The 143,404-nt window shown below is 42.9% G+C and overlaps 4 protein-coding genes, 3 long non-coding RNA genes and 1 pseudogene across 23 annotated transcripts in view; 3 read left to right on the top strand and 5 right to left on the bottom strand.

Annotated features, from left to right (window-relative positions):
• Window positions 1-5,260, top strand: part of KCTD20 (potassium channel tetramerization domain containing 20) — a 29,261-nt gene extending 24,001 nt beyond the window's left edge. For all 8 annotated transcript variants that reach the window (XM_019949748.3, XM_019949745.3, XM_019949752.3 and 5 more), the window contains 2 exons: window positions 242-352; window positions 1,691-5,260. In XM_019949748.3, the coding sequence (XP_019805307.1) occupies window positions 242-352; window positions 1,691-1,983 (404 nt within the window). In that variant the 3' untranslated portion in view covers window positions 1,984-5,260. The remainder of the gene's footprint in view (window positions 1-241; window positions 353-1,690) is intronic.
• A 3,390-nt stretch (window positions 5,261-8,650) lies between these two features.
• Window positions 8,651-50,804, bottom strand: STK38 (serine/threonine kinase 38). Of its 4 annotated transcripts, none has more exons than XM_019949741.2 (14): window positions 50,520-50,802; window positions 45,968-46,103; window positions 32,962-33,013; window positions 31,912-32,034; window positions 30,105-30,188; window positions 26,105-26,228; window positions 23,726-23,880; window positions 19,523-19,625; window positions 18,610-18,671; window positions 13,662-13,779; window positions 12,507-12,630; window positions 12,242-12,337; window positions 11,174-11,268; window positions 8,651-10,684 (listed from the first exon to the last, which is right to left on the bottom strand). In XM_019949741.2, the coding sequence occupies exons 2-14, from the start codon at window positions 46,096-46,098 to the stop codon at window positions 10,554-10,556; spliced, it is 1,398 nt and encodes a 465-aa protein (XP_019805300.1). In that variant the 5' UTR covers window positions 46,099-46,103; window positions 50,520-50,802; the 3' UTR covers window positions 8,651-10,553. The 4 variants fall into 4 exon arrangements, with proteins under 4 accessions (XP_019805300.1, XP_019805301.1, XP_019805302.1 ...); XM_019949742.2 differs by having other exon boundaries at window positions 45,968-46,100; XM_019949743.3 differs by lacking the exon at window positions 12,507-12,630 and having other exon boundaries at window positions 50,520-50,804.
• Window positions 35,523-45,313, top strand: LOC141279738 (uncharacterized). Its single transcript, XR_012334489.1, has 3 exons — window positions 35,523-35,598; window positions 39,161-39,412; window positions 45,176-45,313. It is a non-coding gene; the product is annotated as an uncharacterized lncRNA (long non-coding RNA).
• Window positions 50,805-63,559: 12,755 nt separating the features above from the next.
• LOC109552491 (large ribosomal subunit protein eL39-like) lies at window positions 63,560-87,427 on the bottom strand. Of its 2 annotated transcripts, XM_073810806.1 has the most exons (6): window positions 86,656-87,427; window positions 85,915-85,986; window positions 77,041-78,928; window positions 74,903-74,953; window positions 71,364-74,038; window positions 63,560-68,411 (listed from the first exon to the last, which is right to left on the bottom strand). In XM_073810806.1, the coding sequence occupies exon 6, from the start codon at window positions 64,572-64,574 to the stop codon at window positions 64,419-64,421; it is 156 nt and encodes a 51-aa protein (XP_073666907.1). In that variant the 5' UTR covers window positions 64,575-68,411; window positions 71,364-74,038; window positions 74,903-74,953; window positions 77,041-78,928; window positions 85,915-85,986; window positions 86,656-87,427; the 3' UTR covers window positions 63,560-64,418. The 2 variants fall into 2 exon arrangements, 1 of the variants encoding a protein (XP_073666907.1); XR_002179301.3 differs by lacking the exon at window positions 77,041-78,928 and having other exon boundaries at window positions 64,576-68,411.
• Window positions 87,428-87,518: 91 nt separating this feature from the next.
• On the top strand, window positions 87,519-94,505 carry SRSF3 (serine and arginine rich splicing factor 3). The gene is made up of 6 exons (XM_004311462.4): window positions 87,519-87,667; window positions 89,388-89,595; window positions 90,896-91,030; window positions 93,192-93,230; window positions 93,443-93,529; window positions 93,713-94,505. The coding sequence occupies exons 2-6, from the start codon at window positions 89,390-89,392 to the stop codon at window positions 93,738-93,740; spliced, it is 495 nt and encodes a 164-aa protein (XP_004311510.1). The 5' UTR covers window positions 87,519-87,667; window positions 89,388-89,389; the 3' UTR covers window positions 93,741-94,505.
• A 5,254-nt stretch (window positions 94,506-99,759) lies between these two features.
• Window positions 99,760-107,868, bottom strand: LOC109552534 (uncharacterized). Of its 4 annotated transcripts, none has more exons than XR_012334485.1 (3): window positions 104,448-107,478; window positions 102,123-104,322; window positions 99,760-100,353 (listed from the first exon to the last, which is right to left on the bottom strand). It is a non-coding gene; the product is annotated as an uncharacterized lncRNA (long non-coding RNA). The 4 variants fall into 4 exon arrangements; XR_012334486.1 differs by lacking the exon at window positions 99,760-100,353 and having other exon boundaries at window positions 100,563-102,765; window positions 102,977-104,322; window positions 104,448-107,471; XR_012334487.1 differs by lacking the exon at window positions 99,760-100,353 and having other exon boundaries at window positions 100,563-104,322; window positions 104,448-104,576; window positions 106,365-107,462.
• Window positions 107,869-107,913: 45 nt separating this feature from the next.
• Window positions 107,914-140,613, bottom strand: LOC109552540 (uncharacterized). 3 transcript variants are annotated; one of them, XR_002179364.3, is made up of 3 exons: window positions 140,485-140,613; window positions 135,075-135,253; window positions 107,914-109,286 (listed from the first exon to the last, which is right to left on the bottom strand). It is a non-coding gene; the product is annotated as an uncharacterized lncRNA (long non-coding RNA). The 3 variants fall into 3 exon arrangements; XR_002179363.3 differs by lacking the exon at window positions 140,485-140,613 and adding an exon at window positions 138,483-138,647; XR_012334483.1 differs by lacking the exon at window positions 140,485-140,613 and adding an exon at window positions 136,147-138,142.
• Window positions 124,614-128,020, bottom strand: LOC101338118 (small ribosomal subunit protein eS4, X isoform-like; annotated as a pseudogene).
• Window positions 140,614-143,404: the final 2,791 nt, after the last annotated feature.

The following is a 143,404-nucleotide window of genomic DNA, read 5'->3' as shown; positions in this document are numbered from 1 at the left end:
TTCTTTTATGACTTCTAGGTTTTATGTCATATCCAGAAAGGTCTTTCCTACCCTGAGACTATAAAAATTTCTTGTATGGTTTCTTTCTTAAGGTTGATTTATTATTTAACATTTAATCTGTGATCCATATGGATTTTTTGGCATCAGGGCTCAGGTCATTAGTCTGAATATGTTAGCTCATCTCCTTCCTCTTACAGAGATGTTCACTCCGTGACTAACCCCAGATTTTTTTTCCCCCCAGTTCTTTATAGCTCTAAGCTCTATAGATTTTTCAAATATATTGAGAATCGGGATGTCGCTAAAACAGTGTTAAAGGAACGGGGCCTGAAAAACATTCGCATTGGAATTGAAGGTAAGAACATCCCAATCAATATTCAGCTTGCATGGCTCATGGAGTAGGTTGGATCTGTGGCCACAGCTTTTGTCCTTAAAACCTGGCTTCCAAGGGCCTAGAGAATAGACACACATGGAAACTACATTCCTACCCAAGTTTGAAGATTCCTATTTTTGTTTTAGTTTGCCCTTACATTTCCTTGTCATTTTATTTCCAGTTGAAAATGCTTTAAAGCAGCTGTAGGAATAAGTTCCAGTTTACTGCCTCAGGATAAAGAGCAGTGAGGACTAGGCACTGGGCGGGTAAATGTAGCAGAGCTCGTGGGCTCACCAAGTGGGAGGGCCAGCCGTTTAGCCAACAATCTTGATGAGGATCTTTCTGCGATCTGGAAGGGTCCTTCTGAAAACTATAACTTGGAGACTCATTTTATTCCACTACCACCTTTGGGGAGTGTCTGGATATATTGACAAAACTGCTTTAAATGATTTGAGCAATGGCTCCCAACCTGTGGTCTCCGTGGAAGGGTATTGGAGACTGATTCCCGGAGAGTGCTGAAGCCATTCTGGTCTCCCCTCCATGGGTCTTTGACTCTTGTGTTTTGCTACTCTAGCTGTCTTAATATTGCTCACAGAACCTGTCGTTGTATCCAGCTTAAGTTGGAACTTAACGTTGGAAGAGATTTTTGATATCATGTATTAAACCTCTTTCTACTGTGTCCTCCTTTGTCTCTTTGGAAACCTCAGGGACAGAGTGACAGGGATCACTCCATTTCCCACAGCAGCCCATCAAACTGTCCTACCACGAGAATATTCTTCCACATATATAATAGATAACCTCCTCCCTCTTCTGTCGTCCTTCTAGTTCTAGCCTGTGAAGATAATATACTCTGCATAAGATTTCTCCCATATCCCTGTAACTGACTTTCAGATATTTTAGGCAGCATCCCAGTTTTTTCTTTAGGCTTAAACATTTTGCATTTCCTTAACTACTTCTCATACAGGTTGCCCTCTAAGCAATAGAATTAGAGGACTAGAGTAACCATGCCCCAGTAGGATTTTTGTTCTATAGTATTGAAGCCAGTAAAATAAAGACTTCTGAAATTAGTAGGAGGCTTCTCCCCCTTCCATTAGAAGGGATAAAATTTTTGTTACTTCCCTTCTAAGGACAAGACCTACTAACCTGAGCAGGAGAGAAGCAAGCATGTAGGTGGCTGGGCCTCAGAGAACGTGGTCACTTCCCTGTAGTTTTCACATAGTCTTGGGATTTGGGAGGAAATTCATGTGGTTAGGAAGAAGGAAGTATGGAAACCAGAGTGAGCAATTTGCTGGGGTCATGATGGCTTTTTTCCCATTTCAGGTTATCCTACCTGTAAAGAAAAAATTAAGAGGAGACCTGGTGGCCGGTCTGAAGTGATCTATAATTACGTGCAGCGCCCCTTTATCCAGATGTCATGGGAAAAAGAAGAAGGAAAGAGTCGCCATGTGGATTTCCAGTGTGTTCGAAGCAAATCCCTCACTAACCTGGTAGCTGCTGGAGAAGATGTCTTGGAGGACCAAGAGATATTAATGCACCACCCACCTCAAGTGGATGAACTTGACCGGCTAAACGCCCCACTTTCTCAGATGGCTTCTAACGACTTTCAGGATTAGGGGCAGCTGTGGGCCCCTCTGCCGGCCTTTTCTCTGACTGGGATGCCCATAGCCAATCCTCCCCATGGTTTGTCTCACACTAAGTAGGAGACATGCTTCTCCCCCCTCCTTTCCTTTTCTACCATAATTAATGTGTGTCCTTTTCAGTAAGTCTGTGCCTCCGGCAGGAGATTAAAAAGGACTCACTGGTAATTAAGCTACCAGCTTTGCAGCAGCCCTGGTAACTTGAAAATTTTGGGTCTGGTGCTGTTCACCGAGTCTGCATAACTGCAAAAGCAGGAAAGGAGGTCAAGACTCCTGTTGCCTCATATTCAGCAAAGCAGTTCTCATCCTTTACACTCTGTTCTTGGCTTTTGTTTGTTTTATTTGGTTTTATACTAGGCAAATTACTTAGCAGCAAAGGGACCAAACTTAGAAGGAGACAATCTCTATCTTCTACAAGCAGGCACTAATTGGATGCCCATTAGAGGTTAGTGGAGATGCCATCCTGGTGGCCTCTGTGCCCAGGTTGCATCTGGGAAGAAATAGGCTCTCATTCAAAATGTCCAAAGGAAATTCTTAGGAGCTTCAGTTCAGTTTTTTTTTTATTATTATTGCAATGAACAATCCAAAACCTCACAGATTCTTTGACAGGAAGGATAATGTATGACAATGTTTATGAAACCTTTTTAGCTTCAAGGTTTTTGACCCTAAACAAATTGATTATTCATTTGGAGTGAAATTCACACTTTGATTATCCTGGCTTGGAATCTGGTGTGAAGCCATAGGTCTTCACCCTAGGCCAGCATGCTGTAGGTGTGGCTAGGAGACCTTAGATATGGCTTAAAAGGCTTTCAAGATGAAGGCAATGATTTCTCAGAAGTGCACAGTTTCTCAGTAGAAAGACTAGTAAGAGCTCGGTGGGTAGGGCTGGGGGTGAATCTGGGTGGGAAAACGTCACCTGCCTAGACTTTGTCTCAGTGCAGGGATTTTCGTTGTATATTCTTTTCATACTATGGAATATTTTTAGGTATCAGGATATTTTAATTTTTGAAATAGCCTATCAGCTGCTCACACTGGGTAAAAAAACCATACTAATGTCATCTCCAAAGGAAGAATGAGTTGAAGGGAAATTAGGCCTAGTCATTTTGATTGATCTGCCAGCTCTGGGTTAACAGTACATGGTGTGTGACAACCCAGATCACTCCTCTGGGTACTGTAACCACCTCCCCTGATGTCTCCATGGCTGTTAACAGTAGAGCTAAATTTAGATTCTAGAGTCAGATGTGTCTTGAGATCTTTCCCATTTTATGGTAGAGGTTGGCCTTCCAATCACCTACCCTGAGCATGTACAAAGAGACACATAGTTTCCTTCAAGTTCTCTAAGAACAGGACTGGTTTTCTTAAATTCCATTTCCACAAGATACTATAGGGCAAACTACTTGATGCCATTTTATGACCTCCCTAGTCAGAATTCTCCAAAGGTGAAGTCAGATTGGGTGTTGACAGCTACTCTTTCCAGGCTTGAAGAACAAGAGTGTGTGACCAGGGCCAGTGTCACAGGGGACATCAATGCTGTGTTCCTTATTCAGAAAAATCAGTAGTAAGGGGTTAAACCGAGCCATCCCCCAGCTACAGTTATTCTGATTATCATTGGCATCCATTTGTAAGGCTGATGGCCAGGGTTAATGTTTAGGGTTAACGTTATTTTGTAGCCAGGGGTAGTTTTATTCCTGTGAAAAGAATTGGCTGTTTGAGGTCAGGTTTGGCTTTGACCTTACTGGTACTACATTCATACCCACGACCAGCCAGGATAATTGTTTAATGGTGCTTCCTTTACGCTTTGTGGTTGACTTCCATGCTATCACAAAGGAAATTTAACTTTTGTGTAGACTATAATAAGTATGTATAATTTCTGTTTTATAGCTTAATATAACATTTAAGGGTAGACATGTCTCAGCTAACACTCTAAAACTTATTAGTCATTGCTTAGGTAAAAAGCTAGGTATGAAAGTGTGGCATGTACTTAACACTTTGTTCTACGTAAATGATTAATTTCCTCCGGCTTTCAAAAACCAGGTCTTTTTTTCCCCCAAAATTGGGTTAACGTGCTTTCAGCCCCAACCCTTAGGGTTCGAGTGAGCTGGAGATCTGTGGAGGTAAATCTGCCAGTGTTGCCAGGTGGTGGTGACGGAGGGAAAAGCTGGGCCCACAGGTTCCCTCTGGCGGAGAGGACATTTCTTCTGTACCCCACGCCCTTCCAGCCTGGAGCGCAGCATCACTGTAATTAGGTGGCTCCTTTCAGCCACAGCAGCTCTGTTCCCAGGGCCAGGACATCCCGTGGCGACAGGACCTCGCAGTTCTCGCAGGAACAAGAGCTGGGTTGCAGTCATTCCCTTCAGAGTCAGTTAGTTACTGGCCAGCTGGGCAACAGGTATTTCTAATTAAAAAGGTGAAACTCAGGTTTGGTGGTTTTTTCCTAAGTGCCTAAATAAGTAAGCCAGGCTGTTTATACAGAAACATTTTCGTAAGAAAATGTTTTTACCCAGACTGTCTTATTCAGAGGTATCTATCTCAGCAGGCCAAGATAAACCTGAATTTGAGGTTTAGGATCTGAGTTTGTGTCTGCATCAAATCATGTATTGTTGATTAGGAAACATTTGCCATTAAGGAATTGGGAGCAGGCAAGGAGACAGTGTTAAAATGTGTCTGATGAGATTACTTAATGGTTTCTCCAAAGTGGAGAAAAGGTATTAAAAGAATGACAGTAAAAAAAAGGTAAGGAAGCTAGAAAGTAGCTGGATTTATTGCATGATATGCAGTAGCCAGTATTAATAACTAAATTCTGTGTGATACCTAAGGTATACAGGTCTATGAAAATACTGTGGCATAAGCCCAGAAAGGATGGATAGTGTTCCAGCAGGTCCTTCTGTTAAGTAAAAACAATCAGAGCAGAGGCTTTAATGTCAAAGAGTGATGGGAGCCTTTATCGAGTAATAGTCAATAGAAAGTTAAGAATCAGTGATTTATTCAATGCCACTTCTTGCCATCATTTTGAAATGGTTAAACTGGGCATAGTTCAGAAAGCAAACCTGATACCTTTATGGGAGATGGAGCCACATCCGTGCTCTGGGTGGGATCACCTCTGCAAGAGAACATTACATTTTCTCTCAAAGGCAAAATGCTTGTAGGTTTTGCCTCTTTACTTTGTATTTAAAGTTGCACTTGTTCACCTACCAGTGTTTACGAAATCCTATATTTGGGATGCTTTTTCTATAATAAAATGTTATCATTTGTGTCCATGTTGTTGTTTTTTAGCAGAAAATAATATTGGAACTCAAGATGTTAAAGGGGACGGAGAGTAGCAGCACGTGGACTGCCCAGGAGAGGCTCTTTCCTACAGCAGCCGGCGGGGGCGCGGCTGGCCTGGAGCCTGTATGTGCTTTTCCCACCCTGCTATTTCTTATAATTCACAGGTTCCAGAGCCATAATGGTCTGCTCTCTTTTGAGTTTCTGGTTAACTTGCATTCAAGACCCCTTGAACCCTCAAATCCAACCAAGTAGTACCCCACAAAACCAAATGTAAATTTGAAAGGTAAGATGACTCGCAAACTTCTGTGTTCTACTTTTGGTTTCAAGCAAGTGAAGAAGCATGGCAGGCATGAAAGGCAGCTTAAGAAGGTAGGGCAGGGTCCAGGCAGGTCCCTGGGAAACACTGCTTTGGGGCATCTTGCTCATCCTCTGCTAATTCGGCCCTCTTCTAGTCAGGTGCCTCCTGAGCTCCCCTCAGCACACTTGGCCTGAGCAGCTTACTGGTGACACTGACAACTTGAAGGGGTGCTGAAGCCAGCCAGGGCCTCCCTGGCAGGCCTGCCTTTGTCAGCACAGAGGTTAAGAACATGCTCTGAAGGCATGGCCCATTGAATATGTTCAGTGCCAAGTGCTGCTTGGTCACAGGGACATGCTGACTAGGACACAGTTCCTCCCTTCAGAGGGCTCTTATAATTGCACAAAGAAAGACAGATTCATAAATAGTCCAGGTCACTCAGGAAGCGCATAAGGATGGAGTAGCCAGTTTTTACTATGAAAATTAGAGGAGAGTTCACAGGAGGGTTCTATACATGACACATGAACCAAACTGTGAAAGACAAATACTAGTCGTTTTGGATTCATGAATCCAAAAGGAAGTATTCCAGACCAACGCAACCGTATAAGCAAAAATGCGAAAGTGCACTAGTTGCTTATTGTCATCAGGGAAGAGGATGGTGGGGGCAGGGGGAGGATAGTAATGCAGAGATAGGCCAGAGTAAGGAAGGGCCCTTGTACCTCAGACAAAGGTGTTTGGTCTCATTATATAAGCTCTCAGGAGCCTGAAGGATTTTATGCAGGAGAATAACATGATCAGACTTGAAATTTAAGAGTTTCTTTGGCAGCAGAGAGGACGACAGACTTGAAAGGGGAAGGACCAGGGACCAAGGTCAGCTAAGAGACCACAACAATGGACTCAACAAGGAATGATGAAGACACTGGTAGGATGGACAATCATGCCCCAGAATTATATACGTTTACTGATGGGACTCATGTAAGAAATTTCTGGCTTGGACAGCAGGTAGAATGAGCTAGAAAAAAGGCTGTGGAGGCAAGAGGAGCTCCATAAGGACAGTTGGCACCTGTAAGAGGCCTTCCAGGTGGCAATTTCTAATAGGCACTCGGCTACATGGGATCTAGAGTTCTGGGGAGAGATCCAGGCAGGATGGTCATTTTGCAGATCTCACCACAAAAACGGCAGCTGAAGCCACAGTATGGGGGAGATCACACGAGTGAAAAAAAGGCAAAGGCATTGCTCTGAGGAGCACCAGCATTTGGGCAGTGGCAGAGGAACTACCAAGAAGGAAGTCAGAGAGGTGGGAGGAGAGTTTTTTGTTTTAACTCAACAGTGTGAGTGCAGCAGGGTGGTCAGGTAGATGAGGGCTGAAGAGAAGCCAGTGGATGTGGCAGTTAGGACGCCAGTGAACAGAGGAGTGATTATTAAAATTAGTACTAGCACGTTTTGCACATGGGATAATTAATACTAATGTGTTTCACACAAGGGGAAGAAACCAGACTGAAGTGAGAGGGAAATGAAGTAACGAAAGTGACTGGAGAGTGTTTTTCAGGAAGCAAGACTTACTCATAGCTCCACACCTCTGTCACAGCACGGGACAATACCTACCAGCCTCCCAAATCCTGCACTGCTCACCTTACCCTCTGCCAAATCACTGCTACTTACTAACACCTCTGGGAAGCTTCCTCAACCTTCCCAACAACTCAGGGTTGGCTTAATAGTACTGTTACAGCAACACTAACATACTAATAACTTTATAGTTGATGCTGCAATTCTGTTAAGCCAACTTTGTGGCTGGGAAGTCTCTCCTCAAACTGATCTGTGGTTCAGAACCACAGTGGGCTTCCCTATTGCATCCCCAGTGTACCTGGGATTGAGCTCTGTATTTTATGAATGCTTAAGTATTATGTGGGCAAGATGTTTTTCTCTGAAAATATGCCTAAAGAGCAGCGTGGAGGCTTGTTTCTAAGTCAGTGTTGGTTTTGACAGATCATTCCAGGGAAATGGTTGCTAACTAGGAAAGGAAAATACCATTCACTGAATCCTTTTGCATTCAATTCAAAACACCGTTTGGGTTACACACAGAGGCCCAGGAGAGAGTAACAGGAGAAGGTGATCCAGGAAATATGCTTTCCAAGGAAATGATTCAGAGAAACAGTAGTAGCAATCAGTGGCAGAGGTTTCCTACACTATACAGATAAGCGTTAAAATTAGCAATCTGCTATTTCACAGCCTGACCATTAATCCCAAAGGATTCCCCTCACTTTTGAAATTCTTAAATAGGTACTGAAGAAAATTCTGATGTACTCCTGAATCAAGGAGTCTGAATGACATCAGCATTGTTTCATTTTAGTATGCAGTACAGTTCAAGTTCTATTATTTTCTAACTTCTCCTAAGAGACAGGACACAGAATTATCTGTGAATAGGACCAACACTGAGCCAGTGGTTCCCGACATGTTTCTTGAAACTCATGAGCCTTGGAATGACAATACATTGTTAGGCTGCATTTAACTAACCTCTGCCTGCAGTTCCCACCCTGGTTGGTCTTTGCCCCTTCCTCTTTGCCTGAGGGTCCTTTTCCTGACCCAGAGAAGGAGGTAAGAAGTGGGACCCATAAGACTCCTTAAATCTACATCCAGAGACAGAGCCCTGCTCTGGTGGACACAGGGAGCTGAGAAGTCCATCCTGGGAGCTTGTGAGATTCCTGGTCAACCCCAGGCTGAAAAAAAATGGGGCTGAGCTACAAACAAACAGTTGTATAAAGGGTCCACCAGTTTACAGAACTTTCGTCGGCAGGTTTCCCCTTGGCCTAACTGCACTTACTGCAAGAGTGCCCACTGCCCAGTAACACTGAGCCAGGTGAAAAGAGCATAGACGTGAGGCCAACAGAAGACAGTCTCTTTACATGAACTCCAGTTCAGAAGACTTGTTCTCAGGGAACAAAAAAGCAGGTCCCATCTTCCCTGAGATGGTAAAGCATTTTGCCTAAAGGTGGTCTTCAGCGTTTAACGGTTTGCAGACAAAAGGGTCAGAGGAAGCCATCAGCACTCTGGCTCTTTGAATTACGAGCCACAGACTTATACTATTGTTTTCACACAGTTTATTCAGACATTTAAAAGTTAAAATGTGGGCATTCCCCCCCAAAAACAAATTATCCCCTGCCACTCCCCAACACACAGACTACCTACCACCCTCCCATTACCTCTCATTGTCCATGCTTACCACATACTCTTGCAAAACACATAGGGGTCAAGACCCCAACTATTTGGTAATCCAAAGAAGCTACAAAGTTACACAAAAGAATCTCACTTCCTTTTCACTAGCAAACCATGAATGAAAGAATAAGGGGAAACACATTACCTTCATCCAGAGTTAATATTTCCCTAATATTCTTTTTTCTTCCTCTAAGACATTAAAACCCAAAGCAGTTTCACTTACTACTGTAACTCTGATAGTCCATTTTTCTTTTTCTTTTCTGAATGGCTAAGCTAGGACGTACTTTCCTTTCATAGCTGATGTTAACAACCTCAAGACTGGCAGAAAGCAGTCTCCCAGCTGTGGCTTGGCTATGACACTCTGCAACAGGCAAAGTTACCACATAGGTGCAAATGATGCTTTAAGAGTTATCAAAATTTTTAAAAGTAATAATGCATTAATATGGAGCCTCCACATTCTTCTGATGCAGCAAAAGTCCTCTAAAGGCGGTGGCAGCTGTGAAAGAAAAGGCACTTTGTGCTAAAATTCAGAGGGTCTCTCTAGAGAACACCACAGCAGAGAGGCCTGGTCAGCCCAGGCCTGCACGTGACCCTTTAGGGTGAAGAGGACCATCCCCCAGGAAGGCATCTGCAAAGGAAAAATTTGTAATCATGATTCCAAGGCAAAATGGTTACTTAAAGTTGGGAGAGGAGAAATACTAAGAGGATACAAATACAGTTGCACCAAAGATTGAGGCGTGAACTTCGCACGGATTTGCAGGCTGGCTCTGCGCTTTGTATTGGGCTCGTTCCTTCACCACTTGCAGGGAGGTCTGGACACGGAGCAGGAGCAGCACCTTAGCCAAGAGGGTTCGAGGCCTCCTGCTTCTGCCTGGGCTCTCCTTGCTGTGTTCCCAGGAATAAACCGAGGTCCTTTTGGCAGCACTTGTGGGTATTGCTAGTCCACGGCAACATCCAAAGGGATTTTCTAATACAGCCGTGAAGAGAAAGTGAGGGTTTTCCACGTGATCCAGGACTCCTTGGCAATCAATGCCCAGTGGCTTTTTGGGCCTTCTAAGAGCAACAAAGGATCAAGCTGGTATCTTCCCATCAACACTCAGAAAAGCAGCGTGAGTATTTCAGATGGGTAGAAGGAAATCAAAATGGACTGAGGGTCTTTATCCTAGTACCATAAATAAAGTGCACCATGAATGGAGGCTATAAAAAGCTACTTGCCCGAGGCTGAGGTTTGGGGAGAAACTACCACCGTCACCCACTCAGAATGGTGGATCATTTCCTTCAGCCAGAATGCTGGCTACTGAAGCTTTCTTTATTGCTTTGTTTCCTTAGTACTATGGAACTTTTAGCTGTAAAGAAAAAAAATACTTGGTGGGCTTGGTAGCAAGCATATGTCACAAAATCACAGGAATTGGCTGATACTCAGTAAGTATATGTTACAATCTCAATGCTGGATGATGGCTGTTTTTCCCCCTTCATTCTGATGAACTTAGGAAAACTCAAGTTTTTTTAAAACATCAAATTGGCTCATGATGCTTCTAAAGAAGCAGGACAGCCGTTAATGGCTGATGTAGTAAAAATGGTTGTCTTTGTTCTACAGGTCATCAGATGCATCATGGAAGAGAATCCACTTACTATCACATTTCAGGAGTTTACCATGACACGTTGGTAGGTTCCATAAACTTCTTCGAAGCTCTTTCAAAACAGTTATGTGAGAAGAAAACCATGATGTTGTACAAAGAACTGCTCGATTTAGGATCCCATTTCAAGGAAACTACTTTGCTGCTTTCATGTAGGAAGGTATTGCCCCCCGCGCAGTCAGACCCTCAAAGCGCTTGTATGTGTAATTGATGAAGACCCAGTCTTTGTTCTTGTAGTCAGTGTCAGGGTGATTACTTGTTGCCACTGGGAAAGAAACAGATGTGAGAGTTGATTCACTGCCTTACCTTGATGGACTACTCAGTACTGACACTCAGTACATGACATTCTGAAGAACATATCACAGCTTCTATCTGGGAAAAGTTATTTTTCACTCTGCGAAATTTCTACATTTGCCTGCCTATGTTCTCTGAACCTCATGTTTTTCACAATATTTTAAAAGTTTTATTTTCTCATTTCTGTCATTTCAGATTACCTAACCTTTAATTTAATAAATAACAAGAGAACAAATCTTTGTGGTTCACCCATCCAGCTGAGCAGGCTAAATATGGGTGTTTGTATTCACTACTTTCCATTCAACAAGGTCTCACTGCTGCCCTGCATTAACACTGGAAAAATACTTACAAAGAGCCTGCAGTTCCTCTCCATGTTCTCTACCCTGATTTGTAAACATCACCCCAAAATTTGGGGGAAATAATGCACTTATAAGGCAGCCTGAGGCAGTGGTAGAATTACCTGTTGGCTTAAGAATATCAGATTCTGGAAACTCATCGAAGTTTGAGGTATCATCAATGCTTTTGATTTCAATAGATATTGCAGCAGGCCTCTCTCTGCCAAGGACAGACATGCCAAAAATTACTACGGTTAGTAAACATATGGATCACAAGTAATCAAGTCTTTCTCCAAAAAAGACCCCTGGTCTGACAAGGGAAGACTGTCCACTGGCAGGCAGCATTAATTTCCTTTGAAAAGCTTATGACCACTGACCAACCACACCAGCTGACTACAACCAAACGAAACTATGATGAAAAAAATGTAACAATTATTCATAGCTAGGAAGAAAGACAAGAAAAATAAGGAGAGATTGAAATCCAAAGTTAGCACACTCTCCCTGACAGCCTGCCCTGTCTGCTGAAAAGGGAAACTGAACCTCTAAATGCCCCCTCGTGCAGGGCTCTGCCCCTCTTCTACCAGAAGTGCCAACGAAGTAGAGTGGCTAAAAGGCAAAGGTAGAAATCACAAGCATGCGAATTCGAACACTACTATGAAATGGATGACAACTTCATCTTCTGCTCAACCAATGAATGCTGAGGAGGGAGGTCTGTGCAGCGCAGGCAGCTCTCTGCGAGCCCTGTCCGCAAGTTTCACGTTTCCCCTCCACTCCCCCTCTGCGCCCTTCCCCACTCTATGCTTCTTCCACTCCTCTCTTCCTTCGCTGTCTCCCAGTGATAGCCTCCACCCTAGGGGCAGGGACAGTCCTGCTGGTGGCTCCTAACACTAGAGAAGTTGGTGTGTTCTTGGTAAAAGCAAGTGCAACACAATGCTTAGGTGGTCCTTTCACCATGGAATCCAAAGTTCACTTCACTTTGGAAATGACTGCTGGCTTCAACGTGTCCCATGGCACATGGGTGACAGGAAACTCCAACTCCCAATCCTCGCCATGAATGAAAATCAGGAAAAGACCCTGAATTTCTAAGAAGCTCTCTTCCCATACTTGGCTTGCCAGTAGTGGTGCTTCTAAATTAGTATTAAGCAAACTACAGACTTTCTGAAATTATCCTGAAACTTTGTATACGGATATACCTGATATGTTCCCAGTCAACACCTTCAAAAAAAGAGTTACTTTTGATTTCCTCAACTCCAGGGGCTCCAATTCTATGTTCCCATTCACAGCAGAATCTGGAAAAGACAGAGGCCTTTCAGCATACCTCAAGTAGTCTCTTCAGAAAAAGAAAAGGAGAAATGGGAGGAAGGAGGGACCAACCCAGGAAATGATGAAAATTTTTAAAAATAGATTCACTCATGTTGAAAAGCCTGGCTGGGGGACAGGGGAAATGTTCTCTGATACCTCAAAATTAGATCCTTGGCTTTCTCAGAAATAGGAACTTCTGGAGGAAAAGTCAAAGTTTCTTTCCAGTTCATCACCTTCTTATATGTCTCTTGAGGGGTCTCAGAACAGAAAGGTGGGTAGCCTGTAATAAAAAGGGAACTTCGGAGCTCTCACATCCCAGAACTTTGAATCTGAGATTATTCCCCTTAATCTGATTCTAATATATCTTTAATGATCCTATATGTCCTTCCCTACATGACATGGACAGGATTTCCACTCACCCCAGGAAACATCTAAACCAATTGTTCATTTTCCCCCAAACTCCTAAACCCAAAGTGAAGTTGTGCTTCTGGTACCACTAGGGAGCCAGCTACTAGCTGGAGCTGGAAAAAGGAAGGAGGACAGAAGCAGAGTTGCAGAGGCGGGGCTCACTGTGCCCAAAGAGGAAAACGAAAGGATGAAACAACATCATTAAGAAATGACTCCATTCTAGGAATATCCTTATTTGGGAAAAGTGACCACCATGCCTCTCTTTGAGAACTACAGGTGAGAAGGATAGTCACCGTAATACTCCACCTGCCCTCTACACAGACCACATCCGCCTCCACAGGCATGCGTCCAGTGTTCCCAAAGACAACACAGCCAGACGATGCCACACCAGTCATTCACACAGATTCACTCAGGGCCACCACGGACAGATGGGCTCTCCTAGTGCTCAGGCATATGGCCAGCCCCACAGATGTGTCCCCTAAATACACAGACATACCAATCAACAGGGAGAGAGGTACGAGGGGTCCATGCTCTGAAGGCTTTGAGAGAGAAGGGGGGACAGCAACTAAGAAGTAGAGTGCTCGAGACACAGCCCAGTGAAGGCTCTCTGTATACAATGGGTGTTTAATAAATGCCAGTGAATGAAAGAGTTGCTAGATGGAGAGGATGGAAAAGTCGAAGAAAACCATGATAAATGATCAACAAAGCCACGAGAGGGTGCCAGGGAGCCATAATATAGTGGGATACATTTGATGGCCCAGCGTTTTCTACCTAGGAAACTTCACTTTAAAAGATGAGGGGGGAAAAGTGCTCTTAGATGACCCCCACCTGAAACAGTCTATTATCAACATAGGACTCTTTCCTGACTGCACAGAAAAAGTCCTCTGAAAGCACGCAACTTACCAATAAGCATTTCATACATGATCACCCCCAGCGACCACCAATCACAGAGCTTGTTGTACCCGGTCTGCATGAACACCTCAGGAGCAATGTAGTCAGGAGTGCCTACTGTGGAGAAGGCCTGAAACATGTACACACATCAGGAAGCCCAGCAGGAAGATGGGTGCCCAGAGTTCTGTTCTAGAGACCAAAGGCTACAAGTATCACCTAGAGCTACCCACAAACTAAATAAGCAGGATGGCCCAGCAGCTTAATGGCAAGTCTGGCTTGCCAGAGAACTTCCAAAATGAAAATAAAGCTTTGTCAGTGAGGTGAGAGACCATTCACTAGGTCAAAGGTATCTGTCGTAGCAACTAGTACCATAACTGAGCACCCAGTAAGTGCCAGGCCCTGTATTCCTTTTATGCTTATGAGCCTATGACAAAACTCAGCAAAGAGAACCTTATTCGCCCAACTTTGCAGATAAAACTCTGACACCCAAAACGGCTTTGCCCAAGGCCTCAGAACTAGTTAACTGGCAGAGCCTGGTTTGGAAATTAAATATCTTGCTCAAAACCATCCCTCTTTCCACCTCTTTAATTTGGAAAATCATAAAGGGAAATTTTATTATCAAAAGCTAAAGTTATAATCTATTGGTCAAAGGTTTATAAGTATCTGCTTATCAAACTGAAACATTTATGTAACTAGTTCTTAAAGAGTATTTTCTAAATTCAAGTAATCTACTCTCATATACCAGGACTACAATACTAGGGGAATTACAGTCAAAAAGCCTTCCTGTGCTCAGCATTTGAGGGCTTACCACATGGAAGGCTCTAATCTAAGTGCTTTCCATATTATACAACTTCTAAAGTTAAAAGCTACAGCTGTGTGGACTTTTAAAAATACTTATTATGAAATACTGCAAATATACAGAAAAAAAAGCAGACAATACAACATCCATGTATACATTACCCATGTTAAAGAGAGGTTAATAATCTGTGATATTTGTCTCAGATCATTCCTTTTTAAAAGAAACAAAACTACAGAAATGATTAAAGCCAGAATCCTCCTCTCCCCACTGAAGTCATAACTATCCTGAAATCATAACTACCCCTGTGCTATGCTTGTATTGATATTTGTATAAATGACATATAATTTCTTGTATATTTCAACTTTTAATAAAGGGTTGCATACCGTACTGCATTATTCTATAGTGCTAAAACTTGTTTTTACTCCATATTATGATTTTGAGATTTATTCATATAGCTCTAGTTCACCAATTTCACTGCTGTACACTATTCCATTATACAAATGTCACAATGTTTTTTATACATTCTTCTCTAAATAAACACTTACATTGCTTCCAATGTTTCACTAATAACAAGTAACACCTGAATAAACATTCTTGTAACACGTCCTGGGCACTGGGTAGTATTGCTGGGTCTTGCATCATGAGCATCTTCAACTTAATCAGACATCATCCAGTTGTCCTCCAAGGTGGTTACATCTATTTAACATGCCCAGTGGGATGAGCTCCTAGTGCTCCACTTTCACCAACACTTGTCTTTGTCAGACTCTTAAATTTTTACCAATCTGATGAACATGAAATAGGATCTTGCTGTTTTAATTTGCATTTCCCTTATTTCTAGTAAGGTTGAGTGCATATTCATATGTTAATTAGCCATTCAGTTCTTTTTTCTGTGAATTACTACTGTTCGGATCCTTTGATCATTAGTTGTTTTTTTCAGTTGCATCATCTTTTTTCTTACTGATTCCTTGGAATTCTTTCTTTTTTAGCTTTTCTTTTTGGCCTCACAGCTTGTGGGATCTTAGTTCCCCGACCAGAGATCGAACCCTGGCCCTGGCAGTGAAAATGTGGAGTCCTAACCACTGGACCACCAGGGAATTCCCTCGTAGTAATTCTTTATGAATCCAAGGCATTAATCCTGATTCATCAGAACATTAATCCTTTATAGTTTTATATATTGCAAATATCTTCTCCCAGACTGAGGCTTATCATTTTTTTTGAGGCTTATCATTTTTATTATGATTTTTTAAATTTGTTACATACCAAAAAATTACCAAATTATGAAGCATAATAAAATGAATACCCATGAGTCCAAATGAAGAACCAAAATATGTATCACTGATATTATTCAAGCTAACAGTGTACCCACCAGCCTATCCTCCTGCCTCTCCTCCTAACCCCCATGCTCAATTTTATGTTTATCATTCCTCTGCCTTTATCTTTTTTATTTTTATTTTTTGGCCACACCACGCGGCATGCAGGATCTTAGTTCCCCGACCAGGGAATTGAACCCATGCCCCCTGCAGTGGAAGTATGGAATCCTAACCACTGGACAGACACGGAATTCCACTCCTCTGCTTTTAAAAAGTAATTTTGGGGCTTCCCTGGTGCCGCAGTGGTTGAGAGTCCACCTGCCGACACAGAGGACACGGGTTCGTGCCCCGATCCGGGAAGATCCCACATGCCGCAGAGCGGCTGGGCCTGTGAGCCATGGCCGCTGAGCCTGCGCGTCCGGAGCCTGTGCTCTGCAACGGGAGAGGCCACAACAGTGAGAGGCCCGCGTACCGCAAAAAAAAAAAAAAAAAAAAAAAGTAGCAGGCAGGGTGAACAATTATATACGTTAGGCTTAACCTAGAGCAATAAATTTATATTAAGTATTAACTAATATTAACCTTCAACTTGGTACTAGCTGAATGGGATCACTTACGACAGGTCAAAAGCACAGGGCTAACTGACCTTTTTGTGTGTGTGTGTGTGTGTGTGTGTGTGTGGTTCGCGGGCCTCTCACTGTTGTGGCCTCTCCCATTGCAGAGCACAGGCTCCAGACGCGCAGGCTCCGCGGCATGTGGGATCTTCCCGGACTGGGGCATGAACCCGTGTCCCCTGCATCAGCAGGCAGACTCTCAACCACTGCGCCACCAGGGAAGCCCTAACTGACCTTTTGAAGACTGAAAGTTAGCTTTATTTTCTTCAAGTTATCAGAGGAGGTCATATGAGGATGACCACTTCTACTATAGATAGAGTAAAAAGGCAAGAACCTTAACCACAGCATGAGAACCTAAGTTTATTCAGATTAAAAAACATTAACTATTAAATAACACTTAACTCCAAATATGGAACTTGGGACATTTCCTTCCTTATAGACCTATAAGGGGTTCCTAGTAAGTCTGACATGACCCTTTGGCATATGTCAAAGGGCATAAAGCTTCTCAGAGTACAAGAATAATTTAAGGTATTTAAGCTTAATTACCCCCAAAATTACAGTCGCCAAAGGTTAAATCTTAGTTTGCTTTAAAAAAAAATTTTTTTAATCACAGAAGATTCCTTACCTTTTGTTACCCTCCAAAACATAATTATCAGTCTCCCAATAATGCAGGAGCTACTGTTTAAGAAATAGTCTCTTAGAGGGTCTCAACTTTCACTGCACAGTAGAATCACCCAGAGCCCTTTTAAAAATCAGATAAGATACCGAGACTGTATACCCCAAACCAACTGCACCAGAATCTCTTGGGGTGGGACCCAGCATCAGTAAGTTCTGAAGTTCCCTTGGTGATTCTGGTATGTAGCCAAGGCTAAGATCTACTGCTCTATGAGAGACATAATAGAAGCGCCTGACCAAATCTGCTCCTGACATTCCCTAATCCTTAACAAACTATGAAAAGAAGGCTATGATGTGACTAGCTATACCAAACTTAAGTATCCCCAAGTTAATGTTAGAAAAGATATCACAGATTAATTTCATTTTCTACATTTCCAAAACCCAGGTTTAACATAAAAATCATAATATTCAAAGCATGGTCTTGAGACCCACTGATGGGCCTTAAATGAATCCAAAAAATGCAAGCCTTTCTTTTGATTCTTTCTTAATCCTAAGGCTTCCACTTTCACATATGACTAACAGGTACTTAGTAGCAACCTACTAAATGAGTTATTAAAGATACTATAGAGAACTCTAATTCACTATTTTACTAAGAAGTCTGGCCAAAACACTGTATTTGGCAAACCTGCCAAGTTACAACTGTATACACCAACAAGCAGAAGTGCCACTATTTCTAGCGAATACACATGCATGATCATCATTCCAAGTTAGTCATAGTTTTCCATCCCTGCTATTCTTGCTTTCTAATGACCAACTGCTATAGTTTAGCTTTACTATTTTCAATTTGCTATTGGGTTTCTAGGAAAGCCTAAGTATGTAGTGATACACATTTCTATTATATCTGGTCAATAATTCTCCAATAACTAGACACTGGGATATGTGTATTGCATTTTATGAACCAATGAGTCAGAATAAAAGTTTGCCTAGACAGCAGTATTTCACTGAATTTGTACTATTTAAATAAATTCCAACATGCTATTGATATCAAGGTAAATGCAATAATGTTACTTATTTTTAAGCTTGTGGGGCATAATTTTATGTGTATATACTCAAATACTAGTAAAGTAAGCATTTCCCTTAAATTTCTCTCCAGTTTTTATCACCAAGTTCCTTTTTCCACCATAAAGTAGGAAAGGGTGGGGCAGGTGAACTGATTTGACTCAGTGAATCAAACTTTTTAAAGTTTGAGAACCACAGCCTTAAAGCTCTGGGTAGGTATTTGTACTTAGTTTCATTTTGCGAGAACTCCATCTTAAATATAACCCCTTTACCACCATAAACATAGGGAAAAGGTAAAACAGGAAGGAAAGGGGTTGTCACCAATGTAAAAGGTCAGAATGAGGTCATCCACTGAAAATGTCACAACCAGAACAACCTCATATTATCTGCCCTCCTTCAAAAGATTACTTTTGGCGCTACCAACATAATGACAGTGCTCTATTAAGGTAATTTAAAACAAGGAATAGGTAAGCTGCAAACATTTATCAAATGCAAATTTATGTGCATACTTTTAAACTGATTCATACTTGGTTTGTAGCATTTAAGAAGCCACAAATATTACTTACTAGCTGACGTCTGTTTCTTTTCCAGGTTTCTGCTTTCCTTTTGGAATTCATGTTCTGAAAAGCTAAAAACAGAGAACACAAGTTCTAATCAAAGTTCAGGAATAAAGTTTACTACTTTTTTAGGCTCTGGTTCAAGCCACATGAGACCCTCAAGTCTTGCTTTTCTGCCCATACATCAATAACTCTGGATGACACATTTCCCAGCAAATTCATAAGCCCAAATCAGAGGCTCTAAAGCATTAACTCAAAGAATCACACAATAAGAGTTGTAAGCCACACTTCTATGTGGATCAGGTGGCCAGAGAGGACACGGACAGACCTTAAACAAAATTACAGGGAATTTAATCAGAATCACAGGGAATTCAGTCTCATCAGAAGCAAAGGTCCCAAAGTGGACCTAAAACATTCACAACTTCTCAAAATTACTATCAAATTTCCAACAGTAGTAACTTACATAATCAGAGACTTCTGAATATATAATACACTATGGACATAAGCTTCTCAAGGATGAACTGTAATTTTACTACAGAGTTTCAATGGTTTGATAGAGTGAAAGTAACTCATAAACTTCTTTCTGCCATGACAGAAAGAAGCACCAAGGATAAATATAATCTGGAGTTGTTCCCAGGACTCTTTCCTCTACTACTTTTGCTTGCCTGCTCCTTATTCATCCCTTGTAACCTTCTCAAGAGCTCCAAAGAATGCTCTTTTGGACATCTGCCTTTAACACATTTGGTAGCCTTCATCTTGCCTCACCATATAGTACAAATCACAGGCAAACCTGGGAAGGTATTTTTACTCTCTAAAGACTCAAACTGTGAGAATCTCCTAATCCATCCCACATATTTTGGTTACCAGGGGAACAGCTCCCAGTTAAGGGATAAAAAGGCTAACATCACTGTTGAACACTTACTGAAATCACTGGGGAGGCTGTGGTTCAGATTCCTATAAAATTCTGTCCTATGTGCTTTTTTCAGTCCTGTGCAAAGGCCAAAGTCAGAAAGTTTCACGTGGCCCTATGGGGAGGAAACAAGGTAATGAATGGATGAACATTCATGGATGTGGAACAGAACATTATCTTCTCCAGCTCTGTGCAGTATCCATTGCAGCTCCACAGCCAAAGGATGCTGCTTTTTCTTTTACTACAGGGAGAAATATATAATAGCAAACAAATTCTTTAAAGATCACCCCAAATCCTATTATACAAATAAAAGTATTTTCATTTTTGCACATTACCTTTGTTTTTGTCCAAATATAAACTTTAAAACTAGTTGAAGCCTCCATGGCATCTAACTTTTTTTTCACTTTTTTAAAATATTGAAATATAGTTGGCATACAATATTATATTAGTGTCAGGTGTATCCACAGCATCTAATTTTACTTCTTAAACTAACTCAATCAAATATTCTTCTGTTTCTTCAAAATCATCTTTAATGTCTACATAATATTCAAATGACTTAGTACATCACTGTCTACCTATCCCCCAATACTGGATGTTTAATCCACTCTCAAAGCACCCCTGTGCCAGAGAGGGCCTGTGTTCCCAACCCTAATCACGCACGGTACAGAAGATGGTCTTAATAAATGGCTGTTAAGTGATGAGTAAATAAACAAATCTTTGTTCATATAGCTTTTTCCCCACATGAGTTATTTCATCAGAATAAATGCCAAGGAGTAAACTATTCCAAAGACAAAGGGAATAAACTTTATTGCACAGTTATTGACAAATACTGCCACACTGTATTCCAATCATAAGTCTCTGACTTTATCATTCTCTTCAAAGAAAACTCACACCTCCTGTGAGCCAGGCACCATGCCTTTAAGTGTGCTGTCTCATTCTTAAGCCACACTTCAGACTCAAGAGTCATTAAATGACTTTGGGGTGAAATGGCAGAACCAAAGCCAGAAATCAATGCTCTCTCTCTCCAGACCAGGATTACTTAACCTCTCCAACCCCCTGATCTCATCTGGAAAATGGGAATAATGATATCTTCCTGGCAAGAATGATGGGAATTAATGCATGTAAGTAAGGCTCCTAACCTGGTACCTGGCACATGCCTAGCCCTAAGGAAGAGGAAGGTGTTCTTGGGGTGGTGAGATTTTCCTTGCAGGACATTTGGTCCATGCCAAAAGGTCGTTGATACTTGGCTCTGTCCAAAACCATTTGGCATGGACACTTTGGATTGGACCAAATTGCAAGGAACTTTTTGCATGGACCAAACGTCTTATGAACATTTTAGACAGGACCAAGTGTCCACTAACCAAAATTTTAAGTAGATAAGGAGGTAAAACCAAAAACAGTGGAGGGACTCCTGATGCTCAGGGATCTATACTGCTTGCTCAAGGTCACACAATTAAAAGTGATGTGGCCAAGGTCTGAGCTCCAACGACTCATCTGTGGTCTTTCCATGATACCACCTTCCTTCAGTCCGTAGGGTCAGGTTTTTGGAGGTTTTTTTTATCCCATTAGGGGTGTGTGTGTGTGTATGTCTATCTGTCTGTCTTTGGTAAACCACCAAAGACAAAAGACAGCTTTGGGCCTGCTAACCTAGTATCTTCCTTTAAGACTTGCAAATAACCTGTTCTGCAAGCCAAGGAAGTGTTTTATAGTTCTCATAATTACATGATTTACCTGGACACGTCCAAGAAAAAGTGTCTTAAAAAGCAGTGCCGGGGCTTCCCTGGTGGCGCAGAGGTTATGAATCTGCCTGCCAATGCCGGGGACATGGGTTCGAGCCCTGGTCCAGGAAGATCCCACATGCTGCGGAGCAACTAAGCCCGTGCGCCACAGCTACTGAGCCCGTGCTCTAGAGCCTGCAAGCCACAACTACTGAGCCCATGCACCACATCTACTGAAGCCCATGCTCCACAATGAGAAGCCACCACAATGAGAAACCCACGCACCGCAACGAAGAGTAGCCCCTGCTCGCCACAACTAGAGAAAGCCTGCGCACAGCAACGAAGACCCAACGCAGTCAAAAATAAATAAATAAATTTATTTTTAAAAAAAAGCAGTGTCTGGAGCAAGTGCTATTCAAACCTAAATTTTCAGGGAACTCTGTAGCTCTTCTGAGTACACAGGAGGAACTCAAAATGTCTCCATTTTCCCTTCTATAATCTATATGGCTAAACACATATATGAGCTCTCCTCTACAAGTCTGGGCTAGCATATGGTAGAGAGCATGTCTGCACCAAACAGGGTTCCCAAATCCACCTCAGCTAGACTGAGTCCCCAAGCTCTTGGCCTTCAGTATGTTTGCTGACCTTGAACACAGACTACGGCCTACAACTAAGCGAGAACTAAGGCACCTGGGGTACAGGACCAAGGCATCTGAACCCAAGACCACACAAAGTAGGGCTACCGCTTTGTTAAAAATATATCTGGGACTTCCCTGATGGCGCAGTGGTTAAGAATCCGCCTACCAATGCAGGGGAAACGGGTTTGATCCGTTCGGTCCGGGAAGATCCCACATGCGGTGGAGCAACTAAGTCCGACAGCCACAACTACTGAGCCCACACGCTGCAACTACTGAAGCCTGCGCGCCTAGAGCCCGTGCTCCACAACAAGAGAAGCCACCGCAATGAGAAGCCCACGCACCGCAACGAAGAGTAGCCCCCACTCACTGCAACTAGAGAAAGCTCACGTGCAGCAATGAAGACTCCAGGGAGCCAAAAATAAATTAATTAAAAAAAAATAAAACCCTTCTATCAGGCACAGTTTAAAATATATATATATATATGTATCTGAACTTAAGGACAGAAAAATAATTTCATATACATTAACATTTTAAAAGCAGAATACCAAGCTATTTACTTTTACGATGCTAACTAACTGTACATAAACTGACACAAACAGAAAAGGTACTGAAGCTATTTTACTAGAACAGTGGTGATCTTCGAACGATAACATTACAGGTATTTTTCTTCTTTATAGCTCTCTGTATTGTTCAAACTTTCCACTACGTATAGACATTATTCTTAAAATAAAGAAAAAAACTATTAACTAGAAGAAATTATCTGACAAACCTCCTACGCTCTTTAAAGAGAAAGATTAAGGTTTTCAAAGAAAGTAGACCAAAACTTCAGATTTTTCAAAGACTGTTATCAAAAGACAGTAAGAGAGGGCTTCCCTGGTGGCGCAGTGGTTGAGAGTCCGCCTGCCGATGCAGGGGACACGGGTTTGTGCCCCGGTCCGGGAAGATCCCACATGCCGCGGAGCGGCTGGGCCCATGAGCCATGGCCGCTGAGCCTGCGCGTCCGGAGCCTGTGCTCCGCAACGGGCGAGGCCACAACAGTGAGAGGCCCGCGTAACGCAAAAAAAAAGAAAAAAAAGACAGTAAGAAAGAAAAATACCCTAGGAGTTAAATTTACTTTCCTACTTTAAAGAAAAATTCAGTCTAGACAACAATTCTATGTACCAGAACACAACAACCTAGAATTTTAGAGCTGGAAGAGACTTTGGAGCTTCTCTGGATCAATATATTCACTTTATAGATAAGTGAGATCCAGACAGTGGAAGAACTTGCCAAGGAGCATCCAACAATTTAGCAGCACAGGGATTCTCTTCTGATTTGCTGTGAGTTTAAGAATCAGGCAACTAACCTCATTTGCATGTCTAAAGATGACTAAAAAGACGCCATCACAGAGACTGAGTAGGACTCTGCCTTAAGCAGAGGGCACAGGATTTGGAACCTGAACTTTGTAGCAGATTATTGTTGCTGTCGCCTCACTTCCTGGTTCTTGGCTGGGATCCTCAACAGATGAGGTTGCCCAACAAAAGGGTTCTCAATAGGTGATGCATTAGTATAGTTAATTATATGCTAAGAGAAGATGACTATCTTTGGCTTTATTACAAAATAACTTAAATCAATTTTATTCTTCATCATTTTCCAAAATGTTCTTTATCTTTACGAGGAACTGTTCAGTCAAATTATGGAATTCATAAGCCTTTCAGAGAAAGTAAGTAAAAGCAAACTTACCTGTAAGAAAAAGAAAAAAATGTACCGGGTAGCTCACAGCTCCCCTACTGTGATTACTGCAAGCCACGCAGGTGTTAAAGCAGAGGCTGCTCAGACAGGTAAAGACACGCTGATCAGGCTGCTACTCCCCACAGTACCTTGCTGTCCAGGAGAAGGTTGTCTGGTTTGATGTCTCTGTGGATGAATCCGAGTTGGTGGATGGAGTCTATGGCTAATACTGTCTCTGCTGCATAAAACTGAGTCTCCTCTTCTGTCAGTGTGTCTTTCTTCATCAGCAGGGTCATCATGTCCCCTGGAAACAAGATACAAAGTACACACACACACACAAAACAACACACGAATAAATGCCAGTTTTCAATGTGTCTCCCCTATCTGCCAATGTAAGGCGGTGCTAAACAGGCCTCTGCTCTGTCCCAGAGATTACCCACTACGGGCGGAAATGCCCAATATGAGCAGAAATAGTAAGCAGTTTCTAACACTTACAAGGTAAAATTCACAGCCAGGGATTGCACAACACTTTCACCTAAGCTAACTGATGCTGACCCCTGAGCTGTGATTTCCCTTTTACTTTGGAGAAAGAAAGGAAATTCCTCTCACACTAAAATAAATAAATAAGTAGACAGATAAATAAATTTGCTTAAGATAATTTTTTGGACTGGGGAAAAAGCTACTTTACTTTCTACTTTGCACAAATATCTGCAAACTTCTCTCTACCTAGAACCAAATGGCATTTCCACATAGGCTGCACTGCCATTATCAGAGAGAGGCTGAAATGCCAAACAACAAAAACATAAAAATTCTGGGAGGCTGAGAACAAGCTCTCCAATGTTTATTCACAGAACACTAGAACATAAATTAAAAGGTGGGATTTAGGTAGCAAAGTGTTACTCAACAAAAGCTAAATATGAACTGAAAATGCTACAGACTAGGATGTGTAATAGCTGCCTCCCAAAAGTACACGGTGAACACGTCCCTAGATCAGTTGGGTTTTTTCTCCAGTGTTTTATTGTAGGTACTTAAATATATACCAAAATGCTTTATGCAACTTTTACAACATAACATCAGTATTTTAGCAGTTAAAAGGTAACCTTAGTTTTCTGCAAAGTCAAAATTTAATTATTTCTGCTTAATACCATCAACATAAAATGGTGAAAAAAAGATTCTGATCCTAACTCAACAGTCAGACAAAAGGAAAGCAAAGGAAATATGAATAAGCAGTTCAAAGCTAAAAGAAACAGGAAATATTCAGTTTAGATCGCATAGGAAGACATTTATATTAGAAAACAGGGAAAAGAGATAGAAACCTCTGATTTTAATAGAGCGCCGTGCTGCTTTTTAAATTTAATTTATAACTTTGGGGGAAGTTTTGTATTCTTGGAGAAAAGTGGATATTTTACCCTTGGGCAAAAATTAAGCCATTTATTAAAATGCTCCTTTTTGCCCCAAAACTTGAAAAACATGATTGCCTTATTACTCCTGGCAGCCAGGCATTCAATCTGGAGGCACATCAGAGACTCAGGCTAGCTCTAAGTTATCTGTGAGGCCTTAGCGCTGTGGCCCGACCTGTGTGGGCCTTGCCCAGATGATCAGAGCGCTCAGGCCAGGCAGTCTATGGCTCTGCAGGCCAGCTCCACCAGGTGCAAAGGGCAGGGTCCAGGAGACAAGAGAGTCTATGGAAGATGGTGCAGGTAAGGTTTGAGGAGACACATGTCAAGGGGCTGGCTGGTTGCTGAACTGGTTCTTACTCCCGTTTAACGACTGGCATCTAAATGTTAAAAAGTTTCTCCTCATTCTATCAGATAGATTCTTTTCTAGCCTTCATCAGTTGTTAATAAAAAGTTATTGATGACCCTAAATCTAAACTAAAGGTTGTCACAAGATCAAATATTACACCACAATTATATTAGTTTTGCTATAGAAGCAAAAAAGAAAAAGTTTTCTTTCTTTCCTACCAGTGTGCTCACAGTTTGTCTGCTCACTGGGAAACAGACTGTGTTCCCCAGAACAGATGCATGCTCTGTTCTGGGTGTACTTTGGAGCTGTCTCAGACGATGCACATGCCGAGTTACATAAAACTTGAAATCTCAGAAATGAGAAAGTGATTGTGGCTACTAATATAGGTAATGAGAAATTCACTTCTTATAAGTTATAGAAAAAAAGTTGAAGCAAAGAATGTAATAGCTTCAATTCTGTCACTGGGGTAACTAATTATACATGATTCCACTGACAGGAGGGCAGGCAAAGCCCCTAGTTTATTCCTATATATTTAGAAAGAAAAAGAAAAGAAAGAAATATCCATCTGAAATTATGAGAATGAAGGAGAAGGTTACTTTTACGGCCCTAAAGCTGCAGAAAGGCACCCCAGCACAGACAGGTTACTGACCTCCTTACAGACCTAAAAAGATACAGAAAGCAACTTTGTGAGCACGATTAAAAGTAGAAAGGAGGGTTAATTGATGTGATAGAGAAACCACAAAACAAAAAGGAAAAATGACCTTTCATCGTCAAGTAATTACCTCCAGGCAGGAACTCCATGATTAGGTAGAGGTTTAGCTTATCCTGAAAACTATAGAACATTTTCACAACCCACAAACTGTCTGCCTCCACTAGAATGTCACGCTCCGCACGAATGTGGCCAACCTGGAGGTACACGCATTTGATTAATGACAAGCCTTGCTCTGCTTTATTAGACTGCATATTTGTTTAAACAATTTAAATACTGTTTTGAGTATTAAACTGTGAAGATACAAAAGATCTAATTTATGCTTAGGCAAACCTACTAACTCAAAATTGACAACATTTGACTTGAAGGTATTCAGTGATGAAAACTTGAGTGATGAAAGGCTTAAAAAATGGCAAAATCAATGGCTTGAATGCAAAGGGAAACTTTAACAGTGCTATAAATGGAACCTTTGATTAGTTAAAATTACCATCCTTTTGCATATCTTTTTGTCCTAATAATCCTTTTTGATAGAAACAAGTCCCCAAGATGAGACTCTCTAAACACATCCTCCCTCAGGTCTTCAATGACATCTGCAAAGACAATGCCCTGGTTGACAATTCCAGAATACTCTGATGCCACAGCATTCAGTTCACTGCTGTGCACACAGGATGTGCTCGATCAGTTCTTACTGAACTTAAATAAAAGAACACCTAAGAAAAGTTGTAGATTCAAATTTATGACCTTGCCGTTTTCTATTTTTACTGAAATATCTAGCGAGGAAGACCAAGTTGCCAAACGTTCGGGAGAATTAATTTATTATTATCAAGTTTACCTTATCTACTTTAAGCATATAATAGTAATCAAAACACTGCTGCATATTATCAAGTCCCACCCCCTCTCCTCTTATATAAAGTGTCACAAGATGCAAAACTGGGTTGAATCAGGTCTAAATTTATTAAGACCCAGTCCAATCCTTGAATAGAGGTTTTGACCTTAACATATGTTCTAGGGCTGGACCTCCTAGAATATGTTCAGAGGTAAAGATATACCAAGTTCACAAGCCGGCACTTCTATTGGCAAACTCAGCCCATGGTTTTTGTTTTGAGACAATGTGCTGTATGCTTGTTTGTTTTACTGGGATGTCTTTACCAAAGACACAGATCCCAGCCCTCTCTCCTGTCTTACACCTAACCTGCCTCATTCTTCCATGCTAACTCCCACAGGCCTAAAAGTATTTGAGTTTTCAGTTTCTACCAAAATTGTTCTTTAGGAAATTTTTAAATAAATTCAATGTCTTAAAACAGGGGTCCCCAGTACCCATCTGCAGCCTGTTAGGAACCGGGCCGCACAGCAGTAGGCGAGCAAGCGAAGCTTCATCTGCTGCTCCCCATCACTCCCCATCGCTTGCATTACCACCTGAAACATCCCACATCCCCCCGCCAGTCCGTGGAAAGATTGTCTGCCATGAAACTGGTCCCTGGTGCCAAAAAGGGTGGGGACCGCTGTCTTAGAAAATTTACATTTTTACATCTCTACTTATGGTATGAGGGTGGGAAAAATGGAAGAGGATAAGGGTGATAAGGAACAGTGCTATAAAATCATGAAGAAGCCAAGTAATGCTCTGAGGAAATGCTCATGCCAAAAATGCATTGCTAAAATGCAGACCTGGCTATGACCCAGTCAATTACTACACGAAGACCATACATGGCAGCATTCACCCACCTCTGCTTCCCTTGTCTCCTGTTAAGGCCTCTACCTACTGTAGGGATGTACGGAAAAGAACAGACACTACCACTGCCACTTGTCACTCGCCTTAGAGGGCAGGATGGTGACTGCAACATTCTCAGTTTGTCACAGGGAAAGCTACAGGTACTGTGACCACACCTTGCCCTTCTCTTCTGGGGCTGAGACAGCAGCTAAGAACCTCAAGATCTAGGGGTGGAGTCAGGTGATTTTAGGGTAGGGGTGGGAAGAGCCAGAGGTGCAACTCACACCAGAGGTTCCCTTTCCCCTGTTCCATAAATATTGAATGGGGTGGGGGAATCACATGCTAGCTGCTACCCTGGGCACTAGGGAAGCAGAGATGAAAGTCAGTCTTTGGTTCCATCCTGACACTATACTGGCATCACAACTGGAGGTTTTCCTTTGCACTGGAAGAGAAACATGAAGAGACTAGCTACATGCTGGTCTCTTATCCTTTAAAATTTATTTTCCAGGTAGCAGAAATTTCCATCTTGTGGGACAGAATAACAACCTGAACTCTCAGTGGGTAGCTGTAATTCCTGCTCAGTTTTGTAAGAGCAAGCAAAAACTTTTCCTCTGGATAAGCCACCTATACCTACAAAAAGTTAGGCTCTGAATCTATACTTTGTCAGCCCCACCCAGAAGTGATGGATTTGCCCCACAAAGCTGCTGCATGCTTCCTCAAGAAGGCTGACCCAGGTAGAGTCTGTGGCCAGAAACTTTAATTGGACCACACTGAGATCAAACTTAAAGAGCTGAGTCCATCAGCAAGGTGAGCTACTAATTTAAGTTAATGCATCATTTAAAATCTTAATTTTAAACATTAAAATTTTTAACAGAACAGACATGTCCTTTATTTTCATGTAGAAAACTTTTAGAAACTGATTTTGAGGCAGGTACAGTACTTGAGCAAATGTTTTTACACAATATGTTTGGATCATCCTGTTACCACTTCTGTTACCTCTGGCACATGCTATGAAGGATTAATAAGTCAAACTCATGATGTGTACTTCTCTTTACAATTTTATTCTGAACGGTAATCATTGGATAAAGGAAGATTTTGAGTCTTGCTTAAAACTATAGGAAATATATCTTGTAAAAATAGAATTTACTTGTGAAATACAAAATATACTGACTAATCAATACAGCCTTACATTTTCCTTTTCAAGATTAACTGAAACTCTTTCAGTGCCTACACCCATATCACACACTAATTTTTAGATATAAATTAATAGGGCTAGTGTGCATTTTGAATAAGGTTGGTGTTAGCATAAACTATACTGTCTGAAGATATACTGCCAGGGTATTTGATACTCTCGACCAAAATTCCTGGGAGTCTAAAGCTTCTGGGTAATATCGGAAAATTAAAGAGAAAATTAAAATCCCAAATTTTGAGCTGGCGCTTAAATGAAGGGCAGAGAAGCCTTGGTGATTACACCTCCTCTCGAGCAGCAGGAAGGACTGGGTGTGGGGCTGGTCTCCATCCCGGCTCTTAGGCTCTGTTTCCAGAGGTCTCATTTCCATGGGGTCTCTCTGCCCTCCTGTAGCAACTGGTATTCTACAGGATATTTGCAGGTGTCACCCATTACAATCTGTTCTTAAGCAACCTGCTAAATTAAATTAGATTTATAGAAAGTCTGCATTTTCATTTTTAATGTATTGTCCAATATTTAAAAATCTTAGTTTATTCTACATGAAGTACTTAATGCATCTTATAAATCTATTTGCAAAGTAGGTTTGAGGTTTTAGAAAGTATCCTTAATCATTAAAGGAGAATCTGCATTGCTCTGCCTTTTGCATTATATTTTTTCAAATGCATTCCAAAAGAAGACTGGTCTTAGGTAGTGATGAGCCACTGAGAAGACCCAACTTTGGTTTGCATGTACAGAATGAAGCAATGTAAGACACGTTTTAGATCGCAAATTCTAAATTCTAATTGCTAAGCCTCAGTTCCAAGGTGTATATACAACTTCTATCTCTCAGCATTCAGTAAGGAACATGCTACCACAGTAAGAAACACCTCAAAAAAAGCCTCCTGATGACAAGGACAGCTCGTGATCAACTGGGAGACACAAATATCAGATATTTCTCTAGTAGGTTTTCAACTTTAAAAAGTCTGCACATGGTGTAGAGGCATTATTTGTACTTTTAAAATACATGTAACTCCTTCTTTTGGGGAGAAAGAAAAGTAATATTACATGTATATTCATACATGACAGGGCTAAAGAAAACTAAAATAGGAATATACACTTCAATTAAGCAAAAAGAACAGTTCTAGGAGACAGAAATTCACAAGCTGACTAAAATCGCTGCTTCAATTGTGCTCTTACCTGTTCTTTTTCAAGCATATCTGCTTTACGGAGTATTTTCATTGCATACACATGCCCTGTATCTTTCTTCTGAACAAGCCGCACCTAAAAGTTATAAAGAAATGCCAAAAGTTCACAATGCCAAGCTAATGCTTTCATGTGTTATAGGAAGTAATGTTTAAACTGGAAAAGTACTGTAATTTTTATGTAAGCAACTAGCAATAACAAAGCAGAAGAAAATGCTTTTCAATGTTCCAAAATGGATATATTACACACAGTGAAGTCAGTGCTGGAAACATACTCAAATATCTCCACATCTGAACAGCTCTGGCTCCCTAGCTGAACAAACCAATCTAATTTTAAACCCTCACTGTGGGAATTCCCTGGCAATCCAGTGGTTAAGACTCGGGGCTTTCACTTGCAAAGGGCCCGGGTTCAAACCCTGGTCGGGGAAATAAGATCCCGAAAGCCACGTGGCATGGCCATAAAGAAAAAAACAAACCCTCACTCTGGAACTTAAGGACTCATTAAACCCATGGCACATGTCAAGCAGTCAGCTCAGAAAACCTAAGGAAATGATTACAACAATGTTTAAAACAATAGCAAAAGCTCAGGTATAGAAAAAAAAAATGCCTGGAAGCATTATTAATAGGATAATAGCATAATTAGGGAAATAATAGCATTAATAGCATAATCAGGGAAGTAGAGTTTTCTGCAGTTCTTTCTCTTTTCTATTTTCAATTTTTTTTTTAGAGAGAACAGATAATTCATGATGAAAAGAAAATAAATGGTCTGCAAACCCAAACAAAACTTCTTGGAAATTTCCTGCACATCCTCCCCCTCTTCCCCCAAGATATGTATGTTTTCTTCTCCCTGCACCATTCTTTATGTTCTCCTCGAGTCCCACGTCCCCTCCTCACTGAACAGAAAGCTCTTTTAGAGGTGGTCCTGTACCTTTCCCTCTCTCAAGGGGCCAACACGGATTCTGAACCATGAGGGATCAATTTATCTTTCACCTGTGCCTTTGAATATGTACTCACATTTCCCCTAGGTACTGGTTTTTAATACTATGCTGCTCCTTTTATACAATGATAATGAAACTAACACATCAGTAGGTCATCCACTTTGGGCATTTTCCATGAATGGAGATGATCTTGCATGGGCTCATTCAAACCCTCCCCAACAGACTGCTCTTGTGACCAAGCAGGATGCACATGCAAGACCAGCTGGGACGAAGTTGCAAATGCTTTCACTCTATACCACCACTTACATAACTTATTTCTATAAATTCTGTCACCTAGGGCCATCTTTTTAGAGCTGTACCAATCTGGCGGGAAGAAATAAAGGGTGGAGATATGCTGTGAGTTTGCTCCTGGAGAGGCAGTGTAATGCAAAAAGCAAGACCTTCAAGATCAGGAAGACCTAGGCCCTGCTTCTGGTACCCCTGCTCAATGGTTATGTGATGCTGGAACATTACATATCCCCTCGGAGTCTTAATCTCATCGTGTATAAAATGAGTTACTGTCATGATTCTAGGAGAAAAGCACTCAGTAAATAATAAATATTGATTTCTTTCTACCTTTCAACTCTCCCTTTAGATCAATACTTAAAGCATCAACATCATCTCTGGAAAAGCAGAGAACAACCAGATCCCTGGGACAGTGGAGAGGGGAAGAAAAAGAAGACAGAACACTTAAGATGTGGGGCTGGCATGCTTGACCCACGCACTCCATACTTCCGTTATATCAAGAATCATGAGCTCATGGTGTTAGAAGCTTTGAAGTTCTGTGGTATTTCTGTATTTGACAAGTCACTGTGGTTTTTTTACCTCACCAAATGCTCCTCTGCCTATTACTTTTAAGGACTCAAAATCTTCCAATCCAAGTCTTGTTCTCTTCAAACGAAGAAACTCTGTTTCCTTCCGAGCATGTGCTGATCTCCTGAGTCGTTTCTAATGTTTAAATAAAGAGGGAGAGAGGTGGGAAGGGGAGGAGTTGGAACTCTGAAACTCTGCAACAAAGTTGTATTTGTGGTTTAACCCACCTGCAAAGCAGGGCCACACCAGACTAAGCATCATCTGTTCATACATGAAAGCACCACAGAATGACCCTTACGAGATCACTCCTCCCTTCCCAGGCCTTCAGATACAATAACCAAGCCATACTGAACAGACGGTGCCTCCTCTGAGGGCTGACTAACCTACATCAACAATCGACTTTTCTAAAGCTTCTAATGAAGGAAGGAGAAACAACCAACATTTTCCTTTAACCCTCCTTATATAAAAGTGTGGTTTTTAAATTTCCCTCTGGACTTTCTTTACAGATTGTGGTTCATTTTATGCATTAACTTTCTACTGTTCCTACAAGTCTTGGGTATTTTTCACCATTTTCCTGGGTTCTATGATTCATTCCTCGTTTTGAAAGCATTTCCACTGTCATTTCAGTTCCTTACATGGTTTCGAGTTAACTATATTTTCTGCTACATCTGTGGGCATTGGAGGGAAGGGCTGATTTGAGAGAGATTTTGCCTTGACAAAGATTTTAGAAATTTGCCCCACTTCTATGGAGCCTTTTCAGTGAATTAAAAATGCTATAATTTGCTTTTTTTTAATTTTAATTTTATTTCATCTCTTCCTTTTCTTGGAGTTCTAAAGCTAATTAATTTATTACAACAGAGCCTAGAGAAGTCATCCTCTCCTGGTACTTAATAATTAACTTCTCCCTCTGCATGAGTACCTAAATCCAGAAGCACACCAGCCCTCATAATTTCCTGTTATTGAGTCAAAGCCACTCCCTTGTGCACCAAGGCTAACAACTTGCTGGATAAGATATGATCTGCCATGCTGGGTTTCAAGGAAAATTTTTTCAATATTAATTACCTCTTCATCTTTTAGGCCTTCTTCTTCCATCACTTTTTCTAACTTCTTTTGTCTAAAAATAAATAAAGACATATGAAATAACATTTGAATGATAACTTTCCGTTATCTATATGCAAACAATTTTTTTTTACTGATAAAAACAGGTAAATCTCAAAATGCTTCATTAAAACAACAAATTACAATTATTAAGACAAATAAAAAGATTCTCACCCTTTGTCAGTTCTACATTTTGACAAAAATTATATGTTAATGCAACAAAGAATCTTATTTCAAAATGAAAAGTTCTCTTTTTTTGGTAACATTTCCTCCTTAACAAACCACAGACAGCTGGTGTTTGATAACCTCTTCTATCAGGGCGTTTCTCTCCTTGTCCCTGACTGAAATCTACTTCCTTTACTTTCACATCTTCCTCCTCCTCCCTGCCACAAGCAAAGAGTAATAACAACAAAGGTAAACACAGAATTTGGAGATTCAAGGGGGGGGGGGAATGTTCAAAAAAGATGACTGGCACTGCTGTTAAATCTTAAGACTCTAAATCCTTGGAGTACTAAACTTTAGAAACTGCATCCAAGAATGTTTTTGATCTGTATTCTCATACTGATTTGATAAAACTAAAAGAAACAAGTAAAACTTCCTTACAACAAATTCCACACAACTTTTATTTATTCAGCATAATAAATGAAAGCACATGGGCTGGAATCTCCTCTATCACTTATCAGCAATCCAGACAACAGGCATGCTGAGCAGAGCAGGGAAGAAGTACAAGGTACACGAAGCAACAGCCTGTGGTCTAGCGCAGCTGAGGCACACACAACTTGCAATGCCACACTAAGGTTGGCTCTTAGTCTGTAGACCTCAGAGCTATCAGAGACTTGTGCACAAAGGAGTGGTGTGATGAGGTTTCTATTTCAGAATGGCAGCCCAAAGTAATGAGCTGATGGACTGGCAGGGAAAGCAACTGACAAAGACGGAGGCAAACTGGAAGCTATCGTTAGTCCGACGGACAATAAATACCTGGAACTAGGGCTGGAAACCTAGAATGAAGTGAACAGAGCTACTGCAAAGATAACCAACTGGCTGAAGGAGTCAAGGGAACAGTCTTAGAATTTCTTGTGTGGGAGGATAATGATGCCACTAACCAAGACAGGAAGCACAGAGAGAGGAACATGGGAAGATAATGAGTTTTATTTTAGTCAATGAGTATTTATTGCTATAATAGTATTTAGTTAAAATGAATATTTTTATTTAATTATATTTAATTACTGTTAGAAATCATATTATAGTACAAATCCACAGGCTGAGATGATAAACAAGAATTTGTGTCCAAACTCCCAGGAAGTGAGAAGATCTACTCTGACCGTGACGGGAAGAAGAAAGCATCTGCATGGCTCCCAGTCTGCTCACTTTTCTTCTAGTTCCCAGAATATTTTGGGATATGCATCTTTGTGTGCATATGTATTGGAGGGAGAAGGCTGTACTATTGGCAATTTCAGGAGTGAAAATTATTCCATTTCCATGGTTAAATAGTTGAAGTAGGGAAGAATAAGAAGAGTCAATGCATGGCAGGAACTATAAGAACTCAACCATGGTCAGCTCCTTTTGCGCCTTGAGTATCAAACACCATCATACTTTCTGACTATATATTCTTTGAATGACCACACCAGACTGTGACAGCAGTCCAATGTGCTATCACACAATGTGTGTCACAGAGACAGCCCAAATTTTAAAACTAAACTGGACAGTATTCTACAGCTCTGTTGCAAGTGTAATTAAACTGGTCTCAGTAGATAACCTGCCTGAGAGTAAAGTTAACAGAATCAACACCTTGAACACAATCAGATTCTTTTCTTCTTTTTGGCCGCGCCACGCGACTTACGAGATGTGAGATCTTAGTCCCCTGACCAGGGATTGAACCCAGGGCCTCAGGCGTGAGAGCTCGGAGTCCTAACCACTGGACTGCCAGGGAATTCCCCTCAGATTCTTTCATTAGAGAAAGTATCCAGAAAAAGCCTCTATCATGCAAAATTATCCATGGTAATGATTTATTGGGACCAAGCAACAAAGATCTCGAAGACGCAAAAATGGCAAACACGGTGACGTCTTACAAAAGGCTTACAAGTGACATCCTCCGTAAGACAATACCAAGGAATTACTAACTTGGTTAGACTCACGTTGGCATTGTGATGACAAGAAAATGGCCATATTTTTGGAGATGCATACTGAAGTACGTAAGATTGAAATGACAGATGTTTGAAATTTGCTTTAAAACACAATAGCAAGAAAGAATAAAATGGAATAAATGAAACAAATTTAGCAAAGTCTTGATAATTACTGAATCTGAGGGATGACTATATGGGGGCTCATTGTATTAGTCTTTCTACGCATGTGTTTAAAAATGCCCACAATGATTAAGAAAGGCAGGCCCCTCCACCACATGTCTCTCTGGTCGCAGGGCCCCCGCAAGCTAACACTCCAGCCTTTGATGAGGCCTCTTCAGCTCAACTCCAGTGTTCCAAAGCAGAACCCTGGGAGGGAGAGGCACTTTCACACACAGAGGCCACACCCAACCCCACCCAGCAAGGCTTCCGGGAGTGAGCTCCATTTATTATCATGTGAGACCATTTCCCACGTGAGATGGTAAGTTCTTTTGAAGGCAGGGACCACATCTGAATCCTCCTTCTCCACTAAGAATAATGCTTTGTACACAGCAACTTTTTAAGATGTATGTTGCTAAATTAAAAAAAAAAAGAAAGAAAGAAAGAAAAAAGGTCGGAACATGTCACAATGTACACACACATTCATGACTACTTCTTTTAATTAGCCCCCTTCACTACACCTAATTTAGACTCGCCTCCAAGCACAGCTTGATTCAGAGGCAGCAGGGATGGGAGGAAAAGGCTAGTCCACTCTACAAGCAAGTTGAGTAGACAATATTTCTAATTTCTGCTGATGACACACTTAAAATAATCAGGAAAAATGGTATAGAAATAAACAGTGGGCATCTCCATGATCAAAACTGAATTCTCAAGAAATACCCTAAAAATGATTACACAAAATTTTAAAAATCTCAACAAATTACTTTTGTTTGACTGATATCTAGTCAGTGAATATCATTAGATAAGTCTAGACTTAACCATTTCTGGGGCCCAAATAAAACTGACACTTGCTCACTAGTAATAATCACACATTGCAACTCAGTATCAGATCAGACTAAAAGCAAACAGTTAGGAAAACCTGGGTAAGAATATGGAAGAGAAGCAGCAGAAAATGCTGGTTCTCAGAGGGTAAAATGCAGGATAGTTCTTATTTGATTTAGAGGGAGAGCATACAATTATTGCCTATTGAATTAGGCTTTTATGGCTTTAATTAATCCACCAAAATAGTATTCATAAAGAACAGAAACAACACAGAATATTGTAAAAAGAAATGCCAGCTGCCTCAGTTTTGATTTCAAACTGCTCAAATTATCCAAACCATTAATTTTCTATGAACAACTAGGCAATTATCAACACCTATTTCTCTTATGTGTACCTAGGATCACATAAGAGAACAGGAGAATTGCTGTTCCTGGAGAAGCTTACCACAGAGGCCACTATTGAAGGCAAACACAGATTAAAAAAAAGAATATGAACTTGCACTACTGAAGGGATTCAGTTTACCATCTATAAGTAGCTTTACTAAGCATTCTGCCACACTGTACAATGGGCACTAGACTCAAGGAATTTAACTGTGTTGAAACCAATATGTAGAACTTACTGTAGTGTTTCTATGAAACAGCCCAATGTTCTCATATTCTACCTTTATACAGAAAACAATTTGCAAATGATTTTTTTCTTCTGTCTTTAGGCTTTGGTCTCATTTCCCCTGCAGTAAATCCTTTGTTCAAATATAACCCAGTGTTCTACTATAAATGGAACAGCACAAAAGTTGCATATAAGTGGGAGAAATACTAGAGATTTTAAAGGCAACAAGACAAGGCATATACAAACAAAATAAAATTTTGTATTACAACATGATCTCTTTTATTAGCCCTCAAATTTACTAGCCTAATACCTATTATTTCAAACTGCTCATCATATATTAGCCATATACCCATAATAAAATGTTTCTTTACCATCAATTGTCTCATATCATTAAAACTCTGCTTATTTATCAAGGTTCTGTGACTTTTCCCCCATAACATCAAAACACTTGAAACTCCATTTCTGACAGTTCTAATTTTAGTTTACTTACTACTGTGGAAGCACCTGACAATCACTGTTTTTCTTTCTTTTTTTGTTAATTTTTAATTTTTGATACAATTTTGAAAGCTTAAAATCCATTTACAGTTATTACAAAGTATTGTCTGTATTCCCCATGTTGTACGATATATCCTTGTAGCCTATCTTACACCCAATAGTTCATACCTCCCACTCCCCTCCCCAAACTGCCCCCCCTTACTGGTAACCACTGGTTTGTTCTCTATATCTGTGAGTCTGTTTTTTTTTTTTTTGTAATTTTATTTATTTTGGGCTGCATTGGGTCTTCATTGCGGCGCGCGGGCTTTCTCTAGTTGTGGCGAGTGGGGGCTACTCTTTGTTGTGGTGCGCGGGCTTCTCATTGCGGTGGCTTCTCCTTGCTGTGGAGCATGGGCTCTAGGCACATGGGCTTCAGTAGTTGTGGCACGTGGGCTCAGTAGTTGTGGTGCACAGGCTTAGTTTCTCTGTGGCATGTGGGATCTTCTCGGACCAGGGATCGAACCTGGGTCCCCTGCATTGGCAGGTGGATTCTTAACCACTACGCCAGGGAAGTCCTCTTTTTTTGTTATATTCACTGGTTTGTGGTAGTTTTTAGATTCCAAATATAAATGATATCATACAGTATTTTTCTTTCTCTGACTTATTTCATTTAGCATAATGCCTTCCAAGTCCATTCATGTTGCTGCAAATGGCAAAATTTCATACCTGTTTATGCCTGAGTAGTATTCCATTCTGTGTGTATGTATATATGTACATAAACAGCATCTTCTTCATCCATTCATCTGTTGATGGACAATTAGGTTGCTTCCCTATCTTGACAATTGTAAATAATGCTGCCATGAACACTGGGGTGCATTTATCTTCTCTAATTAGTGACTTTGGGTTTTTTTTCAGATATATACCCAGGAGTAGAACTGCTGGGTCATATGGTAGCTCTATTTTTAGCTTTTTGAGAAACCTGCATACTGTTTTCCACAGTGGCTGCATCAATTTACATTCCCACAGACAGCGTATGAGGGTTCCCTTTGCTCCACATCTTCACCAACATTTGTTACTTGTATTCTTTTTTTTTTTTTACTTGTATTCTTTTTGATGATAGCCATTCTGACAGGTGTGAGGTGATATCTCATTGTGTGTTTTTTTTTAACATCTTTATTGGAGTATAATTGCTTTACAATTTGTTTGTTTTGTTTGTTAGTTTCTGCTTTATAACAAAGTGAATCAGTTATACATATACATATGTTCCCACATCTCTTCTGTCTTGCATCTCCCTCCCTCCCACCCTCCCTATCCCACCCCTCTAGGTGGTCACAAAGCACCGAGCTGATCTCCCTGTGCTACGCGGCTGCTTCCCACGAGCTATCTATTTTACGTTGGTAGTGTATATATGTCCATGCCACTCTCTCACTTTGTCACAGCTTACCCTTCCCCCTCCCCATATCCTCAAGTCCATTCTCTAGTAGGTCTGTGTCTTTATTCCCATCTTACCCCTAGGTTCTTCATGACTTTTTTTTTCTTTTTTTTTCTCTTAGATTCCATATATATGTGTTAGCATAAGGTATTTCAGAAAGAAAAAAACAAATACCGTATGCCAACACATATATAGAGAACCTCACTGTGGTTTTGATTTCCATTTCTCTGATGATTAGCTATGCTGAGCATCTTTTCATGTGCCTGTTGGCCATCTGCATTTCCTCTTTCAGGTGTCTGTTCAGTTCTTCTGCCCATTTTCTTTTTTTTTTTTTTTTTTTGGCCATGGCTCACGGGCCCAGCTGCTCCGCGGCATGTGGGATCTTCCCAGACCGGGGCACGAACCCGTGTCCCCTGCATCGGCAGGCGGACTCTCAACCACTGCGCCACCAAGGAAGCCCTTCTGCCCATTTTTTAATTGTGTTGTTTGATTTTTTGATGTTGAATTATATGAGTTGTTTATATACTGTTTTTCTTTTTTAATTTTCTAGGGGTGATAAAACCTGAAATAAAATAGTCTTATCAAATTGTATCAACAAACTCAAGAACAAGTATCAACTCATGTCCAAAAAAGAGGGCACTAGAGAAATGCAAAAAATACAATGAGATACCACCTCACAACGGTCAGAATGGCCATCATCAAAAAATCTACAAACAATAAATGCTGGAGATGTTGTGGAGAAAAGAGAACCCTCCTACACCGCTGGTGGGAATGTAAATTGGTACAAGCATTATGGAGAACGGTATGCAGGTTCCTTAAAAAACTAAATATAGAACTACCATATGATCCAGCAATCCCACTCCTAGGCATATATCCAGAGAAAACCATAATTCGAAAAGATACATGCACCCCAATGTTCACTGCAGCACTATTTACAATAGCCAAGACATGGAAGCAACCTAAATGTCCATCGATAGAGGAATGGATAAAGAAGATGTGGTATATAAATATACAATGGAATATTACTCAGCCATAAAAAAAAATAATGCCATTTGCAGCAACAAGGATGGACCTAGAGATCATCATGCTAAGTAAAGTCAGTCAGAGAAAGACAAACATCATATGGTTATCACCTACATGTGGTATCTAATTTAAAAAATGATACAAATGAACTTATTTACAAAAATAGAAATGGACTCACAGATCTTGAAATCAAACTTATGGTTACCAAAGGGGATACGTGGGGGGAAGTGAAAAATCAGGAGATTGGGATTAACATATACACACTATTATACATAAAACAGATAACTAACAAGCACCTACTGTATAGCATAGGGAACTCTACTCAATATTCTATAATAACTTATATGGGAAAAGAATCAGAAAAAGAATGGATATATATATATATATGTATAACTAATTCACTCTGCTGTACACCTGAAACTAACATAGCATTGTAAATCAACTATACTCCAATAAAAATTTTTAAAAATAAAAAACAGGGGCCTCCCTGGTGGCGCAGTGGTTGAGAGTCCGCCTGCCGATGCAGGGGACACGGGTTCGTGTCCCGGTCCGGGAGGATCATCCACATGCCGCGGAGCAGCTGGGCCCGTGAGCCATGGCCGCTGAGCCTGCGCATCCGGAGCCTGTGCTCCACAACGGGAGAGGCCACAACAGTGAGAGGCCCGCGTACCGCAAAAAAAATAAATAAATAAATTTAAAAAATAAATAAAAAACAGAACACCAACAAAAAAAGAGGGCGCTAGGGCTTCCCTGGTGGCGCAGTTGTTGAGAGTCCGCCTGCTGATGCAGGGTACACGGGTTCGTGCCCCGGTCCGGGAAGATTCCACATGCTGCGGAGCGGCTAGGCCCGTGAGCCTATGGCCGCTGAGCCTGCGCGTCCTGCGCGTCCAGAGCCTGTGCTCCGCAACGGGAGAGGAGGCCACAACAGTGAGAGGCCCGCCTACCGCAAAAATAAATAAATAAATAAAAATTTTAAAAAAAGAGGGCGCTAAAAAGATTAACAAGGAAATACTAATTCTGAAAAGTTCAAAGTATCTACTGTTTTTTTAAATGAAAAATAATGGTGATTTGATAACAAAAATTACAAAAACATTCTAATCCTCTTAAATGTCTAACATTCTCTTTTTACTGTGCTTTGATTAATTTGGTCTTCAAGAAAAGAAAAACCATGAAAGCTTTTGAAAGGTCTTTCCATCTTGAGAATAAAACAAAAAAAGCACTGATTTCAACCAATTTTTGGGGTGCAATCTTAGTGTAAATCAAAATATAACACTTATTAACAAAGTAAATAAAACCATGTATCATCTTGTTCCTGGAGAATGTGATACATATCAATGATGCACCACAGGGCAGAGCCAGTAGGATTAAAAACCAACTGACTGGGCTTCCCTGGTGGCACAGTGGTTAGAATCCGCCTGCCAATGCAGGGGACGCGGGTTCAAGCCCTGGTACAGGAAGATCCCACACGCCGCAGAGCAATGAAGCCCATGAGCCACAACTACTGAGCCTACGCTCTAGAGCCCGTGTGCCACAACTACTGAGCCTGCGAGCCACAACTACTGAAGCCCGCGCGCCTAGAGCCTGTGCTCTGCAACAAGAGAACCCACTGCAATAAGAAGCCCGCGCACCACAAATAAGAGTAGCCCCTGCTCGCCACGACTAGAGAAAGCCCGCACGCAGCAACGAAGACCCAACGCAGCCAAAAATAAATAAATTAATTAATTTTAAAAAAACACCCGGGCTTCCCTGGTGGTGCAGTGGTTGGGAATCCGCCTGCCGATGCAGGGGACACGGGTTCGTGCCCTGGTCCGGGAGGATCCCACATGCCGCGGAGCCGCTGGGCCCGTGAGCCATGGCCGCTGGGCCTGCGCGTCCGGAGCCTGTGCTCCGCGGCGGGAGAGGCCACAGCAGTGAGAGGCCCGCGTACCGCAAAAAAAAAAAAAAAAAACCAACTGACTATTATCAAATAAGACAAGTAACTTAATGAGAACTCATAAGCATTTGCTTTGTAACTACAATTCCAGAAGCTCTGATTTCAAAAGAGTGGCTGTATTTGAAAATAACCATCTCCAACAGGTTTCACATGCCTAGAGATAGAGTGTGCAAATTTATTTTTGAATTCCCCATGATCCTAACAAAGAGCACTGTACAGGCTCTTGTTTGTCCCAGTGAACAACAGCTAGCCACCACCAGGTATAAAGTATCTTGCTATTCCGCATACAGAGCTGCATATTTAAGGTCAAGTCATATATCCCATTTAAATTATGATCTACACCCTCCTGCAGAAAGCTGTTGCAAATAAATCCTTATCCAAACGTTAGCACACTGAATCCAGCAACACAGAAAGAGAATAATGCATTATGACCAAGAGAGTTTACCCCGGGAACGGAAGGTTAGTTTAACATTCAAAAATCAGTCCAGGGCTTCCCCGCTGGCGCAGTGGTTGGGAGTCCGTCTGCTGATGCAGGGGACACTGGTTCGTGCCCCGGTCCGGGAGGATCCCGCATGCCGCGGAGCGGCTGGGCCGGTGGGCCATGGCCGCTGAGCCTGCGCGTCCGGAGCCTGTGCGCCGCAACGGGAGAGGCCGCGGCAGTGAGAGGCCCACGTACCGCAAAAAAAAAAAAAAAAAAAAAAAAAAACCCACAAAAATCAGTCCATGTAATTCACCACAGTGAGAGAATAAAGGAGAAAAAACAGTATGATCATTTCAAAGATGCAGAAAAAGCATTTGACAAAATTCAACATCCACTCATGATAAAAACTCTCAGTCTCATAGGAACAGAAGGAAACTTCCCCAACCTATGAAGAGCATCTTTGAAAAAGCTACATTAACATCACAACAGTGAAACAGTGCTTTCCCACTTAAATCAGGAACAAAAGATGTCTACTCCCACCACTTACATTCAACATTGTACCTGAAATCCTAGCCAATGTAAAAAGGCAAGAAAAAGAAAGAAAAGTTGTACAGATTGGAAAGGAAGACACAAAACTCCCTATTTGGCTATGACATGATTGTTCACATAGAAAATCCTAAGGAATCTACAAAAAAGCTACGAGAATAAGTAAATTAGCAAGTCACAGGGTATAAGGTCAAAACACAAAATTCAGTTATAGTTCTATATGCTAGCAGCAAACAAGTGGAACATTTTAAATATCCACTTACAATAGCATCAAAAAACTCCAAAAATACTAGGAATAGACAAACAAAAGACATGAAAGACCTCCACCCTAAAACTACAAAATACTGCTGAGAAAAATTAAAGACCTAACAAAATGGAGAGATAAGCCTCAGAAGATTCAATATTAAGATGTCAACTCTCCCTCAAACTGATCTACAGATTCAATACAATTATAACCATAATTCCATCAGGCTTTTCTGTAGAAACTGACAAGCTGATTCTAAAATTTATATGGAAATTCAAAGAACCTAGAATATCCAAAGCAATCTCGAAAAAAAACAGGAACAACAAAGTTGAGGACTTACAGTTTCTGACTTCAAAACTTACCACAAAGCTACCGTAATAAAAAAATCTGATACTGGCATAGGGACAGACAAATAAATCAATGAAACAGAATAAAGAGCCCAGACACAGGTACACAATTACACAGTACTTGATTTTCAAAAGTGCCAAAGCAACCTAATGGGGAAAAGAAAATCTTTGCAACAAATAGTGCTTAAATAACTGGATATCCATAAGGAAAATAAATAAATAAATCTCAAACCCCACCTCATACCATACACTTATTAACTCAAGATGGATCATATAAATGTAAAAACTAAATCTATAAAACTTCCAGAAGAAAACATAAGAGAATATCTTCATAACTTAGGGGTAGGCAAAGGTTTCTTAGAGGTCACAGAATGCAATAACTACAAAAGAAAAAAATGCCAAATTAGATGAACAGGAAAGCACAGACTGGGAAACCTTTGCAAAACACAGCTACGACAAAGAACCAGTATCTAAGATATAAAAAGAACTCCTAAAACTCAATGGTCAAAAAATTTGAACACTTCACAAAGGAAAATACACAAATGGCCAAAAAAAGCACATAAAGAAAAATGTTCAATATCATTAATTATCAGAGAAATGCAAATTAAAACAATGAGGGACTCTCCTGGTGGCGCAGTGGTTAAGAATCTGCCTGCCAATGCAGGGGACTCAGGTCCCACATGCTGCGGAGCAACTAAGCCCCTGCAACACAGCTGCTGAGCCTGTGCTCTGGAGTCCGCACGCCTCAACAAGAGAAGCCACCGCACTAAGAGGCCCATGCACTGCAACAAAGGGTAGCCCCCGCTCGCCGCAACTGGAGAAAGCCAGTGCCCAGCAATTAAGACCCAACACAGCCAAAAGTAAATAAATTTATTTTAAAAAAAAAGAGCAAGCGTTTAAAAATAAAATAAAACAACAATGAAATGCCACTAAGCATCCACAAGAATAGCTAAAGTTAAAAGACTGACAACACAAATGTTAAAAAATATATATAAAGCAACTAGAACTCTCATACACTGTTGGTAATATTTTAGAAAAAGGTCTAGCAGTTTCTTATAAAACTAAACATATACCTATGTATGTTTACAAACCAGCCATTCCACTCCTAAATATTAACCTAAGAAATGAAAACAAACGTTCACAAAAAGATCTGTACACAAACGTTCAGAGAAACTTATTCAAAACAGCCCCAAACTTTAAAATGCCCAGATTTTTATCAACAAAAGAATATATAAACAAACTATGGTAGTCATAAAAGAGAATGGTACTCAGCAATATAAAGGAACAAACTATGCACACAAAAGCAACATGGATGAACCTTGAAAACATGAGGCTGAGTGCAAGATGCCTTATTCAAAAGAATCCATTATACATGTCCCATTTGTATGGAATAGACAATATTAATCTATGGTAGAAACAAAATCACAACAGTGGCGTGGGGTTGAAGGAGAATCTCCAGGGATGAACTTTCTGGGATGATGGTAATATTCTATGTCTCGATAGGGGTTTAAGTTATACAGGTGTATGTATTTGTCAAAACTCCGAAACGTACCCTTAAGGTGGTGCATTTCATTCTATACAGATTTTCCACTCTCTTAAAATATATATAGAAAACTCCATTTGTTATACAAGCAGAAATATTCAAAAGTAAAACATATAGACATCTGCAGCATACTTTGAAGTACAAGCAAAAAGTTAAGATGAATTAATGAATGGATAAAGGAATGGATAGATCGGTATGTGATAAAACAACAGACAATAGTAGAATCTATATGATGTCTAGGTATTCACTGTATAATTCTTTCAATTTTTCTGTACTTTTGAATATTTTCATAATAAAATATTGGGAAAAAAATTTTAATTATGAGTTACTACATGGATAGTGCACACTAGATCAGTAACAATAGTTGCTACTGTAATAGGGAAGAACTTTTTGTATTCTATTACAAGTTAATCACTAAAGGGATGTTGCCTATAAGCTTAAATTATACATAAATGCCCATCTCTGGGAACCCAGGTAATGAGCATTAAGCTAAAATACCTTTGTTTAGTTCACAGGAAACATCCTGACCAGGCCCACCTGTGAATGAATGACTGCAGGGAGGAAGAAATGAACACAACGCCTCCGGAGAATGATTGGAACCAGGAAATGTTTGACTTTACTCCCTTCCCTTTTAATACAAAAGGAGCCTCAGGCAAGATGGTTCTTTAGGGGCAAACCACCTTCTCGGTTTGCTGGCTTTCTGAATAAAGCCGCTATTTCTTGCCCTCAACAACTCATCTCTCAATTTATTGGCCTGTTGTGCAGCGAGCAGTATGAGATTGGACTCGGTAATGCTACAACCCCATTAACTATGTGATTACTGTGTGAAGCACTTTGGTGGGTACTCATATATGTTTTATCTAATCCCCACAGCAATCCTGCAAGGCAAGTAGTAGTATCCCCATTTTCCAGATGGGACAGCTGATACGCAGGAAGACTAAGCACTTGTTCCGACCTCATACAGCTACTAAATGTAACGGCAGGATTCTAAACCCAGATCTGGCTCCATAAGGTTTGCTCTTTCCATTACATCACACTGCCTTCACAATGAACTCTAAGGTTTTGGCCCAATTAATTTTTTTATACTACCATGAAATTTTATGTTATTGACTAGTATCAGAAATAAGTGGGTTAATAGCAAGGGCTTTGGAAATCAGTGACACTGTCATTCCACTGTACTCGAATAGGCTGTAACACGGCTGCTGCTATTCTTGTCTCCTTTCAACCATATTATGAATGTGATTTATGATACTAGATATGGATGCCAAAACCATGACACAATTTTCTCAAAATTCTTTACCTCATTTCTCGTTCTTCATGTTGAGCGATAAGGTTGCTATAAAAATTCTCCAGTGTCACTTTGGTCATTGTCACCCTTTCCTTTGTGTGATTACTCATGGCCGAGCAAGGTGTTGAGCCTGTCATTGCCATGGCTGCTAGAAACAAAAAAAAAAAGAGGTATTAGTTTTGGAGTTAGAATCCACCAATTATGCACTCTCTTACCCTATTGGTAGGAATGTAAATTGACCCAAGTTTTCTGGAGGACAAACAACATATAACAAAAAACAGACAAACATAATACTTGGTGAAAATAAGTATACATTAATGTTTTTTGACCCGGAAATATCATCCCTAGGTATAAGGCCTACAGAAACTGTCACACAGGCTCTTAAGGGAACATGCACAAGGATGTGCATTACAGAGGATGTTCACTATGCCATCACCTGTGTTATGAGAAGTTGGAGGCAATTCACTAAGCAAATCATAAATAAAATGTTGTGGATGCATACAAAGAAATACCATACAACAGTCAGAAGCCAATCTACCTGTATCTAAAAGCAACATGAATATATCTTTAAAGCATAGTGTTGCATTTTTTAAAAAGAAGAGAACAAGGTTACCATACCAGATACATATATTAAGAATATATAACATAGACAGTACAATTCTTTGCCATCCAGGAATCTACCTTGAAGAAATCAAAGACCCATAAGGATTCATACACAAGGGGATTCAATGCAGCATTGTAATGACAAAGAAAAACTAGAAGTAACTTGAATAACCAACAACAGAACTGATTAAATTATGGGAAAGTCCTACAATGAAATTAATATGCAGACAATTAAAATATGCTCAGGGATTCCCTGGTGGCGCAGTGGTTGAGAGTCCGCCTGCTGACGCAGGGGACAGGGGTTTGTGCCCCAGTCCAGGAGGATCCCACATGCCGCAGAGCAGCTTGGCCCGTGAGCCATGGCCGCTGAGCCTGCGCTCTGCAACAGGAGAGGCCACAACAGTGAGAGGCCCACGTACAGCAAAAAAAAAAAAAAAAAAAAAAAATGCTCAAACGTTTAATGTCAGGGAAAATATTTCCAGTCTAAGTGAAAAAGAATAGGTTAAAAAAAAGAATGTATACCATTTTATGTGTTTACTGTATATGCACAGAATTATTAGAAATATATATCAAAATGTTATTAGTGGCCTAACTCTAGGCAGTGAGAATACAATAGATCATTTTATTCTCGTTTTCCACATTTTCTACATTTTCTTCAATGAGTGTGTACTATTACCATTAAGTTACCAAGAACTTTTAAATTTACAATTTCTATAGTTTAAAAAAATCTATGACTAAAATCTTCATCTATAGGTATATATGTACTGTGACATGGCTTATGGTTATTTGATAGACGTTTACCGTCTAGTTGAATTGACAAGTTAAAACAAAGACCTATGATGGAAACAATATTACAAAAGAAAAAACCTGAATCATAATTTCAGTGATGGAAGATATCTCAAAAACAAGAGACCCTAACCTCCTAGTTTTACATATTTGAAAACTGATACCAACAAGGTTTAAATAGCTTACAGAACTTTTTTCCCCACCTAAATTTAAATCTCATTTGCCCTAAATATTTTTTGCCAACCTACATTGTCACACCTCGCCAAACTGTTCACCAACCTTGACTTGCTCCAGCATTGGCAATAATGCTCAATATTTTATCCTTATCATGCCTTCCTCCTACAGGACCTGCCTCTAAGTCTATCTTTTCATCCCAATATGAAGCTGAGTAAAAATCAGGAGGGGTCAAGGGTCATTTTCAAGGACTTTTAAATTGTTTTGTAGATTAAACTTAGGCTTTTAAGGAATGTGCAAACACTTATTATTACTAAGAAAACAGACTTAACACTAAGCAATTTTATAAAAAGATACTCAGGGAAAATCACAAAGAATACTGTCATCAGAGAAAAGATTCAAAATCAAGGCTCTACTTCAAAGTCAAACATTTTGATTCATGATGAGCCAATATGATCAGTAATCACAAATTCAAGATATTGAACTCATCCTTACCTTACTATAAAATGTTACTTTTTATGGGAAAGTTTCTGCTAACACCAAAGCAAACTCAAATGTTTTTAGGCTATCAGTGGAATTTTTTTTAAAACCTCTGTTTGGTTTATGACGCTCGGGTGTGGTTCCTTATTTGTCAGCCTGTACCCCCTCCACCCACAATGAAAACCACATGTACTTTAAGTTTGGTGAAGAAATTTTAAAAGCAGATTTAAAAACAAGTCTGAAGTGAGAGAGCCCTTAGTACTCCTCCTTCGTCAGAAAATTTCTGGAGAATGTCTCTGTTTCTTTCTTTCCCTCTCTCTCTCTCTCTCTCTATATATATATATATATTTACATTTTAACAAATGAAATTATTTCCACATAAAAATACAACTAGAGAGTGTTTAAGACAAACAGCGCCTTCCATATAATAGGCAATTAGTAAACGTAAGTTGAGCAAGTTAATGATTTTCAGGTGTCAACAAAGGTAAAGAACAAAATTACATGTACATTGACGGGTATATAAAATCTGGGGCACAAACATTTTGACCCATTTAAGTCACTACCATGACTTCCTAACCTTTGTAAAAGATCAACAGATTAAGTGCACTCAAAGAAACTCATATAGCAGGCCAACAATGTTCTAGCTGAATGGTTTCCAACCTTCATATAGTCTCTGATGTAATGGCAAAGGTTGCACTGTCCTTCCCTTTGATGATTCTTCAAACCTCCTCCCCCTCCTCTTCATCCGCTCATAAAAGGGTTAGCCTAATTCTAATAACCTTTCATCAAAAGTTACAATTTCAGGTTTCCCTGGTAGCGCAGTGGTTGAGAGTCCGCCTGCCGATGCAGGGGACACGGGTTCGTGCCCTGGCCTGGGAAGATCCCACGTGCTGCGGAGCAGCTGGGCCCGTGAGCCATGGCCGCTGAGCCTGCGTCCGGAGCCTGTGCTCTGCAACGGGAGAGACCACAACAGTGAGCGGCCCGCGTACCGCAAAAAAATAAAAAATAAAAAAAAATAAAAAGTTACAATTACTAGTGCCCTACAGCAATTTATAGGTTTAGTGGGCCAACCAAGTACTTTACAGGGCTTTGCCTAAAGCTTTTGACAATTTAAGCCTTCTTGCCCTGACCTATAGGCCACTGGAGGCCTCTGCCCTATTTGTTTCATTCTCCAACTCAGAATTAAGAAATAACAGGTACGTAAGAAATTCTTAAAAGTTAAAAAAAAATTAACAAAAGAATGTGATCCTCATAAGTCAGGGCAAACGTTAAAAGGAGATCAAATGAAAACTACTGTTATATTCAATCTAGATAGTTACGCATGATTAACTGATTGACTTCAAAATGGTACCCTGTTAACTCCATAAATACCCCCTTTTCTCACCAAAATTCTTTATTTCTTTGTGACTGACAACCCAATATTCGGACAATTCAACACTGGGGCTGAGACTATTCCTTACGAGTTACATATCTAATTCCTCCTACTGAACTAACTGTAAGCCACTGGAGAGCAAGCACCCTATCTTTTACTACTTTTAATATCCTTCCCCATATCATGCACAGTGCTATGCATAGTTAAGTACCTTATAAAAGATCTGCTAGGAAAACACTGGTCTCTTATGTCCATTACCCGGAGCTGAAAATATGTATGTATGACTGGGGTAGGGTTAGGACATGGAATGGTTTTCTATACAGAGTTGGATAGAGCTCTTCTCCTCGTCTTATGAGGAAGCTGCCATCTAACGCTTGCGTGGACAGTGGAGCCTGTTATTGTGGCGGTGGTTGTTTTGTGCTTAGGGAAACCACATCCACTGCCTGGCTAATTCTAAGTCAGAGCCAAAGGGAGCTGAAAGGGAGAGGAAGCACGGGGCTTCTTCACTCCAGCCTTCCTCTGTACACTTCAAAAAGAACAAGTTTCTCTTTGTGTCGTTTAGTCAACTGGGAGATCTGGTCTCTCTACTTGCCGTTCTGCATGCTTTCTCTAAGTCTTTCTGTACAGACTTTGCTCCAAGTTCTAACTGGCATTCTTTCTCCACTCATCTTAAAAGAAGAGTCTTCATTAAATTTCCCTGTGGTTTAGAGGCAGCTTCTCTGAAGGCCAGTACCCTAAGATTGACCATCAGGAAGGGGGCAGACACATAGGTACCAACATCTCTGCCTCACACAACACCTCTCAGGTTCTTAGAAAAAAGACAAGGAGGTGAACATTTATAACGACCGACATCCCGAAGGGCACTGAGCAGACAAAGCAGGCAACACGGAAAGAAAGCGTGGCTCCCCGCCCCAACTGCACACGAAGACAGAGTGGACGGGGTGGGGAGCCTGGGACTGGGAAAACGTGCAGAGGACCGACAAGGAGCCTCTGGAAGCCAGGAGGAGGGAGACTGTCAGGAGGGGCCGAAAGGGCAGGGCTGGAAACAGGACGCCAGCGGGAAGGGGAAAACCCCGAAAAGAGTCGGGGGAAGAGGAGAGAAGGGAAAAGCCAGGGATGGACCGAAGACAACAGCAGCTAGACACTCACCAGAGCCCCAGGGGAGGCAGGGCTGAGGGCAGCCGACAGCCGCAAACGCCGGCCGGGCCAGCAGTCTCGACGTGAGTAGAAGCGAAACCCCAGCACCAGCAGCCAGCCGACCAGAGGAGGGGACGGGACGCCCGAGGGGCTCTGAGGTAGGGTCCGAGGAGCGGTTACGGGTGCGAACAACAGGAAGCGCCCCAACTGCCGGAAAAGACGGCAAGCGGAGGGGCCAAGGCGGCCCGGTCCCTCACGGCGGAGACTGTTGCCGCGGCGGCCAGGCGCCCAGACTGCGCAAGCGTTACTTCCCCGCGAAGCGGTGGCGATTTCAGGTCTGCGCGTGCGCGGCCCCGCCCCTCCTCGCCTTATTCCAGCAGGAGAGGCTGGGTTGAGCGCGGAAGTGTGAGGTGTGGAGCCTTCTCGGGGTGGGCGGAGCTGGGCTCGGGGGAGGGTCTTTTTATTTTTATTTTGAAATAATTATAAGCTCACAAAAAGTTGCAAAATTAGTACAAAGAGGTCCCTTTTACCCATTACCCACCCAGCTTCCCTCAACATCTTACGTAACTATACTACATTATCAAAACCAGGAAATTAACATTGGCGGGATACAATTGACTAGACCAATGCAATTAACTAGGTTACAAGTCTGACTCAGATTTAACCAGTTTGGCATGCACTCATTTGTGCGTGTGCGTGTGGGTGCGTGCTCGCGTTCATGTGTAGCTCCATGAAGTTTTATCACCTGTGTAATCTTGGTCCCCCACCTTCTCTTGATTTTCATCATAAATAGGTCCACTGGAGGCCTTGGCATCCCAGTGTGTACAGAAGAACCTGCTTTTCAAGGCTACCTAGCCGCTTAGTCCATCCCACCCCTTGAGTCAAAGAGGTCCCAAGCCTTTGGTCACTCACTGGTTCCTTGAGAGTGGAGTGCAGTGCTCTTAACCGGAAAGTGTCAGGCTCCTGGAAACAAAGATGAATAAGACATGGTCCCTGCCTGCCTTCAATAGAGGCCATGTAGGCAGAGAAAGAAGCGTGTGTGCAAGTCATTCATTAGTGTGTTTTGTGATATTAGGGTACCCCCACGCTCTTGTGTAACTGTGTAAGACCATAGGGCTTAGTTTTATCCTTCAAGCTTGGAGTCCCAGGCTTTGTTTCCTTAATGGTCTTAAAAACATAGGCTTTCCTTTTTCATCTTTCTAGACTTCAAAGCCTAGTTTCCTTTTGTCTTAGCACACAAAAACCACTCCGCCGGGGCTTCCCTGGTGGTTCAGTGGTTAAGAATCCGCTTGCCAAAGCAGGGGACTCGGGTTCAAGCCCTGGTCTCGGAAGATCCCACATGCCGCGGAGCAACTACGCCTGAGTGCCACAACTACTGAGCCTGTGTTCTAGAGTCCGTGAGCCACAACTACTGAGCCCACGTGCTGTAACTACTGAAGCCCGCGTGCCTAGAGCCTGTGCTCCACAACAAGAGAAGCCACCACAATGAGAAGCCCGCAAACCACAAGAGTAGCCCCCGCTCGACAAAACTAAAGAAAGCCTGCGTGCAACGAAGACCTAATGCAGCCACGAATAAATAAATTTATTTTTTAAAAAATACCACTTCACCTTTCATTCTCCTTGCCCAGAGGCCCTTCTCCCTCAGTGCCTTTTGTCAAAGTTCTCCCCATCCTTAACGACTTAGTCACAATGCCAGACGTTTGCATAGCGCTTTTCAGTCTAAAAACCACGTGCAAACACTTAATCTCCGGTGATCCTCACAGCTCTTCTTCCATTTTAATTGAGGCATAATTGACATACAGCACTGCATAAATTTGTGTACAACATAATGCTTTGACTTACATACCTCATGAAATGATTATCACAATAAGTTTAGTAAACACACATCATCTCATATAAATACAAAATTAAAAAAACAAAACTTTCATATATAACGTACAGCAGTGTAAATTATATTTATCATGGTGTGCATTACATCCCTAGTACTTGTGTTATCCTATAACTGGAAGTTTGTACCTTTTGACCACCTCATCCACCTCCCCCTCCCCACCTCACAAATCTGATCCTTTTTTCTATGAGTTTGTTCGTTTATTTGTTTTTGAAGTATAATTGATCTATATTATATTAGTTCCTGTTATACAACATACAGTTTCAATATTTCTGTACATTTCAAAATGATGTAAGTCTAATTACAAGTGTCACCATACAAAGATATTACATAGTTATTGACTATATTCTCCACACTGTACATTTCAGACTCATGACTCATTTATTTTGCAACTAAAAGTTTGTACCTCTTAATCTCCCTCACCTTTTTCCCCCACCTGCCTCCCCTCTAGCAACCACCTATTTGTTCTCTCTATCTATAACTCTGTTTCTGTTTCATATTTGTTCATTTATATTTATTTTAGATTCCACATATAAGTGAAATCATACAGTATTTGCCTTTGTCTTTAGATTCTACATATAAGTGAAATCATACAGTATTTGTCTTTGTCGGACTTATTTCACTTAGCATAATACCCTCTAGGTCCATCCATGTTGTTGCAAATGGCAAAGTTTTATTCTTTTTCATGGCTGAGTAATATTCATATGTATATGAATATTATACACACACACAAACATACCATCTTCTTTATCCATTCATCTATTGATGGGCACTTAGGTTGCTTCCATATCTTGGCTATTGTAAATAATGCTGCAATGAACATAGGAATGCATATATCTTTTCTAATTAGTATTCTTGTTTTCTTTGGATAAATACCCAGGAGTGGAAGATGCATCAAATGCTAGTTCTATTTTTTTAATTTTTTGAGAAATCTCCATACTGTTTTCCATAGTGGCTGCACCAATTTACATTCCCACCAATGCATGAGGATTCCCTTCTCTCCACATCCTGTTGTCTTTTTTTTTTTTTTTTTTTTTGGCTGCATTGAGTCTTTGTTGCGGTCTGTGCGCTTCTCATTGCAGTGGCTTCTCTTGTTGCAGAGCACGGGCTATAGGTGCAGGGGCTTCAGTAGTTGCAGCATGCTGGTTCAGCAGTTGTGGCATGCAGGCCCTAGAGCATGTGGGCTTCAGTAGTTGTGGTTCCCGGGCTCTAGAGCGCAGGCTCAGTAGTTGTGGCTTACGGACTTAGTTGCTCCGCAGCATATGGGATCTTCCAGGACCAGGGTTCGAACCTGTGTCCCCTGCATTGGCAGGTGGATTCTTAACCATTGCACCACCAGGGAAATCCCCTGTTGTCTTTTTGAGAGCAGCTATTCGATCTTCACAGCTCTTTGGCAGGTCTCAAAGGATAAGATTTTTGTTGTTTTTTCTTTTAACTTTTCAAGATCAAGGTCTTGCCCTTTACTTTTTTTTTTTTAAGATTTATTTATTTATTTTTGGCTGCATTGGGTCTTCGTTGCTGCACTCGGGCTTTTCTCTAGTTGCAGAGAGCAGGGGCTACTCTTTGTTGTGGTGCACGGACTTCTCATTGAGGTGGCTTCTCTTGCTGTGGAGCACAGGCTCTAGGCACGCGGGCTCAGTAGTTCTGGTGCACGGGCTTAGTTGCTCTGCGGCATGTGGAATTTTCCCAGACCAGGGCTCAAACCCGTGTCCCCTGCACTGGTAGGCAGATTCTTTAACCACTGTGCCACCAGAGAAGTCCTTGCCCTTTACTTTTATTTTTGCTTTTTTTTTCTAACTTATTTATTTTTTTAACTTTTATTTTATATTGGACTATATCTGGTTTACAATGTTGTGTTAGTTTCAGGTGTACAGCAAAGTGATTCAGTTATACATATATATATATTCTTTTTCAAATTATTTTCTCACTTTGTTTATTATAGAATATTGAGCAGAGTTCCCTGTGTTATACAGTAGGTCCTTGTTGGTTACAAGGGATACGTTTTTAGTGTTAAAGAGAAAATCACAGGCCCAAAATGGCATCACTTGTGCTAAAGCCCATGATAATAAACCTAGATTTGATACCTGATCTAATTGCAGTTTCCACCTTCCCTCGGTAATGTAATCTCAATCATCCAGCCTGGAATATTCTGGTCAGCACCAGTGAGGTAATCTGTCACCTGGACCCTCTCCATCTCCCCCACAACTCCCACAAAGGAAGAAGATGGACTCTGCATGATTGAACCTCACCCTTTCCCCAAAATATGGTGATCTGGCCTAAAGCAACTCTTTCTTTTCTTTTGCTAATAGCTTCCTTGCTCCACCCTCCTCCTGACCACAAAAACCTTCCACTTTGTACAACCCATTAGAGCACCTTTCTGTTTACTAGCTGGAATGCTGCCTGATTCATGAAGATTGAACAAAGCCAATAGATCTTCAGATTTATTTGGTGGAATTTTTGTTTTTTTAACAACAGATAAAGTAACTAACACTTGGGGAAGCAAAGTGACTTGCCTGAATTCTCACAGCTGGGAAGCCAAGTAGTGAAGCAGGGAACCCCATTTTCTAACTGAAAATTCACTGTTCTTTCTGCTTTCCCCTTTCCTTCCTCGAAAGCCCAGCTCAAACCTTATCTTCTCCTTGGAGCCTTCCCAGTTTCAGGAGAGGAATTTTGTTCTCCACCCTCTATAGTCCTACATTAATTTATCTGTATCCCAACTCTAATAAATACTAAAGGTTTCCTCAAAATAATCTAGCCAAAATATGCTGATCTAGCCCTTCATGGACCCAAATGGTGGCATTTTACCATGACTCCATTAAGTGTAGTGGACATTTGTCATTCTTTTTGATGACCTAGGTCCTGAATCCCTTTCAAGTATTTCCCACTTCTCACTATCAAAACTGAAAATTACAGGTAGTCTCTTTCCTAGACTCCCCTGCAGCTAGAGAGTGGGCATAAAAACCTAAGTGCCACCAATCACTTTTTCCACCCTGACCCCCCACCTGTGGGATGGAAATTAGGGTGACCTGATCCTACTCTTGCAGGACTCAGCCTCATTTGCCTCACTCTAAAACTCTGGTGTTGTCAGACCCAGCCCTTATTTTATTTTATTTTATTTATTTATTTTTGGGCCTTGTGGCATGTGGGATCTTAGTTCCCTGACCAGGGATCGAACCCATGCCCCCTGTAGTGGAAGCAAGGAGTCTTAACCACTGGACCAACAGGAACGACCCTGGCCTTTATTATAAATGTTGATATTTCATTCATCATGGATATTTTTGCATTAATTTTTATTTTTTTAATATTGCATTCCCTGGTGGCGCAGTGGTTGAGAGTCCGCCTGCCGATGCAGGGGACACGGGTTCGTGCCCCGGTCTGGGAAGATCCCACATGCCGCGGAGCGGCTGGGCCCGTGAGCCATGGCCGCTGAGCCTGCGCGTCCGGAGCCTGTGCTCCGCAACGGGAGAGGCCACAACAGTGAGAGGCCCGCGCACCACAAAAAAAAAAAAATATATTACCTTAATTACTGATTTTTTGCCACCTTCATAAATCTTATACCAAGGTGAGTGTCTGACTCACCACACCTTACTTCAGGTCCTGGAAAGATCACCCTGAATCCATTCTGATGAGAGTGGTGGTGGCCCCATATAATGTCTAGAGACCTCCACAGGGGTCTCATTGGCCAGAATTGCATCACATGGCCACCCTTCCTGGGAGAGCAGACTCAGCTTTTTATGATCTGTTACGGAGGCAAGGAAAAAAGAGGTTAAGAATGTATATTGGCTGATACAGTCAATAATGTTTGCCATGGCAGTATATATTACTTTGCTGTTCTCTTTTAATCTAATCTACTAATCTAAATGGACAGCAGACATATAGCAGGACCCTTATTAATTGACTTCTGTTTATTAATTAATTGACACTGAAACAGAGTCATTCCCTTTGTATTTTCTATTCTATGTTAACTCTGCCTTATAATTTTTTAAAATAAATTTATTTATTTATTTTTGGCTGCATTGGGTCTTAGTTGCTGCACGTGGGCTTTCTCTAGTTGCAGTGAGCAGGGGCTACTCTTTGTTGCGGTGCACGGGCTTTTCATTGCAGTGGCCTCTCGTTGCAGAGCAAGGGCTCTAGGCGCGCAGGCTCAGTAGTTGTGGCGCACGGGCTTAGCTGCTCAGCAGCATGTGGGATCTTCCCAGACCAGGGCTCGAACCTGTGTCCCCTGCGTTGGCAGGCAGGTTCTTAACCACTGAGCCACCAGGGAAGTCTCTGCCTTCTTATAAATACAATATAATTCACCTAATCCAAGCTTCTCAGTTTTATAACAGATTTCTCTAAAAACTCTTGGAATGAACAACCTTATAGGATACTAAGTTATTCTTCATCCCCTTGGGACTTGAATTACTTGGTTTGAATATTAGCACTTCTTTTGTCTTGCTCCTTTCCTAACTTTCAGACCCATTAGACTTTCCCTTCTCTTTAAACTTTGCTCTAAATTGTTCTTTGTCCCAAAGGAATCACCTGCTTCTCCTCCATCAAGCTAACCTGTGATTGCTTCACCAGCTGAAGCTCAGGCTCTTGGCAAAGACCACAGTCCTCTAGAGAACAGACGTCTTACCCCCTGGCAGTGTGTATCCAACCCACTGGGGGCCATGACAGCAATTGCCTCTGAATATTCCCTCCAATGAGGGAAGGAACTGTACTTGGTGCCTGCTAGCCCTGGGCTTCTCAAACTTCAACATGCAAACAAATCCCCTGGGATTCAGCTAAAATGCAGATTCTGATTCAGAAGGTCTGGGGCTGAGCTGAGATTCTGCATTTCAAAGAAGCTCCCAGGTTATTCTAATGCTGCTGGTCCACATACCTTGGAGTTACAAGCAATTTAAATGTATATCTAAGTGAAAAATATGAAGGGGAAAGTGCCCACAATCCAGCAGCTCTATGTCCCTACCAGGGCAGAGACTGAGGCAACTGACGCACCTAGGGCACAGTATTCAAGGAGGCCCTCAAGTTCAGGTGCGGCCCCTGCGCTTGCATGATCCTGAGAGTGTGTTTCCTTTCATTGTGAGTCCTAACTCCTCACTTGCCCATCCTAGTCCCAGCCCCAGCCCTGGTCACTACCAAGTAACATTTTGGTGGGTATCCCTTCACAGTACTTTCTTACTTTTTTTAAAAACATTATTTTATGTTTTGTTTATTTTAGTGAACTCCATTTAGCAACTACATGGCCTCATCTGACTGAAAGTATCATTGTGGATAATAATGTTTATTTGGGAGTATGTTGAGTAGTACATTGAGATTCACAAATTTCGGTAGAATAAATTAACTGCCAAGAAGTTAGTAGTTTTCCTTTTTCTTTATATCAGTTTCAGGTGTACAGATTACTTTCTAATACACACATAAACACATATGGGATCATACTGTATATGATTATAGTGTATGTAATTATACCTACAATATTTCGCATGCAGTATTATACTCTTATTATCTGTCCATTTATATCTGTTATGATATTTTAAAATCCTCAAGCTCTGACAGCTTAATCCCAATAAATTCATTTAATAATCCTTTTCCTCAGAAATGTGCATAGTTGGGACCTCCCTGGTGGTCCAGTGGTTAAGAATCTACCTTCCGATGCAGGGGACGGGGGTTCAATCCCTGGTCGGAGAACTAAGATCCCACATGCCGCGGGGCAACTAAGCCCATGTGCCACAACTACTGAGCCTTTGTGCCACAACTACAGAGCCCACGTGCTCTGAAGCCCGTGCGCTGCAACGAAGAGCCCAAGTGCCACAACTAAGACCCGACACAGCCAAAAATAAATAAATAAAAAAGAAATATTAAAAAAAGAAATGTGTGTAGTTGCACAACATTGTAAATTAACTATATTTCAATTTTAAAAAAATGTGCATAGTTACCTTCTCTGAGTGGAAGAATTATGAGTGGTTATTATTTCTTTCTTATACTTTTCTGTACTTTCCAAATTTTCCATATTGGACCCACATAACTTTTTTTTTTTTTTTTTTTTTTGCGGTACGCGGGCCTCTCACTGTTGTGGCCTCTCCCATTGCGGAGCACAGGCTCCGGACGCGCAGGCTCAGCGGCCATAGGCTCACGGGCCCAGCTGCTCCGTGGCATGTGGGATCTTCCCGGACCGGGGCACGAACCCGTGTCCTCTGCCTCGGCAGGAGGACTCTCAACCACTGTGCCACCAGGGAAGCCCCCCACATAACTTTTAATTTAGTTTTTATTTTTATCAAAGTAATACACATATGGACTTAAAAAAGACCAAATGATCTACAAGATTTATAATGATAAACAGCAGCTACTTGCCCACCCACTCCCACTGGAGTCAATCAGCAAGCAGCTGCTTTCAATGCTTTTAGTTGTTTCTTCTGCTATTTATCTCCTTGTTTCTAAATAATATTGCTTTTTCTCAAATTTTCAATTTTATATTTTTTAACTTCCTCAGTGAAGATGAGGATTTGACTTACTTACACCACAACTTCCATATAACTTCTTCCATCACTGTCATTTTCCTTAAACCGATATTCAGCATTTATTCTCCAAAGAAGATATACAGAGGGCCAACAGGCACATGAAAAGATGCTCAATATTGCTAATTATTAGAGAAATGCAAATCAAAACTACAATGAGGTATCACCTCACACCAGGCAGAATGGCCATCATCAAAAAGTCTACAAAATAATAAATGCTGGAGAGGATGTGGAGAAAAGGGAACCCTCCTACACTGTTGGTGGGAATGTAAATTGGTGCAGCCATTATGGAGAACAGTATGGAGTTTCCTTAAAAAACTAAAAACAGAGTTACCACATGATCCTGCAATGCCACTCCTGGGCGTATATCTGGAAAAGACAAAAACTATAATTTGAAAAGATGCCTGCACCCCAGTTGATAGCAGCACTGCTTACAATAGCCAAGACATGAAAGAAACCTAAGTGTCCATTGACAGATGAATAAATAAAGAAGATGTGGTAAATATATACAATGGAATATTACTCAGCCATAAAAAGGAAATAGTGCCATTTGAAGCAACATGGATGGACCTAGAGATTATCATACCAAGTGAAGTAAGTCAGACAGAGAAAGACAAATATCATATGATATCACTTATACATGGAATCTTAAAAAATGATACAAATGAACTTATTTACAAAACAGAAATAGACTCACAGATACAGAAAACAAATTTATGGTTACCAAAGAGGAAAGAGAAGGAATAAATTAGGAGCTTGGGATTAACAGATACACACTACTATATATAAAATATATAAACAGCAAGGATCTACTGTGTAGCACAGGGAACTATATTCAATATCTTGTAATAACCTATAATGGAAAAGAATCTGAAAAAGAATATATATGTATTTCTTTATATATATATATATATATATATGTAAAACTTTGCTATACACCTGAAACTAACACATTGTTAATCAGCTATACTTCGATAAAAAAAATTTTTTTAATTCAGTGTTTATAACTGAACCAAATGAGGCAGAATAATTACTCTGTCTTCTTTGCCACTTTTTGTTTTCTCTGGAGTTAAAAATTGCTTCAATTTTTTCCCTTGCACAGTTTTATTTTAAAGTATCTATCACTGGCTTATCTGCAAGCTCTCTGCCAAACTGGAAATCTCGTATCAGATTATGGTCAAACAGCTCCATTTTTTTCTCTACGGTCATCCTTCCTAGAGCCCTCTGTATTAATCAGGCTTCTCCAGAGAAACAGAAGCAATAGGGTAAAGAGAAAAAGAGACAGTTTGTTTTAAGGATTGTGGGGGCTGGCAAATTCTAAATCTGTAGGGCAGGCTGGAAACTCAGGCAAGAGGTGATGTTGTAATCTTAAGTCTGAAATCCACAGGGTAGCCCAGTAGGCTGGAAACTCAGGCAGGATTTCTATATCATCTTGATGCAAAATTCCTTCTTCCTTTGGAAACCTCAGCCTTTGCCCATAAGGCTTTCAACTGACTGAATGAGACCCACCCACATTATGGAGGGTAATCTGCTTAACTTAACAGTCAAGTAATTATAAATGTTAATAATATTTAAAATATACATTCACGGCAACATCTAGACTAGTGTTTGACCAAACTGGGCATCATAACCTAGACAAATTGACACATAAAATTAACCATCACACCCTCCATTATGGTAAGTAATCTGTCTCCCATCTTGTTCATTTTTTTCTCTTTGGTGTTTCCTTCCCACTTAATTTCATGGCCTTCTCTTTTTAAATTTCAACCATAGCAACAGTTAATATTTCCCAGGTAAATTAAGACAACCCATCAAAGAACTGGTGCTAAGGTAGAAGGAGTGGGTGGGAGAGTCAGTGGGTACCTCCTCCACCCCCATCCAGCTGCCTTCTCATCTCCATGTCTTTCTCACTGACCCAGGAGAGCACGAGGGGACAGCATATACTATGGGGTAACTGCCAATAACGAAGGCTGGTCAGGAGAAAAAGAATTTATTTGCAGCTGCAATTCTTCAGGGAAGCATTAGTATAATCAGCTGGCCCTGCAATAGCCACCTGACTGGTCATTTTTAATGCTTAGGCCACAAACCTGAAAACTCAAAGGAAGTGCTAAATGTAAAAGCAGCTTTTCATATTGTTGCTTGATTTCAGACTTACAGACATGCCAACACATAGTACAATGATAGTTTTGATCATATGATTTTGCCTGCTTAGAGTCTTTCTTTAAACTAAATGCTTAATGATGAGGCCAAAATAATTGAGAAGTCTTAAGAAATACAGATTTTAAATTAATTTTTTCCAAGTGACTCTGTGTGTGTGTGTGTGTGTGTGTGTGTGTGTGTGTGTGTGTCATGATGAGTCAATGTTTCTTTGGGAATTGAGGGTGGAAAATCTCAAAAACAAATGCAGGATGTGAAGTGGGGCAGGTCCAGCACCCAAATAATGCATAAACTTTTCCTACCTGCCTGTTTGGGAGTGAAAACATTAGGAGGGAGGGAATTAAACCAACCTTTTGCAGCAAGGAGAGAAAGAGAACTATAATTTCTGAACAAAAAGAGTGACAGAAACAAATTTCCCAAAGCAAAAATAAATCTGACCTCACTGTGCTTAGACGGGAAATTTCCTGTAAAACAAGGGAGTTTCTGAGGCTCCCACTGTTGAAAGGTTTTTTTTCAATTGGTGGGGTGGAGAGCTGCATGAATCACAAGACTCTCAGGCTCCCTTAGGAATGTGTTCAATCTTCCCATGTTTACAGAAGCCCCAGAACTGTCCTAATTGCCAAATGATAACTGATCTCATGTATTCCCTAAAAACAGAGGTATGCGAATCCCACTTGTTCTAAGTAAAGGTAATAGGACACACTAAAGTGTTCCATGTGCATAAGTTTGGAAAACGCTAGGTTAAGTAAAATTAAGTGTTTCTTTTTTCACTTTTTTTTTTTTTTTTTTTGGCTGCGCCACACGACTTGCAGGATCTCAGTTCCCCAACCAGGGAGTGAACCCAGCCACGGCAGTGAAAAAGGCCAAGATCTAACACGTGGACCGCCAGGGAATTCCCTATTTGAGTTTCTTTACTGCAGGATTTCTTAGGTCCATAAATACCATTGTGATTCTCCATTGGGAACGTTTATTGTACAGGATACCCCAAATTCATCTGAGATGTTTCATGGAGCACTAATTAACACTTCCCTAAACTAGTGCTCTGAGGAACACAGATCTAGTCATCATCATCAGCGTGTGTGTGTGTGTGTGTGTGTGTGTGTGTGTGTGTGTGTGTGGTCGTAGGAGACAAGGGCCAAGATCACTTGATGGTTCTTGTTGTAACTTCAGGTCAAAGGAGCAAAAGGTGACCCAACAGTCCATAGCCATTTCCTGGCCTTGAAAAATGATCTCATAAATTCCCCTTTAGTTCTAAACTGCTAACAACTGTTTCAGACCCCAGTCATATCAGAGAACCTAGAGATCACTTCGTCTAATCCTTCCATTTTGTGATGTGAAAACCGGCCTAAGGAGAGGAATTAAGTTGCCCGGCGTCACAGGTGAATTAAATTGCAAAGTTCGGTTAGAACCAGCTTACCTGTCTTCCTGTCCATTGATCTTTGTCCTGCTCTGTGGTGCCTCTTCATATGACTGAATCCACAAACTAGCAAGGGGCTGTTACTGCATGATTTTGACAAATCTGTCTATAATCAAAAACAAGATCTAAGGCCAGCTAATGGCCCATGTTATCTCAAACAAATCTCAGTATGACAAAATAACTCCGACTGTCGTGGGCATTTGAAGCAGCAGGATTTGACCTGTGGTTTCAACACCAGATTCTTAATTTATTTCTGAGCCCATAGCCTCATAATGTCTTCCTTGAAAACTGAATTGTAAGTCATGTAGATGTCAATGGTCCATCTCTCTTTTAAATAGGTTTTATTGTTTAAAAAAACAGTTCAAGGATTATAAAAGGTTCAAAGTGAAAAATCTCATTCCTACCCCTGTCTCCCACCCTCCCATTTCTCACCTTCCCTCTCCATATAGTTAGCCATTGGTATTAGTGTTTTGTGTATCCTTTCTTCATATCTTCATGCAGATATGGATAGAGAGACTATTTTTTCTCCCTTATTTACACAAAGTGGCATTATCTCTTCGTTAGGCACAACTCTTCCCCTTTAGCCTTAGTCTCCTCATTTAGAAAAAAGAGGATTGGGGCTTCCCTGGTGGCACAGTGGTCAAGAATCCGCCTGCCAATGCAGGGGACATGGGTCAGAACCCTGGTCCGGGAAGATCCTACATGCCTCGGCGCACTAAGCCCGTGTGCCACAACTACTGAGCCTGTGCTCTAGAGCCTGTGAGCCACAAGTACTGAGCCCATGTGCCACAATTACTGAAGCCCATGCACCTAGAGCCCGTGATCTACAACAAGAAAAGCCACCGCAATGAGAAGCCCACACACTTGACAATGTTTGGCCTTTTGGAAGGTCACACTTGCATGGCTGGTTTTGTTGGTGACCTCAAATTTAGAGCACTCGGGGTGTGGCTTGCAGACTCTGGTATTTCATGCTTTAAGAAAATCCAATACACAAATGTCAACATTTCCAAAGCAAATTAGGGAATGACTTTGTGTTACAAACGAACCTGGCATAATGATTCACCAAAGGCATCTTTTATGTATTTACATATATTTATTAAATAAATAATACTTGGTACAACATTCAGAAGAGTGTGCAATGCAAACTCTCTGCCTTGATCCCAGGACACTGAGCTCTCCTCCCCATGGGCCACCTTTGTCACCAGTGTCTTGTTTTCTTCCGTATTCTTTGTATATGCAGACATATCCTACAGGTCCTTTTCTGAGAAGAGCACTCCAAATGCACGGCTTTGCACTTTGTACTTTTCACTGAAAAAGATATCTCGGAAATCAGGACAAGTAGAACTGCCTCATTCTTTTTTTAAGGGTTGTATAATCCAGTGATGGATATACCAAAATAAATTAATCTAAAAGGGGTCGTTAGGGAATTCCCTGGCGGTCCAGTGGTTAGGACTTGGCACTTTCATTGCCAGGGCCCGGGTTCAATCCCTGGTGGAGGGACTAAGATCCTGTAATAATAATATAATAATAATAATGATGATGATGATGAAAGGGGTCATTCGTTTTTAACAGTGAACTCCATTCGTCCATTCGTAACCTGATTTAATCCCTAAAGTCCTGTTTTCAGTTGCACTCTGTTATAGGCACGAGATTCTCTCAGGGTGCTTCCATTTCTGTGCAAACAGAGCAGGCATCAGTGCCTACGGACGAACTTGCGCCAAACAGAAGCTCACAGTTTTCACCTCCTAAATCTTTTTTTTTTTCCAACAAAAGGTCTCACATATTTTTTTCTGAGCCAACCTACTAGTGCAGAAACATAGAAACAAAGAGAAAAATAATTTTCCCAATAAAACACATCCAGCTATCCAGATAGTGATGTTTTCAGAGTGATATGGTAAGAAGCAAGTGACTTGATACAGAAAAAATATGCGTGCCATCTCATGTGCGATTCCTTATAGAGCCAGCTTGATTCTTCTCCAACGTCCCTTCTTGGAGTTGTATCTGATTTTATTACCAGTTTTCATCCGAATCCACTGGGGAATGGGACGATTCTGCTTTTGTTTCTTAGCCAGGAATTGCTTGATCCTGAAAGTCTTGTGAGAAGACATGGTGAAGAGCAGAGTCCTCACCTCCTAAATCTTAAAGTTGAATTTCAGACTGCTTCAAGATCCTCAAAGCTTAATCTCCCTCTTTTTTTTTTTGGCCATGCCACGTGGCTTGCAGGATCTTAGTTTCCTGACCAGGAATTGAACCCAGGCCCCACTGCAGTGGAAGTGCAGAGTCCTAACCACTGGACTGCCAGGGAACTCCCCTCAAAGCTTAATCTTCCTAATTTTTAGAATAAGTTTTTCCCTCTCCTAATTTTTACAATAAGCTCCTTTCTCTCTCTCTCCACCTGCTCCTCATTACTGAAGCTGAACAAACTAATGTAGCATTTTTATTTAAGCACCGAGCTTTTGACACCTGCCTCATTCTCTGAGGCTCTGGTGACCACTAGCAGCTTTTAGCCCAGGCAGTCCCCAGCTCTGCCCTCATAACAAGAAAACTTCTCTACAGTCATACTCACTCAGTTAATATATGACTGATTGGTTGGTTGAATGACAGAATCAGGCACTATATACTCAATAAATAGTAGTATTATGATTATATCCTCTATCTGTTTTTTTTTTTTTGGTGCCCCAACTCAAAGAAAGAAGACATGACATCCATGAATATTTTATAATCCTAATCCTAGTTGACCTCTTATTTCACTTCAAATACTCACTTCTCTTAGTTCTGTGACATGACATTCTCCTGCTTTTCTTCCTACCTTCTGAGTTTCCTTTGCTGATGCTTCTTCCTCTACTGGGCCTTTCCCCCAAGTTGGGCTCTTTGTCCTCTTATTTCTCGCTGAGGCATGTCAATGACTCCTGGGACTCCAGAGACAAACACTGTGTTCTGATGAACCCCAGATGGATGTTATCAGCCCATATCCCTCTCTGAGCTCCAGACCCATGAATCCAACTGCCTCCCTGTCATCTCTTCCTGAACTGACTGAGATGAAGCCTCTGCCACCTAGAGGAATGAGAGCTCAAAACAGAAATAAAGGTACTGGGATGTAAGGTTTTGCTGGCACGTGGGGAATCTGTACCGACTCTACTAGCTGTTTCAGATCTCTTCTATGTTTTTCAATTCTTTGATTTTACTAACCCTTCCCAACCACTGACCCACCCCAATTAGCAGATCCTATCTCCTCCCGCTTCACAGAGGCCATTAGACAGCTCCCTCACCTCTGCCACCAAATCTACGATTTCTCCAGCCTTTTCTCCTCCTATTTAGGCCAGTTTCCTACCTGAGCTTTGGCTCGTGTCACTTCCTAGTTCCCCAGGGGTCTTTTGCTAATGAGAGTCCCCCCTCTCCATCCTCTCTTCTTTACCTGCTCTCTACTTGCTGCTTCCTATCAATGTTTACACATGTTCAAAGGTTCCCCAACCTTTTAAAAGCCTTTTCCTTTGACTCCCTATCCAGCTCCTACTACTGCCCTTTACCATTCCCTTCACAGCCAAATTTCATGAAAATTTGTCTGTTTATTCCTACCATCTTTATTTCTACACCCCCCACATCTCAGCCTCCTGCAATTTTTTTTTCTCCCCACAATCTGCTGAAACTATTCTTGACAAAGTCAACACAATGTCTTCCGTATTCTTTAATCCAACGGTCCTCATGTTGCTTTGACTTTTCTGCAGCATCTGCTGCTATTGAGCAGTCCCTTCTCCTTTCCTTGCTCTTTGCCTCACGACACTGTTTCATAAGTGGTTCTGGGTAGCTCACTGGGTAATTGCCAGCCCAGGGACTGTATTTTCTTTCTACCTTCACAAACACCTAGTTACCTCTATCTCACCCTTCGGGTCTCAGCTCAGGGTGCCCTTCCCTCTCTGCACAGACCAGTCCACACGGCTTCCTGTGCTTTGCCTGACTAGCCATTATCACAGATTACAATTAGATGTGTAGGGTCACTCTACACCCCTAGATTTTCCTTTGAGTCATATCTAATTTCCAGGGACTCTGGTGGTGACAGGACATGGGGGAGAGTGGCTTTCTGCTCCTGAATATCACCTGTTATGCTGGCCAAGCTGAAATGTACCGAGAGGTCACAGTCCTCATGAATGCTAGTTTAAAGGGATCTGAATGCTTCCCTTCATCCTCCTCACATATTTAAATTTTTTTCCATATGTTTTTCCAGACTTTGTCCAAAGTGATCATTAGGAATGATTAAAGCAGCAGTCTCTGAGGGTGGCCTGATAGTGGTCACACAGCCTCTTTGTATGAAATTTTCCCTAGCAACCATCGAAGACACAAAAACAGTTATCAGGGCACTCCTATCATCCTGGTTCCTAACTCCACCCCAGAAGGCCTGGTCCAGTTACGGGGGCACAGCACCGGGCCTTGTGTGGAATGTACAAGCTCCCCAGCCACACTCTCCTCAAGTCTGGGAACATTGATCTCATCTAGAGGTCCAGTAGACTCTTGCAGACCTTCAGTGTTGTCTCTGTACATGAGTGCTTTCTGCTTCCCAAAGTCAGAAAAAGACTCCTCTTTCAGATGGGTCCACCCTTCCCTGAGTTGAGACAACAAAAATTTAGTTCACCGAATGGGGGTAAAGGCCATGGAGAAAAGAAAATCCTGTGGACAAAAGCCACCAGTTAATATTCCAAAGTAGCCTCCTGACATAGTACTGCGGATCAGAATAGAGGGAAATAGGGGTTTGGAGGCGATAGATGAATCCAGAAGTGCCTGATGCCCTTAGCAGATAAACAGATATGGCAGAAGGAAAGAAATCGTTTTGCCAGTGAGTAGAAAAAGAAGGGCTGTTTCATCTTCAGCTTTACACAGAGGAATTTCTGGGGAAAAATGGGAACAGTCTGTGATTGCTGAATTACAAAGGGTATGAGTCATTTGTAAATATTAAGAAAAATAAAACGTGCTTATGCCAAAATGTAGCTAGCAAGAAACTTAATAATCACCCACATGTCTCCCCTTAATTATCGAATTAATCTAATTACTTCCTACCATCTTTTGACCCTTCTCTTCCCACACATCCCCACTTATTATTTTTTACCTAAATGACACAACAGTCACCCGAAACAAAAAACCCACAGATAACCAAGAGAAGCCACACGTTTGAGAAAGACTCCTGTTATATTTTCATGTCACTCTATATTAACATACCTCCTTTTTTTAGAATCTCAAACTCTGAGAGGAGAATATAAGATGTAACTGGAAGGCAAAGTGACCTCATGCGTTTCTGGAAATACTGTTGGTTCTCCAAGGGGCGGGAAGCCGACTCCAGAGGCCTCTTGCTTTTTGATAATCCCTCAGGACACAGCAGAACAACAAGCATAAAATGTCTGAATACAGGTGACTAAAACTTGACTCTACCAGGATGGAGTTTGTCCAGCTGCCTCCTCTCTCAATGCCAAAATGCACCTTGAATGCCCCTTTTTGGTTTATTGAGAAAGATCTTAAACAGTTCAATATTTTTTCTTCTTATTGACATCCACACAGTGGAAATCTGGCCTTTGGGGGCCCCTGCAGCTGACTTTCTCCCATGATACGCTCTCTATATCTGCCTTTGTTTTTGAATACTCTGCTTTCTTATTCTCACTTATACTTCTCTTTGGAGAGAGGGCTTTGGAGAAACCAAAATAATTGGACTCCAGGGAGAGCTGAGTTACAGAGCTGAGGTGTAAATGCACTGACAAAATACTTTTTCTCCATATCGTGTTTTTATTTCAAAACCTTGCTTAAAAACTGTTTTCTAATTGAAGTATTCTATTTTTTAATTATTATTATTGCTATTAACAATTACTTATTGAGTACCTAATTAGTGAACATCGTACTAGGCTCTTCAGCTAGGTCCTTTCAGCTGATCGTCTGGCATCCATGAGAAATAGGAACTGCTACACCTATTTCAGAGATTAGAAAACAGAGTGTCAGAAAGAAAGGGCTAGGGACTTTCCTGGTGGCGCAGTGATTAAGAATCTGCCTGTCAGTTCAGGGGACACAGGTTCGAACCCTGGTCCGGGAAGATCCCACATGCCGCAGAGCAACTAAGCCCACGTGCTACAACTACTGAACCTGTGCTCTAGAGCCCGCGAGCCACAACTACCGAAGCCCGCGCGCCTAGAGCCCATGCTCCGCTACACGAGAAGCCACCATACCACAATGAAGAGTAGCCCCCGCTCACCGCAACTAGAGAAAGTCCGCGCACAGTAATGAAGACCCAATGCAGCCAAAAAATAAATAAATTTTTTAAAATTTTGTAAAAAAGAAAAGAAATAAAGGGCAGACAGAGGCAAATAAGCAGAAAGCTAAGGAAACTTAAGGCACAGGGCCCTCTCTTACATGGGCCCCTTTCAAGGTGCGGCACTTAATTCTGAATACATGAGCTCTATTCTTCTCCTTAGGAAGAGATTTCAAAATTGCATAAAGCTTCAGTTCCCACAAAGACTGGATCTGTCCCTGGTGTGGAGCCAGTATGTGAACTCAGAATTATCTGACTTGGAAGTCTACGCTCTTCACAGAGAACTATTGTTGATTATGAAATATGAGTCAGAAAATATAACTTCTGCTCCCTAAATCTGCCGTAACCTCGAACACTCCAATAATCTTAATAGAGCACTCTGTTCAAATACCACTTGAATCACTCCTTTGGAGAATCAGAGACATCTATCAGCAGATACTCACTTACCACCATGTGGCAGGTGGGATAAGAGAGGCCTTGTAAGAGAGTAGTTCAAAGGACTGTCTTTGAAGCTGGCTCCCTGGGTTAGAATCCTGGTTCTCCCACTTTATCCCTACCTGTGTGTGCTTAGGCAAGTTATTTAACCTCTCTGTGCCAGAATTTCCTCTTCTGAAAAATGGGTACAATAACAGTTTCTACCTCATAGGAGTTTGTGTGTGTGTCTGTACATATATTAAGCAAGTTAAAAGGGTTTTTCAAACTGCAGGTCAAGACTCATCAGTTGGTCATGAAATCAACTTAATGGGTTAACTGCATTTTTAAAAAAAAAATGAAATAGAATCAGAATACAATCTAACAGAAGATATCAGAATGCATTGCACACAGTCAGGGTAGGTAATTATTTTCTGAAATCTTTGGCTTCCATTGTGTATGTATAAGTGTGCTGCATTGCTTTGTAAAATGTATTTCTTATGGTGAGTCACCACCCAAAAGGTTTGAAAACCTGAGTGAATACAGGCAAAGCAATTAGAAGTATACGAGGTGGGCTTCCCTGGTGATGTAGTGGTTGAGAATCTGCCTGCCAATGCAGGGGACACTGGTTCAAGCCCTGGTCCGGGAAGATCCCACATGCTGCGGAGCAGCTAAGCCCGTGCGCCACAACTGCTGAGCCTGTGCTCTAGAGCCCGTGAGCCACAACCACTGAGCCCGTGTGCTGCAACTACTGAAGCCCACATACCTAGAGCCTGTGCTCCACAACAAGAGAAGCCACCACAATGAGAAGCCCGCACAGCACAACGAAGAGTAGCCCCTGCTCGCTGCAATTAGAGAAAGCCCACACACAGCAACGAAGACCCAACACAGCCAAAAAAATAAATTAATTAAAAACAAAAAAAGAAGTATACAAGGCTTCAAGGCCTGGGAATAATTCTCTATGCCTCTCAGTTCTGTCATCTGGATCTGAAGCGCCATCCTCTGAGCCATCCTTCCTTTTTCCTGAAAGGTGCACATGTTTACAGCTAAGTAGTTTTATCAGCCTGCTTCCTGTCTGGAGAATTTTGGGGGTACAACTTCTTTCATTTTATCTTCCTTTTGTCCCTTTCAGTTCAAGCTGTCAATGTTTCTGCTAGTATAAAATTCTCAAGAGTCTTGTGGGCCTCCTGTGCATGTCATGGGAATTCACTCCAGTAGACAAGAGGCTCTTCCTCTTACCTTTCCTGAATAATTTCATCTCTATTTTTTTCTTTTGTTGAGATGGCTGATGGGATCTGTGAGTCACACCCTTAATCTCTTCAAAGAGCCTTTTCGGTCTACTACAAAGCTGCTGTGAACATTCATGTATAAGTCTTTGTATGGACGTATGCTTTCACTTCTCTTAGGTAACTATCCTGGAGTGAAATGGCTGAGTCATATGGTGGGTATATGTTTAATTTTTCTTTCTTTAAATTAATTATTTTTTGGCTGCATTGGGTCTTCCTTGCTGTGTGCGGGCTTTCTCTAGGTGAGGCAAGCAGGGGCCACTCTTCCTTGTGGTGTGTGGGCCTCTCATTGCGGTGGCTTCTCTTGTTGCGGAGCATGGGCTATAGAGAGCACGGGCTTCAGTAGTTGCGGTGCGTGGGCTCAGTAGTTGTGGCTTGCAGGCTTGGTAGTTGTGGTGCACGGGCTTAGTTGCTCTGCAGCATGTGGGATCTTCCCCGACCAGGGCTCGAACCCCTGTCCCCTGCATTGGCAGGCCAATTCTTAACCACTGCGCCACCAGGGAAGTCCCTGTTTAACTTCTAAAGAAATCTCTAAACTGTTTTCCAAAGAGGTTGTACATTTTACATTCCCACCAGCATTCCAATTACTTCATATCCTCACCAACATTTAGTATGGACAGGCTTTTTAATTTTAACCATTCTAATGGGGGGATTACCTAATGATTTTAACAGCAGTTCACAATATTTGCTTGAACCAAATTCATTAGAGCTTGCAAAATGCTGATTTATTATTTCTGCATTGATTAGCTGGCATTCTTTAGTAAAACAGACCTTTCTCTCATAAACTGAGATTATGTAGTTACCCTAAATATAGTGCCCATTAGAAAGGAGGTTAAATGTTTAATTCCTTCCCTTTAATTGCCAGTTTTCAAAACAAAGAGTTATTTTAATCCTTACATACCTTTTTTTTTACATACCTTTTTGATTCAAGTAGGTCATTCTTGTTTTCCTATTTTGCAATATGAAAGATATGACTATGAGACTCAAAAGAGCTTAAGGAAATTGCTTAAGATCTCAATCTCAGCCAACAATCAAAAATCCTGATAAGAGTTTGCTTCTAAAATAAAAGTCTTGGTTGCCAAGGTACTTTGAAGACTCGTCACAGTATGCCTGTACTGGGCGCCTGCTTCCTAGTAACGTGCTCAGATTTACTGAGAAACATCTCATCTCCCCGCCATTAACTCCTTCCCTGACAGCAGGGTCATTACCCTGAGTGTCTCACAGGCTGTTGTGCTGCCCTTCCCAGCACCTGCTGGCGTGAGGCAGAAGCTGAACACTGCGGCGCAACAGGCCTGGAATACTTTCCTTTGCCAGGAAAGACCCTTCACTGACTTCTGTCTGAGCAGGCTGCTTTTCTTTCAGAAATTAGAATTAATTAGGGCTGACCTCCTGGGCTCTTTTCCGAGCAAGGATGGGGCAGAAAGTAGCAAGTGGCAGAAAAGCCAGGAACCTGAAAGTGGGTTTAGATGGTGGAGTCAGTAAGGGACACAGAAGTTAAGGGGTAGATGGAGTGATTGACATTCAGCTGGAAGGCTCTGGAACAGAGGTAGCAGTTGCTAAAATGTTCAAATACATCTGTGTTCTTCCATAAATAGCTGCTGCTCTGTGAACTCCCCACCCATACCCCAGTGCCTGTCTTCTTCCCACCTTGGCACCCAGTCTCTTCTCTCATAACCCTCCCATGACTGTTTTGATTAGCTAGGGTCCAGGCTGAACTAAGGTTAAATATTTTGAAATAACTGCCCTGGGTGTGGACACAAAATGGATTGGAATTCTCACTGGTGTGACCTGGCACCTATACTCTAACTTGAACACGAACATGGTGTTGTCAACCACTGTTGAGACAGCCTAGATGCTGCCTACCCTTGGGGTCATGCACTCGTGGGTACTGGGTTGTGAGGTCACATGTATTTCTTACTCTTGGGATCAAAAGTTTGAAAAACCCAAACTAGGGCATACCAGGCAAAGGAGGCTGAATGCAGAGGTACACAGCTTGGTTTCTGGAAAGGAAAGACAAGATGACTAGGCGGTAGGCCAGGCCGGAATGAAGGCTGTGCGACTCACGGTCAATCAAGCGTGGCCGGGAAGCAGTGAGAGTCAGATGTGGGGCACAGGATGGGAAGATAGTGAATTGGAGGTCTGAAGTACATTAGGGATAAAAGAAGGAAGCATGTGTATTGGATGTATGGTTCAGGCATGAAGGAATAATCACCCCACCAAAGATAAAGCAAAGAACTTAAGTCCTGAAAGTAGAGGAGGTTCCTCATGGACAGACACATACAGGGAGCCAGGAAGAGACTAGGAAGGAATTCTAAGGGCTCCCTGCATTAGTAGGCAGTGGAGAAAGAAGCACTCTGAAGGGCACTGAGAAGGAGGAGCCAGAGAGCTGGGAACTTGCAAAACTGGGAGGAGACAGAAATGCAAGAGTAAGGGCTTAACAGGTTGAAATATAATAGGTCAAGTAAAATAAAGGCCTCCAGATCCCTGGGGTGCCTCAGAAGTAGAATGGGCCTATGGTTAGTATCCTGACTGCAGGGGCAAGCCTTGCTTGGTAATTCTGAACTCTAGGATCTTGGGCAAGTGACTTAAATTCTTGTGACTCAGTTTTTTAATCTATAAAATGGAGATAATAGTAGGAATTCCCTGGCAGTCCAGTGGTTAGGACTCGATGCTTTCACTGCCTTGGGCCGGATTCAATCCCTGGTCAGGGAACTGAGATCCCTCAAGCCATGCGGTGCGGCCAAGAAAAAAAAAAGAAAACATAAAACAGATAAAATAAGAACATCTACCTCAGAGAGTTTCAAAAATTAGATGAGAGAGAGAGAGAGAGAGACTCTCTGAACCGGGTTTAAAATGTTATTCATGCAACATATAAGCATATGCTAAATTATGATAACTATGGTACCAGCTACCTAAAATTTTTTATACTTTCTGGGCTTGAGTTTCCTTGCATTGGTGTATAAACTCTAGAAACACAAGAAAGAGGAAAGAAAGAAAGACAGCCATGAAGGAGCTGAATAAAGACAAATCTCTTTCTAATCACAGAATCAAGCACATATTAAATGGGGAATTCCCTGGCGGTCCAGTGGTTAGGACTCGGCGCTTCCACTGCTGTGGCCCAAGTTCAATCCCTGGTCAGGGAACTAAGATCCCACAAGCTGTGCAGTGTGGCAAAAAAAAAAAAAAAAAAAGCACACATTAGAAATTGTGACATTGGTACCTCCACTCTGCCCTCTTCAGTTGCTTTTTGTGGTTGTTTTTGAGACTAAACTTGCTTCCCTGTATTTGTGACTTTCAGAGCACAAGCCAGGGTCACCAAAATAAAGATTTCTCACCCACTAGCTGCACAAGCAATACTTTTATTCTGGCCTGGATCCTTTTCCCGACTTCTTTGTGGGCCCGAGAACCAAATAAGGTAATACACTGAGGCAGGCATGGAAGTTCAGGCGCCACCGAGGGGGGAAGAGGGTGGAGCTGAAATCAGAAAAGGAGGCTCAGGAACTGAGCTGACTCAGGAGGCCGGGCGCAGCGAGGAAGGACCACTGTTCACGTGACACTTTGTTCCTTAGGGTTCCCGGAGGAACGTGGGGAGCTGAAAAAAAACACACACACCCAGAGACATCAAAGGCAGTCTTTCCAAATGGCTAAAATTTCTGAGCATTACTGCTTTCCACTCAAGTTATCACCAGGCTTCAGAGCCAGACTTGGGGTTTGAATCCAATCTCCATCCCTTACAAGCTGTGTGACCTCGGGCAACTTACTAAACCTCTCTGTATCCCAGTTTCCACTTACTTTAAATGCTATAATAGGGCTTCCCTGGTGGCGCAGTGGTTAAGCATCCACCTGCCAATGCAGGGGACACAGGTTCGATCCCTGGTCTGGGAAGATCCCACATGCCACGGAGCAACTAAGCCCGTGCGCCACAACTACTGAGCCTGTGCTCTAGAGCCCATGAGCCATAATTACCGAGCCAGCGTGCAGCAACTACCGAAGCCTGCATGCATAGAGCCCATGCTCAGCAACAGGAGAAGCCACTGCAATGGTAAAGCCCACCTGCCGCAACAAAGAGTAGCCCCCGCTCGCTGCAACCAGAGAAAGCCCACGTGCAGCAATGAAGACCCAATGCAGGCAAAAATAAATAAATAAAATTTAAAAATTTGTAATAAATAAATGGTACAATAGGGAAATTCCCTGGCGGTCCAGTGGTTAAGACTCACGCTTCCACTGCGGGGGGTGCGGGTTTGATCCCTGGTCAGGGCACAACCCTCATGCCACACGGTGCGGCCAAAAAAAAAAAAAATCTAAATGCTACAATTACATTTTATAAATCCGGTAAATTCCAGAGAAAACTACAGAGTGAAAATTATTGCGTGTGCTGTCGGGGGAGCTGCTGCTGCATGTGGAGAAAGGTATTTGGTGGGGGAGCGGGCAGTGCCAGGGGAATAGAATTACTCACATGCTCTCAGCTAACTCACAAACTTCAGTTGTCATGTGACATATCCCCAGACTAGGAGAAATTAGATAATCAACTGATGAGTATTGGAAAGTAATTATGGACCAATTTAAAATGAAAGTTTTAAACCCAAGTTATTTTGGCTCTTCAGTAAAAAGAACTTTCATTAATTTTCATTAAATGTAATTATAAAATATTAGACCATACAGAGAAACAAATAGCCAAAAAAAGAGGAATCTTCATCTTACCACCTAGAGGTAAATGCTATTATTCTGGTATATAAGCTTTCCTACTATTTCTCTGAGTCTATATGTGTGTGTGTGTGTGTGTGTGTGTGTGTGTGCGCGTGCGCACGCACGTGTGTGTGTGTGTATGTATATAGGGCATATGCACACACGTATAATACTTACATATTTGAAAAATAAATCATACCTGCATTGTTCTGTAACCTGCGTGGGTTTCTGTGGGGGTTATTTGGTGGTGGTTGTGCGGGGAGAGTGTTAAGAATAGTTGTGAATCCTCTTAAAGTCCACTATGTGGCCACCAGCCTTCTCAGTTTCCTTACACACATAATTCCTCTTTGCTGATTCAGTGTTTCCCAACCTTTTTGATTCTGTAACACACTTTAAGAGGACTAAACTTTCCCAGGACACAGCATGGTGAATGAAAGGAAGTATAACCTGAATAGAGCCATAAACTATAACCTGAAATGAACAGGTTATAGTTCATAAATGAACACATTATAACCTCATTTGCTGGCCCTGCCCCTTAAAGTTTAAAACAAAAACAAACAATGAAAGCTCATGAAGCAAGCTACAGAATTTTATCTGGAGAATAAAGCTTTATCTGGGTGTATTTGTAATTTAAATTCTGAAATATGTGGCAAGCAATCAGCAGCAATCTAGACATCCTAGGGAATGTACATCAACTATACTTCAATAAAAATAATAAAAATAAAATAAAGTAAGGGACTTCCCTGGTGGCACAGTGGTTAAGACTCCGCGCTCCCAATGCAGGGGGACCGGGTTCGATCCCTGGTCAGGGAACTAGAGGCACATGCATGCCGCAACTAAGAGTTCGCATGCCACAATTAAGGAGCTGGTGAGCCGCAACTAAGGAGCCTGCAAGCTGCAACTAAGGAGCCCCCATGCTGCAACTAAGACCCAATGCAACCAAATAATAAATAAATATTTTTTTTAAAATGAAAAACAAAATAAAATAAAGTAAAAGACATGCTAGGGAAGGCTGAAAAGAGACCAGGAGCAGGGGGTGCAATTCTGGGGTTCCCTACCTTCCAACCTCCCTTTGCTCTAAGATCAATGCTGGAAAGATTATGGCAGAGCCTCTGGGCAAGTGTGGGGAGGGCTGGGAATGAGAGCTTTACACTCATTTTTGATGAACATTTATCATCTTTTATGTGTCAGGCTGGCTTCAGGCTTGTGACAGGAAGGGATCTTGTGGCTGAGAAGAGGTTTAGGAAGAAGCTGGGAGCCAGCCTGTCTCTTCCAAGTTACATGAATATAAATGTTCTGTAAATGTTCTATAAAATGCTACACTATTTTGATATCATCAACCGCATAATTATTCTTTTTCTTTCTCGTCTTGCTCTCCTCTTGTGGATTCTCTCCTTTTCTTTTCCTTTTCTTTTTTTGACCTTTTTTAAAGTTTTTTTGATGTGGACCACTTTTTAAAAACTAAATTTATTTATTATTTATTTTTGGCTGCATTGGGTCTTGCTGCGTGCAGGCTTTCTCTAGTCGAGGCGAGCGGGGACTACTCTTCATTGTGGTGCACCATCTTCTCATTGCAGTGGCTTCTTTTGTTGCGGAGCATGGGCTCTAGGCATGTGGGCTTCAGTAGTTGCAGCACGTAGGATCAGTAGTTGGGGCTTGCGTGCTCTAGGGCGCAGGATCAGTAGTTGTGGCGCACAGGGCCTAGTTGCTCCATGGCATGTGGAATCCTCCGGGACCAGGGCTCGAACCCGTGTCTCCTGCATTGGCAGGCAGACTCTCAACCACTGCACCAACAGGGAAACCCCACCTGCACTTTTGAACACAGAGCTACAAATGTAGGCGTTCCCACAATCCCCGTAGGTTTGATATTCACCAGAATGACTCACAGAACTCAAGAAACCACTATACCTGCTGTTCCATTTTTATCATAAAGGATACAGATCAGGAACAGCCAAATAGACAGATGCACTGGGCAAGGTATGGGAGGGTCCCCGACACAGTACTTCTGTGCCTTCTCCTCGTAGAATCAGGGTGCATCACCCCTCCAGCATATCAATGTTTTCACCAACCAGGAAGCTCCACTGAGCTTCAGTCCATGGTGTTTAATGCGAGTGTCATTGCATAGGCTAGATTGATTAAATCAATGGCTCCATGATTGAATTCAATCTCCAGCTCCTCTCCTCTCTCCAGAGATTGGGCTGGCTCAAAGCCCCAACCCTCTAATCATGTGGTTGCTCAGGAAATTCCAAGGGTTTTAGAAGCTCAGTGCCAGGAACCTGGGACAAAGACCAGACAAATTATTTTTCACACAACAGTTGCCTTTTCACTTTCTTAAAGAGCACTCTCTTAATGCTCTTTATTGCACAAACATTTTTAATTTTGATAAAGTTCAACTTTACTTTTTCTTTTGTTGCTTGTGCTTTTGGTGCCATATCTAGGAATCCATTGTCAAATCCAAGGTCATGAAGATTTGCCCCTATGTTTCACTGTAAGAGTTTTATGGTTTTAGATCTAATACTTCGGTGGTTGATGCATTTGCAGTTAATTTTTGTATATGGTATGAGGTAGGGGTTCAACTTCACTTTGTTTTTCATGTGGATATCAGTTGTCACAACACCATTTGTTTTGAAGAGACTATTCTTTCCCCATTGAAAAGTCTTGGCCTGTGGCCCTTGTCAAAAATCAATTGATTATAGATGTATGAGTTTATTTCTGGACTCTCAATTCTATTCCAATCGTCTATATGTCTATCGTTATGCTAGTACCACAATGTATTGATTACTATAACTTTGTAGTAAGTTTTGAAATTGGGAAGTGTGAGTCCTCCAAATTTTTTGTTATTTCTCAATATTAATTTTGGCTTTTCCACTTCTGCATAAAGTCTCTTGGAATTTTGGTAGGGATTGCACTGAATCTGTAGATTGCTTTGTGTACTACTGCATATCTTAACGATATTAAGTCTTCTAATCCATGAATAGGGGATATCTTTCTTGTTACAATTTTAAGTCTGCTATGATACACCTTTGAAGTATTTCAGGGAATTAACTGTACTGAATGTACAAAAGTTGCTTGATACATTTAAAGGAATGAAATCAGTCAAGTGTGTAAATAAAGTTAATTGTTTAGGGAAATTCTGCTTAACTTCTGATTCTATTAAAGATTTATCTAAGGACAGTGGGAATTATTATTTTTAGAAATTTATTTTTAATTTATTTATTACTTTTGGCTGTGTTGGGTCTTCGTTGCTGTGCTGCGGGCTTTCTCTAGTTGCGGCAAGTGGGGGGCTACTCTTCGTTGTGGTCCCCAGGCTTCTTATTGCGGTGGCTTCTCTTGCAGAGCACGGGTTCTAGACACGCGGGCTTCAGTAGTTGTGGCGCACGGGCTTAGTTGCTTGCTCCACGGCATGTGGGATCTTCCCGGACCCAGGCTCGAACCCATGTCCCCTGCATTGGCAGGCGGATTCTTAACCACTGCGCCACCAGGGAAGCCCGGAATTATTGATCTTATTTAAAAATTAGGTTCTTAGAAAATAAAATAACAATGATTGGAAATTTACCTTAACCTTACAGAAAGAATTGGATTTCAGAATTTGAAACTTTGATAAATTTAATATTAATCAAAACACTAGAATCAATCATTATTCCTTTCCAGGCACAAGAACACTACTCAGAAAATAAAAAGTCCAGGGAGGGAATTCCCTGGTGGTCCAGTGATTAGGACTCCGTGCTTCCAGTGCAGGGTGCACTGGTTTGATCCCTGGCTGGAGAACTAAGATCCCGCAAACTGCTCAGCACAGCTAAAAAAAGAAAAGAAAAGAAAAGAAAAGAAAGGAAAAGAAAAGAAAAGAAATCACACATAAGAACATCTCTTACTCATAAGTATACCTCCTAAAGATTCCTAACCACCGTTAGATATTCCCCCAATATCCCACCTCTCAGAAGTGATGAATGTTAACTTTTGGAGGGGGGGAAAATCTCCTGAGTGCACATACTTCTAACATACCATTATAGCAGCTCTCTGAGCCTTCCAGAGAGAAATATAATAAGTACCCAATTAATGTTTATTGACTGAATGAAAGTGATTGATTCAGCTTTGCTTCACTGAAAGCACTTAGTAGGCACTTTGTAAACACTTGTTGATATACGAATAAATAGACGTATAACATGGACATTTTACATATTAATGAAATTTCAAAATTATTCCTCACTTTGTGCTTCAACCACACTGGCGTATTTTTTTTTTTAATTCCTCTAACTTACTACAGGAACTTTACATATTCTGTACCCTCTTCCAGGAACATTCTCTCACTGCTCTCACAAACTTTGCCAGATATCTCCGGCTTCTGCTAAATCATCACTTCCTCCAGGAAGCCTTCTTTGGTTTACCTAATCAGGCCAATCTTTCCTATGACATGTTCTTAAGACACCATTTCCCTTTTCAGACCATTTTCTACATAAATAATTTCACAACCACTTGTGAGATTCTTTTTTCTAATTCCCCTCTATGTTGGAACTTAGCCCCATGATGGTAGCCTGAGACTCTGTTTTGGCTTACTACTTTTTCCTCCAAATCCATCTCAGTGTTTGGACAATAGAAGGCACCTAACAAATACTTCTTGACTGAATGAATGATTGTTAAATATGTGATATGATCTAAAAAACTGTTTCGGGGAATAATATAAAAATACCTAAAAGGTGGCACCTCAAAGGATCAAGGCAATTAGGCTTAAAAAAAAAAACTTTAAGGGCTTCCCTGGTGGCACAGAGGTTAAGAATCCACTTGCCAATGCAGGGGACACAGGTTCCAGCCCTGGTCTGGGAAGATCCCACATGCTGCAGAGCAACTAAGCCCGTAAGCCACAACTACTGAGCCTGTGCTCTAGAGCCCGCAAGCCACAACTGCTGAAGCCTATGCGCCTAGAGCCTGTGCTCCACAACAAGAGAAGCCATTGCAATGAGAAGCCCGCGCACTGCAACGAAGAGTAGTCCCTGCTCGCTGCAACTAGAGAAGGCCCGCATGCAGCAACGAAGACCCAACACAGCCAAAAATAAAATAAATTTTAAAAAATAAATAAATTAAAAACAAAAACAAAAACTTTAAACTATGTGATTTGCAGAAACACTATTTTCACATAGTTGTCCCGGATATTGAATTAAAACGAGTTTTTAAATGATTATTTGTTGGAATTGTGTGAGGTTATTTTCCATTTGTCCCTGTAGATCAACACTGTCCAACAGATATGTGAGCCACACATGTAATTTTAAGTGCTCTAGTAGCCACAGTCAAAAAGTACAAAGAGGGCTTCCCTGGTGGTGCAGTGGTTGAGAGTCCGCATGCCGATCGATGCAGAGGACACAGGTTCGTGCCCCGGTCCGGGAAGATCCCACATGCTGCGGAGTGGCTAGGCCCGTGAGCCATGGCCGCTGAGCCTGCGCGTCCGGAGCCTGTGCTCCGCAATGGGAGAGGACACAACAGTGAGAGGCCCGCCTACCGCAAAAAAAAAAAAAAAATTCATCTGTTTCTTTATATATCTTTTTTTTTTTTCAGCTGCACCGCTTGGCTTGTGGGGTTTTATTTCCCCAACCAGGGATTGAACCCAGGCCCTTGGCAGTGACAGCGCAGAGTCCTAACAGATGAATTTAACTGTAATAATATAGTTTATTTAACCCAGTACATAAAAAATAATTTCGACATGTAATCAATATAAACATTACATTCTTTTTTAATACCAAATGTTTGAAATCCAGCATGTATTTTACATTTACAATACATCTCAATTTGGACTCAAATAACCACATGAGCCTAGTGGTGGTTGTATTGGACAATACAACCCTAGATCAATTCCCAGTCTTTGCCTTCCTCTGTGCCCTGGGAGGCTGACTTGGGCTTGCATCACCCAGCTCTCTTGCCCTCAGTTTTCCAGATAGCTTTGGGCAATAGAAGGCACCATCAAAAGATGGGACTATAGGAAGAGAAAGTAGTCCAGTTATTTCATCTCTGGTCACCCCCAACCCCTGCCCGAACTGGGCTGCCACGTTTCCTCTACCTAAGGCCATTATGGCCTCTCTTCATAGCTACAGCATTTGTCTGGTTCTGGTAACCCTGCTCCCTTCCATGACCCATTCAGCCTAAGAGCTGCCTCTGGGAGTTCCTCCCTCCTCTGTGGGTTTCCTTAACCCTGCCCATAATTCTATAAATAATTACCTCTTCAGTTAACCGTTTGTTGAGTATGTCATCTGCTTCCTACGAGGACACTGACTGAACCAAGTAGTTAAAAAACTATAGGTCTACACTTTTATTAGATTTTCCTTCATGGATACTGGAAGTCAATCACAATACTGAATGTTTTAATTCTTATACATAGATGTCAATGCCTGGCCATCAGTAATTCTTTTTTCTTAAAAAAAAAAAGCACTCAGGACTTCCCTGGCAGTCCAGTGGTTAAGACACTACGCTTCCAATGCAGGGGGCCCGGGTTTGATCCCCGGTTGGGGAACTAAGATCCCACATGCTACATGCTATGCAGTGTGTCCAAAAAAAAGAAAAAAGAAAAAAGAAAAAAATACAAATCTCGGGGCTTCCCTGGTGGGGCAGTGGTTGACAGTCCGCCTGCCGAAGCAGGGGACACGGGTTCATGCCCCGGTCCGAGAAGATCCCACATGCCGCAGAGCGGCTAGGCCCGTGAGCCATGGCTGCTAAGCCTGCGCGTCTGGAGCCTGTGCTCCGCGACGGGAGAGGCCACAACAGTGAAAGGCCCACGTATTGCAAAAAAAAAAAAAAAACAAATCTGGGAATTCCTTGGCAGTCCGGTGGTTAGGACTTTGCACTTTCACTGCTGAGGTCAGGGGTTCCATCCCTGATCACGTGAACTAGGATCCCGCAAGCTGCACGGCAAAGCCAAAAATTAAAAAAGCACTTAACCTACTGTATAGCACAGGGAACTATACTCAATATTATGTTTTTTTTTAAATTTTTATTTATTTATTTATTCATTTATTTATTTTCGGCTGCATTGGGTCTTCCTTGCTGCGCGGGCTGTCTCTAGTTGTGGCGAGCAGGGGCTACTCTTAACTGCGGTGCGTGGGCTTCTCATTGCGGTGGCTTCTCTTGTTGCAGAGCACGGGCTCTAGGCGTGTGGGCTTCAGTAGTTGAGGCATGTGGGCTCAGTAGTTATGGCACACGGGCTTAGCTGCTCCATGGCATGTGGGATCTTCCTGGACCAGGGCTGGAACCTGTGTCTCCTGCATGGGCAGGCAGATTCTTAACCACTGCACCACCAGGGAAGTCCTAGATTTTTTTGTTTTTGGCCATACCGCACACCATGTGGGATCTTAGTTTCCCAACCAGGGATGGAACCCACACCCCCTGCAGTGGAAGGGAGGAGTTTTTTTTTTTTTTTTTAATTTATTTATTGTTTTGGCTGCATTGGGTCTTTGTTGTTGCGCATGAGCTTTCTCTAGTTGCAGTGAGGGGGGGCTATTCTTCATTGCAGTGCGCGGGCTTCTCATTGTGGTGGCTTCTCTTGTTGCAGAGCATGAGCTCTAGGTGCATGGGCTTCAGTAGTTGCGGCATGCAGGCTCAGTAGTTGTGGCTCACGGGCTTAGTTGCTCCGCGGTATGTGGCATCTTCCTGCACCAGGGATCGAACCCATGTCCCCTGCATTGGCAGGTGTATTCTCAACCACTGCGCCAGCAGGGAAGCCCTGGAAGGGAGGAGTCTTAACCACTGGATTGCCAGGGAAGTCCTAGAATTTTTAATTTTATTTTTTGGCCGCGCCACACAGCTTGCCGGAGATCCCTGACCAGGGATTGAACCCAGGCCATGGCTGTGAAAGTGCCAAGTCCTAACCACTGGACCACCAGGGAATTCCTTTTACTCAATATTTTTAAATAAACTATAAAGAAAAAGAATCTGGGGGGACTTCCCTGGTGGTCCAGTAGTTAAGTATCCACCTTCCAATGAAGGGGACTTGGGTTCCAATGAAGGGCCCTGGTCAGGGAAATAAGATCCCATATGCTGCAGGGCAACTAAGCCCGCGTGACACAGCTACTGAGCTCGCGTGCCTCAACTAGAGAGCCCACGTGCAGCAAACTACAGAGCCCACGCTCTCTGGAGCCCCTGCACCACAATTATAGAGCCCACTCGCCCTGGAGCCCGCGTGCCAGAACTAGAGAGAGAAAACCCGCAAGCCACAACTAAGACCAACGCAGACAAGGAAAAAAAAGAATCTGGAAAAGAATATATGTATACCTACATACATATATATATATATATATATAAACGAATCACTGTACGGTACACCTGAAAGTAACACCACACTGTAAATCAACTATACTTCAATTTTTTTTTAATTAAGAAGAAGCACTTAGGGGCTTCCCCAGTGGCACAGTGGTTAAGAATCCGCCTGCCATTGCAGGGGACACAGGTTCGATCCCTGGTCCAAGAAGATCCCACATGCCGCGGAGCAACTAAGCCCGTGCACCACAACTACTGAGCCTGCGCTCTAGAGCCCGCGAGCCACAACTACTGAGCCCATGCACCACAACTACTGAAGCCTGGATGCCTAGAGCCCATACTCCGTAACAAGAGAAGCCACTGCAATGAGAAGCCCACGCACCACAATGAAGAGTAGGCCCCGCTCACCACAACTAGGAAAGCCCGCACACAGCAACAAAGACCCAACGCAGCCAAAAATAACTAAATAAAATAAATAAATTTTTTAAAAAAAGAAAAAAAGAAAAAGCACTTAACAAATTGGTAACAGGTGAATTTTAGAAATGGACAATAACTTAGAGCCATGGTTCTTGACTTGAGGTAGTGAGATGTCAGAGTAATTTCTGTATTTGGAATCCTTCTGTTCATAAGTGACAGGAAAAAAAACCAACTCAAAGTGGCTTAGGCAAATCAGAGGAAGAGGTAGGGGACATGTATGTTCAAACAACTGGGAATCTCAAAAGTGGAATTGGGTCAGGGCTTCTTAAACAAGAGTTTTAGAGCTCGTTATTCCCCATCTGTCAGCTCTCCCTCTCTTTAGGTTGGGTCCATTGCAGGCTGCTTCCTCCCTACTAGAAGGAGGATGGCTGGCAAGTTCAGGACCCCACTAGTCGGAGGAAAGGAACACACCTCTCTCTGGCTGGCCTAGCAGCAGTGCTGGCAAGATAGCTACTGGTTCATGGAATTAATACTGTACATCAATAATTACTGCTGCTCTTATAAATTTATATGGACATTTTTGGCAGTGTACAACTTACAGAGTCTTAAATTGGCAGGGTTTCTGTAAAAAAGATAATAGATTATGGCTATAATGCAGCTAATACAGAACCTGATGATAAAAAGTTAGCCCCAGGGCTTCCCTGGTGGCGCAGTGGTTGAGAGTCTGCCTGCCGATGCAGGGGACACGGGTTCGTGTCCCGGTCCGGGAAGATCCCACATGCCGCGGAGCGGTTGGGCCCGTGAGCCATGGCCGCTGAGCCTGCACGTCCGGAGCCTGTGCTCCTTAATGGGAGAGGCCACAACATTGAGAGGCCCATGTACCGCAAAAAAAAAAAAAAAAAAAAAAAGTTAGCCCCAGGAAGTTATCCTTAGAGTTCAAATTTGCAATCACTTTAACCAGAAGCCCTAGCACAATTTTATGGCTTGTAAAAAATATGGAAAATAAAAATTGTTAAAATCTTACATTCTACACTTAGATTGTGGCTATTTAAAATTCTAAAATTACTGAAATTTCTAAAGTTACAAGTCCCATTAGCTGACAGGTCTGATTGGATTAGTCATCCATTCCTGAACTAATGGGGGTGGGGCGGGCCACTAAGAACCAGGATGATTTAACTAGGGATGCTCATGTCTCTATCCCTAAAAAAGTGGGGTGTAGGACCCAACCACACCTAAATCAATAACGTGGTCTACTGTGAGAATGGTAGTTCCTCAGAGAAAATCAAAGGATGTTTGTTTACTACCACATATGATCCCCATTCTTTGTCTAAGAAATTCTGCTATGTCCCGTTGAAGCTTCCTATGGTTCTAGGGTCTAGACAAGAGTGGTTGATGGTCGAATAAATTTAAAGGAACATTAAAATATTCCATAATTTAAATGGATAGTTACTTGGCTGCAGTTACTAGAAGATAGAAAGTGTGTGTGGATGGCCAGAGGAGGTTCAAAACGTATTTGAGAATACAGTTGGAGGGATTAAGAGTGCTCCATTGAGGACTGCCCTGGTGGCACAGTGGTTAAGAAACCGCCTGCCAATGCAGGGTTCGATCCCTGGTCTGGGAAGATCCCACATGCCGCAGAGCAACTAAGCCTGTGCACCACGACTACTGAGCCTGCGCCCTAGAGCCCAAGAGCCACAACTACTGAGCCCGTGTGCCACAACTACTGAGCCCACACACTGCAACTACTGAAGCCCACGCACCTAGAGCCCGTGCTCTGCAACAAAAGAAGCCACCACAATGCGAAGCCCGCGCACAGCAACAAAGAGCAGCCCCTGCTCGCTGCAACTAGAGAAAGCCCGCGTACAGCAACAAAGATGCGACACAGCCAAAAATAAAATATAATGAGTTAAAAAAAAAGAGTGCTCCATTGAAAGATGCATGCTAGACTAGCATTATATGCACAAACAACAACAAAAATAGGAAAAGTGGTGGGAAAGAATGGGATACTTTGGGATACTAAAGAATGAGATGTGAAAAGAACACAGAATTTTTTTGAGCAAATATTGTGCCAGCTTATTTACATAATTTCTTTTAATTAATTAAATAATTAAACAAATAAGTTTTGATCACCTGCTGTGTGTCAGGCTTGTTTCCAGGCCCTGGGGATGCAGGTGTGACCGCAATAGACCAAAGTTGAAGTTCCTGTGAGGGTAGACAGCACATAACAACCCTGCATTGATGTAATTATCCCATTTTACAAAGAAGAAAGTAATCTTGAGAGAGGGTAAGGGACTCTTCTCCAGACACTTTAGCAGTAAGTAACAGCAGTACTGTGGTCCAAATCTAGGACTGTCTGACTTCAAAAAGGCTTCGCTTTGATAGAAGGAAATAAAAAGAGGAGAAAAACTTACAGAGCAGGAGGGGAGCAAATCAAAGCAAATATAAGTGAGCCAGAAGAGAAAAACAATTACAGAAGGAAAGAAAAGTAAGAAGAGAAACAGAAAGGTTTTGCTAGAATCCCTCACCTGGGAAACACCCCAGGGTAAGGCCAGCTCAGAGCCTGGCTCAACAACTGCAGTTCCCATTCCCCCTCTTTCCTTGGGAGTATGAAATCCCCATTTTACAGGTGTGAAAACTAAGGCTCAGAGGCATTAAATCTTTGTATTTTTCCCCCACTATGGATAAATCGTTTACAGGCACAATAAGAGAATATCTGGGAGAAACAAAACAAGTAAATAATTGGTATATCTTTCAGCTAATGGTGGAAAAATACAAGTTATCGTTTCTCTTGAGAGCAGATTTAAATAAGTTTTAGCAATAAGTCAGACTTCACAGAAAGAGGGTAGGGAACACCAGCAAAACTGAACTCACTGTTCCGGCGAAGGAGATTTTGGTGATTTTTCTGACACCATCGCGGTATTTCTCTCCCAACAGTTAATCTTGTGGCTCGGTTTTTTTTAGGTGAAGTGGGAAACAGAGGAAGGTGTGAGCGACCCATGGACCCCACCCCTGCCCCCGGTGCGGGGTTGGGGGGCTGAATTTAAATTCAATCTTCTTCAGGAACTTCCTTGTACTTCTACTTGCTAAAGGTGACAGTTTCCGCATGGCCTGACCGGTCTCATTTGCGTTTGCGTTTCTATTAAACATTTCAGGAGTCCAGGATGATGCCCCATCGTCTCCGCCAAATCCTGCAGTTTGGGTGAGGGGTGGGAAACCAGCCAGAGTTCGGCGGACTTTCCAGGTTTGGGCTTTTCCCTAAGTGTGGGACCCCGGTGGGCACAATCTGGTGACAGCTCGCTCACAAACAGCTCCTTGACCTTGGGAGCAATTTCGAAGCACGTTTGTAAACGTGACGATCTTAGTTCCAGCCTCACCGCTCACGAGGATGAAGTAATCAGTGAATTCATCTAATACTTTAAACTTATTAGAAGCAAAACGCTCTATCAGTGTTTGGGAGTGACGGCGGAGGTGTTATTAAACTCCAGCCTATTTGGATGTGAGGGACAGGGGACTGAGAATAACTCAGAGGTCAGCAGCTGGGGAATTACACCCGAGGGAAGCTCCGGGCCTGAGACAACCTGAGCCCGACGCTGCTACCCTCCACAGACAAGGCGGTACAACCAGAGCGCGCTCCCAGCAACGCTGTTCTCGCTGAGTTTGTAGCCATTACGTCACAGCCTCCTCCGCCCCTCATTGGGCGAGCCCGTCCAGTCATGTGACTACAGCATGGCCTATAAATAAGGGCGAGGAGACGGCGGTGGTCCGCCATTTCGTGGACGACGGGTGTGGGAGAGCATCTGTCGGTGCCAGGCGCGAGGGGACCAGGAAGACCCAGCTGGGGGTGTGTGGATTTGAGCCTACGCGTTTCTAACCCGAGGTCTCGGTAAGTGACCAGCGACTAAAGGAATGAGGTGGGAAATGGGCCTTAACGGGACCGAAGTGGGGCCAGGCCCAATGGCGGCGCCGGATTGAGACAAAGAGACGCTGCCGCCATTTTGTGACGTTCAGCACGGGGCGGTGGCGGGGGCCCCCGGCCCCTCGGAGGATATATCCAGGTCTCAAAGTGGAGGTGTTTTTAACTCTTCACTGGGGGCGTGAACCGGAAAGTGAGATTGCCCGAGAGTTGAGGCGAAGGAGGACTCGGTAGTCCGTCGTACTCCGGGCCGCGGCTTTTCAATTTATGGCGCCTTTTTTTTTTTAGGCCCCGCGTTTTCTTAGGTAGCTGCTCATGATTTTTTTCCTCAAGTCAGTAATCAAGATTGGGCCTTTCGATCCATCCCTAGTAAATGATTTCTGTACTCATCTTCATTTTTATGTTCTTTTAACTTGTTATAGTCTGAACCCAATCACTTTTATTTTTTTAAACCGCTCTTCCTTGAGCTGTTTTGTTCTTGTAGCTCTTTGCATTAATACGTAGGCCTGTAACTGGTCACGGTAAAGTTTTTGGAAAAAGGAAAAGAACCCATTTCCCGGCAATGGTTTGGTCTCATAACTCTCCTGGGTGCAGGGTGGGGTCACACAAATAGGATGTGTCTGGACTGGCTTGTTTAATTGGATAAGCCCAGAGAGAGAAGAAAGTGGTTCTTGAGCTGAGTTCTTGGACTGGCTGCTCTTTTATGCAGTTGATACTGGCCTATAAGTTGATTAGATTCATTGCTGAGACGACTTCGTAAGTACTTAAGATTTATCAAAGCCCCCTAAGTGCCTAAATTCTTGTATAACAACTTTTTTCCCCTGAGGTGAATTAACGTAAGATTCATTTTAAAGTGCACAATTCAGAGGTTATTAAGTACATTCGCAATGTTATGCAGCTACCATCTCTCTAGTTCTAACCCGTTTTATACCCCCTAAGGTGACCCGTACACATAAGCAGCCACTTCCCTTTTGTCCTGTCCCCTTTTCCTCCACCAGCCCCTGGTAGCTACTGATCTACTTCTGGATTTACTCATTTTGGATATTACACATGTACAGAATCGTAATATGTGCACTTGTGTGTCTGGTATCTGTAACTTAGCATGCTTTCAAGTTTCATCCACGTTTGTAGCATTTATGGGTACTTCATTCCTGAATAGTACTCCATTGTATGGATAATATATTTTGCTTATCCACTTACCTGTTGCTGGACATTTGGGTTAACACTTTTTGGGTGTTGAGAATAGAATGAGGTACATCTTTTAATAACAAGTTTGTCTTGCTGCTTGAGGAATGAAGCTGGTTAACTTCTGGCCTGTGAAGGCACATTAGTATCACGTTTCTAGTGGTTTGTCTTCAGCGAGTTGTATTTGCTTTTGAGTAGGCTGTCCTACTTTTCTAGGTGTTTTCTGTTTAGTTTTTTAAGATTAATTTGAAATAGGTAAAGTCCTTAACTCAGTTTCCACTTTGTGGTAAATGCTCCTCCAGTGTGTTGTTTCCCCTCACTCTTCAAGGAGGCTTTTTTTTTTTCTTAGGCAATCTGTGCTGGCTTCCATGCAGTTATCGGTAACTGTTTAAAGGGTAGTGCTTTTAGTGTTGGGGGGTTTTAGTATTTTTGAATTCTTTCTTAAGGATCTGTTTTTCACTGTGTGGATTATGATATTTGGGGGTTTTTTTTTGTTTTTTTACAGAAATGCATCGTGATTCCTGTCCGTTGGACTGTAAAGTTTATGTAGGTAATCTTGGAAACAATGGTAACAAGACTGAATTGGAACGAGCTTTTGGCTATTATGGACCACTCCGAAGTGTGTGGGTTGCTAGAAACCCTCCTGGCTTTGCTTTTGTTGAATTTGAAGATCCTCGAGATGCAGCCGATGCTGTCCGAGAGCTAGATGGGAGGTAATTTATTGATTAATTTATACTAATGATAAATAATGTTGATCGTGTTTTAATATTTAAAATCTCTAGGATACGTGGCTTGTAGATGGCTTCTTGGCTATCTGAAATTGATGTTACTGGAGATTTACATAAACCTTTTCTGACAATCAAAGGAGTGAACAGTTTTAGTGTAGATACCTAGGAAAAGTTTCTTTTTATTCAGTTGGCCATTGAAGAAAATAATTTTAACGGTCAGTTCTTGGTGGGTGGATAGCTGCATATGGTTGAAACATTTTAATCTAAATGCACCACAAAGCATCAACTGTGTTGTCACCTTTGAATTGTTTCTAAAATAATTGTGGAATCAGACATTTCTCTTATGGCCACAAACTGATTGTAGGTGGATGATGGTTACGTGGGTTTATTGTACTATTATCTTTTACATGTTGGAAATAATTTTGTTTAGGAACTGTGGCTCATACAGCTATTTCCCTTTGCATTTACAATGGTCTGTTAGCTGGCTGATAAGCAACACCTGAGTCTTAACAGTGAACAGGTGTTGCCCTTCTGCTTCCTGGCATTTGAAAACCGTTGGATTTCATGAAAACAAGGAAAATAATCCTTAAGATCCAAAAATTAAAGGGTCTGAGAGTTGGCTGTAAAGCTGTAAAAAAGGTCATTATTCTAAGCAGGTTACAGAAACATTTTTCCAGGGCCCCACCTCTTGCCAGTCACTGTCCACATATGGTGAATTATCTAAACATAATGGTTGTGGACCAGTGAAAAGGTGGGAAATAACTGCCCTTTTTTTTTTCCTCCTGTTCTCAGTAGTCTTATGTGTCAAGTATTGTGTGTGATGATTGAGGGGAGAGGGAGATGTAAAATGGCCAGAATGCTTCTGTCTTAACTTACTGCTACTTACCTGGCGGGGGGCGGGGGGGTTGGGGAGGAGAGGAGACCAACGGATACACAGAGTAAGATTGGTAAACAGTTGTTGCAGCCTCAAAGGAAGAAGTCGAAACAGGATGTACAGATGAACTAGTTCTGGGAGGATGAATCCAGGCGTTTTCACACTTAAATTGCACCTGTTAACATTGAGTCCAGTGATCAGACTAACGGCAATAAAATGTAAGGAAGTTGGTTTCCTTTACTAGAAAAAATAAGGGAACTAAAACTTGCTTTGGTATTAAGGATTCTGCAGACATTAAGATGTATTTTTTGCAAAGAAGCTAGCTATAGGAGTGGGGGTTTTTTCCCCTTGCTTTAATCTCCTAGAAGGACAGTTGGGCTGCTTTAAATTTAACGTTTCTTCTCCTCCTAGAACACTATGTGGCTGCCGAGTAAGAGTGGAACTGTCGAATGGTGAAAAGAGAAGTCGAAATCGTGGCCCACCTCCTTCTTGGGGTCGTCGCCCTCGAGATGATTATCGGAGGAGGAGTCCTCCACCGCGCCGCAGGTACTTAGAGAGAGCGTGTTTAGAGGTATTGGTGTAATGGAGTAGCTAATAGGAGCAGGTATTTCTCTTAAAGTTTGTTGGTGGGTTTTAAATTTTGAGGAATCAGGTTTTTATGAAACATTTGCTGGGTGTAGTTTGGGATATGTGAGTTGTGCTGAGTGTTGGCTTGTCTTTAGGTCATTGTTCATGTTGGTAGTCAGTAACTTCTATCTTGGATCTATCTTCTAGTTCATCTTCTAGTTGCATCTTTCCAAGTCTTCCCTTATACTTCAATTTAGGCCTTTTTCCATTTCTTGACTCCATAATGACAAACATTACATTCAACTCTAGCTCTTCACAAAAATGTGTTTTCTATTAGCACGATTGTAATATTTATCAAGCAGGCAGCTGTTTTAATGTTACAACTGGTAAAGTAGAAATCATTCTGAAACTAACTTAAGTCACTGACCAATAAAGGGGGCTAAAGTAATCCCAGTCATCTGTTCTTCAAACCCAAATAGGAGAGAATGCAGTTTTTTTTATAATTGAAAATGGCATCGTTCTTGGACCAGGCAGTATTGTCTGGATGCTAACTCCACATCTCCTCAGACCTCCAAATAGTTTCTGTAGGACTGAATTTACCTCTTACAGGTGAGTGAAGTCCTAGGAGATAGGAGTTCAAAATCTTGCCCCTTTTGCTGTTTTGAAAAACAAAACACACTGTTGCCCATCATAATAAAGAGTATTTGTTAGCTAATAGATGGTTGTACTGATGGCTTGTTTTTCATTTTTTTTTTGTGCTTTTTGGTCCATCTATTAATAAAAATGAACCCCGTTACAGAGTCACCATCATGTCTCTTCTCACCACCCTCTGAGTCTGCATTAGCCAGTCAACTAGCCCTTTCAGCGTCATGTGACCAGCGCGCCCCATTCAGCTTGGCTGGTGTCGTTTCACATGACCCAGGCATGGCCAGTCGTCAGGTTGCACCGCCCTTTGGTTCCCGAGCATGCTGTTTTCTCTCAGCCTTCTCTCCAACCTTAACCAAATCGGCAGCAGCCACCTCGACCGCCCACACATTCCTGGCCAATCAGCTCAGCTGTTTATTTACCAAATGTCTTCACAACAACTACAGCAGCAGCCTTCGGCTAACAAAAAAGCAGGAAAAATCCACAACACCCCCTTCGCCAACCAACTAAATCCAACGCAACATCTGGCAAAACCTTTTCAGCAAATTCTTCCTGGCCGTCAGTCCGGCAGCCTCACCTCACCATTTCTAGCTTGTTGAAACCCAAAAACTAGTAAGTTTTTCCTGCTTATACAGTTTACTGCTGGTTAAAATAAGGAGTAAGCGGCTTAAAGTAATTCTTTTTTTCTGGATCAAAGGCTGGCTGTGCATAATTGAATGGTAACGTACATATATATATTGCTTGAATAAAACTTTTAAGGGTGATAGGGAACTCATAATGTAACTAGACCTTCAAGTGAAACTTATTTGCATGTGTGAGATGCCAAACTAAAAATTTTAATAACTCTAACAGATTTAGCTTTCCTTTCTAGCAAAAATTTGTTGAATCCTATCACCTTTAAATGGTTTTACTAACAGTTTTCAAAATTTTTAAATTATGGGGGTGAAGTGGGCCAAGCTAAGGTAATTTTGATAAGCCTAAACACACTCTTAAATGTGATGATCACAAATGCAGTTCTAATGTAGCACTTAATGGCATCAGTATTTACACCTAGCGCGTTTTCACAAAATTACACTATCCACCTGGTACCTAAGTCTTGTCATGGACTTGCAGGTTTGCATGGGTTCCAAATACTGGTTTATGGTACTGTTTTTGGAACTACTTGTGGGACTACATTTTGGTGTGGTGTTTGGGTAGTGAAGTTAGTTTGACATGAAGTTTTGCATTGGACAGATCTGCTGTGAAGCATTCTTTGTTAAAGTGAATCCATGGTTGGAATACCTGCTTTTCACTTGAGCTTTTGGTTCCTTAATCCTTCTGTGCCTTTTTTTTCTTTTCTTTTTTTAAAAAAAATTTTTTTTTATTTTTTGGACGATGGGTGCCAGTTCTTCGGCACATTCACTGGGCCCAACAGTGAGATTGAAAAGTTGGGAAATGCCTCACGCCATAAATGCTAATTGACAATTGGCCTAATTTCCCTGTTTTCTGCTTTTAGATCTCCAAGACGGAGAAGCTTCTCCCGCAGCCGGAGCAGGTGAATAACCTTTTTTGGGGGCCACATTCTCAGAAGTGGGAGTGTCTGTGCTATTCCTAAGCTGTTTCCCAAATGACTTGGTTAATGGTGATAGACCTTGACTTCAGTAATGAATCAACTGGCATAGCTTTTAGCTTTCAGAAACTTCTCTTATAAGTATTTGTTGTGTATAATCCTGAATGGCACTGTTTTTCTTTTCCCTCTGACTTCAGGTCCCTTTCTAGAGATAGGAGAAGAGAGAGATCACTGTCCCGGGAGAGAAATCACAAGCCGTCCCGATCTTTCTCTAGGTCTCGTAGGTAAGATCTTTAATGACCTGAGCCATTTAAGACCTTGCATACATAATGTATTAAAAGTAGAAATAGGTCTTCTTTTAAGCCACTTGGATAAAAATTTTACAACTTTTTCCCATAAAAATCTTTTGATGTTTTGTCAGAGTGTAACGGAGTTACAGGTGTAACTTCTGTTTTTCTGTTTATCAGCCGATCTAGGTCAAATGAAAGGAAATAGAAGACCAGTTTGCAAGAGGAGTGGTGTACAGGAAATAACTTCATTTGACAGGAGTATGTACAGAAAATTCAAGTTTTGTTTGAGACTTCATAAGCTTGGTGCATTTTTAAAATGTTTTAGCTGTTCACATTTGTTTGTCTCTTGGAACAGTGACACATAAAGATGTAATTCTCTATGGTTTGAAATGGATCATATGAGGCATGTAATATCAAGAATTGTTACTTTACAATGTTCCCTTAAGCAAAATTGAATTTGCTTTGAATTTTTAGTCTTGCACAGACTGATAATAAACCTCTAACTCCTGCCCAGCTAAAGTGTGATGTTTAATATTACGGAAACAAAACTGGCAAAAATTGAAAAGACTCTGTAGCTGGGATATGGTATGCAGCTGTAGTTAAGCGGTCTTTAAAAGCTGCTGTGAACACAAGCCAGCAGGTAAAAATTAAAGCTGCACCCTTAAACTAGATTAGAGGTTTAAAAATTCCACTAGTCTTCACACCGGACAAGAGGTTGTCCAGTGGGTTTAGAATCTAAGAAGTTTCAAGAAAGTTAGTTTACCTTCTGTGATTGCTGTATATGGATACCTAGCTCTTTGTAATATTATTTGGAAATTTGAGACTATTCAAGATACCTATGTCCTGCCAGTTTAAGGGTACATTGTAGAGCTGAACTTTGAGTTACTGTGCAAGATTTTTTTTTTCATGCTGTCATTTGTAATATGTTTTGTGAGAATCCTTGGGATTAAAGTTTTGGTTACAAATTGTTGTTTAACCTGAAAGCCTGTTTTTCCTTGCAAAACTAAAATCTGAGCTTGGTACCAATCAAGTCCAGGTATAACATTCCTATTGGAAGCCATACTTACATTTTCTTGTAAAGTGCTTTTGAAAATAAAATATTAACCTAATTGTGTAATAGTTGAACCCACTATTACCATATTTCTTGTCCCATAGAAGGCAGTTGGTTACACAAATCTTATTCTGTAAGAAACACAATTTGAGGCTTTTGAAGTGAAGGAAATTTTTGGTTGTCCACCTAAGCGATGATACATTTTTAGGAGTAGAAGCCAGTTCAAAGTCCTTGATATTCAGTGACCAACATTTTAAAATATATCCACCTGATACATTATAATCCAAAGTTGCTGGTTTAAAAAAAAAAATTAGCATGAATACGTTCCACAAAGCTTTTAAAAATTGCTTCCATTTTATATAATTTGAGGTGTTGCATGGGGATTCTAAATTGATCCATCATGATGTGAAATTCACTATATGGTTCAAATGTAACAGTGCAGAATTGAATATGGAGGCATGCATAACCTTCCTCTTAGAAATCTAGAGGAGTTGTAATTTCAAATTTTTGTGCAATTAGATTAAATCATAATGCAACAGTCTTTTGGCTTAGTTTCCTTAAATGTGCTGTTTAAAGATAGTTTTGGATTATGCTGTACTGACATTAATATGAAAGATAAGTCATTATATTAATCTATAAGGATGTTTTATAAGATGCAGATCCCAAACAAATTATTTCCAGTGGTCCTTCTTCACCCTTCATGCACATATCAAGGGAGGGAGAGTCCTGGGTGTCAGAGGGGGAGAATTGGTGTCAGTGGAGTTAAGTATGAGCCTCGTTACAGAAGATACTTTTAAGACTGGCTATTGACTTACTGGGAGCTCGGGCTTTGGGCCTTTGTCTTCTGGCATTTCATAGCTTAAAACCTTTGTTGGGGTCAAGCAAGGCAAGATAGCTAAGAATTCATGGAAGTAATTCGGTACATCAATATTACACTGCTCTTATAAATCTACATGGGCATTTTTGGCAGTATACAACTTGCAGAGACTTAAATTGGAAGGGTTTCTGTAAAAAGGATAGTGGATTGTAGCTATAAAGTGGCTAATACAGACCTGATATTAAAATTAACCTCTAGGATTTATCCTTAGGGTCCAAATTTGCAATCACTTTAACCAGAAACCCTAGCACAATTTTATGGCTTGTTTAAAAATATGGAAGATAGAAATCGTTAAAACCTTACATTCTGGCTATTAAAACGTTCTCTACTGTAATTTCTGAAATTAACAAGTCCCGTTGGCCAGTTTTGTCTTGCATTCTCAGTTGAATATGATACTGAAAGTAGTCACAGAAAGTTTGACTTGTGGTGTAATGATTACAGGTGTTCACTAGAGGTCACTATTAATACTTGGTGATAATTTAAGGAACATATCTAAGGATTATAGTTGGTTTTTATGCTTTCAAGAATAGTTAATATTCTGTGGTTCTCAGTTCATTGTGGGTTATTTCTGACCTCCATGTCTTAAGCAGAAAGGTAAAGACAAAGATAAATTAGCCAGAGAAATTTTATTTTTATGAGATGTAGATACCTTTTATCTACTGTTTCTATGGCTTTTTACAGTTCCTTAAAAGATCATGTGATCAGTAGATGGCATCACCACCTTTTAAGACTCACGCATGTCTGGATGGAAAGTCCTGGTTGCTTTTATTGTAGAGTTATAGTTTATATTCTTACAGTGCTTTATCAGGAATGGACTTTTCCAGGCCTACTGACTCATTTTTCCATCCCTGGTTATATAGGAACCACTGGTTTAGTACTTTGTATTAGTGTGCTTTTATTTTCAGAATCCCCAACATGATTTAGTTGTCAGACCTGGTTGGTGGTAATGTCTTCCAGTTGTATATTTTTGTACTAGACTGTTGCCTTCTGGTTTTCCTTTTTTTTTTTTTTTGAGAATATGGAAGATTTTTATAATTAAAGTAGCTGAAGAAAAACTGGGTTGGAGTATATTTTTATCAAAACATTCTGATAGTGTTGAATTCAATTTTATATGTCCACACAAGTTCTCTTCATCTTTATTAAATTCGTTGGATACTTCAAACAAATTCAGCTGTATACAGCACACTTTAGAGAAGATAGAAAATTTGAAAGAGATATTGAAAATTTGTCTTGATAAACCTGGTATAACTGCTTAATTTTGTTGTACAAATTTTTGCTTATTGGAATTGCAGAAATTCATAATATGGTATTCTCATCATTTTGTATCCCAGTTCTTCCTCTAACTACCTGGATGGAAGATGTGACAACAGCCAAAATGTTTCCCAGACTAATACATGAAATACATGTGTAGAACATTACTTCTCATCCTTAGTTTTTCCTTGGTTCTTCTCTGACATACATAAAACATTGTATTATATGATTATTTTACTAAAGTCTTAGAATCTGGCCACTTAGTGCCTTAGCTGTTAGTACATGTATGTACTTGGTCTTGAAGTGAAAATCTCTGGAAACATTGATACTTAGCTTCCTTGATAGTCTCATTTGGAGAGGTCCTGAGATGGAGAATATTTCCTTTATTTCCAGAGCAAAATTACACCTTCCAGAAAAGTAGTCTGTAGGTGACTTTTCCCCTCTTTTTGAAGTCCTATTCACTTGTGAATTGGCATTTTTTCTTCAGTACATAACTCATTCAGATTTCATTTGGGGGCAACTTAGCATTCTTTAGAGGTCATTTTTTTTTTTTTGTGGTACGCAGGCCTCTCACTGTTGTGGCCTCTCCCGTTGCGGAGCACAGGCTCCAGACGCGCAGGCTCAGCGGCCATGGCTCACGGGCCCAGCCGCTCCGCGGCATGTGGGATCTTCCCGTACTGGGGCACGAACCTGTGTCCCCTGCATCGGCAGGCAGACTCTCAACCACTGCGCCACCAGGGAAGCCCTAGAGGTCATTTTTTTGTTAAGTCCCAAAACCTCAAATCAGAGCCAAGAGGGAAAGTTGCTGAAAAACTGCTTAATGAATGCTGCCTTGGAGGGGGGTGGAGGTGGCTGTTTGTATTGAACATTTGGAAAGAGGAATGGAAATGCTCAGTATATCATCATCAGTATATCAAGTTTTGAGAGCTGAAAGTTATTTTTGAGAGAATAACTCCCGCAGGAAACAATTTCTAAATCCTTTTAAACTTAGGCAGCTAGTACTTTTAACCCAATCCAGCTGGCCCTCTGCCACCAGAATTTTTTATAATGAGAATTTATTTTTAGTTTAGATAAAATCCATGTTAAGCTTCAATAAGAGTGCTTTGCAAATAAATACAAATTGGAATGTTGATTTGTTATTTAATCCTTTTCGTATCACACCTTCCCCACATGGTAGTCTATGACACAGGCATTTAATGGGGAATGGGGTACAGTGATAGGGCATAATACCAGCTCAGTATCTCAAAACCGGTAATATTTGACTTGTGTTCAATATTAGGATGTTGAGACCTTGAACTAAATGTAAGTTCACCCCTGTTTTAGATTAGGATAAGTTAAGAGGTGTTGGTTGTAGGGCTTTTAAATACCCTAAGAGAAAGGCTCTTGGATCTTGAGGTGGCAAATAATCTTGAGAGTGCTTTGTAAAGCCCCTTACCTAGAAGTGGAAAACGAGTGAATTGAGTCAGATGGTAAGGGCTGTGTACTAAAGGCAGAGCTCGCAGTTAAAGGCTATGTGAAGAATGAAGTGAAGAAGTGAGTGTGAGTACCTTAATCATAAAGTAGAAGAGGGCAGGAGTACATAACTGCTTGGCGGTAAAAGTGAAAGGATTCTAAAACCATGAATTTACACCAATTCCAGTTTAATGATTTTTTGACTTTCCTTCAGCCCTATTGCCATTACAAGCAGTGTGGGATAATTTGTCCAGCTTTAGTACTGGCAGGAAGGCCAAGAAGTTGGGAGTGTTACTGCCCTAATGAAAAGGCTGGCTCATGTGTCCCAGCTGTCTGGGGTTTAATGGGGACAGGAAATTCACTGAACTGGCAATCCTGGTTGGTTTTCAGTTGGCAATGTATAGCAGTCCGTTTGAAATGAAAGTGGCTTCCAGAAGTGAGGTTGGAAGTAGAAGTTGCCCACTTTGTAAACAGAGTAGGTGAACACTGATAGTTCGGAGAGGGCTAAGAAAGTAACTTCCTTTTCAGGTGCTGGAAGCTCGGGTGAAAACTGGTGGAGTAGTCAGGAAGTTTAAAAACAATTTTTTTTGCCCCATCTCTGCCCCACCATGCCTACTCACTCTGGCCAGCTATATCGTCCAGGAAAGGAAGTTTTGTTTTTGAGTGCAGCTCTGCCAAACACTATCCTTTTTCTTACGTAATGCTTAATCACTTGGGAGGTGAGTATCCCTGTTAAACAGAGGGCAGAAAAGCTCCTCATACATAATTCCTCATCCTACCAAGCAAGTACGAACACTCTTGGACTTATTGACGATTCGAGGTGATTTTTTTTGACTACGGTGGTGAAAAAGCAATAGGCTTAAACTATGAATTTTGATCTCCTTGGCTAGTGATGTTTGGCAGTATACTTTTTTTTTTTGCTGTACGGACGCGCAGGCCCAGCCGCTCCGCGGCATGTGGGATCCTCCCCGACCGGGGCACGAACCCGCGTCCCCTGCATCGGCAGGTGGACTCAGCCACTGCGCCACCAGGGAAGCCCCGGCAGTATACTCTTGGTGCAGGGGCAGCAAGCCAAGCAGTGGCTCCCAGTCAGCTATGTGATCACGAGAATAAACGACAAATACACTTAAAAAGCATTCTGGACTCATACACCCAATTTTGTTTTTCGCTTTCTGTATTCAGTGAGTTACATGAGAGATTCAGTACTTTATGTTAGATGATTTTGCCCAACTGTAGGCTAATGTAAGTGTTCTGAACACGTTTAAGGTAGGCTAGATTAAACTGTGATGTTGGTAGGTTAGATGTGTTAATTAAATGTGGTTTTGACTTGTATTTTCAATTTATGACTGGTTTATCAAGATGTAACCCCATCATAAGTTGAGGAAGATCTGTAGTGTATTCAGCACTGAGACCATACTTGGTTTTCTGCTCACTGCATTTTTATTTTACAACCCAATCATAAGATGCCACTTAGTGACTGTCATGTTTATGGTAAAAGTAAATTGTACAGACACTGGAGAAGACTTACCTCCTTTCTAGAGGTAACTTGTTAAATTTGTTTTCTAGAAAGTTAGGCATACTGTAATGAGCAAGTATTTATACAGCTAAAATGCTAATCTTGGCTTTATCCTTATTACACATTTGAAGCATGCACATCTGAGGTTTATGTACATGTCATCTGGGCAAGTACCACAACTGTTAGGCAGTCAAGGTATTTCTTGCCAAAGGCCTACCTGGCTTAATTTAATGACTAATGCTTAATTTAATGACTAAAATGTCACTGTCAAGGATGACAAAGCTGTGCTAATGTGGATGGGTTGACATTGATTCCGTCTGTCCATGTTCACTATTAACCTTGTGTCATGGGCATGCTTCAAAGCTATGACTAGTTGCTATGGCAACTCCGGTCTCCTGGTCTTGACATCACCCTTATAGGAATGTGGGAACATTGGTGAGTATTGCATTTTATATGAGGACCGGTAAACATCAAACTTACATTTGGGGCCTTTTAATTTTTTCAACTTTATAGAGAAAAGTGCACACTTTTTTTTCTTTTCTTTTTTTTTTTTTAATGGAGTCTTAGAACACCCCAGAATTCCATGGCCAGACAAGGCTGTTGCAGAGATGAACACACCTTCTCTGGTTTCAAAAGTGGGTGGTTGAAGTTAATGCAGCATTTCTTAGTTGCTGGAGGAAGAAAATACTGGTTAAGCAGGTACATTCAAGTGATCAATTAGATTTTGACAGTGGACCTGGTGATTAAAGCTATTGAATTGCCTTCAGCAGCTGCAGCCTATTGACCTGGAAGAACACTCCATTCCTTTCCTCAAATGATTTGGATTCTCATAGAGGTGAATGGAAAGAAGGGTTTTTTTAAGTGCATCATCCAAGATTGGTTCCTGAACCAGGGCCAACTTTTTGGACTTGACAGCAGGTGACAAGAAGAAAATAATTTAAAAGGGTATATCAGTAATACGGTGAATGTACTCATCCTAGTATAGAGAAGGCTGGACAAGTTGTCCAAGGTCACAGCCCAGGAGTGATTGAGCTGTAATGGTGTAACCCAAGTTGCAAGACCACTTAACTGGAAGTGGCCTTAGAGTCCATAGTCCCAGTTCTATGTTTAGAGATGAGAAGGTGGATTTGCCCAAGGTCACGCAGGGGCACCATGGCAGAGCTGGAACAAGGATTGCCCCAACAGCTAATGAAGTGCTAGTTCAGGGAGGAGTATAATGTTAAGGCCTTCAGGCTTTGAAGCCAGTAGCCAGGGTTTGAATCCTGGCTTCCTCACTTATAGCTCAATGACCAGCTGCATAATTTTTGACACTTCCATTTTTCTCATCCATAAAATGGGTAATAATAGAAAATAATTACCTCCTGAAAATATCTTGAGAACACAGTGATGTGATGCATATATGGCACTCAACACAAAGTGACACTGCTCAGTAAGCATTAGCTGTTATGTGGCAGGCTAACACTGGTATGCAGTAAGCACTCAAGGAATGGCTTTTAAGCAAAACTGACCCATTTTGGTGCTGGGCAAGCAAGAGCGCCCCCAGTGCATTCTTGCATTCCCCAGTGCATACGAAGAGTGTTTCCACTGACCCTGGTCCTTACCCACTTTTGAGTCCACTGTCCAGTTTGAGTTGAAGGGGCATGGATTTGAGGGGTCCAAGGTCAAGAGGGACATTTGTGGTAAAAGGGGTCTGGGCAGATTTCAAGAAAGGGGTTTCTGAAGTCACAGGGATAGGCAGGTGGGAAGGATAAGATGAAGGATTAAAACCGCTAGATGGCTCTTTAAAAATGGGTTTTGACATTGGCCCAGCCTGTATTCAAATTTCCATCTTCTGGCTGTGTGTCTGGGACAAGTCACATCTTAATTTCTTATTTGTAAAGTTGGGGATAACAAAAACACCTCAGAGGGCATTAAACTGGTCACTCTTTGTTCATGTCTGGTATTTTCCACTCTTTGCTGGAATCACATGGGGGAACTTTTGAAAACTAATACCTGGGCCCAGCCTCCAGAGGTTATGATTTAGTTTGTCTGGGCTGGGAGCTTGGTATCGGAATGCTTTAAAAGTTCCCCAGGTGATTCTAAGGAGCAGTCAGGATTAAGACCTGTTTCTGATCCCACAGTAGTCCTGTGGGTCTGTCTCCTCCCTATGCCAGTTCTCCCAGGCCTCCCCGTATATGGAGCAAGGCACATCCCTGTTCTTTCCCTGCTGGGAAAGGCAGCTCTGGTTCTGTTCTGTATAGAGGCTGTGAAGCCGGATTGAAAACTCCTAGCATTCCCTGGGTGCTTGCCTTGGTGTCACCTAGCCGCTGGATGAGATTGCTTTCACCAGAAAATGCTTTGTTCCTTCATTTATCAAGCTGGTTGCTGGTGCTGGGGTTATCCCTTGAGCAAGGTGTGGGAGAGAAAATGTAGACCAGAAAGGGAGCTGAAATTGAATTACCGTGCGCTGAGCACACATATGGTGCTTTTTCTCATCAACTCTGTGATGCTGGGGTTCTCTCTCATTTACTCAAGAAGCTCAGACAGGGAGAGTGGTCTCAACCATATCAGACTGGGGCCCCCTTTCTGTAAAAAAAAAAAATTTTGAAATGATCCTTCACTAATCTGAAGTGAAACCCATTTTCTACACTATTTAAAAACAAACAAGATGAAGCCTTTAATATAAAAAAGGAAAGCAGTTTATAAAATATTATGTATTTCTGTATATTAGGCATGACTGCTAGAAGACATAAGAAGTCAGATGCTTGAACCCACTTGAAGCTATTCCATACTTGCCCTATAAGAAAATTAAGAGTGAAGGCACATATAGACATCAGAATAAAGACTACAGTCAGGGGGGTTTCCCTGGTGGCGCAGTGGTTGAGAGTCCGCCTGCCGATGCAGGGGACACGGGTTCGTGCCCCGGTCCGGGAGGATCCTGCATGCCGCGGAGCGGCTGGGCCCATGAGCCATGGACGCTGAGCCTGCGCTGGGCCCATGAGCCATGGACACTGAGCCTGCGCTGGGCCCATGAGCCATGGACACGGAGCCTGCGCGTCCGGAGCCTGTGCTCCGCAGTGGGAGAGGCCACAACAGTGAGAGACCTGCGTACGGCAAAAAAAAAAAAAAACTACAGTCAGGAAGTAATGATAGATCAGACTTATTTGAATGATAGGAGAGAGGGAGAAATAAGCTTAACTGAAGTAGGGATAACATGCCAAGACAAATAGACTGCTGAATTGGAGAAATGAGAAAGTACAGTATTCTCACAAATGAGCTGGGCCTTAAAACTATAATGTCAAAAAATAAACTCACAACGGGACTTTCCTGGTGGTCCAGTGGTTAAGACTCCACACTTCTTTTCCGGTCAGCAGCCTGAGGTGACCTCTAAAAATGGTTCGCTATTCACTTGACCCAGAAAACCCCACAAAATCATGCAAGTCGAGAGGTTCAAATCTTCGTGTTCACTTTAAGAACACTCGTGAAACAGCCCAGGCCATTGAGGGTATGCATATCCGAAAAGCCACCAAGTATCTGAAGGATGTTACCTTAAAGAAGCAATGTGTGCCATTCCGTTGTTACAATGGTGGAGCTGGTAGGTGTGCCCAGGCCAAACAGTGGGGCTGGACGCAGGGTTGGTGGCCCAAAAAGAGTGCTTAATTTTTACTGCACATGCTCAAAAATGCAGAGAGTAATGCTGAACTGTAGGGCTTAGATGTAGATTCTCTGGTCATTGAGCATATCCAGGTGAACAAAGCCCCCAAGATGCGGCGCAGGACTTACAGAGCTCATGGTCGGATCAACCCATACATGAGCTCTCCCTGCCACATTGAGATGATCCTTACTGAAAAATAACAGATTGTTCCTAAATCAGAAGAGGAGGTTGCCCAGAAGAAAAAGATATCCCAGAAGAAATTGAAGAAACAAAAACTTATGGCCTGGGAATAAATGCTGCAAAAAATAAATGCAAATAAAAGTAAAAAAAAAAAAAAAAAAAAAGACTCCACACTTCCACTGAAGGGTGCACGGTTGGATCCCTGGTCGGGGGAACTAAGATCCCTCATGCTGCAAGGCCAAAAAACCAAAACAAACAAACAAAAAAACCAAACCTCACAACATGGGGCAGGGGGAGGGGAGTAAATTAAAAAGTACCTATCCCATGGGGTTGTTATGAAGGTTTAAGTGAATTAATACATGAAATGTGCTTAAAACAGTTCCTGGCACTTAAACACAGTTTAAGTATTAAATAGTATATATCCTTTGATAGAAGGGGAATGACAATTAGAAAAAAATTTAGTGCAAATGCACAGGGTAAAGTACTCAATTACTTCTAGACAGTGGCTTTATTCCATTTAATCATTCTTTCTTTAATGGCTTTATGCAGGTGCTTTTAATATTTTCTACCTGTAGTTGGTTCAGACCCGTGGGCATGGGTAATTCTTTGTATACCAGACATCGAGTACCTCTGTCCCCTTCCCCTAAAGTCAGTTAGCTCCCTGGCCAGTGTGACCACCATAAAAAAAAAAAAAAAATCAGTTCCCCAGGCACCCACTAGGAGGCAGTACTGCCCTGTTGAGAATACTAAGCCAAATTCTTTGCCTGAGGTCACATACCTGTTTAGTAGAATTGCATCTCCACTGACTCCAAAGTCTTTTTTTCCACTATGATAGTAACAATAAAGATAGTAATAAAGACAATAGTGATAATAATTAGCATTCCTTGAACTCATGCCAGCATTTTACTAAATGTTTTACATATATATACCACCAGCTCACTTAAAACTCACCATTTGAGGGCAGTTTCTCATTTTGCAGATGAAGAAACCAAGGCTTAGGTCCAAGACCCATGTTAAGTGTTCTGCGTAGAAGAGGTTGCACTTGAGCTAAGTGTTGAAGAATGGGATTGGCATAGAAAGCTGGTTATATAAAGAAAAAAACCACATGCATAAAAGCAAAGGCATGAAACTTCAAGATTTTACATGGACTGACAACTTTAAGACCCCATGAATTTATTCAGGGTTTAGAATTGGAGATTGGTAGAAAGTCAGAGCTAGAGGGGAACTTAGAGTTCATCAGGGATTGGTGATTTTCAAACTTGAAAACTAGCCAAATCTTTTTGGAATGAAATCTTATATATAATAACTATAAAATATATAAAACAATTTAAATGATATTGTTATAAAAAGTGTAAGTTCTAGTAGATAATATTCACTTATAAAGATAGGAAAAATAATGTTGTTTTGATGAATGCGGTATTAGATTGACCTCAGAACCCAGTTTTTCCTGTTTTGGTTGTACAGAGAAGTGAATATAATAGGTAACATTTTAAAACACCTCATTTTGCAATCCCATAAGTGACAGGATAGGAAGGTCTACCCCAAAACCACCTAGAAACACAGATTCACTTCAGTATATTAATAGCCATATGGTTGAACGGGTTTAATGTTTAAAAAAATATTTTGAAAAATCATTAGATACACATGTATATATTTTAAACAAACAAATGTCTGTGAGACTCCTGTAGCACCATGTGAGAATTCCTTATGCTGCCCTCGTCTTTACTCTGCAGACAAAGAGCCTGAGGTGAAGGGACAGGGGAGTGAGTTGCTCAGACTCATGGGGCCCAGCTAGGGCCATCTCTGGGCACTCAGCCTCCTGAGTCCCAGCCCAGTGCTCCTTCTGAGAGACCAGTCGACATCTGGTGTGGCAGCATGCCACAGCCTGGCTGTACAACCCCTCACCTGAGAGGGCCCTTGGCTGCTTGCCCATCTCCCTGGCAGATAAAGCCTCAGACAGAGGGCAAACAGTACCTGGCTCCAGGAGTCAGTGCAGGTCTGATTCATGCAGTGGTTTGTGCCTGTGCCAGCCATGAAGGCTGTCTCCTGATCCTCTGCTCATTTTCATCACTTCCCTCACTGTGGCCAGACTGGGACTCTTGAGCAACAGGCAGACACCTGTGAGCTTGGGAATGGTGTTGGCTCTTTTAAGGAGGGTTTTCCAGGCCACAATGGGACTTGTCTGTCCCATACCCCTGGGCAGCTCAGAGCATTGCCCCATCAACGTCAGTTTCAGTATCAGGGTGGGGCGGCATGATGGGGTGGGGTGCTGTGTTACCAGGGCGCAGACACATTGGCAGCAGATGGTGCCTCTGGAGCATGGGAGAACAGGTGGGCTACCTACCACCAGGATTTCAAAAATACCATTTATCAGCATTTGCCTTTTGAAAGATGCAATTTGCTTACAAATGGCAAGACATTTAAAAATTTAATTTGCTCTTTTTTTCAGAGAAGCATATTAAGTCATTATTAGGAGATTTTTTCTTTTTTTTTGTGGTACGCGGGCCTCTCACTGTTGTGGCCTCTCCCATTGCGGACCACAGGCTCCGCTCGCGCAGGCTCAGCGGCCATGGCTCACGGGCCCAGCCGCTCTGCGGCATGTGGGATCTTCCCAGACCGGGGCACGAACCCACGTCCCCTGCATCGGCAGGTGGACTCTCAACCACTGCGTCACCAGGGAAGCCCTAGGAGGTATTTTTAATCACAGTATATTAGCATTTTTGTTTACAGAATGCATTCTGTTGCTACTGAAGAGAATACCATGAGCAAGCAATGTTTTTATACAGAAACAAATGTTTTAAAAGTAGGTTCAGACACTGAAACCTTTGGCTAGACACAGGCTGTTATTTAATAATAAATTAACCTGACCTTGACTCAGAACAGGTGCCCCAGAAGCAGGTTCGTAGAGTATCGCTCTGCTGGGAAAGGCTCTTCTTCGAGGCTCTATGGTCACGTTGCAGGAGAGGGAGAAGGTTCTGCTTTCTTCCAGAGTTGAAGGGATGACCTTGATCAAATCGTTGTGCATTTGTATACCCGCTCCTGGCACGTCACCGTGGCCTCTCGTGACAGTGAAGCCTTTGACTTCTCTGGGAACTCAGTACCCACAGCTAAGAAGTGGGAGCTACACTGCTTCCCTTCCAGGCTTGTTGGGACAAAACCTGAGGTAACGCGTGTAAAGCTTCAACAACTCTGCCTGGCACAAAGGAAGTCCCAAAAGTTGCCAAGCTCAGCGTTTTTCACATGAGCTCTACTCCATCCCCTTTAATTACTCATTTTTAATTCAAAGGTAATCCATGATGTGGTAGAAAAAAGAGAGAATACATAAACAAAAAAAGGAAGAAAGGGACCCAATAGTTTCTGGTTTTCCTAAGTTTTTTTCTATCCTGTTTTCTTTATTCTGTGTGCTCGGAATGGGAAGTGTCCTCATTTGTGTTTAGGGAGTGTTAGAGAGGTGATATCATGGCCCCACTTTGCAAATGAGGAAACTGAATCCAGAAAGAAGAAGTGCCTTTCCCAAGGTCACGAAGACAGTAGGAACGTTAAGTCAGGTTTGAAACCCACAGCCTGTGAGTCCGAGCCCAGCACTCGTTTCAGGACCAGGAGGGGCCTCAGAGGTGCCGTGCACTGAGGTGTCCACAGGTGAGTCTCAGACACCTGCTCCTGAACCCCCATGTGTGCAGGGAGCCTGTGCCCATGATATCGTATTTCCCTCATGATGACTTGAGGTACTCAAAACCATTCCCCACTGAAGATAAATTCCTATTTTGCAGCCTGCCCAGTCCTGGGAGTGGGCAGGCTGTGAGTAAACAACTCACCTAAGTAGGTTTTTTTTTATTATTATTAATTTATTTACTTATTTTGGCTGCGTTGGGTCTTTGTTGCTGCGCATGGGCTTTCACTGGTTGTGGTGAGCGGGGGCTACTCTTCGTTGTGGTGCTCCAGCTTCTTGTTGCGGTGGCTTCTCTTGTTGTGGAGCATGGGCTCTAGGCACACGGGCCTCAGTAGTTGCAGCATGTGGGCTCAGTAGTTGTGGCTCGTGGGCTCTAGAGTGCAGGCTCAGTAGTTGTGGCGCACGGGATTAGTTGCTCCGCGGCATGTGGGATCTTCCCGGACCAGGGCTTGAACCCGTGTCCCCTGTGTTGGCAGTCTTAACCACTGCGCCACCAGGGAAGCCCTAAGTAGGGTTTTTAGGTGCCTCAGTTTTGCTTTCCCAGGGATACTGGGTTGGCACTGTCCTTAGTCTTGCAAGCACGTAAGTACTGTCCTTCTGGGCTTTTCCCTCACTTTATTTTTAAGATTTATTTTTGGGACTTCCTGGTCCGGGAAGATCCCACATGCCGCGGAACAACTAAGCCCGTGTGCCACAACTACTGAGCCTGCACTCTAGAGCCCACGAGCCACAACTACTGAAGCCCGTGTGCCTAGAGCCCGTGCTCTGCAACAAGAGAAGCCACCGCAATGAGAAGCCTGTGCACCACAACGAAGAGTAACCCCTGCTCGATGCAACCTAAGAAAGCCCGCGTGCAGCAATGGAGACCCGATGCAGCGAAAAATAAATATATATATATTTTAAATTTTTTATTTATTTTTGGCTGCATCAGTCTTAGTTGCGGCATGAGGAATCTTCGTTGCAGCCTGCAAGCTTCTCTCCAGTTGTGGCCCACAGGCTTCTCTCTAGTCGTGGTGTGTGGGTTTTCTCTTAGTTGTGGTGTGCAGGTTCCAGGGCACGTGGGCTCTGTAGTTGTGGCGCTCGGGTTCCAGAGCACGTGGGCTCTGTAATTTGCAGCCCGTAGGCTCCCTAGTTGAGGTGTGCAAGCTCAGTAGTTGTGGCGTGCAGGCATAGTTGCCTGTGGCACATGGGATCTTAGTTCCCTGAAAATGGCCCACAGTGTCCTTCCAGCTGAATTCTGACTCAGCCTCATCCACTGCTTCAGGCAGAGGCACCCCTTGATCAGATACAAGTTTGCTACACTGGGACCAAATGGCCTGCAAGGTCTTTTCCAGCACTCACTAGGACTTGCCAAGACCAGAAAAAGAATAAGGTTTTCTATAAGGATGGCAGGTCCAGACAGTCTATTTCCTGGAGGGGAAAGGAAAAATGTTAAATGCATACAGCGGCTGACAATTCATCCAAGGCGGCATCAGACTTTTTAACAGCCTTTTTGTTCTACAGCGGTCAGGCAAGTGTTAATATTTGACTAAGATTTGAATAGTCTCTGAAAACTTAGTCCTCAAACAACTCTGTTAATAGTTACTATTCCCATTGCACAGATGTGGAAACTGAAGCTTAGAGAAGGTAAATAACTTACCTCAGAGTGAGGAAATGCCACAGCCAGGACTAGAACCCAAGGCCTGACTCCTTAGGCCCAAGCTCTTCCAGCACATCTCAGCTGTGTGTATGTGCTATTAGCAGGGCTGGCATTGGGATTCACATTGATTCAGAGGCTGCATGGATACCCACGAAACCCCTGGAGGAAGCAAGTTCTTTCTCAGAGAAGGCCAGTGGGTGTAAAGGAGAAGGATGCCAATGAGAAATGAACACTGCCAGGGCCAGAAGTTGTCTGTGCAATGGCCACTGGGTCACCTTTCGTCATTCAGAGCAACATCAAGAAGGTTTTGCATAACATTTCCAGGTTGCACAATGGGGCTCGAAGTCCTATGGCTGTCTCTGGTGGGAAGAGCACAGCATTCAGAGTCTGGAGACCTGGATTTGGCTTCTGTTGGCTTCCAGCAATACTGTATTACAAGCCTGTGCACATTACTTGGCTCCTTGGGCCTTGGTCTTGTCATCTGTAAAACAGGAACATGGGGCTATTATAGGATTTAAATGGAAAAAAAACCAACAATCTTTAATGAAAGCTTCGTAGGTGCCCAGCACTGTTCACCGGCATTAACTTATTTAGTCTTCACAGCAACCCTCAGAGACTAGGTGTTATTACTGTCTTCAGGTTAAAAAAGAGGCACAGTTAAGTAACTTGCCCAGTATTACACAGCAGCAAGTGGGGAAGCTGGAATTGGAACCTAGACAGTCCATTAGATGAATAAATGAATTCTAGGGCTGGTGAATCCTAGACAACACCTTTCTGAGTGTCAAAGACTATTCAGGGTAGATGGGCCCTTAGAAGGGCCTTAGTTTAAGGACTGTTTAGCAGATAAGGAATCCATGGGTCAGAGGGTGAAAAACCTGCAGGATGTCTTGGTAAGTCTGTGGCAGAACTGAGGTGAGGATCCAGGCCTCTGGGCAGCCTTGCCTAGTCGGGGCACCCATGGTCCACAATCCTGAGGTTATGTTCTAGGAAACACAACTCAGTGAAAAAGTGCAGTCACTTCCATAATCACTAATGCAGAGAGACTCAGTGAACACTTAAGGCACTTCCACTCTCGGACACATTGTATCCATTAACCCTTTCCCAAACACTTTAAATAACACTGTTAGGAAAATGGTAATGAAAGAATAAGGCACTAGGCAATGCTGTGTGATAACACATACCTACAAAACCCTGCACTTAGAATACATACAAATAAAAGGATATACTAGAATGGCTGCCTACGCAGCAGGGGATTGGGAGTGACCTACACGGTAAAGGGGAATACATAAAACAAGAGGGGACAAGCCAGGATTAGTGATGACTGTGAGCCATCATCTGGGGAGTAGGATTGACTCATCCCACTGCACTGGAGGGCCAAAAATAAAACTGAGTAAAATAAGACACGAGATGAAATCACTTTGCCTGAAACATATTGGCTCTGGGCTCAAGGAGGAAAAGCGGGCACACATCCTGGGCTGCCTCACCAAAGGCAGAGGCCTGGAAGTGTCCCTGAGTGGAGTGAGTCAGGTCAAGGGGAGAGCCAGTTACACGTATGTCTGTGAGCTCAAGCCTACCACACACTGGTCCAAGTGGCACACCCACCCATCTCCCATGCCAACGGACTGTGCCTGGGAAGATCAGGTGAAGGAAGAGGGCATCTTCATTTACTCAGCTTGCCCACTGTAGATGGGACAGTTGGATGCAGACCTCCCCTAACAGCCCACCTGGCGACTGGAACCTCCCAGGGAAGCGGGTATCCCCTGAGCACAGAGCCCACAGTTCTGGGCTCGGGTCACAAGGTGGCAGCATGGTGAAGAAAGCTGGTTCTCAACTCCATACAGAGGATATCCAGGTTTGCCTGTGAGCACAGGAAGAGGGGGGACCATGGTCCTTAAAGAGCGAGAGTGGCTCATTTATTAAACATGAAATGAGGCAGAAGCCTGTAACTCCAGTGGCTGGGAAAGGGCATTAAGGAGAGGCAGGCATGATTTTCTAGAAAGTAGTCCTCACCCATGAACCACCACAGTGGTGAGTGACTCTGTCTGTATGTGTGTCTATAGGTGAACGTGTATGATTGAGTATGTCTGGTGTGTGTGTGTGACTAGTGTAATGCTGAGTGTGTGACTGTACATTGAGTGTGAGTGTGTGACTATGAGTCTGGGGGTGGGGGAAGAGGGAAGCAGCAGGCTCAGGTGTTGCCAGAGAGGCTAGGAGGAAACTATAAAACTGGCGATGCCCTCTTTATCAGGAAGCACTTCTGGGTCAATAAGGGCAGAGCACAAAGTTCACACAGATAGTAGTGACTGGAAGGCAGGAAGCATGGCAATGGTATTGGAGAGGCGGTGGTGGTGCTCTCTTGGGATGGGAAGGGCACATACTAAACTTCGCTTAGTTCTAGACTCAGACAATGGACTCTGGGCCCAGGTTCCAACCAGCCTGGCCATTTTCAAATGGTGCAGGTGGAACAGTTAACCTTCCTGGGCTTCAGGTTCACCACCTGTAAAATGGCAGAAATAATTGGGCCTGCCTTCCTGGCTGTGTGTGAGGATTAAAAGAGAGCTATGTATGTAATGTATGAGAAGAAGGCCTAATGTGTGATGAGTGTGTGCCTGCTGGTTGTGGAGAAAACATGAAATTATGCTATTCAAGGAGGCCCATGGACAGCCTGGTCCATAAATGCCACTAGTAAGGTCAATCTCCTGTTCTCCGCCCACCCTCGGCCTTCTGAAAAGGATCTTCCTGATGGTGCTGTGGTCCTTCAGGAAGTGGCAGTGCCCTGTCTCTGGGGAAGGGGGGAGTTTGCAGGGGACAAGCTTGCCTGGAAGAGGCTGTTAGGCCTACAACCTTCTAGATCCAACTCCAGCTGACACCGCACACTCCAGGCAGTTTAGAATATTGACTCATGCAAACTCGCGCTCAAGTTTTGCCCTTGTTTTTCCTTCTTATTAAGGACTGGGTGGAGAGCATTTGGTGTCACCAGGGATTACTTTGAAACTACCGCCTCACATTGGGAGCTGGCTTGAGTCAACTGGTCACCATGGAATTTCTTTTTTTAGTGCACAGACAGCCAAGTTACAGGCAGCTGTTGCCCCGTGCAGGGCGGAAAGTGGCCTACTGACGTAGAGCTGCCTAGCTCGTATTTCTTGGGCAAACAGATGCCGTGTCTCTCAACTCACCAATTAGGAAGCCCAGAAACTGGTTTAGAGACCACGTGTCTAGTTATGTCTAGTTATTCAGGTGGCTTCACTTGGGAAGCACTCTGAATGTCAAAGCCACAAGATAAAGGACATATATAGTAGCTGGGGGTCTCCACTTCTTAGGGGCCACCCCAGGAGGTGGTGAACATTAAGTGCCAAGTCAGCAAGGAAACTCTGTTTTGGAGCCAAAGCGTTAAAAAACACCAGCCACAAACCACTGAGGCTTTACTGAGTGCTTGTTTTGTGCAGGTTCTGAGTCTGGGGAAGGCCTCTGAGGGGAGGGGAAGCTGGAGCTGGAAATTCAAAGTAGTAGGAGGAATTACACTGGATGGGGTAAGGCCCTTCAAGAAGCAGGAATGGCATGAGCAAAGGCATTGAGGTACAAATGTATAAAGTGTGTTACAGGGAAGAGTTAGGTTAGAACAGAGAATTTACAACAATAAATTAACACACATTCATTAAGCGTCTACTATGTGCTAGACACTGTTCGAGTCACCCGGATGAAGTTGGTGACAAAACAAAAATCCCTCCTCTATGGACAGCGTAGTGAATAGCAACAATATAAATAATAATAGCTCACATTTATTGAGAGCTTACTACATACCTAGCACTGTCTTAAGTACTTTATTTACTCATTTAATCCTTAAAACATCCACATAACGTAGGTATGGTTATTATCTCTAGTCCACAGATGAGGAAGTGTTGGCACTGAGTGGTGGAGGCAGAATTCAAACCCAGAGCCCATGCTCTCACTGAGACATTCCACTACTCCACTAACCTCAGTGAGAAAGGGTGAGAGGTCAGGTTGCCAGGTAACATGGTCTGGTCTGGATGGTGTGAATGGTGGGCAGGGAGAGTAGGGATCTGGGGGCATTGTGTGCAGTCAACTGGAGAGGCATGTGGCTGTAAGGACTTGGGGGTTCAGGGGGCAGTGAATCCCTCTGGCCTCGCTGAGTAGGGGGAAAGGAGTGAAGACAGAGAAGAATCAGTAGATAAGGTCTGGGACATTCCTTAGGTCATAGTTTGTCTGGAATTAATGAACTTGGTAGAAATTATTCTGTCCTCAGCAAAGAGGACTGACTACCAGTTTACTGTGGATTATTCTTTGTATTATCATTAACTGCAAATCATGAGGGGTGAGGGGGCCTTTCTGGTGGGTCAAGTCCTGAGCCCAAAACAAAGGGGCTCTAAGGGTCTCCCAGACTTGGCCAGAAGATGTGATGATGTACGCAATGTCCAGTCTTGGTCCTTCTCTCCAAACTCCATCAGCTAATCCTCAAACCCAGTGTTCAGGTTAAGTCGCAGACCCACTCCCATTCTCCCCCATCCCCTGTCCCCTCATCTCCAGCCCTGCCCTGCAGGTCCCTTCACATTTCTTCATCAGAAATCCCAATGCCAGCCCCTCTTGGTGGCCAGCCTGCAGGTCTCTGTGCATGGCTGGAGCCCTGCTTTTGTGTGGGTGATACCACTGCTTTTGCCTCCCTGCCTGCCAACCACTGCCATGCCTGCTCCAGACTTGCAGAAGCACAAGCCAGATCCCTGTTTCAACCTTTTCCAGTTTTCAGCCATGTTTCCTGAACGGATATAAAATTTCACTCCGGTTTAGGTAAGAGCAGCCAACTTTATTTTGGCTGCCACCACTCAGCTGCTGCCAGTGCAGCCTCCTAGAGTCCCCCTCCCTGCACCTGCACGCACGCCCTCTTGGCTACACGGTTTTGCCAAGCCTTCTCCTTGCTGGGTTCTGTCTCAGGGAAAGTCCTGTCCCCTGGACTCCCAGAAGAGCCTGGATCCTCAGGCACAATGCCCCCACTGTGTGTCCCTAAGCCCTCCCCTCCCCCTCCCTCCCTCCCTCTGCTCTGACCCTCCATACACAACTCCAACTTCATGCATATATCCCCTCTGGGGCAGGGTGGGGTCCAGGGGTCAGGTACTCTTGTGAGTTGGCAACAATGTTAACAACAAATTTCAAGATTGCCCTTTAAGAATATCCTCAGCCAGGCATAGACCTTGACAGCTGGGGATTCTCGCCTGGGAATTTTTCCAGTATTCTGCCAGCTGTTTCTTCTCTTTCTGTGGTTTTATTATTTTTCTTTCTGTTCCAACTCCTCCTTTCGCTTTCAGTATGGTAGCTCAGGCCAAATGGCGGTAGAGGGTGGGGACCTGGCAATGGCTGAGGTAGGAGCTGCGGCCATGGTCAGCTGTGCCAAAGGAGGGGAAGGGTTGGGATGAAGGAGGAAACGGGAGTGGAACACAGGAAGTGAGACCAGCAGCAGGGTGGCCTCTTGTTTTTCTGGTGATCTTCATGTCATTCAGCTCTGGGCATAGGGCCTTGTCTCCTCCTGGCCCCTGTCAAAAATGCACATTTGCTACTTGGGACAGTGACACATTAACCCAGTAACACCAATTCACTTGTCAGATGTGCTAGCTGTTGCCTAACAGAGCAGAGACCAAGGAGAAGGGCACATGGAAGAGATAAGTTGTGAAGAAGAGTGTAGGAAGGGTTGGGTGCATGGAGCACATGTTTGGGGAGGTACCATGGCACCTCTGAGCAGGCAGGAGGTGCCAGACACCCCAGGGATTTGGGTAAAAGTGATGAACTCCTACCTAGGAGAACTTTTTTCACTACATAATTAGGCTCCAAGAGGGTGGGTAGGGTGAGTAGAGACCCTTGGTGAGATCATTTCCCTAATGTGATGTTAGTATCACAGCATTTGCTTGTGTTATGGGGCCTCCACAGTGGGTCCCCTGGAAAACTTCCTGATGGGACAGCCACAGGCCTCCAGCTTCAGATAAGGATTAAACTCAGCTGTGTGTAACAGAAAAGCAAAATAAGTGGCTTAAACCAGAGAGTGCTTTATTTTTCCCTCATGTACAAGAATTGTGGAAACAGTCCTGAGCATTTTAAAAGCAAGACTTAAAGGACTAGAGACATCCAGATATCCCTCACCTTCCTGACTCTACTTCAGAGATATTCCCAAGCAGACAGCTCATTCTGTTTAGAGCTTGATAAATGTGTCCTGCATGGGCTTCCTTCTCTCCCTGTCTCATGGCCCTATGTGCTTCCTGGGCTCACCTCCCAAATTCTTATCTGGGGGTCTACATCTGAGGGACCCCCAACCAAGGTACTAATATTAGTGAGCACTTACTGCATTTGAGGTATTGTCTCATTTTTTCCTCAACCCTGTCTGGTGGGTTGCCTCCATTAAGTCCCATTCTAGGAATGAAGCTATAACTTGCTCAAGGTCACCCACCATTAGAGCCAAGACTCAAAAAACTGTTAATTTTGTGATATCTCCTTGGAATGGATTCCTAGACCTGAATTCCCAAGTCAGATAATGCACATTTTCAGGCTTTTGATCTGTTCTGCCAAACGGCCCCTGAGTAAAGTCAAGCCTACTGCCCCGCCCTACCAGCAGTGTGGGGGATGACTTGCTTCTCATGTCCTCACTGTCAAGGGCTCCTAGCTCTTTTCAACTCAGCCCCTTGAGGCCATTCCTCCAAAATATGTATTTTTTTAAATGCAGAAAGCATTAATATTAACTAACCTGTTAGCCTTGTACTAGCAGACATACAATATGTACCTGCGAGTTGAACTGAAGAGATGGAACCAAGTGGACAAGCTCCTACCCTGAGCAGAACAGTTTTCCTGGGAGGGCAGCTTTTGCCCATCTCCCCTCCATGGAGCCAGGTGGGCGGAGGTGCCTAGGTGGGCAGATGGGAAAGGGAGAGAAAGGATCAAGAAGGAAGGGCACCTAATGGCCACTGTGTGGTAAGGCCTGGGGAGGGAATCTTTGCACAACTTTGCTCTCTTCCACCACATTCCTTTTCTTTGCAGAAATACTGCTGAGCTGGGGGGTGGCAGCAAACAGCCCCCTAACTCTTCCCCTTAGATGTTTGAATAAACTGAGGGTAGCAGGAAAGCATGTAGAGATTCACTGGAATTCCTCTCTCACCAGCATGTGAAGCTGCTGTTTCAGATGTCCTTGGTGAGCAGGGAACCCTACCAATGGCTCCAGGATGGGGCTGTGCCTGCCTGACCCCTTTCTAATAAAACTCTACTAGGCTTTATAGTATCCAAAACACTTTCACATCAAGGAACTCCTCTGATCCTTCTTCAACTTGTAAAGCGGGCTGAGCCAGAGTATCATTATCCCCATTTTACAGATGGGTAAAGTTGAGGCTCTGATTAAAATGATGGTTCAATGTCACATGCTATATTATAAATCAAGATTTCTATAGCCTTGCTGGGAGTTCTCTGGAGGTTCAGTGGTTAGGACTTAGCACTTTCACTGCTGTGGGCCCAGGTTCAATCCCTGCTTGGGGAAGCAAGAACCTGCAAGCCACATGATGCAGTACCCACCGCCCCCCCCCCCCAAAAAAAAGATTTCTGTAGCCTTGCCTACTAATTATCATAAGCACGTACTGTGTGGGGCCCTTTGTCCAAGTTATGTCTTTTAGTCCTCACAAAACCCTCTTAGGTGGATAGTCAACTGCATCTGGCAGAGCTGATATTTGAACCTGGGCCTTCAGACTTCATAAGTAAGGGGTTCTCAAAATGTGGTCCCCAGACCAGGAGCATCAGCCAGGAACTTAGAAGAAATGCACATTCTTGGGTCCTGCCCCAGAACTACTGAATTGGAAAACTGGGATGAGGCTTGGCAGTCTATGGTTTAACATGCCCTCCAAGTAATTCTGATGCATGCTCAAATTTGAGAATTGCTGTCCTAATACATTCTTTTAACTCAGTGGATTTTAATCCTGACTGCACCATGGAATCACTTGAGCGCTTTAATAAATACCAATGCTGGGCCAGACCAGAATCTCTGACCAGCCCTGAGGTGGGGCTCAGGCATCAGTATTTTTAGAAACTCGTCATGTGTATTTCACTGCCTTTGACATGCACCAGGGAGGTAAGCCCTGGAATGCTCCACAGTTTACCAGAAGGTTCTAAAGTAGAAGAACAGGGCAGCCTATACCAGGGAATCCTGGAAGGACTGAAGGAAGACTTGGTGTCCAGGAATGAGAGACTCTGGGGGCTTAGCCTCTCCTTGAGATGCATCCATGCGGGCCCAGGAAGCCTGCAGCCCTGGTAGGGCCCAGAGCACCCTGTTTGTCTTGGCATTTTCCCAAGTAGGCAGTTCTGTGTGGAGCTGCAGCTCTTTTGTTTGTGTGGTTTAGCTGTTGGCCCAGTTTTTCCAGGGCTGATTAGATATCCCTGCAAGCAGCACATCCCTCTCTAGTCCACAGGATTGCTGAAAAGGGGCTGAAGCAGCTGTTTCCCATTAGAGTTCAGGCAAAGAAAGGGTGTGGGGTGCTGGCTCTTGCTTCTACCTGTATCACTTTGGGCCTCAGGTTCGAGTATCTGATAAGTAGCAGTCAGGGTCCAGCCAGGAGCCAGAAACCACACCAGTCACTTCAACAGAGAGAATCTAATATAAAGAATTATTAAGTACTTGAAGAATTGAAAAGACAAAGAGAGAATATCAAAGTATCAGTGGGTCACAACCACAGGAAGCAGTAGGGCTTCCCTAGGGCTGGAGAAACAAAGGGAAAAGGCTGCAGTCGTTAAAACTTAGAAGCTTGGAGGACGGCTGGCCTTGCAGCTGAAATCCAGAGCTTTGGAGAAGGGGTGCCAGCTGGTGGTGCTGGTGTCCCTGAGGGGAAACCATTAGGTTGGTTCTGTGAATATTGGGAAAAAAATGCAAACTGGAATCAGCTGAAATGAACTGCGGCCATCTGGGGGGAAAAAGCATTGCTAGGTAGGGGAATGTTGGGGCAGCTGGATTTCCAATTGTCTAACTTCTCTCCACCCTTGGAGACCCTCCATACTCACCTCAGGCTCACTCCCTCCCATCTCTCAGTTTTCTTCTTTTTAGGACCAATCCCAAACGTTGCTGGTTCAATCAATAAGCCTTTACTGAACACCTGTTATGCCCCAGGCCCCAGGGTCTGGGTGGCAGATACAGTAACAGCACCCACATTCATTGGAGTACACTTACCTGCCTGACCCTGCTCTAAGCATCTCACACGCATTAACTCGTGTACTATTACCCTCATTTTACAGATGGGGAAACCAAGGCACAGAGACATTTAGTAACTTGCCTGAGGTTATTTAGCTAGTAAGCGGCAGAGCCTGAATATGAACCCAATCAGTGTGGCTCCACAACACACATTCTTCACCAAGTCACCTCATTACCTCAAGTCCTAGAGAGACAGACATATAAACAGTTAATTGCAGCACAAGGTAGAGAATGTCATGTGGTGACGGCCTCACAGAGGTGGTAAACTCATTTCATCCGTCCATTCAATAAATCTTTAGACAGGGGTGCAATGGAGCAGGAACAGACATTCTACCTACTCTTGGGAAGCCTAAAATGGAGACACAGAGGTTAATCAAATTTTAACACCCGAAAAAGTTAGGTCCAATAAACAGGATCCCTTTGCTATGAAAACTGTAATCACAGAGATTTGTCATAAACGTAGAAAATGAGAGAAAGCTGACTCCCGGAGGAAGTAATGGTTGGGCTGGGGCAGATGAGTGGGAGTTAATCAAATGAAGAAAACAAAAGAGTTCCAGGCAGAGGGAATAGTATGTGCAAAGGCTCTGGGGTTGGTAGGAAGTGGTAAGCATGAGAACTGGAAGTCCTGCCCCTGATCTTTGGCCAGCTGACCTTGGCCAGCCCTCTCAGGCATGTAGCCCACCTGTTTGGAGCCCTATGGCTAACTCTTCCTGGATCATACTGCAGGCTGGCCATCCTCTGCTAGTGTAGATCCCAGCCTCCCTCAGCTCCAAGTGATAGGGCTGGCCTCAGGGGCCTCCTAAGGGAGGACTAAAAAAGCCCCAAAGCTGGAAGCTGGTATAGTGACTGATAGAAACAGTCTTGTCAGATAGGGAGTGGGGCAAGTCCCCAGTGAGTCTTTGGAGAACTAGTGGAGGAGTACACCATATAAATGACCTTTGTAAAAAGAAGGCTCAGAGCAGCTGGAGGCACAAAAGGGCGATGATCACCAGAGCCTCAACTGGGAGTCTTAGAGCACTCAACTCATACCAATTAACTCCTACTCCTTGACCCAGTGAGAAGGCAATGATTAAGCCTATTTTACAGGGCAGGGAAAGGCAAAGCTGTAAAGGAAAGTTGCTGTTTGGGGTGGCTTCTAGGCTTGACCCTTTTGGGAGGCAGCTGGGCCTTTAGAGAATGAGATTCTAAGGAACTATGTGGAGATTTTGTGACGATTCAGAGAGCCTCTGGGATAAGTGGGTAAGACCCTAGCTTCCTAATGGGTCAGGAAAGGGGGAGAGACAGACTAGAGGGAAGAAAGGGAACTTCCTCTTCCCAGGTTTCTCAGTGTCTCCTCTCTGCCTTGTTTACAGAAAACAAAGTGCCTTTGGCTGTCTCTGGACGGGTTCCCTTGAAGCAATTAGAGCAACCATAGTCAATGCTTCAAGGAGGGCACCCTCCGTCCCCATTCTGCCACTGACACAGCAAGGGTGAAGGACCAACCGGGGGCCCCATGCTGGAATCTGTTGGGATCTGCATGCCTGAGGTCCCCAGCTCTCCAACCCCACCCTAGGCAGCTCTGAAAGCTACCCAAAGCCTTCCAAGTTTCCAGGGGCCCAACCTTAATCAAGCACTGAGGGCTGTGTCATCCTCATCACTAGGAACATCTGATGAGGAGGAACACTGAATGGGCCTCTCTGATTCCCAATGGGAAAACAAGCCCCTCCCTTCCTGACCCTCCCGCCCCCCTCCCCACGCCTGCCTGAGGTATGCCTTTTATCAGAACCACCCAACAAGAGGCACTAAACAAAGTGTGAATTCTCTGAAGCTCCCTTCAGGGGCAAGGGTGAGGGTGTGTGCACAAATCCCTGTTGTATCCTGTTGGGTTGGGGGGCCCTGCAGGATGCCACCACCCATCTGCCATGTTGCCTAGGCCCTGGGACTACTGGAAGACAGGGGAACCATCTGATGGGATGACATGGGCCAAGACCCAAGGTCGTGGGTAGAGATTCAGTGGCTGATAGAGGGGCAGCCCCCACTGATTTATGGGGGTCCAAAGACTCTTTATCTTAATACCCCTTGCATGCCACCTTTCCTACCAGCCTGCTGCACTGCTTGGGTGGCAGAGGGGGGTTCTTTTTCCCTCCTCTACTTTGTTCCCACCAGCCTCACACCAGGTCTGGGGGGTGTACTGGAACCAGCTCATACAGGCTTGCAAGAGCCAATTGCTAAATATTCAGGAATTTTGTGAGCTGGTTGTTAAACAGAGCCATCATTAAAAATTAAACTATATGAATCAGTGTCTCTCAGCCTTTTGTTCATTACTGCCTCCTAAGGAAACTTTTTAAACATTTTCCCCCTAATCTCCTACCACCCTCCCTGTGAAATTTTAATATCACAGATATATTGTATGTCTGTTTATGCACTGGATGTATATTTGTGCTTTATATTTACATAAGAAGAGTAAGACTTTTTCATCCCCTGCCAAGAACCAATTTTCACCTCTGTTGTAAATGCATGATATAAACACATAATTAAATAAATTATATTAAAAACAAAAGTAATATATATTCAAAATTCATCCCTTCCTAGTAAGGTGTTATGGAAAAACCCGAATGAACTTTCTGGCCAACCCAATACTACAATTGACTCTTTTGAAATTATTGATGTATCTCTTTTTCCCCTGGAGAGCTGGTTGTTCAACATTTACCAGTCCAACACTGGGCAAATATTTTAGAAAAATAACAGACACTTTGAGATGTGGTCAAAGAAAGAGAGGCTTGTCTATAGCAAAAACCTCACTTGAAGATGTATGAGAGAACATGGAGAATTCTAGTGGATGCAGGGAGAAGAGGAAAGAGGAGTCTGGAGAGAGAAAAGACCCTCTGGTGCTGACTCCAAATCGGCTGAAGGGTGTTTCTCATGAAAAGTTTAAAAAGGGGGGGCTTCCCTGGTGGCACAGTGGTTGAGAGTCCGCCTGCCGATGCAGGGGACACAGGTTCGTGCCCCAGTCTGGCAAGATCCCACATGCCGCGGAGCGGCTGGGCCCGTGAGCGATGGCCCGCTGAGCCTACGCTCCGCAACGGGAGAGGCCACAACAGTGAGAGGCCCGCGTACCGCAAAAAAAAAAAAGGGGGTAAAAAGTGTGTATGTTGTGGGGAGCAGGTGTATGTATGTGTGTGTGTGTATATATAATCTACATCCTCATGCTCTAAGAGTGTTTGTGATTAGCAATTGCTTGCTTTTTCCTGAGGTGTAGTGTACACCTTTACACACCACCATTGGGGTCAAGAGGCATAAAACTGAGACGCCCCCATACCCACTGTCCCTTTCCTTCCCAGGGTCTCATGTCTAGAGTAAACATCTGAATCTCTATTCTGAATGGCATACTGGGCCCTATGCAGAGCACAGAGAAGCTGACAATGTTGTTTGGCCTTGAGTAGAGGGAGGAGACAAGACTTTCACACACAGATACACAATGTGGAAGCACTGAATCACTCTTTCCTTTCCCGGCCCCAGTTTCCTCACCAATGAAATGGGAAGGGTGGACTGAATTCTCAGGAGGACCTTCCAGTTCTCACTGTCCTTGTCTGTAAAGCTATCTTCTCTTCCATCCACCTGGACAAAGCTATGAGGTCCTGCCTAAGCACTGCCTCCTCCCTCTCCTCTGCCCTCACTCATCTCCCATCTGCCTGCAGGATGGCCTTTTAAAACTCAGCCCAGCTCCATCGTCTCCCATGAAATCCAAAAGTCTACAATATGTGAGAGGGTGGAACATGAACTCAAATGCTGTGCCATTACTTGTCAACTGGAGGACTACAAGCCATTACCAAACTCTCCCAACACCAGCTTCCTTGTGTTCAAAACAGGAATAAGGCCCACAGGGCCCAGCCTGGGGTAAAGATGCATGAGCTAGTGCTCTGCACATAGATTCTTGTTATGGACTCAACTGTTCCCTCCCAAATTCATATGTTGAAGCCCTATCCCCCAGTACCTTAGAATCCAATCTATCTGGTGTCCTCATAGGAAGAGATTAGGATACATAGACACCAGGGGTGTGTGTGTACAGAGGGAGGACCATGTGAAGAGGCAGCAAGAAGACAGCCATCTGCAAGCCAAGGACAGAGGTCTCAGGAGAAATCAAGCCTTCTGTCACCTTAATCTTAGAATTCCAGCCCCCAGAAATGTGATGAAGTAAATTTGTTCAGGCCACCCTGTCTGTGGTATTTTGTTACAGCAGCCCTAATATAGTCCTTAAGAGGCACCGATTCTTTCTGCCTTTAATTTGTGTCAGCTTTGTCTTATGTGTGGGAAGTCTTGTTCCTCTGCTTATAAATGACTGAAGGGTGAGATCCAGGTGCGTGTACCTTTTCCTGTGTCCCCAAAGGGCACAGTTCAATGCCAGGCACAAAGTGTACACAGTCGGACCTCCTTCCTCACTGTCTGCTTCCCACCTGCGGACAAGGGTGGGGGGGACCCAGCTGCCATCCATAAAGGTGCTTTTCAAACTGCAGGTCATGGAGTCAATTTAGTGAGTCACATGAGCACTTTTCAAAAATAATGACACAGAATAGCAGAGAACAGAAAATGCTAGAGTGCATCTCAGGCAGAAAGGGGAAGCGTTATTTTATGAAACTTCCATTTGTTTTTACATATTTGTAAATAAACAAAAAATAATTACCAACTATTCTAAGTGCTGTGAATTATGTCTGGTTACTGCATTGTGGTATTAAATGCATTTCTTAATATGAGTTACAATCCCCCAAATCTGAAAAAACACGCCCGCCACCAGTATTGTTCAGTTTCTCTTTGAGTGAGTTTATCATTGAAAAGCCAATGAGCTGTTCAGGGGAGGCCTGGGGTGGTGTAGGGGCAAGGACCTGAATGGGAGGAGTCACTTTGTCTAGGCCAGTAGCCATGGAGCCCTGCCCTTGGGTACTTTCCTCTCTGTGTCCTAGAAAAAGTAACATAACTTCACTGGGCCTCAGTTTCCCCATCTGTAAAAGGGGACTTATAAAACCTCTCATAGGGATGCTGTGAGGATTACCAGGAGCCAAGGAACCTGAAGATACTCACTCACTGATGTAAGAGATAGTTATTTTTTTTTATTTCATCATTTTGTTATTTCATCATTTCATTCAGCTCTGTCTACTCTAATAGGTAAATTGTTTCTTTCCTCTTCCACAGCAGGAGAAGGGAATGCACTTGCCCCTCACCCCTCAGGAATCCCTGGTTGGGGGTGGGCCAGGGTTGAAAGGGTATCCAGAAAGGTATTTCAGAGGCTAAATCCCAAAGTGAGACCCCCCTAAGGATTTTATGCAGAGAAAATCAAGTTCTGGTATATTCTCAAATCAGCTTCCCAAGAGCAGTCAATGTCCCAAGAGTCCAGGAGAAGGAGTAGCCTCTCACCCTTTATCCAGGAATGAGAGAGGATCTGGGCCTGTTACCACCCCTCTGCTCTGGCTGGGTTCCCAGGAATATTGCCTGCAAGCCCTGAGTCACTGCTAGAAGCCATCCTGGGCCCCTGGGAATGCAGGGTTGGGACAGCTTTTCCCAAGATGGTCCCCTGAACCTGGTGGTCCAGCACCCCCTCCCTTATCCAGATTGCTTCTCTCCATGACACATCTATCTTATCTGGGCCGAGGCCTTTCTGAAACCCATGTTGGCAAACCTGCTTCCAAGGAGGGAACTTAGACATGAGTGGAATATCTGGAATTCCTAGAGGGTTTATAACCCAGCAACTGGAACAGGTGTAGGTAGCTGACCCCTACCCCTACCCTGGCTCTTACCCTGCCTCCAGCTCCTGCATTTGTCTCCCCTCTCTGGCCCCAGAGCCACATCTAGGTCACCATCCTGACCTCCATCCCCTGGTTCAGAGCAGAGAGCACTGGATACAGAGTTGAAGCTCTGTTTCTAGACCTAGCGCTGCTTCTGAGTGGCCTCAGGTAGTCCACCTCACCTCTCTGGGTCTCAGCTCCCTCACCTGTAAAACAAATGGGCTGGTGGGGGATGGGCTGGTATTTAACTTTCTGTAAGAGTCAAATCTTTAACTGTTCTTTCTAAAATTCTAGGAAATGAACTAGAGGAGCTAAAACCATGCTTGTTTGCTCCCCAAAGAGAGAATCGGGCACTTGTGTTCCTGGGGATGTAGTCGGAGTTTCCAATCCATCAGACCAGTTTCTGGGGTTTGGAATCTGGTTGATGGGGCAGGGGTGGGCAGCCTTTCTGCAGCCTGCACCAGCAGGGTGCAGAACCTGGACTGTCCAGGGTGTACCAAAGTCTGGGACAGGGTTGGGGGAGTGGCCTTTCCCCCACAACAGCTGCACTCTGCACCTAACTTCTCCTTGGCAGTCTTCACTAGCCATTCTCCCTTTTCTTCCTTTGTCTCAACTCAGAGACCCTCTGCCTTATTATTTTTAATGTGGTATTATCTTTTTTATTTTTTTTGCGGTACGTGGGCATCTCACTGTTGCGGCCTCTCCCATTGCGGAGCACAGGCTCCGGACGCGCAGGCTCAGCGGCCATGGCTCACGGGCCCAGCTGCTCCGTGGCATATGGGATCTTGCCGGACCGGGGCACGAATCCGTGTCCCCTGCATTGGCAGGCGGGCTCTCAACCACTGCGCCACCAGGGAAGCCCTAATGTGGTATTATCTTTAATTAAGTACAAAGACTTTTCCAATCATGTCACCTAGAGATCATTTTATCCACTGCTCTGTTGGCCGCCAGTCTCTTGTCTCTCTCCTCAGCAATGGTAAGAAGGATACCTTTTCCATGGGGAAGACAGATCCATGATTTGTTGCCTTTGCCAGTAATGAAAATGTTGGAGAGCCGGGTGGCAAAGCTGTTGCCATTATCATCTTTCACATGAACTACATCAAAAGAACGAGGAATGTCCCTTCTAGTTGGTGACCAATTCTTCCCACGTTAGCACCTCCAGTCACCATGAACAGGTTACCAGTGTCAAAGTTGATGAAATCATTAATCTTGCCAGTCTCCAAATCAATTTGAATTGTGTCATTCACCTTGATGAGGGAATCAGGGTAGCAGATGGTGCGAACATCATGGGTCACCAGATAAGTGATTCCTTTTGTCCCCACAAAGATCTTTCTCATTTTGCACAACTTATACTTGGCCTCCTCAGGTATAATATGATGAACAGCAAAGCGACCCTTGGTGTCATAGATGAGACAAAAATTCTCTCCAGTCTTGTCAATGCTCATGACTTCTATAAAACCAGCAGGGTAGGTTATAATCAGTGTGCACCTGGCCATCAATCTTAATGAAATGCTGCATGCAGATCTTCTTTACTTCATCTCCTGTTAGGGCATACTTAAGTCTGTTCCTTAGGAAAATGATTAGGGGGAGATATTCCCTCAGCTTGTGGGGACCAATAGATGGACAAGGAGCAAACACACCAACCAGTCAGTTTATCCAGCATCCAATGCTTTGGAACTGCTACGCGCTTCAGGTGCTTCTTGGGACCATAAGCCATGACTGCACTAGGCATGAAAAGAGCCCCTTTGCCTTATTTTGAAGATACCCATTGTCCAGGGCTTATCAGAGGGACCCCCAAACTTCACCCACTCAAATCTGCCCCCAGATCATTCCTAAGTGTCACCCCCGACCTTGCCCAACTGTTCTTTATGAGTTAGGAAGCCAACAAACAGCCTCTCTGGGCTAGAGTTTCACTTTGGTGAAATTAATCCTCAAAAAAGAGGCCCTCAACTGCTGTTCTCCTCTGTGAAGCCTGCCCTGACCAATAGCCTCACTCCAGAACCTTTTCCCCTTTCCTCCACACCAGACATTCAATTATTTAATCATTTATCTACTCAGTGTATACTGAATGCCAGCTACCTACCCTGTGCTCTGCTGGGTGCTGGGATAAGGAAAGCAAAAACAGACCCAGCTCCTCCTCCTCGGGAGTTTAGGGCCTGGTGGGCAGAGCCCTGGTGGGCTCTTCTTACATATCCCTTCCTCCTTGCTCCCCTCCCAGCCCCCACTAGCTCCCAAGACCAGCTTCCAAGGACAGCACCTTGTCTTATGCATATTTGTTTCTCAACACACAGCACATGTCTGTTATCCAGTAGGCCTTCAATATATTACAGATTACATATGAGTGGCCAAAAACGGAAATTGGTTTATGGCTGAGGCTGGTTCTAACTCTGTTATAGGGTTAACAAAAGATGGAGAAAGTAATTAAGGCTAGACACTGGGTTAAATCATATGCTGCTGCTGCTAGCCAACAGAATGCAATTTGGCCGTATCTATCAATTATAAATGCATTCACTTTTTGACCCAGCAATTCCACTTCTAGAAGTTTATTCCACAGATGGATGCTCACACATGAAAAATGATATACGTACAATGTTAGTCACTGTAGTATTGTTTGCAACAGATTGGAAATAACTTGAATATTCATCGATGGGGTCTAATATTTTTTTTAAAAATTAATTTATTTATTTATGGCTGCATTGGGTCTTCGTTGCTGCTTGTGGGCTTTCTCTAGTTGCGGTGCGCGGGCTTCTCATTGCAGTGGCTTCTCTTGTTGCGGAGCATAGGCTCTAGAGCACAGGCTCAGTAGCTGTGGCGCACGGGCTTAGCTGTTCTGAGGCATGTGGGATCTTCTCAGACCAGGGCTCAAACCCATGTCCCCTGCACAGGGGGATTCTTAACCACTGCGCCACCAGGGAAGTCCCCTAATTTTTTTTTTTAAATTGAGGTATAGTTGATGTATAATATTATATAAGTTTCCAGTGTACAACACAGTGGCTCACAATTTTTAAACGTTATATTCCACCTATAGTTATTATAAAATATTGGCTATATTCCCTGTGTTTTACTATATATCCTTGTACAATAGCTTATTTATATTATAGATAGTAGTTTGTACCCATACCCATACCCCTACCTTGCCTCTCCACCATGGGGCCTAGTTTAATACATTATGCTACACTACGTAAAGCAGAATCCTGTGTGGTGTTAAAAAAAAAAAAAAAAAAGGGAGGGAGACGCAAGAGGGAAGAGATATGGGGATATATGTATACGTGTGACTGATTCACTTTGTTATGGGGCAGAAGCTAATACACCATTGTAGAGCAATTATACTCCAATGAAAATGTTAAAAAAAAAAAAAAAGAATGAGGAAGCTCTGTTTGAATATAAATAGGAAGTCCTCTGAGATATACTCGAGTTTAAAAAGGTGAGAATAGTTCATTATTCTTTGTGTAAAAAATGAAAAGATAGGGAAGAATATAATTAAGTATAATGTATTTGTTTAGATATGCATAGAAGGGTGCTTCAGGAGGAGGGTCCACAAGGAACAGGTAACAGTGGGTACTGCGGAAGGAAAAATTGGCAAATGAGAAACAGGTGGGAAAAAACCTTTCCATAGTATCCTTCGAATTTTTTGAATATTGTACTATGTAAATGTGTTACCTATTAAAAGTTAAAATAGGGCTTCCCTGGTGGCGCAGTGGTTGACAGTCCGCCTGCTGATGCAGGGTATACGGGTTCGTGCCCCGGTCCAGGAAGATCCCACATGCCGTGGAGCGGCTAGGCCCGTGAGCCATGGCCACTGAGCCTGCACGTCCGGAGGCTGTGCTCCGCAACGGGAGAGGCCACAACAGTGAGAGGCCCGCGTACCGCAAAAAATAAATAAATAAAAATTAAAATAAAAATAAGGGACTTCCCTGGCGGTCCAGCTGTTAAGACTCCGCGCTTCCAATGCAGGGGGTGGGGGTTTGATCCCTGGAGCTAAGATCCCATATGCCAAGGGGTGCAGCCAAAAATAAAATAAATAAATAAAAAGTAAACATTAACAAATAAATAAATAAAATAAAAATAAAGTTAATGATAAAGACTATGAGGCAACATGGGGAAATACTAATAAGGTAGGTGGGAAAAAAGAAAAAAAAACTGTATTCAGTAGGATTACAGCTATGTAAAAAAATGCATGTTAAAATTTCCATCTGTGGAAGGAACATTCTAAGTAATTTTTATTTCCTTCTGTTTCTGAAATTTTTTTCCATAAATTTCTGTAATAAACATATATTGCTTTTATTAGAGAAAACTTGTAACAGAAAATACATATATACTAACAGAATGGAACATTCTGTATAACCGCAATTATGAAAAAAGGTATTGAAAAAGACTGGAAGAAAATACGCAAAATGTTCACAGGGTTGTCTCTGGGTGCGAGATATTAGGTAATGTTTAAAATATTACAATATTTTGTATTACATTTGTGGTGGATTGAAGGAAGGAAGGTAGGAAGGAAGGAAATCTAATGGAAGGTAATTCTTCAAAATAACAGTAAGATTATGGGTCATTTTTGTTGCGTTGTTCAGTTTTTCAAACCTTCCTTTATTTGGTTTTGTTATTTTTACAGGAATAACACCCTCACTGCTGCAGAGTGGGATTCCACTCCCCAAAATCCTGCTCATTTGTACTAAAGAGCTAGAGTTCCTAGTTGCTTGTTATTCATTCCAAGTAATAAGGCCCAAGGGGTTGCTCTGGATAGTGGGAGATTGCTACTGGTGACACAGTAGTTACTGGGGAGAAAAAGCAAAGCATCAGAGAACCCTTAGGCCCTTAACATGTCTCAGTTGGCAAACATTTATGAAGCCCTGACTGCTAGGTTTGGTGCTGGGAGAGTATAGCTTTCTAGGTGAGTATGTTTCATGCACAGATGTAAGGAGAGTCCTTAAGGAGGTCTCAACAGAAGCCTGGCAAGATCAGGCCTTGTAGGCAGTGACCAACTTTGCCACTGGACAAAATTAGGCCTGTCCAAGGGTTGAACCCTCACTGGTCCTCACCTGCCTTGCCATAGTGAGCATGTGTCCACTCATAATCTTCTTGGAGGAAGGATACTGTTAGTGATTACAAGGCAAATTGCCCAAGAAAGGTTTTGGTCATTCAAACTCAGAGACCTGGTTTCTGATTCTGGTTCTGCTATTAACCAGCTATGGGACCTTGGACAAGTAATCCTACCTTTATGAGCCTCATCTCTTCATCTGTAAAATGGGGAGAATCATAATAATTATGAATAGTACCTGCCCTGACTACCTCCCACAGTTTCTGTGAGGATCAGGTGACAGACACAGTGTATATAAAAAGCACTTTAAAAGTATAAAGGATTTCAGCTGATGAATGGATAAAAAAAAGTAGTACATCGATACAATGGAATACTATTTAATCTTTAAAAGGAAAGAAGTACTGATACATGACAACATGGATAAACCTTGAAAACATTTTGCTAACTGAAAGAAGCCAGAGGCCACATATTGTACGATTCCACTTCCATGAAATATCCAGAATAGGCAAATCCATAAAGACAGAAAGCAGATTAATGGTTGCCAGTGGCCGGGGGGGGAGGGATAAACGGAGAGTGACCAACGGGTACAGGGTTTCCTTTTGAGGTGAGGAAATGTTCAGGAACTAGATAGTGGCAATGGTTGCAAAACATTGTGAGTGTACTAAATGCCAATGAGGTGCATACTTTAAATGGTTAAAATGATAAATTTTATATGTATTTTACCACAATTTTTTAAAACTTAAAAACAGTATAAATGATGATTCAAATCTGAGTTTATTATGATTATTATTTCCACAATTAATAATCAAAAGCATTAGATGTTTAGAATTTCAGGGTTCTTCATCTATACTAGGGCAGTGTGAGAAGTGACTAGAAAAAGGAAAAAAGAAAAAGAAGGAAATCCCTTACAGAAAGTGGGCAGAGTCCCAGGGCTATGAACCCTTGGCCCAGGAGAAGTGTGACCATTGGAGAAACCCAGAATGCCAAGGCCAGGGAAGCACGCTCTCAAAACCATCTGGGTGGGCTTATCCTTTAATTTGGTGGCTATGTGGTTCCTTTGGGAAGATTTAATCTCCAGCCTCTTGCCCCCAAACCGTTTCCCAGCCAGCCTAGAAGAGTGTTCTCTGGTTCTTGCCCTGAAGGCAAAGGGCAGCTTCCTGGACCCAAAGGGGCCCTAACCAGGCTTAGCTCCTGAATGACCCTAGACCCATAAGGTTTCAGAGCTGGAGAGACTCCTGGATGAAGAATTCTTGATAACAATGGTGTGACTTTTTTTTTTTTTTTTAAACAGCCAGAAGGAAATCTTGGCAAGATTAGTAGACTTCCCCATGCTGTTGACACCACAGAAAGTGACCACATAAGGGCACTGATGATGCTGGGCATCCATGATATCCTGGAGCATGTCTACAAGGCACTGTGGCTGTAGAATCTGCACCAGGGACTCTTAGAGAGCTTGCTTTACAGTGGAAGTCACCGTGCTGAATGCCCCCATCACCTTACCTTCCAGCTTGTTGGCCACAGATTCAGAGTTGCACTGCAATGTCTGCTGCCATGTTCTTAGCGATGAGATGGTCATGCATCTTGTCCAGCAGAGATTCCATGTCTTCACGACTCAAGCTCTTCTAACCCTCAAGGCCCTTCAGCATCCCAAACATGCCACCCAGAGTCCCCTTGGTAGCACTAGGTTTGGTGGAGTTTTGAGCAGCCCCTTCGTCATCTGAGCTGCTGCAGTCTAGATCCTGAAGCTGCCTCCCAGACCCAGTCCCTCGAATCAAGCTGATGTCCTCGGGCGGGGCCCCTCAGGGGCTCCATTGGTGGTGAGAGTGCAATAGTCCAGGACTTCCCTGTTAGCAGTGCCACCCAGTGCCCACATCCGGGGCACTTTTTTGCCCTTCTCCTTGGGAGCATCTGACTTACTGGACTTTCCAGACTTCTCCATACCCCTCCCATGCTTCTGAATGAACTCTTCTCACTTCCTGCGGATCAGTTCCTCTTTGGAAAGTTCTATCCCATTTTCAGGCCCCACTGGGAGACCTGACTGTTCTGCAGGGACTGCTTTGCTGGTAGCCAAAGGGCCATCAGAACCTTCCTTCTTGGCCCCCTTTCTTTTTGTTTTTTGCTGTTGTTTTTTCCCAAGGCTTTTCAGCCTGTGTCTCTTTTTTCTTTTTGTGAATTTTATTTTATTTACTTTTTTATACAGCAGGTTCTTATTAGTTATCCATTTTATACATGTTAGTGTATATATGTCAATCCTAATCTCCTAATTCATCACAACAATGGTGTGACATTTTGATGACAGGACACTCAGATGTACAAAGAAGACATTATTTTTTTTTCCCATTTCCTGAGACTGATTTAATCTGTCTCATGAATCCACACCTCAGGGAGTGGGAACTGAGAAGGGAGGGGACAACTTGCCAATTAGGCATCTTGGTCTGCTTCCATTTCAACTGCATCTAACAGATAAATATTCAGTCACCTCATTAAAAGGACCATTTCTCCCTTCCCTCCCCCTATGTACCTTAGGGAAGGGTCAGTTCTCAGTCTCGCAACCTACTGCCCCCCCCATCCCTCTCCTTCTCCTTCTCACAATGCACCAGGGCTTGAGGGGCGGGCATACCCTCTCTGCCAGGATTTCCTAAACTTCCCGGACAAGAGTAGCTGGGCACTGGCTTAAAATGTTCCTTCAGAGGCTCCCATCCTGGACAGTCTCATCAAGTAATTTGGGGTGTGACCCAGGAATCTGAGTTTAGTTCTCTCCCGGGAAGTTAGAGAAATACTGCTCTGTGCCATATACTGAGTTCTCTGTAGCCTGGCTTACAGTAACCTCCTTAATGGTCAAGTCCTCCAAGCTCACTTAAGGGAGTGGTAGCTTAAAACATTTATAAAATCATTTCTTTCTCCCCATAGCCTGTCTTTCAAGATTATTGCCTTACAAGGAGGCCCCCATCACCACCAACAAAGGGAAACTTGTTAACTGAAGGACAGCAATGCCTTTGTTGTACAAATTTGTATCTGCTCCTCTTCTGATGTTCCAGAAACCTGTTGATTCTGGCCTGGGGAGCCCCAGGGGTCAATATGATTAACGGAGCTGTGCTTTCAAAAATCTATTTTAAAATCCCCATTCACTAATAACAATATCTAACATTCATCAAAAACTTACTATGTACAAGGCGTTGTGTTGCATGCATTCACGTATTATCTTCTTCAGTCTTCAGAGCAACCTTACACTGTAACTGTACCCACTTTACAGATAAAGAAACTGAGGTGCATAGGGGTTAAACAACTTTCCCAGGGTCACACCACTAATATTGGAAAAGACAGGATTTGAACTGATGTTTGGGTAATTTTAAGGGTTCTTTTAATCACAAAGATACTCCTTCCCTACTTGAGTCTGAGGCCTCTTGGAAACTGTCTGGTCCAGCCTTCCTATTTTATAGGTGTGGAGATCCAGGATGTGAGAGGGAAAATGACTTGCCCAAGGACACAGAGCTAGTCAGCAGCAAGGCTGGGAATGGACCCCAGGCCTGGAACTCCTGATCCAGTGCTCCACCCCTCAGCCTCTGTGCCTCGGTGCTGGCATTCGACATGCAACACACGACATTTAGTAACCGCTGCTGTACAGAGTGCTGAACTGCCTGAGGACAGTGAGAGTCTTCACGGGACCAAGATCTGCCTGATGGTTTCATAATTTCACTAGGTTCTTAAAATGAGAGGGGGCCCATCCAAGAGCTTCAATGCTGTTACACTGTAAATTTCTATTCACTGATTTCTAACATGCACATTTCTTGGTATGTCTCCAAACCATCTACAGTCTCTCTGTTCTGCAGATTTTTAGGAATCTGGTGATTTTTAGAAAAAGGTATAGCTGGTGGCCCCATCAGGGCAGACCTGGACCCATAAAGGCTTGTTTCGCCTTTGCAAGGTGCAAAGCCCTGAGGCAGGGAACTCCTTTGAGGTTGTGAGTAACTGGGGTGAGAAACCTTTTGACCTCTAGCCACAGGATCTTTGTCCCAGCACATTTCACAACTTGGAAAGGGAGCTCTGACTCCCAGTGGAGGAAGCAAGGGAGTTCATGTTTAGTGAGTGGCTGCAATGAGGCCTGTGTTAAGTATTTAATTCCCACCTTCACCCTGCAATATTATCCTCATTTTACAGAAGAAGAAATCAAAGTTCAGAGAGGGTAATTTGCCTGAGGTCTCACAGCTTTTAGATCAGTTGACCTAGAATTTGAACTCAGAGTCTGCTGGACTCTGGAGACTCTGTAGGACACCATGGAGCCATCAAGGGTGAAATGCCACCTGCAAGTGTTACCAAGGCCTGTAGGTCTCACCATCTGCTGCCAGACATGGTTCTTGTTCATTCTCCCTCATTCTTGATGCTTCCCTGGGCTGCCACTTCCTGATTATGTGCTACTCTTATCTGGTCATGCTTGTGCCCATCTCAGCTTTCATTTTCTGTCCAGGAGTTAACAGCCTTAATGAGAAGGTGTTCTAGAGGTCAATCACTACATGCACACCCACACTCTTTCTGGGGTACTCCTTACCTCAAAATTGCACCTGTCTGCCCTGGGATGGACACCTGACCAAGGTCAGTTCAGGTGTAATTAGCCCAGATGCTTGTGCTTTGTGGGGTCTTATTTAGCAAAGAGGAGTTGTTTTAATCAGATGTTTTTTCAAGAAATGGAAACTGGGTACTGAATCAGTAGTAGCACTTGAATTATAAAGATTGAGATTAGAAAGGGGACTAGGAAGTGGGAAAAGATGTGACGACCCACTTCTGAAATGATGAATAACCAAGACTATGTAGTGAGAAAAGAATATAGTATATGTGCAGAGAGTGGTAGAAAAGCTGCAAATACATAGATTATATATATTTGTATATATATATTATATATCTATATTTGTATATATAGTATATATTTGTATATATAATATATATTATGTATACATATATTTTACACATCCAAAAATAGCTGCAGTTCCCATGAGGCCATGCTGTGTAGCAGTTCCTGTTCTTGGATTCCCATAATCCTGTGTCCTTTCATTAAACCCCCCTTTCCTGAGGTAAAATGAATGGGTTTCTTCCCTTCCTTGAAACCAAAGAAGTTTTGTCTAGAGCAGGAGGAAACTTGAAATAATTTATAAGGTTTGAACTTCCTTACAATTGACAAAGGACACCTTTGGGTTAAGAGGTCTCAGAGGGCTCCAAGCAACAAGTCACACAGAACAACTTTTAAGCAGTGAGTAAAAAGTAGTCACGTAGTTTTCCAGTTATCTATTGCTATGAATGATACCACCCAAACTTAGAGGCTTAAAACAACCATCACTCTTTTGCTCATTAAATCCATAACTTGGGCAGGCTCAACAGGGACAGCTTGGAAAGCTTGTTTCTGCTCCACCTGGCCTCAGCCAGGGTGGCTCAAAGGCTTGAGCCGGACTCACCAGAAGGCTCACTCACTTATGCACTCACTCATCCACAAGGTAGATTAGTGCTGGCTGCTGAATGGGGCCTCAGCTGGGGCTCTGTCAGACACCTACCCAGGGCCTCTCCATGTGGTTTCTCCCCTTCCTTGTGGCATAGTGATTAGGTTCCAAGAATAAGCATTCCCAGAGGTGGAAGCTGTATCATCTTTTATGACCTTGGAAGTCACATAACATCATGGACACACTCAGATTCAAGAGAAGAAAGCATACATGATGCCAACATGACACTGTAAGGAGAACATGCTGGAAGGGGTATATTGTGGTGCCCATTTTCAGAAAATATAATCTGTCACGTATAGCTAATGAGCTATAGACATTAGGAGGATGGAGAAAACCCCTGACCTATGTTCAGACAAATGCACATTAAATCACTAACAGATTAAGAGCTTCAGTAAAATTGCTGCTGCAGTGAGACAGAATTATAAAAAGCAGAGAGAAATATAAAGTACAGCATGTGGGAACATTTAACGCAGGTGCAAACAGCCTAGTAGACCTCAGTAACCCCTGGGAGTCTTACTATCTAAAAGCACACTAATGTTGAACCTGAACTATCTGTTAAGAAGGGAGGGATGGGGTGATACACTTTGGAACAACTTACATCAGAAATCATTAAAATAATGTTTTGTTTTGTTTTGTTTTGTTTTTAATGTTTTGGTTTTTAAATGGATAACTTCAAAACAGATTAACTTTCTTTTGTGATGACAAATAAATATCACTATAGTATCCTATAATTATTTTATGTTTTACTTTTCAATAAGAAAGAGCAACCTACCTTATAGTTCTCTTGGAGATATTCCATTATCTCCTAGCCTCTAATGCTGTGCCAGATAAGTCTGCTGTTACTCTTAGCTCCTTTGTAGGTCATCTGTTTTACTTCCCTGGTTGCATTTAGGATGGGATAGTTTTTCTTTGTCTTTTGTGTACTGTATTTGCTCTTACACATATGTCTGCCTGTGGAATTAAAGAAAAATTCTGCTCAGAGTTCAGTATTATTCTTCAATCTGATGATACATGTTGCATAATAAAGATTTTGGTCTTTTTCCTAGGTTCTGGGGAGGGAGCTTCTGAACCCTTCCTGATTTTCCTGAGTGATAGGGGTGTCTATGTTAAGCATGGTGGTAGGGCCCTCAGACCAAACCTGAGTTTATGTTAATGAGTGACTCAGGATTGGGGCTGGTCACAACAGAAAGACCAATAATGTGATTAGAGGGTTGGGGATTTGAGCCATGTGATATCAGCTCAACTTCCTCCTGGAAGAGAAGGTGGGCTGGAGATTGAGTTCAGTCAATCATGCATATATAATGAAATCCCAATAAAAACTCTGGACACTCGAAGCTTGGGTGAGCCTCCTGGTTGGTGAATGTATTGGTGTCCTGGGAAGATGATACATCCAGATTCCACAGAGAAGGGGCAGGGAAGGTCCATGTTTGGTATCCTCCCAGACCTCATCCTATATGTCTCTTTATTTGGCTGACTCTGAGTTGTATCCTTTATAATAAAACCATAATCATAAAGTATAGCACTTTCCTAAGTTCTATAAATAATCCTAGCAAATTATGGAACCTGAGGGGGTCATGGGCACCCTGAATTTGCAGCCGATTGGTCAGAAGTGAGCATGGCCTGGGGACCCTTGAGCTTGCAGCTGGTGTAGGTAGAGTAGGGCAGTCTTACTGGGGACTGTGCCCTTAACCTGTGGAGGCTGCACTAACTCTGGGTTACTGCCAGAACTGCATAGCAGTATTGCACACATCTTTCTTCACTCTGGAAAGATTTCAGTGTTAGACACATGTGCTCAGCAAATACTACACTGGGTTACTGAAAAACCTGTAATGACTCCCCATTACCTGTTGTTCCAAGAGGAGCAAACTGGGGTTCCTCTTCCTGACATCAAAGACATGCCATTAACTATAGGAGAAATAATGTCATACCTTTGATATAGAAATAAAACAGTAAAAAATAGAGGCAGTGTGGTAGATGGCATTACTGTTCCTTTAGTGTACACTACTGGTGCTCGGTCCAAATTTTCTCAGATCTCTTTTCAGGTTCTGTTCCCTTTCCTGATTTCTGGGTGATTTTGTTTCCAAGAGCCATGCACCTGTGATTCTTTTTGAAGGGTTGGTCCAGGGCTGCTGGAACTGCTTCACCCACATTCAGAAAGCCAGAAGTATCCTTAGAACAGTCCTTAACCGATGACTGACAGCTCTGGAAATATGAAAGCCCAGCTCCCTTGCCTTGAGTTGGGATGAACTCTGAGGTATAATTTGTACCCAGAACCCCCTCTGGATAAGGCTCAGACCAGGACTTGGCCTGAAATTATACCCTTACTTAGCTTTGTCTCCTTTCCTGTCCTGCTCCTCCATTCCTTTTCCAGATTCTCCCAGAACACTTCCTTAATAGATCACTTAACCCACAAATCCTTGACTCAGGGTCTGCTTCTGGGAACATAACCTAAAACAGTTCCCTGTTATTCACTACCCAGCAGGTTGCCATGTGACTTGCAGTGCCTGGGGAGAGGCGGAATCTATTTCTCAGCCCTCCTTGAGTCAAGCTTGGCCACGTGATGTGCTTTGACCAATGGAATGTGATGAGAAGTATGTCACACATTACTTGAATCTTAAGAATCATCACACGGTACTAGAATTGTTTTTTTCTCTGGGGGAAAGGCCAAGATAGGAGCTGCTCCTTCAGCCTGGGTTCCAGAATAAGATGTGTGAAGCAGAACCATATTTGACGCATAGCTAACATGTAATGTGAGCAAGAATAAACCTTTGTTATTGTAAGACACTGAAATTTGTGGGTTATTACTGCAGTATAACCTAACGTATGTAATACAGGCAGTGTAGTTAAGAGCATGTGTCCTTGAGTTAAAGCCAAACTGAGGTCAAAGCCAAACTCTACCACTTACTATCTGTATAACCTTGGCCAACTTATTCAGCCTCTCCAAGCCTCAGTTCCTCCATTTGCAAAATGGAGATAGCAATGACATCTACCTCATAAGGTTGTTGTGGGGATTAAATGAGTTAACACATATAAAGTACTTCAAACAGTACTGATAAATGCTTGACTAATATTAACTAAAGTGAACTACAACTATGAACCATGATAACACATCCCCCAGTTTTCAGTGTTTTCTCCCACAACCACTGAGCTTGTTGGTTGCCTCCCCAGCATCCATTCCACTCTTCCCTCAGTCTCGATTTCTGTTTGGGGATCTATGTGGCTCTGAACTGATTTCACTGTGACTTCACTTGGCCTAAGATAAATCAAACAACTAATAGTGTCCTGGTAAACTGGATCCCAGGAGGGCGCAAGGAGGGAAGCCAATTTTCATGGTGTAAATTCTCCCTCCATGGCCAATTTCAAGCTACCAATGGTTTAACAACTGACTTGCAAAAATTTTGGAATATTTAAGTCACGTGGAGAGCCAGTACAAGCCGGCTCCAGCACACCATATGCCACCCCTCTAGCCATAATACATAAGCGCAAGCTCCTCCAATCAGTGAGAATCTCAGGACATCTGCAACTCTAATCAAACATAAACAATTCCCCTGAATTTTGCAAAATATAAAAGAGCTTTCCAAAGTGTATTAGGTTGAACATATGAAATCGCCAACACTAGTTTTGATCTACATAGAAGGCGATTTCATATGATTCAGCCTAAGGGATCAAATACAGAGGAAAATATGGCAGAAGAAAGAAAGAGGAAGGAATGAAGCAAGATGGAAGAAGGAAGGAGAGGAGGAGGAGTTAGATGCCACCAGAAGCAAATCTGAAGAACGACCATATGGAGCTTAAAAAGAGATGGTAATCCTTCACTCCACGACGGGTGTTAAATATAATTTTGGACAACCAGCTTCTTCATTATTCGATTACACACCCTCTGGGAAGTATCATTACACCATACAAGCTTATCTAACATCTTCATTCTTTCAACCTTGTTTTCATAGCACTGAACCGTGATTCCCTCCCTTTCCATCAAGGGCGAGAAACTCAGAAAGGTCTGAGGAGAGATTTTTGGCAAGCACCTTTCGACAGGTTTTGGGGGAAACTCGGTCACGCTATTTGGGGAATTCCATTTCCCGTGGACTTTTCCCTCGTCATAAATTACTGCAGCAAGCTGGGGAGTTAGGGGCCCTAGCCGGGCGGACTCCTACACCTCTCGGAACCTGAGGTAACTCACCTGTGTGGGGGGGATTAGAAGGCCCCTCAGGGGCTGGCCGTGAGGATTAAACGATAAAATACACTTGCGAGGCACGGCACTCGACAGGAGCCATTAAGTAGGACAATTTAAACACCGAGCGGCTCTTACAGAGCGCAGCAAGGGAGGAAAAAGACGCCGCCACCGCACACGCCTCTGCCTCAGCCGCTTCCCGGCGGCCTCCGCGGTGGGCGTGGCCCCGCTTCCCAGAAGGGCCCGCAGGCGGGTCACGGGACAAGAGATCCGGCGCCAGCGCATTGAGGCGGCGGCGCCCTAGGCCCTGCCCCATAGCGGAGGAGTCCACAGTGCCTGTGCTCTCCAGCCACCTCCTACAGCCCATCCCATAGGAGCAGCATCTACACGTGGACACCGCACAGCCGGCATGCATACACTAGCCCACACCTCCGCACACGACCACACCCTCTGCTTTGGGCCCACACAGGGCACACACCTCCCCAGCGGAGCAGAGCCCACGCGGCACGGTGCTGGGAGCATATGCAGAACACAACGCAGTGCATCTGCACACAGACGGCACGTCTCAACCTCCACACGGAGTGCAGAACTCCCAACATACACCCAGCCTTCGCTCTGCTTACCAAAGACATGCGTGCATCCCATGACACACCAAAAACATAGGACACACAACACACAGCGTACCACTTCACATGCGCAGACTACAAACACCATGTATTTTGAGTTGTACACACCACCACATGGAGGTCGACTTCACACACACACACCACAACGCACTGGCCCCCCTCACCCACATGACATGCATACATTACACACTACACCAGACACAAAATATACACTTAAACCCCTGCTGTAAAGAACACGCATTCATCGCCCACATGCTTATATTACCCATACCACACTAAATACGGCATGCTGAAGAAGCCCTGCGCATCCTACAGACACATGCGTATATCACATCATTACACACTCAGCAACATATTCCCAACACAAAAAACCCCAATGTATCAACAGACCCATGCTACACCCACTGTGCACAAACATGAATAATCACACGTACCCACACCTCAGCACGCTGGACATGTGTATATGCCACACCAGACAAAAATCACACCCACACCTGACCCACTGAACCCCCAGGGACACCTGTGGTGCCCAGCCATCTCTGTGTACTTGAGACTTGTCTGATTTTAACATTGAAAGTCCTAAGTCCCAGGAAACGCTTCCATTTGGGGGAATCCAGAATGGTAGTCACCCCACACACTGTTCAAATGAATCAGGCCAGGACCCTCAGTTAATACCAGTGATAAAAGCAAGCTGCTCTGGGGGCAAAGAGATAGGGGGCCGGAGTGGCCCAGAGCTAAGGAGACCCTCAGGAGTGGCTCCCATCCACATCCACCACCACCCTTTGTCTATAGAAAGAGTGCAGCTAGGGAGGAAATGCCCTAAAAAACAAAGTTACTATCAGCACCTTCCAAAAAAAGGAAAGAGGCAGAGTCCTAACCACACCTAACTTTGGGGTTTTACCCTTGGCAAAGCACTTTTACTCAACTTACCTCATTAGATCCTTACAAAAACCTGTGAGGTAGGTAGTGTAGGTGCTATTATGACAATGATGCTGAAAAGCACAGGCACCTGCTTGAGGTCACACAGTACAGGTCAGGCAGAGCAAGTTTGGAAGAAGTCCCATCTCCGTGTTCACCCCACCCAGGCTTCCCCCTTCCTGCGGGCTGTCTGCGCAGTCCTCCCTCCCCCCATCCTGGCTGATGCACAGCGGCTAGAATCAAGAAGCCACCTGTCTTGAGCCACTGCCTTCAAAAGTCTTTCATTCCCTCCCATTAGGGCAAGATGCCCTGGCTGCCCCACCCTCAGGGTGGATTAGGCCTCTGCCTCCCTGCTGGGATTTAAAGTACATCAAAAGAGATCCTTGCATCAAAATAGCTCTCATAGGCCCTGTCTGGTAGCTTGAAATCACACCAGGAGAGACCCCTTTTAGGTAAAGGCATTGTACCTTGATGGCCCTTGTTCAAAATGCATCTGTATCCCTGGGAGAGACTTCCACGCTACAGCCTCAGCACCTTAGCTGGCGTTGTCTCCTCTGTCACAAAGTGCGTTGCAACAGACATTGCCTAATGCCGGCTTGCGGATGAAACTGGATTGTCTCTAGCAAGTCCTGTGGGAATGGGGCGCAGGATGACAAAAGTTTGATCGTGGCTGAGGGAGGGTGTGAGAAGGGTGCAGAGTGACCTGGAGAGGGGAAAACAGGACAACAGACGTACGGGATGTTGAAAAGGATGGGGACACACCCTTGGCAGGAGTGCAGGAGGAGACCCTGAGTCTAAGAAGGAAGGCAAAGGGAATGCCATGAGCTTTCTAGAGATGACAGGAAGTAGAAGAGGGCCGAGTGTATAGGGTGGGCATATATGGGGGTGGAGAGATTGGTGGGAGAGGGCTGTTTATGAGGAGGCCCCTGGGGAGGGGGCTGTTTGTGGGGGACATTCTGGTTCATTGCTGGTGGCACCCTGAGCAGGTCACTTGAGCATTCACAAATTATTCCTCTGTGGAAGTTGCAGAAGAAAATGTAAAGATGTGGGAAAATGTTTGTGATGTATTGATAAGTGAGAAAAAAGGAGGTTACAAGACAGGACATACAGTGGGATCCCTATTTTGTAACACTGGCTGGAAAGACACCAAAATGTTAGCTCTAGTTATCTCTGCTGTAGTGAGAATGACTTGCATTTCTTCTTGGAGCCTTTCTGTATTTTCCAGATTTTCTACAATAAACTTGAAATGTGATTTTTGTGCATTATCAGGAAGGGTTCTTTTAGAGAAACGTTCATTGACTGTTTATTGAGTTCTTATTAAATTCTGCAGTGCTGGCACCACACATGATGAAGAGAAAAGTAAGCCACGGCCATTGCTTTCAGATTACCCTTAAATCCAGTCATGGCACAGGGGTACAGTTCAGTGCACAAGAATGTGGCCACTGGAACCAGGCTGCCTGGGTTCAAGTCCCTCTTTTGCAGCCTCCTAGCTGTGGGACCTAGGCAAGTGGCTTGACCTTTCTGTGTTTTGGTTGCCTCATCTGTAAAATGGGGATAATAATAGCACCTGTAAGGATCAGTTGAGCTGATACATGTGACCACTTAGAGGAGCAGCTGGCACAGGGTAATCACGACCTAAGTGTTAGCTGTTATTGTTATTAGTGGTTAAAAGATTTACCTCTGGAGCCAGCTTGCCTGGGTTCAAATCCTTGTTCTGTCGCTGTCTGGCTTGGGCAAATGATTTAATCTCTATCTCTACTTCAGTTTCCTAATTTTTTTTTTTTTTTTTTTTTTGCGGTACGCGGGCCTCTCACTGTTGTGGCCTCTCCCGTTGCGCAGCACAGGCTCCGGACGCGCAGGCTCAGCGGCCATGGCTCACGGGCCCAACCACTCCGCGGCATGTGGGATCTTCCCGGACCGGGGCACGAGCCCGTGTCCCCTACATCAGCAGGCGGACTCTCAACCACTGCGCCACCAGGGAAGCCCCCAGTTTCCTATTCTTTAAAATGGGGATGAAAGTAATGGTATCTCATTCATAGAGCTGTTATGAAAACTCACCAAGTGACTATGGACAAAGTACTTAGAACAGTACCTGGCACATAGGAAGCGCTCAATAAGTGTGAGCCTCCTTAATACTAATTATTACTATTATTACCATTATTATTAATACTGGGGGAGGCAGGGATTAGAGCACCATCAACCAGAGCACCCTCTGTACAGCCAGTGGGGTGGGGGTGGGGCCCCAGCACGCATGAGACAGGCTGATCCGGGCCCTGCAAGATGGTTCCATCCACTCTCTCTTGCCTTTCCTGTGTTGTCCTCTAGCCCAGGTTATTCTGGTCCTTTAAGTTTTAAAACTGTAGGCCAGGTACCACTCCTTGCACATACACTACCACCTCCCTGATCCTTGTTTAGCTACACACAGCGTGGATTTATGGTGAGCTAATGAAGGCAGGCTTCCAGGACTTTCATTTGTGTGGGAAGTGCTCTGGCAATACTATATTTATAATTGTGTCTTCTTTTCTTATAGAGGACTTCTATCATCACATAAACTTAAGCGCCACCTGGATCCTCCCTTGGTTTTAGGAAGGGGGTTCCTAACTCAGACTTCCAAGTCCCCATCTGCTGAAATCTAACCCCTTTCTTTAACTGGACCTGGTCACAGAAACCTATCTGGGTAGGACTTTTACCTATGTGAGCCTGTTCTCCTTTGTTATTGGTGCATAGTATTTTGTGTCTCCTTTTGCAGGCATAGCCTCTACCCATCACCATTTGGACTGGTAAGATCATGAATGAATGAATGAAAAAACGAAAAAGTGAGTGAGTGAATGAATATACTCTGGTTCTGTTTTGTTCTCAAGGAAAACCAGCAGAAAAATGGCTTAGTTCTGGGGTGGAGCAAAGCCCTTGGCAGACAGGACAAACTGGAAGGCCTTTTTTTTTTTGCGGTACGCGGGCCTCCCACTGCCGTGGCCTCTCCCGTTGCGGAGCACAGGCTCCGGACGCGCAGGCTCAGCGGCCATGGCTCACGGGCCCAGCCGCTCCGCAGCATGTGGGATCTTCCCGGACTAGGGCACGAACCCGCGTCCCCTGCATCGGCAGGCGGACTCTCAACCACTGCGCCACCAGGGAAGCCCAAGACATTTCTTCATACTCTTCGTGATGGTTTTGTGTACCCCAGCTTTACCTCTGTGACTGTTAGTTCTGGGAAGGTGGGGACTTCCATGTCGCATCCCTGACAAACACTCACAGCTGAAGAGTTGGGATGTTAAACAGGTGTGAAGGTTTTGTGTCAACTTGGTGCCCAGTTGTTTGGTCAAACACCAGTCTAGATGTTGCTGTGAAGGTATTTTTTAGATGTGATTAACATTTACATCAATAGACACT

This window comes from Tursiops truncatus, chromosome 10 (assembly GCF_011762595.2).
Source record: "Tursiops truncatus isolate mTurTru1 chromosome 10, mTurTru1.mat.Y, whole genome shotgun sequence".
Lineage (NCBI taxonomy): Eukaryota > Metazoa > Chordata > Mammalia > Artiodactyla > Delphinidae > Tursiops > Tursiops truncatus.
Note: the sequence above shows the minus strand (reverse complement) of the source record. Positions and strands in the feature narration are given on the sequence as shown.

Bases quoted from the DNA above. Each gene is read 5' to 3' on its own strand.
- SRSF3 (XM_004311462.4), top strand. From the start codon at position 89,390: ATGCATCGTGATTCCTGTCCGTTGGACTGTAAAGTTTATGTAGGTAAT. The intron at 91,031-93,191 runs GTACTTAGAGAG...TTCTGCTTTTAG, and splicing joins AGTCCTCCACCGCGCCGCAG to ATCTCCAAGACGGAGAAGCT. The intron at 93,530-93,712 runs GTAAGATCTTTA...TCTGTTTATCAG, and splicing joins TCTTTCTCTAGGTCTCGTAG to CCGATCTAGGTCAAATGAAA.
- STK38 (XM_019949741.2), bottom strand. From the start codon at position 46,098: ATGGCAATGACAGGCTCAACACCTTGCTCGGCCATGAGTAATCACACA. The intron at 13,780-18,609 runs GTAAGTAATATT...TACATGTTTCAG, and splicing joins AAAGAAACAGACGTCAGCTA to GCCTTCTCCACAGTAGGCAC. The intron at 12,631-13,661 runs GTAAGTTGCGTG...TTTTTATTACAG, and splicing joins CATGTATGAAATGCTTATTG to GCTACCCACCTTTCTGTTCT.
- LOC109552491 (XM_073810806.1), bottom strand. From the start codon at position 64,574: ATGTCTTCTCACAAGACTTTCAGGATCAAGCAATTCCTGGCTAAGAAA.